The sequence below is a fragment of the Myxocyprinus asiaticus genome, chromosome 13, assembly GCF_019703515.2.
Source record: "Myxocyprinus asiaticus isolate MX2 ecotype Aquarium Trade chromosome 13, UBuf_Myxa_2, whole genome shotgun sequence".
In the NCBI taxonomy this organism is placed as follows: Eukaryota; Metazoa; Chordata; class Actinopteri; order Cypriniformes; family Catostomidae; genus Myxocyprinus; species Myxocyprinus asiaticus.
The window spans coordinates 48,789,980-48,900,102 of record NC_059356.1 but is presented as its reverse complement, the minus strand read 5'-3'; the positions used below and the strand labels follow the sequence as shown (position 1 = coordinate 48,900,102).

General features: G+C 39.8%; 6 protein-coding genes across 8 annotated transcripts; 2 read left to right on the top strand and 4 right to left on the bottom strand.

The window, feature by feature from the left end:
• The first annotated feature begins 7,331 nt into the window (after positions 1-7,331).
• On the top strand, positions 7,332-16,682 carry LOC127449875 (CCN family member 1-like). Its single transcript, XM_051713486.1, has 5 exons — positions 7,332-7,549; positions 9,747-9,960; positions 11,662-12,066; positions 13,143-13,321; positions 14,616-16,682. Exons 1-5 carry the CDS (start codon positions 7,493-7,495, stop codon positions 14,919-14,921), a joined length of 1,161 nt encoding a protein of 386 aa, XP_051569446.1. The 5' UTR covers positions 7,332-7,492; the 3' UTR covers positions 14,922-16,682.
• Positions 16,683-16,903: 221 nt separating this feature from the next.
• Positions 16,904-27,490, bottom strand: LOC127449867 (ATP-dependent RNA helicase DDX39A). The gene is made up of 10 exons (XM_051713473.1): positions 27,399-27,490; positions 26,344-26,552; positions 26,104-26,231; positions 22,144-22,420; positions 21,833-21,951; positions 20,200-20,331; positions 18,445-18,554; positions 18,080-18,224; positions 17,843-17,990; positions 16,904-17,131 (listed from the first exon to the last, which is right to left on the bottom strand). The coding sequence occupies exons 2-10, from the start codon at positions 26,549-26,551 to the stop codon at positions 17,115-17,117; spliced, it is 1,284 nt and encodes a 427-aa protein (XP_051569433.1). The 5' UTR covers position 26,552; positions 27,399-27,490; the 3' UTR covers positions 16,904-17,114.
• Positions 27,491-28,758: 1,268 nt separating this feature from the next.
• On the bottom strand, positions 28,759-39,410 carry LOC127449824 (volume-regulated anion channel subunit LRRC8D-like). The gene is made up of 5 exons (XM_051713401.1): positions 39,302-39,410; positions 34,460-35,344; positions 32,688-32,938; positions 31,205-31,582; positions 28,759-30,366 (listed from the first exon to the last, which is right to left on the bottom strand). The coding sequence occupies exons 2-5, from the start codon at positions 35,339-35,341 to the stop codon at positions 29,250-29,252; spliced, it is 2,628 nt and encodes an 875-aa protein (XP_051569361.1). The 5' UTR covers positions 35,342-35,344; positions 39,302-39,410; the 3' UTR covers positions 28,759-29,249.
• An 8,939-nt stretch (positions 39,411-48,349) lies between these two features.
• Positions 48,350-58,779, top strand: LOC127449887 (zinc finger protein Gfi-1b-like). 2 transcript variants are annotated; one of them, XM_051713513.1, is made up of 8 exons: positions 48,350-48,479; positions 50,699-50,844; positions 51,337-51,421; positions 51,847-52,082; positions 54,039-54,202; positions 54,512-54,649; positions 56,792-56,957; positions 58,007-58,779. In XM_051713513.1, exons 4-8 carry the CDS (start codon positions 51,866-51,868, stop codon positions 58,204-58,206), a joined length of 885 nt encoding a protein of 294 aa, XP_051569473.1. In that variant the 5' UTR covers positions 48,350-48,479; positions 50,699-50,844; positions 51,337-51,421; positions 51,847-51,865; the 3' UTR covers positions 58,207-58,779. The 2 variants fall into 2 exon arrangements, with proteins under 2 accessions (XP_051569473.1, XP_051569472.1); XM_051713512.1 differs by having other exon boundaries at positions 48,356-48,479; positions 50,720-50,844.
• Positions 58,780-59,457: 678 nt separating this feature from the next.
• Positions 59,458-89,829, bottom strand: LOC127449829 (transforming growth factor beta receptor type 3-like). Its single transcript, XM_051713412.1, has 20 exons — positions 88,760-89,829; positions 88,556-88,660; positions 88,384-88,464; positions 75,904-76,214; positions 74,768-74,877; positions 74,488-74,648; positions 74,265-74,402; positions 73,665-73,839; positions 72,386-72,554; positions 72,017-72,161; positions 71,732-71,924; positions 71,114-71,232; positions 69,120-69,275; positions 66,972-67,058; positions 65,476-65,694; positions 62,455-62,949; positions 60,577-60,646; positions 60,438-60,491; positions 60,214-60,318; positions 59,458-60,062 (listed from the first exon to the last, which is right to left on the bottom strand). Exons 5-20 carry the CDS (start codon positions 74,826-74,828, stop codon positions 60,025-60,027), a joined length of 2,385 nt encoding a protein of 794 aa, XP_051569372.1. The 5' UTR covers positions 74,829-74,877; positions 75,904-76,214; positions 88,384-88,464; positions 88,556-88,660; positions 88,760-89,829; the 3' UTR covers positions 59,458-60,024.
• A 3,816-nt stretch (positions 89,830-93,645) lies between these two features.
• LOC127449869 (nuclear factor 7, ovary-like) lies at positions 93,646-101,069 on the bottom strand. Of its 2 annotated transcripts, XM_051713481.1 has the most exons (7): positions 99,795-101,069; positions 99,558-99,653; positions 99,227-99,460; positions 99,125-99,147; positions 98,937-99,055; positions 95,518-95,924; positions 93,646-95,001 (listed from the first exon to the last, which is right to left on the bottom strand). In XM_051713481.1, exons 1-7 carry the CDS (start codon positions 100,035-100,037, stop codon positions 94,912-94,914), a joined length of 1,212 nt encoding a protein of 403 aa, XP_051569441.1. In that variant the 5' UTR covers positions 100,038-101,069; the 3' UTR covers positions 93,646-94,911. The 2 variants fall into 2 exon arrangements, with proteins under 2 accessions (XP_051569441.1, XP_051569440.1); XM_051713480.1 differs by having other exon boundaries at positions 93,646-95,924; positions 99,795-101,067.
• Between the last annotated feature and the right edge of the window lie 9,054 nt (positions 101,070-110,123).

Genomic DNA, 110,123 nt, shown 5'->3' with positions numbered 1-110,123 from the left:
TCACATCATACTAAAGCATGATACAGATGAGACAATAATATCAGACATAATATTTAGTTCAGTATTTATGGAGCAATAAAACCTATTTAACTTGTCAGAAATGTACATCAGTATACAGTTAAAATAAAAAAGAAACTTATACTAATGAACTTGCGAAAAAAAAAAAAAAGTGGAAAAAGTGATTTTGCTTCAGTCTTAATGCATTTACCTCTAACTCTGCCATTGCGACCCAAGCAAGTTTCTCTTCTGATGTTGAGATCAATCTTGTGGCAATCACAAAATAAAAGACACTAGAGGTCCTTTACGGTTGTTTTTGTTTTGTCATGTGTTCTCTAGTGTTGTTGTTTTCTAGCATGAGTGCATGTTGCTCTCATGTCATTCTGGCTGCATGCACTTATGTCTAATGTTTGTGTCTATCGTTTGTGTGAGAGTGTGGTTTTGTTTTGGTTTCTCATTGCCACCGTCTTGAGTGATAACCCCGCCCCCTCGTTTGCCCTGTTATCTTGTTATTAGTTCCACCTGCCTCCCTTGTTACCCTCCTTGTTTGCTTCCTTATTTAATCTCCCTTTGTGCTCTATCTGGTGCTAGTTCCTTGTCTAAATGTCATATTGTCTTGATTGGTTCCTGCTCAGGTTCCTGCTCAGGTTCCTGCTCAGGTTCCTGCTCAGGTTCCTGCTCAGGTTCCTGGTGGTTGTGGTTTCCTGTTCTGTGGATGTTGGTTCATTTGCTCCAGCCCAGACCATCATCGTTCTTGTCGCCCTGGACTGTTTGTAGTTTTTGTTTGTTTTGTTATTTTGTTCATGAAGGCCCTTTATTTGCCACCCTGCATTTGGGTCATCTCGCCTCTGGCGATCCTTGACAGTAATAGTGAATGTGATACTGAACTGTAATTATTGTGGTCTGTGTTTTAACTCTTCTTGGGCTAAATAAAGCAGTGGCATAGCCAGAAAATGACTTTTGGGTGGGCCACAATCAAACGGAGTGGCCAAATGTTTTGCAGTGCACTAATTGCAGGATGTGTATTGTGGAAAAACTCAAATAATGAATAAAACTGATTTGACTTGATTTCTGTTCATTTACCTTTGTTCCTCATTAGTTTATCTGTGCCTTTGATGGGAGATCTTCTGTTTTGTGCTCTAGGAGTTAACTGACAGCCAACTGGATCACATTTCCATTTATTCACAAATTAGTTACGATCCGTTTGAGAACAGATTTTCAGACATCAGAATTTATGCCTTTTACCATTTTAAAAATATATATTGAAAGTCAGAGAATATTCTGCATGGGCCTGGGCCCAGTTTGGGTGGGTCCAGGCCCACCCGTGGCTACACCCCTGAAATAAGGAACGGCATTTTACAGGAAGAAAGGAATTTGATTTCTCTTTCACAATAACCCATGGTGAATTAGCCTTCCGGGTTTCAGCAACCTTAAAGGGTCATGCATTTTTTTCGAGATGTTAACCGAAATGTTCAGGTTGCACATCATTGAAAGCAACTGCTATGTTTCCATCCAAGTTGCAAATTTAAGTTATGCGAAAACCATAAAATCGCAAAAACAAAGTGTGAATAAAGTCACGTTTCCATCACGTGTGTTCAAAAGAACAAAATCGTCAATTCCGGAGAAATTGTTGCTACTGTGACTCTCTTTTATTGACAAAATACGATTGAGATCACACAGACAAAACACTCTAAAGAACTTGTCTTATGTCTGGGAACACTATGTGTGTGCGTTCCTGCATCTATAAGATATTTCTCTGTATTTTCTAGACACTGTTATTTCAGGATGACCAGAGCTAAATTTCAGATGTGATGATTGGTCCGCTGGTTAGTCCAGTTATTCATTCACATGGCTTTTTGATGCACATGTTGTCTTACTAATAAATTCAATAGGAGTTTATTCTGTAAATGTCTTTCCATCATAGTTTATGCGCATTTCTTCTTATCGAATAAAACAATTATCCATCTCAAGCGAGCGTGTACGTTTTTTTATGCGCATTTTGGAGATTTTATTCGCATCTTGATGTATTCATCCAGCAGCTTTTATACGATATCCCAAAATGTACATAAAAATACATGGATGGAAACCCAGCTAATGATAGCACTCATTATGTTTAATAAAGGGAAAGTGGTTATTGTTTATTGAGTCATTTTGTTCATTTAAAAACGAAAGTTGAAGCAATGTCACAAAAATGAGCTATTAACGTAATCTAAGAGTTATGATTGGTAGGTTCGTACACATGTACATCAGTAGATTCTGAAAGTTTCTCCACATTATTCCTGAGAAGGAACGCTTCCATCCAATCACAGCAATGCCTCACGCATGAGCTCACATTACAGTGGACAATTCAAACTCATGGATGTAACCGCTGTTACAGGCAGGTGCAAGACTTCAACAGCACTCACAGAACAGATATAAGAGCAGACTTTTACATTAAAGAACTCATCAGAACAGACCGCAATCCATAACCAGACCAACGCGAGCGATTCTTGGATGCAGGTCTGCTACTTGTGCTCCAAACAAGCTGTTTATGAGGGGTAGGCTGTTAGACAGAGCGCTGATTCCATCGCTTCTTCTCCGTGTGTTGGATCAGGATGGCTTGTTAATAAAGAGAAGACAAATAGTGGGAAAATTCAGAGTTCCGAGTTGTCTGGAACACAGCACTAACACTGGAAGCACAACCTAAAACAAATGTTGAAAATGGAAAATCAAAAATGTACCTTAAAGCTCTGTTTTGGGAACATTCTGGGAAGCACAATATAACCTTCCCAGAATGTTCTGGCAACCAAAAACTGTTTGATGTGTGGTTCTTGCATGTGATGTAACGAAATGTGACGTGGCACTTCTAATGTACAGGATTAAGAATGAGATTTGAGAGCTTCTGCAGAGGGGAAGATTAAAGATTCTGTTTCTCACACAATGCATAAGGCTTCATACACTATATTGCCAAAAGTATTCGCTCACCCGCCTTTAGACGCATATGAACTTAAGTGACATCCCATTCTTAATCCATAGGGTTAAATATGACGTCGGCCCACCCTTTGCAGCTATAACAGCTTCAACTCTTCTGGAAAGGCTTTCCACAAGGTTTAGGAGTGTGTTTATGGGAATTTTTGACCATTCTTCCAGAAGCGCATTTGTGAGGTCAGACACTGATGTTGGACGAGAAGGCCTGGCTCGCAGTCTTCGCTCTAATTCATCCCAAAGGTGCTCTATCGGGTTGAGGTCAGGACTCTGTGCAGGCCAGTCAAGTTCTTCCACACCAAACTCGCTCATCCATGTCTTTATGGACCTTGCTTTGTGCACTGGTGCGCAGTCATGTTGGAACAGGAAGGGGCCATCCCCAAACTGTTCCCACAAAGTTGGGAGCATGGAATTGTCCAAAATCTCTTAGTATGCTGAAGCATTCAGAGTTTCTTTCACTGGAACTAAGGGGCCAAGCCCAGCTCCTGAAAAACAACCCCACACCATAATCCCTCCTCCACCAAACTTCACAGTTGGCACAATGCAGTCAGACAAGTACCGTTCTCCTGGCAACTGCCAAACCCAGACTCGTCCATCAGATTGCCAGATGGAGAAGCGTGATTCGTCACTCCAGAGAACGCGTCTCCACTGCTCTAGAGTCCAGTGGCGGCGTGCTTTACACCACTGCATCCGACGCTTTGCATTGCACTTGGTGATGTATGGCTTGGATGCAGCTGCTCGGCCATGGAAACCCATTCCATGAAGCTCTCTACGCACTGTTCTTGAGCTAATCTGAAGGCCACATGAACTTTGGAGATCTGTAGCGATTGACTCTGCAGAAAGTTGGCGACCTCTGCGCACTATGCGCCTCAGCATCCGCTGACCCCGCTCTGTCATTTTACGTGGCCTACCACTTCGTGGCTGAGTTGCTGTCATTCCCAATCGCTTCCACTTTGTTATAATACCACTGACAGTTGACTGTGGAATATTTAGTAGCGAGGAAATTTCACGACTGGACTTGTTGCACAGGTGGCATCCTATCACAGTACCACGCTGGAATTCACTGAGCTCCTGAGAGCGGCCCATTCTTTCACAAATGTTTGTAGAAGCAGTCTGCATGCCTAGGTGCTTCATTTTATACACCTGTGGCCATGGAAGTGATTGGAACACCTGAATTCAATTATTTGGATGGGTGAGCGAATACTTTTGGCAATATAGAGTATATCAGGCAGAAGTCATATGGACTACTTTTATGGTGCTGTTTTCATTCTTTTTGGAGCTTGACAGCACTTTGCGTGAACAAGAGCAGTGTGAACATGCTGCTAAACATCTTCTTTTGTTTTCCACAGAAGAAAGAAGGCCATATGGGTTTGAAATGACATGTAAACAGAATATGTATTTTTGCTTCACTTGAGGGCGCTCTGTTGTTCTGAATCTCACAGAGAGCGAGTGAACAGAGGTGATCTCTGTCTGCAGAACACACAGCGTCAGTTCAGAGGCATTTCATGTGTTTACACTCGACTCACCGAACGCTCGCTCTCAAACAAACACAGCCACGGAAATAACAGGGATTTCTAGGATTTTTGTGGGGTGCCGGTGGAGAGAAGGAAAGGAGGTAGAACAAGGTGGCTCTCTGTCACAACCTCGACCAAAATGTGTGTGCGTGTTGGTGTAAAAAGATGCAGTGAGAGAGTCTTACACGATGGAGGTTTTGCTTATAAACCATTAAAGATGCTGGAGACGCTCCAATACCCCAGTCACCATGACCTTTGACCTTTAGCGATTTGTACGGAAGTCTTTTTCATTAGTGGTGTTTGTTAAGCATCACCATTACTGTTGCTCATACTACAGGTACAGTATGTGATTTAATCAAACCTCTAACGCTAAGTAGTAAACATTCAGTGTGTGCCTCGTCCTGCAGCGTTTGCACTACAGACATGAATGAAAACTCTGTTACTTTACTAAGAGATCAGACTTACAGTTTTCACCTGTTGGTCATAATAGGAGCAACCCGAGTCACATCTAGAGACCACAATATCATAGAGAACGGTGTGTGTGAGTGTGTGTTTGTGGAGTCAACACAGCAGTTCCTGTTCTGGGTTAAAAATAACCGATAGACCAAAATTCCTCTCTCTCTTACTCTGTCTGTACTGCTGTACTGAAATACTGTTTGGCTGTGTGTTAAAGGGATAGTTCACCCATAAATGAAAATTGTCATCATTTACTCACTTATGTTGTACTAAATCTGTAAGACTTTTTAATCTTTTCTCTGGAACACAAAATTGAAATGTTAGAATGTTGACGCTGCTCTTTTCCATACAGTGAAAGCAGACAGTGACCTGTGTATTGCAGGTGTTATGCAACCCTTAATGTGCAACACTGTCTGTGTGTTTTCTTTCTCTCCATCATTCATGCGTTCTGTAATCCAGAATTTATTACTGCTGAACGTCAGTTCTGTGTTTTGATAGTTCCTTGACTGTAAATGACCTTAACGTGTCTTAATGTGTGTTTTTGTACACCTCAGTCTTTCCCTCTCGTTCTTTTTCCACAGTCGTGTTTTTGACCGTAGTCTGTTTGGTCTGCTCCTTCACCCACACCATTTCAACATCACTTCATCCATCTCCTCTCTTTCTCTCTCCCTTCATGTGTAGTGTGTTTGATGTCTTGAGTTTTATCACTCCTGCAAATGAAAAGACAGACAGACAGACAGACAATAAGACAGCTAGACAGACAGACTGATCGACTGACGACCGACAGATAGAGACAGAGAGAAAGACAGACAGACAGAAAGATTGACAAATATATAGACAGACAGACACAGACAAATATTAAGACAGCTAGACAGAAAGACACAGACAGACAGATAGACAGACAGACAGATAGATAGACCAATTGACCAACAGACAGACAATAAGTCAGGCAGACAGACAGATAGACAGAAAGACACAGACAGACAGATAGAAAGACAGATAGACAGACAGATAGATAGACCAACTGACCAACAGACAGAAAATATGACAGGCAGACAGACAGATAGACAGAGATAGATAGATAGATAGACCAACTGACCAACAGACAGAAAATAAGACAGGTAGACAGACAGACAGAGATAGACAGACAGACAGACAGACAGATAGACAGATAGACAGAAAGACAGACAAACAGACAGATAGATAGATACAGACAGACAGATAGAGACAGACAGAAAGATAGACAGATAGATAGACAGACAGACAAACAATAAGACAGATAGACAAACTGACAGATAGATAGAGACAGACAGACAGACAGATAGATAGACAGATAGACAGACAGATAGACCAACCGACCAACAGACAGACAATAAGACATGTAGACAGGCAGACAGATAGACAGAGACAGATAGATAGATAGATAGACAGACAGACAGACAGAAAGACAGACAGATAGATAGACAGACAGACAGACAGATAGATAGACAGACAGACAGATAGATAGATAGATAGATAGACAGACAAACAGACAGACAGACAGATAGACAGCTAGATAGATAGACAGACAGACAGATATACAGACAGACAGACAGACAGACAGATAGACAGATAGATAGACAGATAGACAGACAGACAGACAGACAGATAGACAGTTAGATAGATAGATAGACAGACAGACAGACAGATAGACAGACAGACCAATTGACCGACCAACAGACAGAAAGACAAACAGACAGACAGATAGAAAAATAGACATATAGACAGACAGACAGACCAATCGATCGATAGATATTTCAAAATGTACCTTTGAACTCTAATTGACCTCATGAGAGGATAAAAATAAAGATGAATGAATGATGAAAACATTGCAAAATGAAGTGAATCTGGAGGAAAGGAAATAATGTATCAGTCTGGAGAATTAAAAACATCTCTGTGACTGTGTTTAATTCATGTGTCTGTCTCTCCATCAGTATTTTCATGCAGGAAATCTCTGCTTGTTTTCTGTGCCGGCGGCTCTTTTAATGTAGAAAGCATCACACAGCTGTGTATGTTTAACTTGCCTTTCACAAAGCACACAGCGGACAGAGTTATGCGTGTGAAAGCGACTTTAAAGCATCCATAATATTTTTATTAAAGCATAAGTCAATAAACAGCAGACATCAGCTCCTCTTTTGGTATGGAGTAATTCAGAATTTTTATGAATGACTGCATTCATCACTGACCACGCCCCCAAACGCACAGATCTCCGCCTCGATGTCCAAGCCACGCCCCTTTGGAATGCCTGCCCGCCATCCCGCATTCTGATTGGCCTAGAGATTCGATGTGGGCGGGGCTGCGTGTAAAAGCACACTTCCCCAGAATAAAGACGAGCAGCAGAATGAAAACAAGTGTTGGGAAGTTCAATGACGGAAGAATCTGTCGGAGCTGTCATTATTCTGATGGAGTATCGGAATAAACGCGTCTCTCTGGATTACTACCGTTTGTTTGGGAGAGTTTCATTGTTTCATTTGGGTTACAATATCAACAAAATCTTTTTCTTGGACTTTTAATGATTTATAATGAAGATGAGGAATTTAATGTGTCAGTTGGTCTTTACACTGATAATCTTCACGTCGGTAAGTCACGAGTTTAATAGAAACACAGCATTATTCTAATGGTTTAATAAGATCATTTTCATCAATAAGTCTTTCACTGTCATTATATAATGTTTAAAGTAAAATACATATTTAAAATTGCATGACATTTCTAATGATTTGAATGTGCCAATGTGTGTTAAATTGTGATTTGTGAAGCATTATAAATAAATAAATAAATAATAATAATAATTATTATATATATATATATATATATATATATATATATATATATAGATAGATAGATAGATAGATAGATAGATAGATAGATAAAATAAAATATGTCATCCAATAAAATAATTTGGGTAATCCTAGTGCTATGTAAACAAAATGTTGAAATGTATAATTGTTTAGAAAATGCTCCCCAAGGACACAAAAAGACCATAGTTGGAGAAATTATAATATCTGGCATTAATAAATAAATAAATGATACAGTACATACAGTACATACACATATAGCACTAGTAAAACCCAAATTAATTTTTATTGGACACAATTATTTTTGTTGGGTTATACTGTATATTATACAATGCTTAATGATTTTACCTGAGTGTATATAATGTTTTTATTGATATGAATGAAAAGTGTTTATGTATAGAGTAACTAAAGTTCCTATAGTATATACTATATATATATATATATATATTTAGAGTAAATCAAACAATATAAATGTCACACTCAGGGATGCTTGCTTTCAATTATAATCGTCAAATGTTTTGATTTGACGTACATGTTCTCTAGTATTTGACTAGCCTACTTGTTGACGACTCTTGATGAAATGATCTCCACACCTGAGAGTCTGGGTGCAGGGCTTCTGTGAGCTCTCTAAATAGACAAGCAACAGGCTTAAAATAACTAGAGTGCAACAATTCAGCCTTATACCCCGCTCCATTAACCCCCCCAGCCTGGCATCTGCCCCCACCGGTGAGTTCTACTTTGATCTCAGCAGTGAACGGTTAGGAGATCAACATATGAGTTCCCTAGTGATTCAAGATCTCATCTGCTGTGAAGATGCCAGGCATGGTGGGCATTCTGAGGGGGCTCTGCTGGGTATTTCATAGAGGGATAGAGATGCCAGGGAAACAGGTGCAATGCAATGGGAAGTGATCTGATGGAAACTGGCTTTAATCTGTCTGTATATCTGCAATGAGTCTTTAAAACCTGTCTGCATTGATTCTTGGAAACCTGTCTGTATGTCTCCACTGAGTCTCTAAAACCTGTCTATCTCTCTTTATTGAGTCTCAGAAAGTTGTCTGTCACCACTGAATCTCTAAAACCTGTCCCTCTGTCTGCACTGAGTCTTGGAAACCTGTCTGTCTATCTCAAATGAGTCTCTAAAAGCTGCCTGTCTCCATTGAGTCTCTAAAACCTGTCTGTCTGTCTGTTTCTCTTTATTCTCTGCACACTGTCTCCCTCCATTGAGTCTCTTAAACCATTCTGTCTGTCTGTCTACATTGAGTCCCTGAAACCTGTCCATCTCGGAAACCTCAATTGAGTCTCTAAAAGCTGTCTGTCTCCACTGAGTCTCTAAAACCTGTCTTTCTGTCTCCATTGAGTCTCTTAAACCATTCTGTCCGTCTGTCTCCACTGAGTCCTTCAAACCTGTCAGTCTGTTTTTCGTTTGAGCCTCTGAAACATGTGTGTCCATTGAGACAATAAAACCTGTCTGTTTGTTTACACTGAGCCTCTGAAAGCTGTCTGTCTGTCTCCACTGAGTCTCTGATACCTGTCTATCTCTGTCCTCAGTCTCTAATACTGGTCTGTCTCTATTGAGTCTCTGAAACCTGTCTATCTGTCTCCAAGGAGTCTCTGATAACTGTCTGTCTCTAATACTTGTCTGTCTCCATTGAGTCTCTGATAACTGTTTATCTGTCTCTATTGCGACTCTGATACCTGTATGTCTCAACTGCATCTCTGAAACAGTCTGTCTCTCCATTGACTCTCTCATACCTATCTCCATTAAGCCTCTGAAACCTGTTTATCTCTCTGCCCAGTCTCTAATACTTGTCTGTCTCAACTGAGTGTCTGATACCCATCTATCAGTCTCCATTGATTGAGTCTCTGATAAGTGTCTTTCTGCTTGGTCCCTAATCCTTGTCCGTCTCCATTGAGTCTCTGAAACCTGTCTGTCTGTCTCTCTGTTAAATCTCTCATTCCTGCCTGTCTCTTCTCTTGTCAGGTGGCAGCGAGGTGTCCTAAGGTGTGTCATTGCCCGGCGGAGCATCCCGCGTGTCCAGCAGGCGTGAGTGCAGTGCCTGATGGGTGTGGCTGCTGTAAGGTGTGTGCCGCTCAGCTGAATGAAGACTGCCATGAGGGACGACCCTGTGACCATCATAAGGGCCTGGAGTGTAACTATGGTAACGACGTAGCCAGTCTCCATGGAATCTGCCGGGGTGAGTGACAGCAGGACTTGAGGAATGGATACTGCAGAAATACATCATGTTCATGACTAATTAATGAGTTACATGAGTGCAGTGTTGGGGAGTGACTGAAATAAATTAACAACAAATAAGTTTGACTACATTTTAGTCTGACAGAAGCTCTGCTGTTTTCAAAACAGTGTCGTTTTTCTAGTAACAAGCCACATTTTCCAACGAGTAGCAGTGTAGTGATTCAAAACACTTCAGCGCTGTTTTATTATTTCCCCCACATTTAATTAGCACAAACTGATAATAAACACATTCACATTGTAGTAAAAGCAAGTATAGACAAGACTTAAAAACAGACACTGATTCAGCAGACCTAATATCCCATGGCAGGCTGTTCCATAATAGTGGGGCCTTCACTACAAACTCTCCATCTCCTTTAGTTTTGCATTTGGATCTTGGAACAGCCAACCGTTCACAACAAGAAGATCTAAGAGGTGTAACTGTTTCATAAGGTCTTAGGCGCCAAACCATGTAATTCTTTATATGTAACTAATAAAATCTTGAACTCAACCCTAAAATGAAGTGGTAACCAATGCAAAGAAGCTAAAACTGCCGTAATATGATTTGAGTAAATATTATCTTAAATATGAAAAGTATTGGGAATTTAATTTTAGTGAAGCAGTTCAATCAGTTCAAATAAATGATTCACCAGTTCATTTGATTCCCTGCAGCAAAATATTAAGTTACATTTAAAAAACAACAACAAGGGGTGTGATCTATCTCACTGCCTGAAAGATTAATGTTTTATCTTTATGAATCCATGCAGGCTCACTTCCTCACATCCACAGGGTTATTTGTGGACTGGGGTGCTTTCTATATTAAGGGGGTTATTTGAGTTGGACTAAAGGGGGTTTTAGGGGGTGGCTCAGTACACCCAAAGACTATCTGACTCTGAACATTGTAAATGTCAGAATTCCTCTGTCCTATACATAGAGGCTCTCTCATAAATGCAAAGTATATAGTGTCTCTCTCTCTCACCTCTAGCTGTCGCTCTTTGGAGCTTGTCTTCTCTCTGGACAAAGCAGTGCTTTGCTGCCTTCTTCTTTATATTGTGATTTACCTCATTAAAAAAAAAACTGTTGTCCAGTGTTGTACCACACATGAACAAACCAATGATGTCACTGTCATGTTTCATTATCTTTATAATGACAAGTGTTTTTCCGTTTGAAATTGTAGCTTTTGATCGGCTTATTTCATTTGGGCAGCGGAAATAGTGCTCAACAATGTTGTAAACATTTCTCCCAGTCAGTTTCTCCATAGGCATTTAGGAAAACTCTTCAATAAAGAGTTATAAGCCTTGAATCAAACCAACCAGCTTTGAGATGAATCACAACATAACAACATTTGATCTCAAGCAAAAAATATTTGGAAATTGTCTAAAAAAGACAAAGGTACAAGACTGTGTACTAACGAGAGAATGAATGATACACACAAATCCCAATGCTAAAACCATTGCTAACCCATTGCTAAAACATCCCAATTCAAGATATGTAGCTAGCTACAGAAAGTGGATAACAAACATTAGCTAGCAGTACCAAGCTAGCCTCCAATAGCCTGCAAAAACTCAACACAACCCTGTATCTAAAATATTTTTTGCTATGGAGAGTCTGAAAGGTATTTTTTCCTCCAAAACCCTACTGCTCATCTCTTTCCTCTGCCCATCAGCCAAACTTGAAGGACGCTCTTGTGAATATAACGGCCGGATGTATCAGAATGGAGAAAACTTCAGCGCGGGCTGCAAACACCAGTGCACCTGTATCGATGGAGCTGTTGGCTGTGTGCCTCTTTGCCCCACCGATATTCCTCTGGCATCACCTTCATGCCCCGCCCCTCGACTTGTCAAAGTGCCCGGCCAGTGCTGCCTCAGCTTGGACTGTCACAGCAAGCCTTCCATCCTTCCTCCTGTGTTCATACGCCCTCATCCGCCAACTTATCTGTTCCCTGACCTGCACATCTTCAAGAAGCCCTGGGTGAAGCCATACCCCTCCAAGCCCCGAGACTACCTAGGCAATGAACTGATAGAGGTGGAGAAAAAGTGGGACAAACCTCGTAGTCGAAAGCACCTGTCAGGTGAGGGTGCTGTTCTGTGTTTACTCTGGTCACCAGCATATGTTGTGTTGCTGGTGTCCCCACCACAACTTTTCTAAACTTAGGATGGCAGGGAAGAGTCCTTCAGATTTATGAGTAAAGACCTTCCTGATCTGTAAGGGTTAGGTTTAGGGGTTAGGTTAGGTTTAGAGTGTCTCCAACCAATCAGGTAGTGCTTTCCTGATTAAAATTACTTAACCATCCAATCAGGTATCGCTTTCCTCATCAATATAAATGACTCTTCGCCTGCCATCCTACATTTTGGAAATTTGCATCCCCACCGGGCTTTTGACTAGAACTAGACTCCTAGCTGGACCAGCAATTTTTGCAGGTAAACAGCATGGCGATATAGCTAACAAATTTATGCTTTAATTTATGTTCTATTGTGGTTGTTGGAATGTTCTCCTTATATTGTGAGAACTTTTATCAAATACTAGGTCATAAGGATGTTCCATTAATGATTTTTAATAACCTTCACTTAACATTGGCCAAAGTTGTTGGACTGATCCACTTGCTAAACTAGCATCAAACTAGCATAAACCAGCTTGGACACAACCTCAATACAGATCTTACACATTCCTATGCGTCAAACGTCCAGTTAGAGCTTTTTCTAGAGTGTAGGCACCCTTAAAACAACACTTCTGATGCAAGACCTGGAAAAAGAAGCATCACAACATGTAATCCAACAATTAAAAAATAGTGCAGAAGAATGCAAGAATGCATCCCATGTAAACGTACCCTTTTCAGCAGGGTATATGCCCGCAAAAATCTGCATTTGGGTTTTGGTTCAATTAACAATCGGTCCCAATGTGAGCTGTGGTGCTTCCTCCTGCCTGCATTTCTGTGTGTGCTTGTGTTCAGATGGCCACCACTTCTTTTCCATTAGATCCTTGTGAACCAGACCCACACACAGTGCCTGCACAGCGCATGCCTCTATCCGGCAGCTTTTTTCCTGAAGTCTGTAATCACTTTCTCTATGCGTCACTGTTCCCTGTTTGGTGAATGGTGCCTGTGTACTAACTTACTCTGTCTCTCTCTCTCTCTCTCTCTCTTCATAGCATGGAAGCAAGCTGGGCGGCAATGTGTCGCCCAGACTACAAGCTGGACACCTTGTTCTCGCAGCTGTGGGATGGGGGTGTCCTCTCGGGTCACGAATGACAACGCTCAATGCAAACTGGTGAAGGAAACTCGACTCTGCAACATTCGGCCCTGTAGTTCCATGGCTGTGCCCATTAAGGTAAAAGTAGTCATCTCTCAACCAACATATAATTAATTACCTGAACATTTACCGCACTTCAGAATTTCACACAGGTGGTTACAATTGGGGAAAGCTTGAAGGGTCGATAATCGTCTCGGCTTTGACACACACAATCATCATTTGGCCTTTGGCTCCTTTCAGCCGGGAGGAAATTAAAGGACAAGCCGTTATCAAAAGCTGACAGGTCACAGTGTTCAACAGCTCATCTTTCATAACAACTCAACAGCGTTAGACACAAGCCTCTATTCCTAGTTTGCTATTATTAGTGGGAACAAGGTTAAAACATGTCAAGGTGAAGCTTCTGCCCATAAGCACCTGCTAAAACAAAAGTTTAGTATTGGTGGACCCAACAGTATTCTCAAGTGTTTCCTTCATTGTAGTTTCCTGTGCATTAGTAGTAGTACATCTTTTTACAGTTCCAACTTAGTATTACATTACTGTATTATTGATTTGCCCAGTCTCACAAGGGAGACGCTGTTCAACCAAAACAGTTCACAGTCTGCATTGTAAACCTCATTTCAGAGGGTTCCCTAAAGCCTTAAGCCACATTTTCCCGCATGCAATTTTGTCTTGTGCATGTTCAACAGCTCAGCCTTTCAAAGTATGCTCTTTTGGCAGCCAGTATATAGTTTTTGAATGGCAGGCACATGTGCAGATGATACACAAAGATGCAAACTGTCCGTGTGTCTAGAAAGAATGTGCTGCTCCACAAGGACAGTTCACTACAAAATTTGCATCACGCAAACTGTGCAAGATGTACCTGTAGGCTACTTGGAAAACCAAAGTATACTTTTGCCTTTATCTTCAACTGTGTCGTGTTTGAAGGATGAAGAATATGGAAGTAGCTTGAACAGGAATATGGTCGCCATAGCAGCATGTGTTCCAACATAACAAAAGTTGCGTGGTCTACTGGGTAAAGCTGAGGGCTCGTATCCAGAAGATTGCTGGCTCAAAACCCGCAAGGAGCGAGCCATGAGCTTCCACCAATGTGCACTGGAGCAAGTCACTGAACCCCAGGTTGTTCTTATGGGATTGTCTCAGTAATAAGAGTACTATGGTAAATGACTACTTACAAAGTTAACCATTAAAGTTAACCAAGGTTTTGTGGAATCCTCCAAAACAATGTTTGCTTCTGAGACTGGGAAGTCTTCATTGTTGCAAAACGTCTTGTCAGTTCGACTGTTCAAGAACAGCATCTGTTAAGAAAATAATTGCAAATATTTGTACATTTAAAAGTAGACATAACTGTGTGTAATCTTTGTTTGTGTAACAGAAAGGGAGGAAGTGCTCTCGTACCCAGAAGTCTCCTGAGCCTCTGCGTCTGCATTATGCCGGCTGTCGCAGTACTCGTCTCTATCGACCCAATTATTGCGGAATGTGTCTGGATGGGCGATGCTGCTCTCCGCGCCGCACGCGAACGGCCCCCGTGCTCTTTGCCTGTCCTGATGGCGAACGCTTCGAGAGGGGCGTCATGTTTGTACAGTCCTGCAAATGCAACGATGAATGCGGCAATCTGAACGATGCAGCCCTTCCGCCTCAGCGCTGGCTGTATGGCGACATCCACAAGTTCATCGACTAGCCTCTCCTTCTCAGAAGACCTGAATTCCCCATCCTGCCCCCCAATCCCAGCAGATTCCCAATAGAGTAGCGCTTCCAAGTGTAACTCTGAGTAGAAGCTAGACCAAGGCTTCCAAAGCCTTCATTATAACTCAAATCCACGTGAAATAGGGGCAATTTTGATTTCAGATCCGTTTTACCGAGGGTAGACTGGAGTCTTTAGAATAGACAACCTTCCATGAGGGTCCTGAATGCATCACCGAAGGTGCCCAGGTTGTAAATATATAGAAAAAGATTTAAGATTGGCTGGCCCTCACCATGAACAGTGATGAATTCATGGGCAGCCTGCCCAGCTGGTGAGATGATGTTGATATTCATGTTGACTTTAAGCATGTTGTGTTTCAACATTTATTGGAGGAAAAGCCCCGACAGGACACTGATCGAATGGACTGAGAATTGCAAACATGGTGGGACCAAGCCCCAGCCTTTATAGGGGTTAGTGTTTCCCTAATTTGTAATTTTTGCATTTGTTGTCAATTTCATTTATTGCAACAGCTGGCAAACACAAGAGAAACTCAAAAAGTAATTGGAAGCAGTCCAGTGATTGCAAGAAAGATAAGGACTTGGCTAAGTTGCATTCGGACTCAACATTGAGCCTGGCGGTAAGGCCAAGCAAGGCAACTTGACTTGTTTTGAGGAACATGCCGAGTGGTTGTTTGAGAAGCTGAGACTCCATCATCTGAGTACAGGACATTTGCCAAGTGCCACAGCAGCACCCTGGCGTCAAAACGTCGACTCCCCAATTACAAGCTAATTACAAATCTGTTTTTGGGGGCAGAAAGAAACCCAGTAACCCTCTGTTTTGCAATAAAAATATGTTTAAAACACCAGCATGTGATCTAAACATGTAATTTGAAAGTAATGGGTGGGACTGTTCTCTCAAACTCTGCTCTATTCTGGTCTGTAATCTACCACGTGATGCCGGAGACTTTGGCAAACTAGACTGTTGTCTGTGTGTTTAATGGTGGAGTGGTCTCTATTTCTGCCTCCTGGCATTGGTACACAAGATGACGGCGGTAGCATCGTGCCATCTGTTTACAGACAACAAAAGCAATGAGGGTTTGAACAGGCACTTAAACGCAAACACCCAAACTGTCAGAAGCCATGTTGCCTGTAATATTAGTCATAGAACCATTGTAGTATTTTCAGCTGTGCCAAAATCTCAATAATAAAAAATTGAACCAATTCCAAATAAAAGTAGATTTTTTACATTTTCTGAAGAAAATATTAAAGACAATAAGTTCACCCCCAAGTCTCACTGATATTTGGGTCTCGAGACACGGCTTGGTTCCCCCCTTCAATAAAGTCTCAATTTTGAGGTATTATTCATGTCTGTTGCCTAAAAACTGCAGGATGAGTTACACGACTTAAGTTTTTCTTAAGGTTCAAATACCTAACCAAGACAGACCAATAACACTACTAATGTTCAATAAAAAAACTAAAACTGAACTGAATTAGGAACACCTAGATTCCTAAAGGTCTACAAATCAAGCACCATTGCAGTAGATCCCACTTGATCGTAGCTGATGTTTATATCTAGTTTATTCATAGACCGTTTTGCATAGTGAATCAGGAAATGACAGAGCAGCTGATAAGTGCTAAATCACTTTATAAATAACACATCCATCATGTTGAACACACTTGATGCTATTGAACACTATTATCTGGGTTTGGTTCTGGATTATCACTCACCATGTATCTAATAAACTGGCTTATAAAACTACACACTACAGGTGTACAATCTTTTGCCCTAAACATTTTCAATCCATTATTGTTCTTGCATTTAACCATTAAGGCTTTTTGCCGATTTAAGAATAAGAATGCATGAGCAAAAAATCTTCCCTCTAAAATTGCATTACTGTAATGCATCTGGATATTTCACCTTTGTGTTTTTGTACTTCTTGAGTCAATTTATCTGGCACACATTTCAGAAGAAGAGTCAAATTGTAGTTTTATAAAAAGTTTTAATTTCATTAAAACCCAAAAACAAAAACATGATTTACGACAATAGTAAAACACATCAAGCCCGATCCCCAAAGAGAAGCGGTAAAAACATGGTAGGTTTGAGGTAAAAAGGGTTTTAAAATGGAGGATCCGTCAGTCCGCTGTGACCCAACAGCTGCGGTTCTGCTGGTATTTTAACACTCGTCTGAACTCATCTGGACTGCTCAACTGCACACAGATAAGAGAGAAAATGTCAACTCCAAAATAATACACAACACGGATCTTTCAAACTCAGGTTACACAAACAAAGCATTATAAAATGAGTCATCTAACAGCAGAGGAAAATAAACCCAGTGTCACAGACAACAGCAGGTGTAAATTCTGACAGTTTCTCTATGAATTGAGGAAGGGCTTGAATATGAAAGCCTCCGGTTACAGCAACCCATTCAACTATTTCCTGGCGTAACTACAGAGACGATTCATCTACTTCCTGTAACTCAGTCTGCAGTGAGCGGTCACTATTTATAAGGGACTGAATGCATCAAAAGCATTTTCATTGGGAGAAACAGATAAGCTCAGAAATTAGACAGTCAGCAAATCAAAACTTCAAATGGACCAATGCTAAGAGCGCTAAAGTTACATATAAACACAATGTAATGGCAATTGTTGCATATACAAATTTTAGAAATGACAAGTGGGATACTTATATTGTACCATTTTACTTGCAAACCTCTATAAACTAATAGCTCTAGTGTCTGAACTGTTCATTAGACAAAAATAGAAACACACATGTACAACATCAGGCCATTTTAATAAACTAAAAAATGAGCACTATAAATATCAGTCAAAACTTCAATATGGGAGCATACTGTAGCATATTTACCCGAAATGGCATCTTAATGCAGACTATAAAAAAAAAACAAATGTAGAAAGACTCACTGTAAGTGGAAATGTCGATCTCATCTGGTAACTCTGCCACATCGACCTCAAATCTGTCCTGCACGTCATTCAGGATTTTGGCGTCGGTCTCATCGGACACAAAGGTGACGGCCAAACCCTTTGTACCAAAACGACCAGCACGAGCCACCTGGAACAAGACCAGATTGTTTCAATCAAGCATCTTCAGAGAAGCAGCAGTTACTTGTTCTGAAATGTGCCAGCTGTTGTGTTGCATACCCTGTGCAGGTAAGTGTCAGAATCCTCTGGCATGTCATAGTTGAAAACGATGTTGACCCTCTCTATGTCCATTCCTCGACCGAACAGGTTCGTGGCCACTAGAATTCTCCTCTGAAAGTCTTTAAACTGCTGATACCGAGACAACCTGTGAGCAGAGACGAGCCGTGATTAAAACAAGCATTAAAAAAACCATCTGGCACCTAAACATCTAGCCATTTTTAAGCTTTTGAAGGGCAATTCAGGGGACTAACTAAGCAGAAGATTCATAACATGACCATTAACCATCATTGAGCTGTCTTTCAGGGCTGTACCCATGTTTAATGTGTTAATAACAGCAGGGAATGAGTGCGCATGTGTTGACAAACCTCTCCTCTTGGGCCATTCCTCGGTGTATTGCGATGGCAGGGAAGTTTTGCTCCACCAGCAACTGCGAGAGTGCCACACAGCGCTGCACAGACTTCACAAATATCACCACCTGCAGGCAAACAGCAGAATTAAAACATGAAAATATGGGTTCAAGCACATAAACCTCAGGAGCCCCTTAGAGGACAGGGCGAGACATTTGTCTGACAGTCTTGCGTGCACTCTCAAATTCACCATGGTTTTACTACAGTAACCATATTTTAACCGTGATATTTGTAGTTGGGGTTATGTTATTAAAATCATTTGTGGTTACTATGTTTTTACTACAAATACCATAATCTATAGTAAATCCATGCTTACTATACAGATACAGTATAATGCGTCAAAACAATGGTTTCTGCCAAAAAACATGGTTAGCCTACTAGACATGTTTCTACAATATCACTATAGTAAAACCATGGTACAGCATAGTAAAAACATAGCATTGTAGTTACTACAAATCACGCTTACTACAGTAAAACCATGTTTTCTGGTGGAACTCCGTATTACTAGAGTAATACTGTAGTAACCATGATCGTAGTAAGCACACCATGTTTTTTGGCAGACTACTTAAGGGTGCACTTGGGTAACGTTTTGCTTGCGTCATCTTGGACTTACAGTGATGTTTAGTGGTGTGGATGCAGCATCGTCTAAAATAAAGTTGTTACAGATGCACATTGTAGAAATGTCACTATTCACAATCAGCCATGATTACTTTAATCCAAGCGTGAAGGTGTCAAATAACAAAACTGACTGAGATGGAGTATTCGGCTGGTCATGTGGAGTGCAACAATTACAGAGTGCACCTTTAATAAAACCACAGTAACCCAAATTTTACTAACCATAGTAACCACAAAATTATGGTCATTATTAACATGGTTTCACTACGAATATCATGGCTAAAATTAGTGACAGGCTGATATATCCGCCAGGCCAATTAAACCGGCAAATAACCGCATTCGTGGCCGATTAACAGAAGTGTTAAACTTTCGGTGTGTCGTTTCCAAAATCTACCAGTCCATTTAAGGTGCAAATGCAAATATTACTTAATACAGTTTAACAGCAGCAAATCAGACTTGTATAACATTTCTGAAGTGAGAAATGCTTTAAATCAGCATTTATATCGGCTCTACATATCTTACCGGCCATTGAAAATCCCATATTGGTCGACCACTTGTTAAAATATGGTTATGGTAAAACCATGGTAAACTTATTGCAATGGTCACAAAACTATTTCTGATTTTTTTTTTATCTGAGGGGCTCCGTATGAAACATTTAACACATTAAACTTCCAATTTGTGACATTGAGTTTTCGTTTCTGATTTAAATCCATGAGTTTCCATGCCTATTTTCATGGTGAAAAACAAGTTAATACAAAGGTATAGGGACTAGAATCCAACATAAAATTATATATTTTTTTAATTCTCCAATTTCAGAGTGAAACAGAAAAATCCATGTGGAAATAATGATTTGATTGGTTCAAAATTTGGCTAAGATCTTATTTAATATTTTTTGCTGTTACAAAGCCAGTGTATGCAGGTCTAAATAAGTGACTTCAGAGACGGGGAAAATTACCATTTGAAAGAGCATTACTTTCCTTTAGAAATGCCATAAACTGACAGACCAGTAACATTTATACATTTCATAAACAGGAGTTGATTTCATGCTTTTAATGAATTAACCACCTTCATGCCCCAAACAACTCTGAACTCTCTCACCTGGTTGAACTCCAGGACGTCGAGGAGGTCGAAGAGTTTGCGGTTCTTCTCGCTGTCCTTCAGTTTACAGTAATACTGCTGCAGACCATGAAGGGTTAACTTAGTCTCATCGTCCACAAACACCTCCATCGGCTGAAGACAGAAAATACAATACTTCAGCTCAAACCATTCACTGTTTATAAACACACATTATAGTCACATACAGCACTTGAAATACTAAAACCTATGGAAGCCCATTTCCACCACATAAAAAGGCACTTTGGCAAGACATAATTTCAAGATAGTCATAATTATGAGAGTCAAAATTACAACGTACAAGTCATAATTATGAGATATGAGAAAACACAAGTGGTAAAAGATGGCAAGCATGGTTCTCCATGCAACATTCCTTAAAGAGCACCTATTATGGTTTTTAAACGTGCCTAATTTTGTTTTAAAGGTCTCATACAATAGATTTACATGCATCCAAGGTCAAAAAACACTTTAATTTGCTCAATTTAAATTGCAGCATTAGCTTTTTTCCCCAGTGTCAAAAACGACTCAATGATCCTTTCTAAAGGATTCATTCTAAACTCCTCCTTTCAGAGAGCATACTCTGCTCTGATTGGTCAGATGTCCCAGTCTGTTGTGATTGGTCTATCGCCTAGTGTAGTGTTTGAGGGCGGGTCAAAGCCGTTCGCGAGCAGCCAATGAAGACCAGAGGCGGGTTTTGTTACCAAATTACTTCCTGTACTAACCTACGTAAGTCTGGAATTACTAACGACTCGTTTCAGGTGTTCAGAATCGGTTCTTTCTTTTGGGAGTCAATAACTCCATTTGTCGTGCACTTTAATTTTTGAAACTTTGCAGACTTTTTTACATTCACAAACAGCTATATAACACACTACATGAAAGGTAATGTTTGAAAAACCATAATAGCTGCTCTTTAAGGCCAAGGCGAGTCACCATTATTACCCAAGTCAGCCATAAAATCCTCATTAGGAACACATTTAAATATTGCATTTATAGCTAACATTTGGGGTCGTTTTGACACCTTTTTGCGATTTAGAACTGGGATTTGATCAACACTGATCATTTATATCGTAAATGCGACTGAGCGCCACGCCTTCAGTCTAGGAAGCAGTGAAAGTAAATGAGGTTAACTGTTAAACTATAATATATTCAATGATGGGAATATTTGTTGGCCCCGATGCCAAATTTAAATTTGTAGAGCTTAAATTATTTTACTGTAGCCTTTAAGCGTAAGTGAGCTTGCACTGCTTCCTAGACTGAAGACGTGGCGCTCAATCGCATTTACGATATAAATGATCAATGCTGATCAAATCCCAGTTCTAAATCGCAAAAAGGTGTCAAAACAACCCCAAATGTTAGCTGTAAATGCAATATTTAAATGTGTTCCTAATGAGGATTTTATGGCTTAAGGAACATTGCGTGGAGAACCATGCTTGCCATCTTTTACCACTTCACAATTCAATGTTTTCTCATATCTCGAAATTATGACTCTCAGAAGACTTCCCAATATGTTGACTTTTAATCTCATAATTATGACTTACCCAAGCACAATTTTTTTTTGTGGCAGAAATGGGCTTCCGTATAAACCCAACCAATAAGAATGGAGCGCTGCTGTACTCACGTCCTGCATGAACTTGCGGCAGACGGGCCGGATCTCTTTACTGAGGGTGGCGCTGAACATCATACACTGTTTCTCATGAGGGGTCAGTCTGAAGATGTCCTGAACATCACGCCTCATATCTGACACACAAACAGATAACTGTTATAAAAATGACAAGAATTAGGTGTTCTTCTGGTACTAATGAATAAAATTCAGTGTTGTGGTACTGCTAATATTGTTGCTCCTGTATGATAAATTGTATTTTCCTCATTTGTAAGTCACTTTGGATAAAAAGCATCTGGTAAAAGATTTCATGGTCTGGTTCAACTCACCGAGCTGCTCCAGCATCTTATCACACTCGTCCAGAACAAAGTGCTTGACGTTCTTCAGGTTGAGGGTCTTGTTCCGGATGAGGGCAAGGGTTCGTCCAGGTGTTCCCACCACAATGTGAGGACAGCTCTTCTTCAGAACATCCTCATCCTTCTTTATGGACATCCCACCGAAGAACACGGCCACCTTCACAGTGGGCATGTACTTGGAGAAACGCTCGTACTCCTTACTGATCTGAAACGCCAGCTCACGCGTGTGACACATGACCAGCACAGACACCTGAAACACACAGATGATTTAAAGGCAATCGGCACTCTAAATTCAGCTTTCGAGCTGGAAGACTGAAAGCAGTATATTATAACCATAACACTAAAAGTTCAAGATGGATTTAAAGCCAACATGAAAAGCTGTTTGCAACCAATTTTAATTTTGTCAAAACGTTACTACACTACAAAATGTACATGGTAACACATTCAATAAGACCAGGATATGAGGTTTAAAGCTGCCTTTTCACCATCTCCGACAATTGTGTATTTGATCATTTTTATTAACGTTTATTAACACTAAGCAAATTGGGAGTACAAATTCATAGATATTGAGTGAACATTTTGCACATGCAGAAATAAATGCATAAGCACAATTACAAATGCCTTCAGTGATATTTGCAATGCAAGTGATAATTTCTGACTTCTACACTCATAACAGCCTAATCTACCAAAGTAGCAAAAATTTAGAATCAAGTTTGACAAAAACAGTCGATACTTCAATTCATAGTTTTAAATAAATACCTCACATTCGTTCGGCAGTCGCACGCGGTTTAGTTGCACTGGTTTAATAAATAAAACCGTTCCAGTTCTCAATTTAATCCAAAATGTTAAAATACATTTTATGTGGGGCCTGGGTAGCTCAGTGGTAAAATACACTGGCTACCACCCCTGGAGTTCACTAGCTTGCTAGTTCGAATCCCAGGGTGTGCTGAGTGACTCCAGCCAGGTCTCCTAAGCAACCAAATCGGCCCAGTTGCTAGGGAGGGTAGAGTCACATGGGGTAAACTCCTCATGGTTGCTATAATGTGGCTCGTTCTCGGTGGGGCATGTGGCGAGTTGAGCGTGGTTGCCGCGGTGGATGGCGTGACGCCTCCACATGTGCCATGTCTCCATGGCAACACGCTCAACAAGCCACGAGATAAGATGCGCGGGTTGATGGTCCCAGATGCGGAGGCAACTGGGATTCGTCCCCCACCACCCGGACTGAGGCGAATCACTACGCGACCACGAGGACTTAAAAGCACATTGGGAATTCCAAATTGGGAGAAAAAAAAATAAATGTTTCAGAAAATGAAACAAATCATAACAGTCCTAAAAATACATCAACATTATTTTTAATGACAGTTACTTGAGTATTTACACATCCTTGTAACTAGTGGTGTGACGATTCGCTCGGACAACAATTCGATTATGATTATCTACCTAACAATTACAATGCATCTGAAATCTGAAATCAGTAATTGTACATGAAATGTCATGTGCAGGCAGATATGATCCAAGTTTTAATGGAGCAGGCTCAGCAGGGTAACAGAATGAAAAACTGTCTATTAGTAGCATGTAAAGGCGGTAACACAGGCTGTAGTAACCGTGAGTTCCCCATTCATTTTGGGATAGGGAAAGATGTGCCAGTTGGCTAACCGGAGACGCCTCCGCTTGTTAAGCCCGTTCACGAGAATGGACACATGCAGGACTGTTTGCAGCACACACTGTGAAAGATACAAAATGTTTCATCTTTTGCAGCTGCCGTGTGTCATTGACCAATCACAGGTGACTGTAATCAACTGGTTCCCTTCAGAATAGTCTGAAATCGCTCCCTATTCTGTAACATTCACTATAAAAAGAATGAAATAACGAGCTAGTGTTTTCGTTCACAGCAATGTCTGCCCACCAGTCACATGTATTTAAGCCAAGTTTTATTCGTGGTTAAACTTATGGAGAAATGGCACATTTTATGGAGAACCAATACTAACATTTATATAAAAATAAATAAATAAAAAGATTAAAAAAAAAAAAAAACGCAATCAGGAAAAGCAACAATGAACTTACGTTGGTCAATGGATGCAAACATTTTTGAATAATGACACAGAAAGCCGAACACTGCAGTATCTATCCATTTTATCTTATATAGGTTTTCATGGTAAACTCTACCACATAAACCTTTTCAAAGTGCGCTTTCTTTCCTTTTAATCTTACCGGCGTGCTCCACTCAGTATGTTACGGACACATTGGGTATTAATGTATGATAATCGATTCTTAAATTACGTAAGCAATGCATTAATTTCATTGATAGATCGATGCATTTTCCCACCCCTAACCGTAACACTCCATTAGTACTGCCTTTCATTTTCACAGTTTAAGAAAATCATTGTACAACCACATCTTTTATTGTAATACTGTAAAAACATGGCTGCTTCGGTAGTGATAATCACCTTTGAAAACAATGGGAGTAGTAAAAATAAAACCTCTGGACACTACAGTAATTCAAATTGGGGGGGTAAAATATGTTTAAGTGTCCTGACAATAATGTCACAGAATCTTAAATGTAGGCTTCATTTTCTTCATGCAAAATATAAAATGTAATATCTTTCTCATATTGATTTGGGGATAATTACAAAGTGGACATTTTCTTGACAGGTTTTGTTCGACACCAAGTCGAAATGTTAACGCACCCGAAGCTCAAATCGGATCTAGAAATTCTGCATCCGCAGATGGTTGGAACGGCACGCAGCACCTGTGCGACTCTGGATTGGAAATGAACGCCTTCCTGTCCATTGTTATTCATCAGCTTTAGTGCTGTCAAATTCTAATATTCATTTAATTTAAGGGAAAAAAAGCACATTGGAATGCTAAAACTGTGCACTCGAATTTTATGGGTGCCAAGCACTGACAATGACTTCAGACGATCATATTCTTGCTTTAAAAAAAGGCTCGGCGAAGTGCAACTAATACGGTTTAGCAGAAAGCTAAAGACGCATTTAAAAGGTTGAAGATCTATTTAACTTGACACGGCATGTGTAAAGACAGCTCTGCAGTTGAGCGCATGTTTACACAGAAAAACAAAACTGGATGGTTACAAAAGCATTTGCCGCAAACAGCCTCTTAGATGGAGGTCTTTGGCTGCCGAGTCTTGCTCTTATCAGCGTTTCTCAGATTAAGCAATGCATTTTTAAAACACTTTGTCAGGAAAGGAGTTCAATTTGGAAAGGAGCGTTTCGAGATCCATTCCAATGTGCTTTGTTTGAACAGACCCTAGGCTCATAGTCTGAACCGCTTCACCAGAGTTCAGCCGAATACCACTACTATCTGGGAATATTACTACTGTACATACAACTGTAATGAATGAAAAACACGGTGTTATTACTGTTATTAAGCTCGAGCGTTCTCCCCTCGTTTTACTTTTTACTCGACATTTGAGAATATGAACGGACTAAAGGCCGAAGTACACTTCGGTTGTCCGTGCAGTACGCGTGACGCTTATCTCGTCATCAGCACAGTTTGCGTGGCCCAGATTTTCTCGACCCGCAGATGCGGTCCTTGTCTGTGCATGCGCCGAATGCTTTTGTATTCGCTCACGGTCAGAAGAGTATAAAGGCAAACTGGTCGGCCGGGGACGATCCAAACCGAAACACAGAAAAACTGAGTACACCCGGCCATAAGACTTCTCTTATTTAACAGGCAGGAATGTTCTTTGCAATAATGTAACAGTGCTTTATGGTTTAAATGTATTCATTGCACCCTCTAGTTGACTAAGGAAACAAAGTATATTAAAAATCTGCTGACTTTTCTAAAGTCAGATGCAGCAAAAAAAAAAAAAAAAAAAGGCAGCTGAAGATTTACAGTGAGTTTAGATAACTCAAAGTACGCATTTAACAGGTACATAAACCATAACTATACAATACATTAAACTGTACCAACCTGTCCGTCCACTGGCTCGATCTGCTGCAGGGTAGCGAGCACAAACACAGCCGTCTTTCCCATACCGGATTTGGCCTGACAGAGGATGTCCATGCCAAGGATGGCCTGAGGAATGCACTCATGTTGCACTAAAAACACATCATTCATATCATCATTATTATTCTGAATCCTATCACAAACAACACGTATGGCTCAAGCGACACACAATATAACAGACGCAACTATATCAACCTCACTTACCTTCAGACGGATGCTCAAACCCACAGTCAACAATGGCTCGGAGCAGCTCTGGTTTGAGCAGGAAGTCCCTGAAGCCAGAGCTGTGGATGGACACATAAGAGCCCTTCACCTCCTTCTTGCCAACTGTGGCAGTGCTCTCCGGTGCTCCTTGCGGCTCCTCGTCCTCTTCATAGTCCAAAAGCTCGTTTTCAGGGTCATTCTCAGCCATGCTGGAGACACAGGAGACAAGACCAATTATAACAGGAGCAATTAAACCTTGTGGGGTTCAAACCACCAAGGTGTCAGTTATGCTAGTCCAAAGGGACTGAACCTGTAGGAGTTTGTTTTCAAGTCACTTTCTAAGTTGTTGGTGCTTTCTGCTCAGTTAAAAGCCCACATTCACCTAGAAACTAGTCAAACTAGAACTTGAGCCCAGCCACCCCCCCAAAAAAACAATTATTCTCAAATACACCCAATAAGCCAATATATTAGCATGTCCCCCCAAAAAACATGGTTATACCATGGTGCATCTCGGTATTTTGTTGGTGTCCTGATAGTCTCACAATGACTCATTTAAGTGAAGAAGCCTAAGTCACTATTAATGTACGTCCTATACGCGTTATTCTACTTGATCATAAGCGTTCCATTGTTACGAAGCAACAGATCAATTCCCGCGGTTGTGTTGCTTAGCAACAGAGAACTTCGTCATTTGAACAGCCGAACCGAACGCCTCACCTCCAACGCGCGGCGGACAATAAACCGAATCACGCGCCGCGACGCTCAAATCAGCGTTACCGCAAAAATGAACCGAAATGTCTGCACAAGCGTCTGTTTTAAAAGGTTTACCGCGGGGAATGAAATAAAGAACAAATAAAATAAAATCAACGAAAACAAACAAACGCGCGCGCTGCCGTTAGCACGCGGAGCTAACGCGCTAATGCCAATAACAGCGCTTCATACGCACTTTACATTAATGGATACTTTACTTCACAAGGTCGCGCACTTCTAAAGCAAATACACAATTCTGGAATAAAACTGGTTAAAAATATACAAACAAAAAAACCACTAGCCGTTACCTTCAATGGGATACGAGTTCACGAGCGCTGTTACCTCAAACCTCACACGCCAGTCCGTAATTTATACTACCGCCCGGAAATCCCGCCTCCTGAATAACGCGCACTCTCATTGGCTTACGTACATGCATATTTAAATGTAGTCATATGGTGATTGGATGTTGTGACTGCCAATCGGGGAGTTGTAGACGGGCGGGTTTGCGATAGGCGGGACTTTTGTAACTTCACTTTGGACTGCGTAGGTGACGACACGAAAGATAGGTGATTTTTAATTTGGGAAGCAGGTTATTAAAATATCAAAAATCATATACTTATATGATTTATGATTGAAGACGTGTTAGGAAGGCTACATTAGTCAGTAATATCAAGGAAGTGGTTCTATCTCAAATCCAGTGTTGGGTGTCATGCATTACTAAGTAATTATTGTAATTAAATTACTTTTTCATTGACAAAGTAAGGGATTACTCTTAATTTTTCAGTAATTTAATTACAGTTACTTCTGATGTAATTGTGTTAAATACTGTATAGACTATAGAACAATTCTATATAAAACAATAGTGAATTTAAAATCGAAATTTAACGTCATTTAACAATGTTAAAATATATGTTTTCTAATTTAATGCCGCCCCCTTAAATTCTTTGGCCAGTTCATGAATAATTAATTAGATTTTATGTGATTTATTTGAAAGAATTAAAAGAACAGTTTCATGTCTATCCTTGTATTTTTCATCTGTTCGAGGTTGATCAGGGTTTCAGAAAGTAATACAGTACAGTAGTACAGTAATCAGTAGTACAGTAATCTAATTACACTCTAGAAGATGTAATTAGTAGTTAGTAATTAATTACTTTTTTAGAGTAACTTACCCAACACTGCTCAAATCAGAGGTAAAATTTGATGTAGGTACTGTTATACTATGGTCTACAAATATCATAACAAGATGGTGATACTATAATTGATCTACTGTAATCATATACTACTGCATTTGCATGATACACCAAGGTACAAAAATAGCATTTAATAATGGTACATTTCCATTACCAAACTGGTAGTACCATGGTAGTTTTTGTTATACAGTCGATCAGTGTTGTTGTTCAACACTGTGTGACTGCCTGTATTTATCATGTGTTCGACAAAGATTTTATATGTGAGATGTAATCGTCTTATCTCTAGAATATGACTGGAAAACTATCACACAGAATTATCAATGGCATACGTATGATAATCACAATTAAATCTGAAAAGAAATAAGAGCTGCCCTATGCATCCTGGTTTTAAATTATAAGATAATTTTATATTTTAACAGAACAGATTATTGCAAATGTCGTGCTTAGAATTAAAAAAAAATATATTTTATGAGTTCATTCATTTTTATTAAATAACACTAATTACCATATCAACAATGATCAAGTAATTACTTTGATTTAAGTCTCATGAGCCTTAAGTACACATAATACCATAACATTCGACGAGTCAGACATGAGGAAATTATGGACTCTCAGGTAACCCCCCCAATAATTAAACAAGTAAGTACATGATGGGTGGATGGACAGATTCATTACTGAATGGCATTTTCAAAATAAACAGCATACATCTTTAAAAGTTTAGCAAAGTCCCACTGTAGTTTTCTTTTCTTTTATTTAATAGATTTTAAGAAATACATGTTATTTTTTTGTTTTTTTAATGATAATCATGTCAGTCATCATTTCAATCTGTTCATATATGTTATGTTACACTTCAAGTCCATAAGGTAATGCCACAGCCTTGTTTTAGTAATGTAAGTTAAATACTGTTTATGAGCAAAGCCTTTCCACAGAGCAGTCTGTACACTTTAAGGTGAGTTTGAAGGAGAGGGTTTATATCTGAGACTCCAGCGCTGAATGGAAGCTCCACTGGTTGGTGGAAAAAGTAGGAAAGCAGTCAGAATTAGGGCGTGATGGAGATTCAGAGGAAGCACATGAGCTGGGCTGCTGAAGGAATTCCCTTACCTGTCGAGGTAAAGTATGCAGCAGCCAGTTTTCCGCTAGCAAGCCGCTACCACGAAGCCCAGCACAGCACCCCAGCTCAACTGGCAACTCCTCCAGACTGTTTCCACGGACATCTAGATGAGAAAGCTGACCCAGACCACCCAGACCAGGCGGCAAAAAGCCCAGTGAGTTATTCGCCACATTCAAGTTGCGGAGTTCTACACAGCTTCCAAACAGCTCCTTGGGTAGATGTTCAAGCCTGTTCCCGCTCAGGTCTAATTCACTGAGGAGTGTAAGAGCTCCAACCTCTGCTGGCAATTCTTCCAGGAGATTACCTGCCAGAAGGAGGCGTCGTAGTCTATGCAGTGTGAAGAGAGCTGATGGAAGATTCTGCAGCTGGTTGTGTGCTAAGTCTAAGAGCTCTAAAGTGCGTAATACTCCTACACTCGCCGGCAAAGCTAACACGCGATTATATGCAAGTCGTAGACAAGACAGACGACGCAGATGTTGCAGTCCTAGGAGTTCTTCTAGAGTACGCAGACTGTTGTGTTGCAGGTCCAAGATGCGAAGACCTGTTAGCGCCAACAGAGCTGATGGCAACCGTTCCAGCTGGCATCCTTGCAGCTGCAGCTCTGCTAATCCAGTCAAACGCCTTAGTCCGGTAAGTACCAATAGCCTTGTTCCCTCATTATGTATCTCCAGTCTTAGCAGGCTGCCTGCTACCTCACTCAGCTCTCCTGGCACTTTCTGCAACATGCCACGTAGCACCAGGACTCGAAGGTGTCGCAGATGCCGAAGGCTCCCGAGGGTCCAGCCGCGCCCCATTCCACCCTCACTGCTCAGCCTCCCGGTCAAGTGCAGCTCTTGCAGGCCTCTTAGGGAGTAGACCCAGATGGGAATCTCGGTGGCTTGGGTGAAGGTGAGATGCAGAGCCTCCAAATGTTCCTGAAGGTGTTGCAGGGCTCCAGGCTCCACCGCTGCAGAACAGTGGTACAGGTGCATCTCTCTAATGAGAGATTATCGAGAATCAACATTAAATTCTTCTTTAATTCATTCTAAAACCTCTTATGGCTAGGGTATACTTTGTTTTTCCGCATGCCGTTCCGTTTCATGCACGGTCTCACGCACGGTCTCACAGTAAATATCAAGTATATGTGCTGATGGTGTGCAAAGACATGGACTATCCGAGGGTCTAGAACAGCTAAGCAGCACGCGGACAGTCCACGCATACTGTGCTTATGACTAAATTTGCATTGCATGCACTGTGTGCGAGACATACCGGCATGCGGAAAACTGAAGTATACTTTTGGTCTTTACTGTCAATAAATGTCAAAAGCAATCTGTGCTAGACATTGTGAGTAAATGATGACAGATGTTTTATTTTAGGGTGAACTATCCCTTTAAGTAATGTTTTTACTTTTATAAGTTGTATTGATTTTTTTAAGTGCAGTGCTGTCAACTTTATTGAGATCCTTGTTGTTTTTGTGCCAGATAAATACTGCTCTAACTATACATGATATAATCTTATTATTGATATAATTAAACATAATCTGATACTTTAAAAGATATTGCCTTATTATGTAGCTTCAATGTAGTTAGCTACTAGTTAGCTACTTGTTGTTAGTAGCCTGTTGTGAAGCTAACTATTTTCTTTTAAAAGAGTAAAAAGGCTTGACTGTAGTTTAACTTCTTTAAATTATGAGTAGCTTGTAGTTTGACAAACTAGAGTTTCAAAGAAGCTTCCCCAACAGTGATGTCAGAACCTTGAAATGTCAGTAAAATTATGTGCACCTGAAGTTGATGTTGTGTTTTGCACATATGGAAATGTCTCTTAAAATGCCTACCTGAGTGCAGTCATGTTGGATATTTGTGATGTGAGTTTGGCATCTCCAATGAGCTCCAACTTCATCACCTCCAGCTGACTGAGGGTGAACAGAGCCGGTGGCAGATGAGGAAGAGCCACAAGCTGGAGCAGAGACCGCCCCTGCTGGTCAGACGTGATCATTGACCGCAAGCGTTCAGCTCCCCAGCGACGCTCCACACTTTCCTCCAGCAGTCGAGTCTCACTGACCGGTGACAGGAAGACAGACAGGCGCTGGGACAGTAGAGGGTCGTACTGATCAGCCATATGTAAGAGGAACGCTAGGTCATTATGTAGATCAGGTGCGTCCAGCATGGATCCTTTCTCACGCAGACTCTTAAAAGAGTACTGTCTCAGACACCTGAGAATTAAAGAGATTTTGTCATATTTTTCTTCATAACTCAAGTACGATGGTTGAAATTCTTATTATGGCCTTTAGTCAGGGTAGACAGCATATATCATTTGACACAAATGAAAATGTTAGGGTTAGAAGTGCAGTACGTTCCATGGATTGTACTGTTATACACTGGCATTGATAATTATTTGTGAAGTTGACAAAACATTGATAATACATCTTTCAGAATATTTTCTAGTGGACTAAAGTGTCGGAAAACAGTGTTGTGAAAATTAAGAATGCACCGATACAACATTTGTGTGCCGATAGCGATTATTTCGAACAGCATCTGCCTCTGCTTTTTTATGCCACCTTGTTTCAAATCACTGATAATTAATTACACCACTTCAAAAGATATGTAAATAATAACTTTATTCTCTATGTCTCGACATATCTTCCGTGTTTCAGAGTAACTGGTCTCAGTTATAAACAAAAAGCACATTCTTAACTCACATCAACTGAATTCTGAATAGCCTCTTGTTAGACTCTACATTAAACTGGTCAGAATATATAACTGGTGAAGCCATTCACAAGCAGCCTCTGCTTCAGTCGCCTCTGCTCGCCATATTTCTTGCTGTGTCGAGCTTTAAGGTGATCAATCAGATTAGTTAAAAAATGTACGTTTTAACGGTTGTTCCTCCTTGTAAAATTGTAGCAGTGAAAAGCTTACAAATACAACTCTGCAGTCATTGTCATGACCCAATTCAAAGAAATTCTACATAAGAGATATTTTATTTTACACAGCACGAGTTGTAGGCTAATTGTCCAACCCAGTTTCCCGCCGTCCTTTGGATTGACAGGAAATAACCAGCCCTGATCATCAGATGTTTTTAACCAATCAGCCTGTCTGACAGTGCAGATAATTGCATTTCATCCTCCGATACTGATATTTGTCCGCTACAACGGTGCATCACTACTGTATTATATATGCAGAGTATATCACCTCAAGAAAGCTTTACAAACGGATGTGTTAGTACATTCACCAGAACCATCAAGTTCTCAACACTCACACATGAAGACTACAGACTACATGGACACAATCGTCTCCTCTCCTCTCTCAGGGCAGTCATACTTGTGGAAGATCCAGAAGAGAGCGTAGATGCCTAGCAGACCGAACAAGAAGAGCAGGGAGATGTAGGCCTGCATTAGCTTGCGTAGGACGGATGAAAGCAAGTGACTGCACTGGAAAGCGCTGTAGCCGGTCAGAGCGTAAGATTGAGGCAGACAAACATGACTGAAAGAGATGGAGCCCAGTAGTGGAGTCGTGTAGCTCACAATCAGAATGAACTTCAGCACTTTAAACACTGTTTGTGCGGTGTACACCTGCAGAAAGAGTCGATGAACACAATTAACACTTGTGAAGCTGAAACATGAGGAGGATCATTCCACAAAACTGGAGCCATTTGTGTCACAACAATTGACTTGAACAATGAATATCATCTGACAACTATAGTATGTTTTATTACAGTTAAATACATCAACAAAAATCCAGTAAATAAATTTTTTTTTTTTGTTATTTAATTTCTCTTTCTCATCATGACAATGCCATTTTGGTCTGTCCCCACCCTGGTATGTCCAACATCTTGCTGTAACAGCACGTTTTGTGCAAAATATACATGTGCAACTTATACATATATAATTCTGGGTTTTTTATTTTTATTTGACACAATTTATTACAAAAAAACTGTCCACAAGTTATGCAGTCCTGCATAGAAATATCAGCATAAATTGCCTTTCTAAAGGCCAAAGCATATTTTGGATTTCCGCGTGCCACTACTTCTCACGCACAGTGCACGTGATGCAAATAAAGTAATAAGCACAGTACCTTTAGATTTACTAGATTTTGTAGACACATGGACAGTCCACACATTAGTGCGGCGTTGGAACATACACCTGTTGTTGACTATAAAAAGAGTATCACAAAGCTGCTGTAGTGCATGGGTCGACGGGTTTGTATGGGCGCACGGTCAAAAGAATATACTTTGAAAAGGCTGAAAGCTTGACTGTATACGAGACATAAGTATACCCTCACCTTAAAGGCGGGGTCACACATATCTTTGCATGGTGAAATACAGCTCAATGGGAATCCGCACGATCAGGAATTTCACGTGATTGATTTCCCTACACAGATTTTGCGTGGAGTTCAAGTTTGGTGTACTTTGGTAGGTGAATTCACCACGTTGGCCAATGGGAAGGTGCTTGGTTTGGCAGTGACCTCTGTGTGGGCAGTGCTTCATACACCCCTGCTAAATAATCTAGCATTGCTGGTCATCAGCTTAAGTTGTGTTTAATGTGCTGGTCCCCCAGCATGGCATGCTGGTGTGCTGGTGACCCTACCAGGCTTTTTAATTAGCTAAACCAGCTTCACCTAAAAGACAATGCTGGTCAACCAACTTCACCAGCTGCTGGTGAAAAGCTGGTCCACCAACTAGACCAGCACCAAACCAGCACTAACCAGCACTGGAATTGCATGCTGGTTAAGCTGGATTTTTTTTTATCAGGGACAACTACACTGAATATTCACAAAGAACAAGAATATAATTTTAGCGGTGGGTTTCTTTTTAACTTAAGTCTCACAAAGTATAAAGTTCAGCACTAAAATAGGCTGCTTGACAATTATTTTGCAGGTTTCATACATGCTCAACATCCGCACATGCCATCTTCGCCCGCTGAATTTCGCCGGGTGAAGGTATGTTTGACCGCGTCTTAAGAAACACTTTGTAGTTTATTGTTTACTTGATATAATGTTTAAACTCTTACAAATATGTACTTTTAAAATTAGCTTATTAAACAGGAAAAGTCACTCATTTCATGGAATGAGCCAGGAGATAATTCAAATGTTACCTTATAGATAATATCTGAGCTCTCGCAGTGAGCACGAAACCTGCGCACTCTCTCAAACAGTGCTCTTGCTTGTTCCCTGTCGCTGCGATCCAATGTGACTCCTGGTCTAGAGCCATCCGGAGCGATTTGCGTGGTCTGAGGTGGCAGGTTTGCTTCCGTAAGAGACAGAGTAGTCAGCGTTGAGCAGTGAGACAGTGTAGAAGGACACGGCGATGGTTGAGTAATAGTGGACGCACTATCAGTTCCTGCCAGCAGGGTGCTGTCCGTTCCAGAATCCAGGCTTGACTTGCGCGTTTTGCAGAAAGATGTGATCACTACTTTGGGTTGCACCATTTGTTCTGCTTCTTGGAAGCGGGTGTGAGCAGTGTCCAGCTTGGCCGTGTGAGACAGTGCCCGAGTCGTCCAGGGTGATTCACAACATTTGGCAAGAAGAGACAAGAAATGCTCTATGCGAGATGATGTGAGGGGGAAGTGGAACCAAAAGCATCCACTGGCCAGCAGCACCAGAGTATGGAGCAGTGTCACATAAGGTAGGAAGCGTGAGTACCAAGGCAAAGCCTCCTGATAGCAAACCTGGCTGATGTAGACATACTGCTGGAAGTCCAGGTTGGTACGTCGACCTTTTGCAGGGCTACTGGGTGGTTCTGGTATGCTTGTGAAGACAGAATCAGACATGGTCTCCATGGTGGAGTTGTAGTTACTGGAGGAGTGTATTGGGACACACACAACTCCATCCCGTGACAACAGCAGAGTCCCGGCGAGAACTGAAACCATCAACATCAGCACCAGTAGATGGTCCATGAAGACTTCCCACCATGGCTTCAGCAGCTTATAACTGCCCCGACGCTCACCAACTGACCACAACTCAGACAGAGTGAACATCACCTTTTGTGAGGGAGAAACAGAAATAGGGTGGGTAGGTTTTTAAACACATTTATGCAATCATGACAATTCAGGACAAACACAGAACAAACAAAACTAAACAAACTAGTTACATTTTCTAAAGAAAATGTGGGAGGTGCTTTTCTGAGATGCAAAACTTGTCGCCATGATACTACATGGTTGCTAAGGTGTTCCAAGTGGTTATTAGCGCATTGTTATGTGGTAGTTTGGGTGTTATGCGATTGCTAGGGTGTTTGAATGGTTTCTAACACATTGCTATGTGGTTGCAGTGGTGTTTTGAGTGATTGCTGAGGCATTGCTATGCAGTTGCTAGGGTGTTCTAAATGGTTGCTGAGGTCTTCTGAGTGGTTGCTTGTGCATTGCAATGTGTTTGGTAGGAGTGGGCAAAATACCTGTAGACATAATAAACCGGTAGAAATCTGGCAACCGGTATATGTTTTGAATTATCGTTTGTATTGCGGTTACGCAAAACTGCATGCAAGAAATGTGCACTTCATTCTGTTCATGTAACACGTATGCAATACATACTCTGTTGGAGAAATGGAGGAGGAAGGCAGAGCGGCTTTACGTGAGACTGAGAGAATTGAAGAAACAGGGTTTTTCAGGTTTTCACAATTTTTCAGTGGCCACCCAAGCTAAATTTCGGGCAAATCAATGACATTAATCTCATGTTCTGAATATGCTTATCATCAGACACATGTAGCTGTGTTTCACGTGATTTTTGCACGTGCTGTCACTGAAGCAAGAAAGTGCGCGCAAGTCAAGCAGGCTTCCAGATTGGGCTCCGCAGACACTTGCGCTACTCAGCCGGTTTCTCTCTATCGCTGCATAAACTTCAAAACTTGCGTGACCCACTTCAATTCTACTGAGTTTTGAGTTTTATTTACCTTAAAGCACTATGGAGGAAGTCAAATATCTCAAATGGCGAGAGAGCCTGACATTCTAACCAACACTAACCTAATTTCCATCCACTTTTCATGCTGTTTTGTTGTTGGAAAATGCGTAAAATGTTTTTGTGAAATTTGCAGTCTTTTGCTTGTTTCCATTCAAATGGCCTTTTATCGATAAAAATGGTGTGTGTGATGACATCATGCTTAAAAAAACACTGTCACACAAGTTTTGGTTTATCGCAAAATAAATCTTCCCTTAAAAGCCGTTTCCATACAGAAATGTGTGTTTATCGCTAATTGTGTACCTTCCGCCTCCCAGATGTCCCTAATTTCTTTTCCTCCGAAGTTTTGGTAAAATAGGAAGAGTATTGAGACAATTCTTTGAAATTTGCCAGCTTACTGTCATTTTAATTTCACAAATAAATGCAATCAGAAGAGGGGGATGTCATGTGTATTTTCTTAATTCATGTTTTTCATGTCTTTTATTTTGAAAAGTTTATTTCTAGTTCCTGTTTCATGTCATGTGGTTCCCTTGTCATGTGATTTCATGTTTTCCCTCCATGTTGATGTGTCTTGTTTTCATTGGTTTATTGTCTCATTTTCTTGTTTAGAGTTCTCAGTGTTTATTGGTTATCTTTGTCATGTGTTCTCCCATGTCCATGTATTTAAATCCTCATGTTTTCCATTGTCCTTTGTCAGGTATTATGTTTGGTAATGTTTGGTTCCATGTCAAGTAAAATCTAGTCAAGTCCAGTCAAGCCAAGTTGTTCACGTTTATGTTTGTTTCACGTTTGGATATACGGTTGTGGATTTCACTTATGTAAATAAATTTGCACTTGGGTTCTTCAATTCATCGTCATCGTCATTGCCAGCAGCCACTCGTTACAGAATACCTGACCGGAAAATGAACCCAGCAATCCAGCTCCTCCACCTACGTCAGGGGTATCATCACCTGGAGGATTACGTGGAGGACTTTTGCGCTCTGGCCTGCGAGGTGGACTTTAATGTGGTGGCCCTCAAGGACTGTTTCTGATTTGGACTTAATGAGCCCATCTCTTCTCTGATGCCAGGCTCAATATATCGACCTCGCCCTGCAGATTTTTGGTTCCACGTTCACTGTGGGGGAGGCGGATGCCGAGCTGGAGTCCCACGTCATGGTCGATGAGCCAGCGTCCCACATCATGGTCGACGAGCCAGCGTCACATATCATGGTCGACGAGCCAGCGTCCCACATCATGGTTGACAAGCCAGCGTCACACGTCATGGTCGACGAGCCAGCGTCACATGTCATGGTCGACGAGACAGCGTCCCACGTCCCACGTCATGGCCGCCGAGCCAGAGTTTCACGTCATGGCCGCCGAGCCAGAGTTCCTCATCATGGTCGCTGAGCTAGCGCCATCTTTTGCTCCTGATCCTGTACCTGCTCCATGCCACGTCACGGCCACGCGTGAGCCTGCTCCATGCCACGTCACGGCCACGCGTGAGCCTGCTCCATGCCACGTCACGGCCACGCGTGAGCCTGCTCCATGCCACGTCACGGCCACGCGTGAGCCTGCTCCATGCCACGTCACGGCCACGCGTGAGCCTGCTCCATGCCAAGTCACGGCCACGCGTGAGCCTGCTCCATGCATGAATTATTTGGAACTTGACAAACATAGAGTTAAAAAAAAAAAAAAACATTGCTGGTATTCAAAAAGTGGTAATCAACCTCTATGCAAAATTTCACATTTCAGTCTGAAATAGCTAGCCCTTCATCCTCAATGTTAATCACCGGTCTGGAGAATGTCATGCGCATGTGCAGCGAGCCTTTAATGATGGCCTGAGGGGCTAGTTTTAATTTATAAAGTATTTAATTCAATGACTGGAGTTTTCAAAAATAAGCATACAGTATGGTTATTTAATATATAAACCAATACAAAAAATATTAACTATATTGTGATATATATCGTTATCCTGATAGAAAATTAGTGATATTGTGATATAAGATTTTGGTCATATCAGCCACCCCTAGCATTTGGTAGGGTGTACTGAGTGGTTGCTAAAGTGTTTTGAGTGGTTGTTAGCGCACTACTATGCGGCTGATATGGTGTTCTGGGTGGTTGCTAGGGCATTACTATGTGGTTGATATGGTGTTCTGGGTGGTTGCTAGGGCATTACTATGCGGTTGATATGGTGTTCTGGGTGGTTGCTAGGGCATTACTATGCGGTTGATATGGTGTTCTGGGTGGTTGCTAGGGCATTACTATGCGGTTGATATGGTGTTCAGGGTGGTTGCTAGGGCATTACTATGCGGTTGATATGGTGTTCTGGGTGGTTGCTAGGGCATTACTATGCGGTTGATATGGTGTTCTGGGTGGTTGCTAGGGCATTACTATGCGGTTGATATGGTGTTCAGGGTGGTTGCTAGGGCATTACTATGCGGTTGATATGGTGTTCTGGGTGGTTGCTAGGGCATTACTATGCGGTTGATATGGTGTTCTGGGTGGTTGCTAGGGCATTACTATGCGGTTGATATGGTGTTCTGGGTGGTTGCTAGGGAATTACTATGTGGTTGCTAGGGTGTTCTGGGTGGTTGCTAGGGCATTGCTTTAGAGTTTTTAACCTGTTTTATCATCAGGCAGATGACAATCATAAATCTGGTTATAATCTGTAAATCTTAGTACAGTAATGACACTCCTCTCCTGAACAAGCCGTATGATTTGAGGTGTCATTCGTTTAATACTTGGGGTAAGATGTTTGTTCAAATCACTAACTCTAAATATGAGCATCAGTAATACTGATGCTTGCCAACAAAAATAGTTGTTTGCTATTTAAAGTGTTTGCTTTAAGCACTAAATCAAATGAAAACTCACTTGAGAAACACTGAATGGTTTTAGATTAAAAGACGTGTTTTTAATTTGAGACATCAAGAAACTAAAGTAAGAAATGGGCTGAAAACTCAACTGAGCAAATAATTAGAGACACAAATACTCCAAACAGTTATCCACTCTGCACATCCATGTATCTGTACATGCAAAAAATTAAAGAAAAATAAAAGAAATGTACTTACTAAGATGTAAATGACCACTTGTGTAAAACGTTTCAACACCAGAGCCAAACTTGTGTGCAGTCTTCAAAATCTTGCAGTCTTGTACTGAAGTCCGGTACAGGCCGGTTTGTTCAACTTCACTAACTTTGCCCCATTTGCAGACAGAAAGAGGGGCCTCAGGAGCACAGCTTTGAGATTACTATGGCAACCTGCACACAATAGCCACATTCACATCATATAACACCCACCAGACACTGGATTTTTATGTAAAATGCATACATTTAATTATAGTCAAGTCAAGTTGAAATGTCACATTTGATATATTTACTCAACACTGCTCTGGCCAGATTTACTCCATATTGTTGAAGAATAAAGTACAGACTGAAGAATAGACATTTCTCTCTGTGCAATGCCACACATCACAACAGCAGGTGTCACTAATCTGTCAATTAAAAATGATGCAGTCAATCTGAACTAGAGCGTGGAGGTGCATTATTTTGTGTTTGAACTACACCTGATTTAGTGTCATTTATGTTTGTTTTAGTGACAAAGACTAGCACATAAAACACAAGAAATCATCTGGAAAGTGTTGACGGGTGGACCTAAATAAGATAAATTATTAAGATGGAGTACCTCCATAGTTTTACTTAAAAGATCAGATTAAACTGTTGTTTTTAGATTTGTTTACAAAAATGTGTACATTGATTTGGCATTGACATCTGAACCACAATCTCATGAAGCTCTTGCAGTGACAACGTTAATCCTATTCAGACCCCCCTCGTTGAGAAATTCTGTGTACAGAGCTGTACAAGATTCTTCTTTGAAAACTGACATCATAATATTACAATAACATAACCCCCCCCCCAGATTCATCATGTTACACTTGTTTAGAGCTGAGAATTTACAACAAACCTACACATCAAACTATTATAATGAAAGCTGAAATATTTGCCTGGAAACTAAAATAAATGACAGAAAATATTTCCAGTAATGAGTGGTGCATTTTAAAGATACTGGAATAAAAATTTGGCAAAAACCGTGTGCGAAGACAGAGCTACAAATCTACTGACTTTTCTGCACTGTGAAAAAAAAAAAAAAAAAAAGGTTGTTTCAACTTAGAAATGTAAGTGTTGGTGCTGCCTTAACATTTTTAAGTTGTGACAATTTAAAAGGGAAAGTTGTTTAAACAGAAAATAACATTGCCTTAAATTAACAGAACTTGTTAACTGACCTTAAAGGAATATTCTGGGTTCAATTCAAGTGAAGCTCAATCGACAGCATTTGTGGCATAGTGATGATTACCACAAAACAATCTTTATTACTTACCCCTTATCCAAAAAAAAAGAAGCAAAAATCGGGGTTACAGTAAGACACTTACAATGGAAGTGAATGGGGGGCAATTTGTAACATTAAAATACTGACTATTTCAAAAGTATAGTCACAAGACATAAATAATATGTGTGTAAACATGATGTTAGTGTGATAAAATCACTTAACTGTGTAAAGTTATAGCCAATTTTACAACTTCGTTGCCATGACGATGTAATGTGAACATACCCTAAAACCCAAAAATGACTAAAAATACGACTTAAACAACTTTACAGCTCAAATAATACTCCGTTTTTAACAGTAGAATTAATGTAAGTGCTTTTATAAAATTATAAGTTTCACATTTCTGCCTTTAAACCCTCCAAAAATTGGCCCCATTGACTTCCATTGTAAGTGCCTCACTGTAACCTCGAATTTCGAGTCGAAATTAATTTTTGTGGTAATCAACATTATGCCACAAATTCTGTCGATTGAGCAAAATCTGTACTGAACCCGGAATATTCCTTTAATGTCTTTTTAAGTAAACTTTACTTTCTTTATTCAATCAGCTTCATTCAAACTGAATATAGAAGTTCAATTACTTACATGATCGTTTAATATTATTGACAATTAAGTAGTTAGGGCTATATTATTGTCAGAGGTAAAATAACTGCCATTCGAGGGTAAATGGCCAATTGATGATCAGAAAGCAACATCTGATCCCTCTATCATATTCAGACTTAAAGAGATAGTTCAGCCAAAAATGAATAATCTCTCATCATTTACTCACCCTCATGTCATCCCAGATGTGTTTGACTTTCTTTCTTCTGCTGAACACAAATGAAGGTTTTTAGAAGAATATTTCAGCTCTGTAGGTCCATACAATGCAAGTGAATGGTGACCAGAACTCAAAAATGACATAAAGGAGACATCATAGTAATCCAGTGGTTACATAAATGTCTTCTGAAGAGATATGATAGGTATGGGTGAGAAACAGATCAATAGTAATCAGTCATTTTTTACATAAATCTCCACCTTTGACCAACCCCGATCAGTAGGTGGCTGAAAGTGAAAGTGTAGATTTACAGTTAAAAGACTTAAATATTGATCTGTTTCTCACTCACACCTATCATATGACTTCTGAAGACATGGATTAAACCACTTGAGTCTTATGGATTACTTTTATACTGCCTTTTGGGCCTTTAAAGTTCTGGTCACCATTCATTTGTATTGTATGGTCCTACAGAGCTGAAATATTCTTTAAAATCTCTTAGTTTCTGTTTTGCAGAGGAAAGAGAGTCATACTGATCGGGGATGGCATGAGAGAGAGAGAATTTTCATTTTTGGGTGAACTATCCCTTTAAGGTTGTCAAGGAGACACACATGGGCCTCAACACTTTAGAAGCAAATCACAATGATGGTAACAATCATGAAACATGATTAAGTGAAAAGATGAGCTTTCAGTTATTGATATGACAAAAACAAACAACAGCATAATTAAAGCAGCAAAGAGTAAAATGAAAAGAAAGACAGTAACACTGCAATTTGCATAATTTATTCATGTTGCAGTGCATGTAGGAAATCCATCTTAATTTAAACTGTATTTGTGAAGCTTGTATGAGCTCTTTTGTTCCACCTTGTCAAACACTTCCAGTTTTATGTTTTGTATTTTGAAACTATAGAAAACACCAAACATATGATTTTAACATGTTCTCATTACTGTTGCATACTGTACATTCACTTCCCGGCTTTCTTTATCTGCTTCCTAATCTTAGAAGGTTCCTTTATAAACACTCATGATAGTTTTTCAGATTTATGATGTTACTGGGCCAAGCTTCCTACTGAATTATTTCGATGTTGGTGCGGACTAAATAGTCCACTGCTGCTTTCACATATATATCTGTGAGAAATCTTTTGATTGTGCTACCATGTTAATGCACCCCCCAAGTGTTTGTGTGACTGTAGAAGTATCCATTTGTATCCCATGTGGTTTGACACCTCTGTCACTCTTAACACAATCTCAACCTTAAACTGCAGGGTGGGGTGTGTGAGAACTTCACAGGACCACACATCCTCAAATCAACCTCATGTTACTGCGTTTTAAGAAGAAACTCTTCTCTATACAGTATAGTGCAGTACTATGGTTGCTTACTCGACCGTCTTGGTTCCTGAAGTATTTTTTCCATTCATTTTTTTCCATAGGGATTTCATAAAATCCTTCATAAAAGAGCTGTAAGCCATGAACCAAACCAACCAGCTCTGAGGTGAATCACAACATTACAACCTTTAATTTGAAGCAAAAACTTCTTGAAAATCAGACAAAAAGACAAAAGGTACAAGACCGTGTGCTTTACCTCTTTAATGAGGGAATGAACTACAATCCCATGAAGCATTGTGAAAGACGTTATCGTATTAAAAACGATGGAAAAATATAAAACTACTGGTTTAAGTTGTTGATTCTAAGTTTAGAATCAATACATTTAAAGTATATTGCAAACTATTCAGATATATACAATATATAAGTAGTTTGAGAGTGAAGGGAGAGCGACTTGACTGCGTCATTCACAGTGCGTCATGGCAGTGGGCGGTCGCTGCAGAGCTCTTTTGGTGCGCTTTGTTCACCACGATTCTCTGATTGGTGGATCTATCTCTTCAGGATTATGGGTAGTGTGGTTCTTCACCAGAAATTCTGCTATTAAACATGATTTTTTTTTTTCAAATGAAGTTGAAATAAAGCAGACTGATGGCTTCAACAGGAGCATGTACCATCGTTTAACAACCTCAGAGTTCACGGCAGGTCTGTCTTTAAAATTATACTTAAAAATCAATTCGCCTATTGAGAAAAAGAATGGGATTTTTTTCTTCCGGAGCCAGACTGTTCCATTTCGATTTTGTTTTTGCATTGTGACATTACTTTCACGATTACAAATTCCCATTACCGTAATGCATCTGGATGTTTTATTTATTTTTGCCTCTAACCCCAAAAATGAGCATTAGTAGTAGTGAATGACTTAGCCAACACCACTCAATAGCGGATCTTCTGTGTCTCAGAGAGCGCGTTTACATGCATGGATTATGCTTCATAAACAGACAATCCTCGTGTTCACGTAAATGCATTAAACGACGTTCCTTTATTGCTGTAAGGTCGTAAACGGCGTAAGAATAAACCGAGTGACATAGGTAGAGTTTTGCCTAAATTCACGTTGCATGTGAGCACCTTATCCAGCGTTCTTACCGTATGTGCTGTCAAATACCTTTTCACAGTTTGATGTCAAAAGCAGAGAATAACACGACTATTTCAAAATGCAAATTTCTTGCTTTGTTTTATTTTTTAAAGAAACTGATTTTTGGGAGTTTTGGTGTGCATGTAAATGGGTACATTGTCACTGTTTAAAGTTGGTATAAAAATGTCAGATGATCCGATAATAAGTGCACACTGCTAAATACGGATGTGTATTTGAGTGATCCGATCACAGGATGTTTTTGACCCTGTTTACACTTGTATTTATCACTGGCAACTTGTGATCGGCTCACGAAATGCGTCTTAATACCAGGTGTGAACTGGGTCACTGTGATCAAACCAGGCTGAATGGTTGGCTTTAGGACTTTCTACACGCAGTAATTTACATGCAATTTAAAAGTTTGATTTCAGTCAGACTAAAACATTTTTATGTTAACACTTTAGTCCAACTGTAATCTCACCAGCCTGATTTTTCTGAACAGACATATATAACTGCGCGTGTGGAAGTACTGACTGTTGAGCTGTGGATCAGAGATCTCAAAGGTTTGACATATGAAACTGGTAGATGGCAGCGCCAGAGAGTCTGTCAAACGTTCCACGTGGTGCTGGTGTCATCGCCTGATGTCCATAATGAAACTGTGAGTGCTTTGAGTACATCAGAGTACAACGATTCTCACACCTACATACACACCTACCCTATTCTACTGAATAAATTACAGAAAGTCCAACAGATAAAGAGATAGATGGTTTAATGATTCCAGGCTGAGGCATGCTGAACTCTGGCTTGTTCAACTCCGGGTCATGGAAAAGTCATTCAATTATTCTGACTGTACAACATCCTGAGAAATATGTGAGGGAGGTTTTCTGACATCTTTTGAATGTCTTCATGCTATGTGTCATCTTTTAGTGACACACTTAAGATGATACTTAAATGAAAAATCTGACTTAGAATTCCAATAATTTAATTGAATTTGAAAGAGAAACTTCTGAGCTACTTAAAAGTGTCTGAATGTCATTGCATTGGATATAAAAATATAATATAAATATTAAAGTGCTGTAAGTGCAATTAGAGAGAGCTTTATTCAGAACTGACTTATAATGACAATGAAGGTCATTCTAAAATGGAGAAAAATCATAAATAGACAGAGAGAGAAACAGGAGGTGGGTCGTGAGAAAGTGACACATTTGATTGTCATGTTTCCTCTTTGGCTTCTCACTGCGACCACAAACAACTTGTGTTTTTTTTTTCTCGTCAGATAATGGACTGGCATAAAGTGTGCAAATTATACTATGACTTTTTTTTTTTCCAGTTAGTCAGCTACCACTTAACCTAGCATTTCTTAATGATTAGACTGCTAGCCTAACATACCCTACACAAATTACCTTGTTGTAGTTTCAGTTAGCAAGCTAACCCCTTAGCCTATTAGCTTAGCAAAGCGCTTATTAGACTGCTAGCCTAACATACTCTTCCCAAATTGACTTCTTTTTTTTTCAGTTAGCAAGCTAACCCCTTAGCCTATTAGCTTAGCAGAGCACTCGATGTTTACACTGATAGCCTAACATACTCTACGCAGATTATCTTTCAGTTAGCCTTCAGTTAGCGAGCTAAACGCTTGGCCTATTAGTTTAATAAGGTGCTTATTGATTAACCTGCTAGCCTAACATACCATTTTTAAATTGACCTCTTTGTTTTTTTAATTAGCAAGCTTACCACTTAGCCTATTAGCTTAGCAAAGCTCTTAATAATTAGACTGCTAGTCTAGCATACTCTACACATATTTACCTCTTTGTTTTTTCAATTAGCATCAGACGGCAAGCTAAACACTTGGCCTATTAGCTTAGTAAGGTGCTTACTGATTAACCTGCTAGCCTAGTATACCCTACACAAATTCACCTCTTTGTTTTTTCAGTTAGCATCAGTTGACATGCCAGACACTTGGCCTATAAATTTAGTAAGGTGCTTACTGATTAACCTGCAAGCCTAGTATACCCTACACAAATTAATCTCTTTGTTTTTTCAGTTAGCATCAGTTGGCATGCCAAACACTTGGCCTATAAGTTTAGTAAGGTGCTTACTGATTAACCTGCAAGCCTAGTATACCCTACACAAATTAATCTCTTTGTTTTGTCAGTTAGCATCAGTTGACAAGCTAAACACTTGGCCTATTAGTTTAGTAAGATGCTTATTGATTAATCTGCTAGCCTAACACGCCCTTTATAACTTTACCTCTTTGTTTTTTAAATTAGAAAGCGTACCACTTAGCCTATTAGCTTAGCAAAGCATTTAATAATTAGACTGCTAGCCTAGCATACTCTACACAAATTCACCTCTTTTTTCAGTTAGTGTCAGTTGGCAAGCTAAACACTTGGCCTATTAGCTTAGTAAGGTGCATACTGATTAATCTACTAGCCTAGTATACCCTACACAAATTCACCTCTTTGTTTGTTTTTTTCAATTAGCAAGCTACCCACTTAACATATTAGCTTAGCAAAGCTCTTAATGATTAGACTGCTAGCCTAGCATACTCTACACAAAGTTACCTCTGTTTTTTCAGTTTGCAAGCTAACCACTTGGCCTATTAGCTTAGCAAAGCACTTAATGATTGGACTGCTTGCCTCATGTACCCTATGCAAATTACTACCACAGCAATGTTTGGTGCTATTAGTGTTGAATATCATAATACTCTATTGTCATAAATAAAAATAAAAACTCTATTCGATGTACAAAACAAGCCTGAATGGGATTTGTGACAGAAATCAAGTATTTTGCATCCTCTTTAAGAGGCAATTTAATTACCACAAAAGCACGTCAAGTCTTAACTATCTAAAAAATGTTGTTGTTTCATCTGGAGCTTAAAGCGGCGATAGACGCTGGCATTGATGCCCTGACGCGAATCATGAATGCGGCTTCACGACTGATGTAGCAATGCAGAGGGCCACAGCCTACCTGCAGATTAATATCGTGGAGGATGAGAGTTTAACAGATTCAATTCCCATTGCAATTAATATGCAACCTACAGGGAGACTAGTTATTTCAATTAGTCAAACTCCTACCTTGACTTTGGGACCAGTTTAATGTTACTCGAATTGGTGCTATTTTAGTGTATTTCTATCTTTGCTTACTGTGAAAGCCTTTGTTTGGAAAATGTTAATAAAGCATTAAATTATTTCATATTTTTTGTTTTCTATCCTAAGAAGCAAATAAATGCATTTTGACAGGAAAAGAAGCATATATAGAGTTAAATTTCAGCACTTTCAATATCTCAGATTAATCGCGATTAATTATGAAAAATAATGTGGCTAATCGCGATAAAAATTTTAATCGACTGACAGCACTAATGAAAAGACAAAATTACAATTTAACCACAAATAGGATTTTTTTTTTTACGTATTTGAACGTCTTTAGAAAATACTGTTGAAATGTTCCTTATGCAATATGTATATGTATGTACATCCCTTCAGTACGTATGCATGCAAAATGTACATGTTTCTGCATGTCGCAGAACTTTACATGCATTTTCACTGGTAGATTCTGTCTTACCAAAGCCACTTATAAGAAAGTTCCTGCAGTGTGTTGTGTTTCAAGTTCCTAGAAAGACGCGTTGAGAACGACAGAGAGATGAAGAGAAGCCCTCCGGGCCCTCCATCACCCCCCTGAGCTCCTGCTCTTTTACACTCACAAGCCCACTACTTCACCTGTTCCATCTGCAGACGCCCGCCGCACTCACCGCAGCCCCTCAGCTCCTCAAACCCTCACGAGATGAGGAGAACAGCTTCATGATAAGCATCAGGAGCTCTGAGGGCTTGTGGCTCAGGGGGGATTCAAGATGAAATTCGTCTAGTTCAACTTCATTTGAGTGAGATTTCACCAGCTGTGTGGGTCAGGAAACAAAAGCTTTGCACAGCCCCCCAAACAAGGCTTTACATGTGTTTTTATTTCACTTATGAGCTTACATTATTATACAGTGCATTGCCTATATACCTTAATGCCTTATAGTATAGAAAAAGTTATTACATTTTTCTCTGAATCATATTACCCTGGCATTATTTAAAAAAAAACAAAAAACAAGTCAGCACTGCTGTGATTGGGCTTCTGAAGTTTTGCAGCAAATGGGAACGCAAAAATAACATTCTGTATGCTGTAGTCTCTGATTCGTTGCTATAGAAGTTTATCCGCTATAGTTTACTTGTGCATTAAAGGGTGGTGTTTGTAAATCAAGCGTCATTATTGCTAATGCTCATAGTTAGTGTAAGTGACTTGAAAAAACACCAAAGTTTATAATTATTTGATTATTATAAATAAAATTGAATTGAAATATTAACAAAAATCTGATTGGTGTCTTATGAATGTTAATCTTAGTCTGTTAACTGCAGCTAACATTCTTTCAGTTTAGTGGTTTGTTTTTTGTGCCAGTCTCTTTGTGCCACAGTATTCTGTGTAATCCTCCCTGTGTCCTCTATACAAAGTGAAATCACAAACCAGTGGAGAAATCACATGAAGGGACGATGTGGGTGCAGCGTTCACCACTCTGTGGTCTGTATGAACCCGTCAAGTCAGCTGCTAAATATTCGGTGTGTTTGCTAATTCATATTCATCAGCGCTTACAGGAGTTTACAGTCACATTTTTGCCACTGATCGTATGAAGGCTGGTAAGACCTGCATTGCTCAAATGTAGTTTCTCTTTGGTTATTTGGAGATTAATACAACTTTTGATGTTTCAATATAGGCTCTTCAGAGTTTTTGCAACACCACTAGATAGTTGTCTAAAGAAGTAGAGAAGAAAACATTCTTTGTGGAACTTAAAAATGTTCTCAGATGACATCAGACTGTAAAACACTTTTTAGTTCTTACTGGAACCTGTTTTAGATTTCAAGAATTGCAACAGTTTGATTTGCTGATTGCTGAAGACAAGCTTATCTGCATTTTGCTTCAGACAGGAAAGGCAAATGAAATCTCCTTAATATCTCAATTGTTTAACAGCAATGGAATGAAATAGAGAGCAAATGGAAACATTTTTTTTTTTCATTTTTTTTTCAGAGAAAAAAGACCCTCTCCTTAATATGAACTCGTTGATGAACTATGTTTCTCGTTCCCCCCAAGACCAAATGATCTGAGCTTTTATAGCTCTATACTTCTTGTAATGATTACTATAAGCCCAATTCCGAAAAAGTTGGGATAGTATAAAAAATGCTAATAAAAACAAAAAGGAGTGATTTGTAAATTATATTCACCCTTTGCTATATTGAAAGCACTACAACTACACATTATATGATGTTTTACCTTGTGAATTTCATTGTTGTTTGATAATGTACAGTCATTTCAAATCAGATGATTGTAACACACCCCAAAAGAGTTGGGACAGTCGAGTGTTTACCACTGTGAAACATCACCATTTCTTCTAATAACACTTATGAAGAATTTGGGCACTGTAGACACAAGTTTAAGTTTAGAAAGTGGAATTTTCCCCCATTCATCCATTACACAGGTCTTCAGCTGCACAATAGTATGGGGTCTTCATTGCCATCTAATGCGCTTCATAATGCACCACACATTCTCAACTGGAGATGGTCAGGACTGCGGGCAGGCCAATCTAGCACCCTCACTCTCCGCTTACACAGCCATGCACTAGAAATCCGGGCAGTATGTGATTTCAAGTTGTCCTGCTGGAAAATGCAGGGATGTCCCTGGAAAAGACTGTGCGTGATGGCAGTATATGTTGTTCCAAAATGTGTGCATATCTGTCTGCATTCATGGTGCCCTCAGATGTGCGAGTTACCCATGCCATGAGCACTGACACACCCCTGGCCCATACAGACACTGGCTTTTGGACCTGGCGCTGATAACAGCTTGGATGGTCCTTTTCCTCTTTAGCTCGGATAACATGACGGCTGTGTTTTTCAAAAACTATTTGAAATGTGGACCTCATCGGACCAAAAAAACATGGTTCCACTGTTCTACTTTCCATCTAAGATGAGACCGAGCCCAGAGAAGTCGGCAGTGCTTCTGGACAGTGTTGATGTATGGCTTCTCCTTTACATAGTAAAGTCTTAACTTGCATCTGTGGATGCAGCGGCGAATGATGTTGACTAACAAAAATTTACTAAAGTAATCCCAAGCCCATGTTCCTGATATCCATTACAGATGAATGATGTTTTTTAAGACAGTGATGTCTGAGGGATCAGAGATCACGTGCATTCAGAAGTGGATTTCGTCTTGCCCTTTACGTGCCGAGATTTGACCAGGTTCCTTGAATCTTTTAACTATATTGTGCACTGTAGAGGGTGAAATGCCCAAAATCCTTCCAATTTGTCTTTGGGGAACATTGTTCTCAAAGTGCTGGATTATTTGCTGAAGCATCTGTTGGTAAATTGAGTCAAGTCTCGAATGATCTTTGCTCTTGAAGGACTAGGCTGTTTTTGGAGGCTCCTTAAATGCTATGACATGATTGCCTCACCTGTTTAACATCTCCTGTTTCACATCACCTTGTTATTTCAATGAATCAAATTGTTATTAGTCTTAAATTGCCCCTGTCTCAGATCATCTGATTTGAAATTATTGTACATTATCAAACAACAATGAAATTCACAAGGTAAAACATCATATAATGTGTAGTTGTAGTGCTTTCAATATAGCAAAGGGTGAATATAATTGACAAATCACTCCTTTTTGTTTGTATTAGCATTTTTCATACTGTCCCAACTTTTTCGGAATTGGGGTTGTACAACAATTGATACATTTTTATTTAGTCTATTTTTATTTCTCCTAAAGGAATTTAAGCAGAAATATCTGAGACAAAGTTGATCCTTAAATGAATCATAACTGATAACTACATTAGGCTGAATGAATGATTCAGATTTCATGTGTGAAGAGACTCTCTTGGGTTCTTCAGTGTCAAAGACCCTCAAGAATCATCAGAAACCCCTCACACTTCCTGTGTGGCCTGTGACGCTCCCCATCCTGACGGCTTCAGGACTGAATCACAACTCAAACACACAAACACATCTGCATCAAGCGGTGAGTCTGACATACATATACAAATATAAAGATATTTTACAAAAGAAATGATCAGTTTTATTATAAACGTGACCTTGTTTTCCATGTAACTTCTGTTAGTGTTTCATTTAGCTCTTGGACATTATGTATACTATAAAATGCTATTAAATATAATATCAACTGTTATTTATTTCCAAATATGTACAGCACACATACATTTGGACAGTTTAGTATAATGTTGTTTGTATTTATTATAATTTTTAAATGTTTGTTTAATAATTGTATTACATTTATCATAATATTTAATGTGTTTATTTAGTTTATTATTATGAGTCTTATTATTTTAATCATGTTCTGAGCAAATGTGCCGACATTTTGTGATTTTTTCACAAAAGTGAGCTTTAGAAGAAATTTAACAAATGAATTATGAAAGAAGTATTTAAACTCATTTATTTTATTTAGTTAATGAAGTGAATTTATGATGAATGATTTCTGATTGGTTTTGCGTTGCAGGTGACCTGGTGCAGGTGTTGTGTTGTGCTTCTCGTCTCTAAACCTCAGAATCAGCTGGAATAACTGAAATCACTCACTTTAACAGGTGCGACACAATGAACCACATTCTGCACAAAGCAGAATCTCCCAGGGCTTTGCTTAATCTTTTTGTATGAAAAATAATTTTCACAGCCTTTCACAGTTTACAGTATTAATATCTGGATCATTTCTGCACAGTTACATTTTAGCACGGCAACTGGTTATTCCCTTTTATAAATTGAAGTGTGATTAATATTTTCATAACATTAATTTTATATAATATATATATGTGTAGAAGAAACTAATAAAATCTATCTTGATTACTTCTGATTGTCCAATTATCTTCTGATGTTGAGAATTCATAATCATTAATAACAATATACGTAGATACTATAATATGAAAGATTATGATTTGTACTGTTTTTAATTATAATTACACTATAGATCCTATATAACATCAAAGATTGACATTTTATTGTGTGTTAATTTCAGGTTGTGCTCACCTGATGAAATGCCTCGATCATTTCTAGTGAAGAGTAAGAGGGCGGGGCATCACTCCTCACGCTCCGTCCACTCACAGATTCAACAGCATGATGGACAGGTGTCCAGCTGTCACTCAGAGACGTTAGAACTGCGGCCCGGTTCACCTGCTGACACCAAAACCAACCGTTCATCACTGTACTGGACCAATAACAGCTCTGATGCTGAACACTGGAACTCCACTGCAGGTACTGAAACACAGGAAGTATACTGGTATTATCTTGCTTTTTGGACGTGGTACCGTGGCAGTACCATGTTTTGTTTGAAGCACATAGAGGAACATGTAAGTATCATAGAATGTCAACATGATACCATGGAACACACACAATATTTGGGTGTTTAACCGCAGGCCTTCTCATGTTCCAGGGGCTATCAAGTTTTTAAAAATAATTACGACTGCCCCACAGTTGTGGCATCATTTCCACCACACCAAACAATTTTGCTTGTTAACCCAGCGGACAAAAGTGTCAGTGAAGAGCATGCTTGAGATGAAATATGAGACAAAACAAAGAAAAATCAAGGGAAATATCACTTGTAAAGCAGAAGAATTTTATTCGCCGTCACTTCCAATCAAGCTGTAATTTTGTCAAATTATGTAAAAAAATGATTTAATTCTGTATATTTAGGATACATAAAATGTTAGCTATGAAATTAGCATTAGCAAGACAAACGTGTCGGCTATTTTTAATTTCAAAACCGTTAAAAATGTCATTTCCATCACAGAATTCAATGAAACACAATACAGAATTTGAGATGTGCTGGAAATCACACAAAAATGACATTCATCTTCTTTTATGCATGTACAGACACAGTTGGACATTGTTAGTAGACAAACACAATAAACTAGTGAGAGTGTGAATAATGTTTTAATGCGACTATACTTTCTAGAAGTTCACTGCTAAAAGTGCCGAAGTTGAAGAAACACCCAAATACCAAAGTACCATCTGATGCCATCGTTGGACCGTGCCACCAGCACAGTTCTTTTTTGTAATGGTTTGACCTTAATATTGCCTGCCAATCAAGCACAATATAAAATAATTCCACACTCAGAGAAATATTATATCTTGATATTTAGCATGCACTGAAAACTCAAATTAGTCGACTTTACTCAATTGACTGAATAAACTTGTTACCTCAATTGAATTGAGTAATGGCGTCTCAAAACTTGAGTAATTAAGTTCACTTATATTAAAGTTCGTATAGAATGAGCTCAACTATTTAAGGAAAGGGAACTACAGTAGATGCAAGTAAGTAGACTTAACTCAGATTTGCTGCTTAAATATTGTTGTTTCAACTGCTAGGCTAACCCTAACCCTTACCCAGGCATTTCACAGCTTAAATAATGAAGATTATAACTAATTCTAGGTCAATAATTAAACTTATTTTTCCACAGAAATGCATATACACCTGTACTTCAGTTGCACATGCACAAGGAGAACAGAGATAGTGGTGACAGCACATGAAAAAACAACTACAAATGAGCTCTATGAATTCTTAATAACAGCTATTTAAATGCCCTCATATGTTCCCTTTGACCAATGAAACATACAGTATTGTAATTAAATAATTCAAGCGTAAGGTAATATGGGTATTCCATATAGCCTCAATTTGGCACTCAATCGTTTGAGTTATTAACACTTAAAATCTTAATTCTACAGAAAAAAAAAGGAACATAGCTATTTGAGTTAGGAGCCCAAAACTTGACATTAAGACAACTTGATTTTTCCAGTGATGACAACATCAGGGTTTACAGTGTGGGAGTCACGATATCTGAAGTCATATGCTGTAGAAACTTGTTTCTGCAGGCGTCTGATTTACCACCTTTCCTCTTGAGAATTCATGCTCTCGTTACTGATGAGAACTGAACTATAATGTAACTCCCATGAAGTGATCTAATCAGAGAAATGAATCACAGAATCTTGAATGAGTCAGTATTATGGTGTTTTAACTGTTTACAAACACGCATGAGAGTCCCAAATTGTCTTTGTAAAGCACTCTAAGAGCGAGAAAAGCACTAAATGTGTGAAATCATTATTGCATACTAAAAAATGATATTACTAAATCTCACCACATTACCATTTTACATTTTCAACACCTATTCTATTCTATTCTATTCTATTCTATTCTATTCCTTGTGCTGGCAGTGCATCAGTGTGGTGTCTATCAGGCGTCTCACTCTGAGCTGTCGTCCCCTGCTGTCGCTGTGGAGAGAGAGACAGATCTGGAGCGTCTGATTCAAGCCTTACTCGGTCACCATCAGCTGATAAACGCTCAGATGCCGCTGTGTGAGTGTCCACTCTGCGAGAAGGTGAGAAACTCCCATCTGAAGCACTCAAAGCAATGTTTCTGAATGTTTTATCTAGAGATATTCATGGATAGATTGCCTGAGGCACACCAGGACATCAGATTATCTGAAATGACAAAGATATATTTTCATTCGTGATGCTAAATGTTGACTCCTTGACATATTAAATGTATTTCACGTGTGTAAAAGAAGAAGAAAAAAAAAAAGCAATCCACAAATTTGTTCCAAACATTTTCTATATTACAATATTCTCATAGGTCTATTTACATAGTGAGTGATATTAACTGGTTTATTAATGGATATTTTTTGTAGCTCTTGTCGCCTGAGGTGGGTTTGGCATCTTACTTGCGCAAGTCACATGTCAACATGCCTGCTTTCCCATTGGCTGTCTCCCCAGGCCACGCCCAGCAGCACTATTCGTACCGACCTACAGGAATTCTCAGGGTGAAGGTAAAACGAGTACTGAATACTAGCTATTTTCATGTAATATTAGTAAATACTGCTTAGTATATATACCTCATACTGATTTTTGAATACTATGTGAATATGTGAAACAGTTGCAAGCTTCAATCAGTACTATGCTATTTTGCCGTCACATGACCCCAGTATGTTGCATGTTTTTATATTTTATTTTATTTTTTCCCCTTTTTCTCCCAATTTGGAATGCTCAATTTCCACTACTTAGTAGGTCCTCATGGTGGCGTGGTTACTCACCTCAATCCGGGTGGTGGAGGACAAGTCTCAGTTGCCTCTGCTTCTGGGACCGTCAATCCGTGCATCTTATCACGTGACTCGTTGTGCATGACACCGCGGAGACTCACAGGATGTGGAGACTCATGCTACTCTCCGCGATCCACGCATAACTTACCACACGCCCCATTGAGAGCTAGAACCCCTAATCATGACCACGAGGAGGTTACCCCATGTGACTCTATCCTCCCTGGCAACCAGGCCAATTTGGTTGCTTAGGAGATCTGGCCTAAGTCACTCAGCACGCCCTGGATTCAGACTCCAGGGGTGGTAGTCAGCGTCAGTACTCGCTGAGCTACCCAGGCCCCAGTATGTTGCATGTTTAATTTGGCAAGTGGCATCCAGTTTTCTCAGATATAAAAAGATAATTTGCATTATCAAATTTTGCTTGAAAATGTCATAACTTTTGAAGTCTGATCAAATAATGAGTCTAGAAGATATGCTAAAATCACAGCGAAATGTCCTCCTTATTATTTGATTGCATTGCATTGGTTGTTATTGAATGAGTAAATCTTTATTGTACCTTCCAAGCAGGGGCGGAGCCAGGAGTTTTTCACAGGGGTGGCCGGCAGGGGCCAGCGATCAGTCTGTGGTGGCACTGAAATTTTCAGGCAGCATTTTCGTATCGTCGGACGCTGGGGTGGGGGTGGGTGGAGGGATGGTGTTTGTTGGAGTAGAATGCTGAGGTGCGTGGATACAAAAACGGAGGGGAGTGGATACAGTGATACCCGGGACAGAGAGGTGTGGCCACCTTGGTGTGCACACATGTTAAGTCTCCTGTGTGTTGCGGTTATACAGAGACGGTTCCATCTCTACAAAACTAAATTGTGCCCAAGACAAAAAATGACCAAAATGGCAATTGCGTTTGGGATGGCCAGGCTTCGTTCCATGGTGGCAACAGCCACCCCTGGCCACCCCCTAGCTCCGCCCCTGTAACAGTGTCATTCCCTAGTTGCTGCTCATATCCAATTTTAAGAGAAAAATTAACATGAAACAGACAATTTCATTGTCAATTAGAAACTAGACAAATTGGAAGAATCCACTTCTCCAACCACTGTCCCATGTATTGATGTAATACTTACATAAATTCTGAAAGTTGTCAAAGCTGTCACATGACCCTCTACCTTTTTTGCATGCATGCACATTATCGCTTACTCAAACGCACATGATGAATAAGTGTCCCACCAACCAACAGGTATTTGTAGAGGATGTGATTGGTTCTTCAGAACACCAATTCATTGATCTGAGGCAATCACATTGCCCTGTTCATAAAGTTACGGCGTAAAACTATAGAATCGTTTCCTGTATTAGAGTCGAGTCTGATTCTAGGATGAGTCAGAGTCGAGGAATCAACATTTTTGGAGTCGACTCCCCATCACTAGTAATTTCTGTTGCAGCATCTGATGACAAACACCTACATTCATACAATATACAAAATAAAACAGATGATTTATCATCCCCTACCTCAGATAAACATTAACAACTGACACAGCATTTACTAAAAGCTCTTACAGTCCTAAACTTAGGAGCTCTTAATCACCGAACTGAAGGGAGGACTTCAAATTCGGAGTGAAGGATAAAAGTGGAGTCATTTAATATGGTCAAAGCCTTCTTAAGAGCCCATTTTTCACATAGAGTGGACAGACTTAGTTGCCCTAAACCTGTACCTGATCCTAAATTCACAATTCTCTGCAACTGCACTCTGCTTTACAATTCATTCCATAAAATCAACAGATAGTACACATACTGCAGAGATAGTGAGAGTAGTATATTAGGGTGCATAGCCTATTTGCATGTGTGTGTTTAATCAGTGTGTGTGTGTGTGTGTGTGTTTGTGTTCAGGAGAGGAGTTTTGGCTGTAAGATTTGTGGGAAGGTGTTTAAGCGATCGTCGACTCTGTCCACTCACCTGCTGATTCATTCGGACACACGACCATTCCCCTGTCCGTATTGCAACAAGAGATTCCACCAGAAATCTGATATGAAGAAACATACGTTTATACACACAGGTGAGAAACACACACTTGTTATCTTAATTGTTGTTCTCAGTAACACTAACTCGAATTTCTTCATTCACTAAATGCATTCACTAAATGTCTCGTTCAGCCTAATTTGTGTGAAGGCATCTTAAGATTTCATTTTCAATCAGCAACCTTTCGATTAGCTAAAAAAAACCCAAAAAACATTTCAATACCATTTTATTCTTCTAAACACATTTATTTTTCTCTGAAGAACATCTTAAAAGATGTTCCTGATAGCACACATACATCTCTGAGATGTCTGTTTTAGATCTTTTCATCTGGAAAGCATCACAATCTAATAATCATCTGCTAAACATCTTAAAAAGATCAGATTTATAAACAGTCTGAATCATAAACATCTCAAAGACATCTGCTGAATGTATTTTTGACATCCAGGAGGAACCCTGATAGCGCACATACATCTCTGAGATGTCTGTTTTAGATATTTTCATCTGGAAAGCATCACAATCTAATAAACATCTGCTAACATCTTAAAAAGATCAGATTTATAAATAGTCTGAATCATAAACATCTCAAAGATATCTGCTGAATGTATTTTTGACATCCAAGAGGAACCCTGATAGCACACGTACATCTCTGAGATGTCTGTTTTAGATCTTTTCATCTGGAAAGCATCACAATCTAATAATCATCTGCTAAACATCTTAAAAAGATCAGATTTATAAACATGAATCATAAACGTCTCAAAGACATCTGCTGAATGTCTTATTGACATCCGGGACAAATACGCTTTATAGACGTAATGCAGATTAGCAAACAACGTAAAAAATACATCTTCCAGATTTAAACACACACATCAGATAGATGTCTGGGTGATGTATGTGTGCTATCAGGGATGTCTCTTAAGAGTGTTTCATCTGGAAAGCATCACTTTCTAATTAACATCTGATAAACATCTTCAAAAAAAAAATAGCCAATACTGATTTGAACAAAAAAAAAAACAAAGGTGGATAACGATATTTCCTCTTGATGTTGTAAAATTACGATCTGACAGTGTTTGTGTTTGTGTTTCACAGGTGAGAAGCCTCATGTGTGTGTGGTGTGTGGAAAAGCGTTCAGTCAAAGCTCGAATCTCATCACACACAGCAGGAAACACAGCAGCTATCAGCCGTTCAGTTGCTCTCAATGCACACTCAGTTTCCAGAAGAGAGTTGACCTGCAGTGCCACCTACAGACACACACTGAGAACAACAGCGGACTCTACCAGGGGACCTGAGAGAAGACATTCAGCAGATGTCTTTAAGACATTTGTAAATCTGATCTTTTTAAGATGTTTAGCAGATGTTAACCAGATTGTGATGCTTTCCAGAGGAAAAGATCTAAAACAGACATTTCGGAGATGTACGTGTGCTGTCAGGGTTTCTCTTGGATGAAAAGTAGACATCAGATGTCTTTGAGATGTTTATGATTTAAAATGTTTGTATATCGGATCTTTTTAAGATGTTTAGCAGATGTTTATTAGATTGCGATGCTTTCCAGAGGAAAACAAATCTAAAACAAACATCTTGAAAATGTTCATATGTTATCAAAGTTCCTCTCGGATGTCAATAAACATTTAACAGATGTCTTTGAGACGTTTATGGTTTATGTTTGTAAATATGATCTTTTTAAGATGTTTAGCAGATGTTAATTAAAACGCAGTGCTTTCCAGATGAAACGCTCTTAAAAAGACATTGAGCTCATGGTAATAATACAATCATGATGATTTTTAACAAGTCAGTATATGTTGCATACTAATCAAACTCTTGAAAATGTGATCTCTGATGATAAGACCTGTTTAATAATAAACAATAATGCAATAGGTTTACAACAGCAAACTCATTTGTGACAGCATTTAACAGGTTTTTCTGGATTGATAAGGTCTCAGCAGATGCTTAAGTTTTGTTTTTAAAGTTAAAAATGTTAAAAATGACAGCAAAAGTTTACAGCTCTTCCCCAAATCTCACTGTAATCAGAAAGCTGCAGTTTGCACGTCTAGGGTTTATTTCTTTAATACTGACATTAAATTTAAAGGAATATTCGGAGTTTAATACTTAAGTTAATCGACAGCAATCAACAGCATTTTTGGTATATTGTTGATTGCCACAAAAATTAATTTTGACTTGTCTCTCCTTTATTTTCATTTTTGAGGTTACAGTGAGGCACTTACAAGGGAAGTGAATGGGGCCAATTTTTGGAGGGTTTAAAGGCAGAAATGTGAAGCTTATAATTTTATAAAAGCACTTACATTAATATTTCTGTTAAAACTTCTGTTAGAAAAAAAAGTACTGTATTAGCTGAAAATAGTCATTTTAGGGTTTACTGCATTATGTCATCATGGCAATGAAGTTGTAAAATTGGATAACTTTACACAGAAATGGTTAGGTTTGTTTATCACACTAAAATCATGTTAACACACATATTGTTTATATTTTGTGGCTATACTTTTGAAACAGTGAGTAATTTAACGTTTACAGATAGACCCCATTTATTTTATTGTATGTGCATTACTGTAAGCCAGATTTGTGTGTTTTTTTGTTGTTTTGTTTTTTAAGTACGATCGAGTCGAAATTATTTTTAGTAATCAATAATCCGCCATAAATGCTGTCAGTTGAGCTTAACTTGTACTGAATATTCCTTTAAAATATCTACAACATCTAAGGACTAATACACTAAAAATCGAGAAGACAAAATGAGCATTCAGATATACACATATCAGACAGTAAGACTTGTAAATAAAATTATTCTACATAATATTAAATCAGCAGCAAATACAATCATACGGTTTCACACTTCAGTGCAGTGGTACACCAATAACTTTACACACTTTAGATATGCACAGTTTAGAAATGTCAGCCGCATGTTTATTTCATCTCGTGTAAAGTGTTGGTTTGGTCCAGTGGTGTCGTAGGGTTCCTGAAGCCTGTGTTCTGTTCTGTGGTCTCAAGGACACGGTCTCTCCAAGGGTGTAGATTTGCCGTGAACATTGGGGGGGTTGCAGCATGATCATGGTATAAATAAAGGGGGGGTTAACTCCACTCATCCCGGGGGGAATCTACGCCCCTGGGTCTCTCTGTGTCATTTCACGTCTCCCTGACAACCAATAAAACAAACAATGACTGTTACTATTGTAGCACTTAAAACTGTTGTTAAATGCGAATAATGTTACCTTCACCTTTAACGCGTAGAAAAGCATAATCCTGTGTTAGCTGATGGTGTGTTGTGAGTGTTTGTGTGTTTGTACCAGTGTGAATGTAGATGCACCACAGCGCCCCCATCAGACTGATGCCCATCACAAATGCGAGAAACATGATCATCAGCATGGCACCCGTGTCTGCTCTACTAGAATCTGAAAAAGGAATCAAATGAATAAACAACCCGAAAAATAATAAGGAAAGGAAAATAATTTAAATGTCTAATTATAACATTAAAAAAAATAACAGAATGAGGGAGGCATGGAAGATCTACCGTCCTGTGAGGGACTCTGTCTCGACATCTCAGCGGGCTTCTGAGCAAGTTTACCTAAACACACACACACAAATACAACTTAAGCCAGCAAAAACACTACATGTGTTATGAACATTCAGCTGCAGTGAGCTGTACTGACCAGCAGGTGGAGCCAGAAACCCAACAGGAGACGTGACCAGTATAGGACGAGAGAGATTCCTGTACTCACACTGTACAAGAGAGAGATATGATGTGTTTCATTTCAGATATAGTCAGGAATATTGCTTAAATGCAAGTGCGTAGATTTGGCTTGAACATTGGGGGGGAGTTGCAGCGTGAAGCATTTACATGTTTCCATTGATCATGGTATAAATATTGGGGTGTTGTACTTGCTTGTTTCGATTATTGGGGGGGTTACCTTCCCCCCATCCCCCCTGGAATCTACGCCCTTGCTAAAATGTCTTTATGTAGATATCTCATTAGTGGTCGTGACTGCTAAATCATTACGAATGTAACAGTTCTAGTTCTGATTAAGACTCAATTTAAGAATTCCTCTAACGATTCTTTCAGTAAGCTACTTCTGATAAAAAATGGAACTGGTTCTAAATAAGAACTGGGACCGGATTCATGGAAATAATTCCATGTCATGCTGGATTCATGGGGAATTCCATGTCAAATCAACCATCAAATGTCAGAAAATTCCTTGGCTGAAATTTTCTAATATTTTATTTCTGAAGAAAGACATCACATACCATGGATTAATATTCACTGAGTAATCCATTTTTTTTTTTTTTTCAGCATTATGTTTCAGCACCTTTGATGTTTGGACACCTAATGATGCATTCCGGTGCTTTGTTGGACAAGAAAAAACTGTTGAAAATTGGTTGTGAACCAGAATCTAGAAGGATATTAAGATATATTTAATAATTCTGTAGTTATAGGCACTCCAACTTTGGAAAAACAACACAAAAAATGTTTACCTGTAGTTTTGCTCCAAAATAATAGGTGAAAATTGTCCTTTTTGAGCCACCTCTAAGAAAATTAGGTATAACTCAGTTAATATTGATCCATTGCATTCAATATTTGGGCTTTTATCCTCATTCAATACAAGCTGAGCTCAATCAACAGCATTTGTGGCATAATGTTGATTACCACAAAAATAAATTTCCGCTGGTCCCTTATTTTCTTAACACCCCCCCCCTAAAAAAATCTGGGTTCCAGTGTGGCACTCACGATGAAAGTGAATGTGGCCAGTCCATAAACATTAAAATACTCACTGTTTCAGGGGGCCTGGATAGCTCAGCGAGTAAAGACGCTGACTTCCACCCCTGGAGTCACGAGTTCGAATCCAGGGTGTGCTGAGTGACTCCAGCCAGGTCTCCTAAGCAACCAAATTGGCCCGGTTGCTAGGGAGGGTAGAGTCACATGGGGTAACCTCCTCGTGGTCACTATAATGTGGTTCGCTCTCAGTGGGGCGCGTGGTGAGTTGTGCGTGGATGCAGCGAAGAATAGCGTGAAGCCTCCACACACGCTACGTCTCCACAGTAACACCCTCAACAAGCCACATGATAAGATACGAGGGTCGATGGTCTCAGACGTGGAGGCAACTGAGATTTGTCCTCTGCCACCTGGATTGAGGTGAGTCACTACGCCACCATGAGGACTTAGAGCGCATTGGGAATTCCAAATTGGGGAGAAAAAGGGAAGAAAATCTCCCCCCCTTATAACATTATAAGCTTCACATTTCTGCCCCATTCACTTCCATTGTAAGTTTAACCAGTGCTGTCGATAGATCTTAATTTGTATTGAACCCGGAATATTCTTTTAAGAAGTCTTTCGGGAACACAAAATATTTGTAACTTTATCAACTTTTAAGTTAGAAATTAAAATGAAATAGCAGTTTATAAGTATTTTATTCTTAAGAGTTTTTCATGAATCCACAGCCTCTAGTTCTCGATTCCCATCCCTAGCCTTCTTAGTGTTCATTTTGTCTTATATAAAATAATTCACACAAAAGTATATTGCTCATGTGTTGTACCTGTTTAGAAGCAGGTACGTGTGTGAGAGCAGGTATTTGGAGCCCCTTTGGACACACTGTCTGAGCTGTGGCCCCTGAGGACCCCAGATCAGTTTGGGCCCCTGATGTGCACAGATGCAGTGTGCAATGCAGGAACTGAATGGAGTTATTAAAGACAGGTCTGAGGATGAAACTAAAGCGCAGTGTGAGCGCACTCTCTTCCTCAATGTCCCGCGTTCCTCTCTCCTGTCTCATCCCACGCAAACTGTCTGTCCTAGAATGACCCGTCTGTCTCCAGTTTGGGAGCAGCTGTCTGTCTGACTGTCTGCTGTCGTCATGTTCTGTGCTGTGTGTTATTTCGCTGCGTGTCTCTCTCTCGGTCAGTAAGACAGACGGGTCGGAGGCGCAGGAGTCTGTGATGATGCTCCAGCTGCTGTGAGTCTGTGGATCTGAGAGTGGAGAAACCCAACACAAATGCAGCTCGACAGACTCACCTGTGACACCACTCACTGACAACTGACAGACACACAGAGAGAACTTGTGTTAATAAAACATTTATGTTTACAAGTGGTGTTTGTTAACTCATGCATCACATTTACTATTGCTCATTGTTAATGATTTAAACAAACCTCTAACCGTAAGTATTAAACATATTAAAAGTCTTAGTATTAAAAGTTGTCCTGTAACATTTGTGCTACATACATGAATGATACCTCAAATAACGTGTCTTTTTTAGGAGAGGTGTGTTGTTATTTTTAATAAAGATCAGTGATCAATTAAAACTCAAAGATGCATACAGATAGCACAATGAAGTTACACAATAAATAAAAAAAAAACTAAGTCATGAATGACTGCTAACACATTAAGGGTGAGACGTCCCATGTTCAAATCCCGAATAAGTATGTTTTGCATTTTTAATTAGCCAAGTTGCTGAAGTGCATTTGGTTGCATTTTATTTTGTGATTCCACAGACTTGATTAACATGAGCTGTACTGTACTCCAATGTTAAAATGAAATTAATCCCTTCAACCATCAAGCAAGTGACTTCAAAATATTTGACTTCAAATCTAGTATTAAAAATCTGTGACTTCAAATCTAGAACTAAAAATCTGTGATTTCAAATCTAGAACTAAAAAAATTTGATTTCAAATCTAGAACTAAAAATCTGTGACTTCAAATCTAGAACTAAAAATCTGTGATTTCAAATTTAGTACTAAAATCTGTAAATTCAAATCTAGAACTAAAAATCCGTGACTTCAAATCTAGAACTAAAAATCTGTGATTTGAAATCTAGAACTAAAAATCTGTGACTTCAAATCTAGTACTAAAATCTGTGACTTCAAATCTAGAACTAAAAATCTGTGATTTAAAATCTAGTACTAAAATCTGTAAATTCAAATCTAGAACTAAAAATCCGTGACTTCAAATCTAGAACTAAAAATCTGTGATTTGAAATCTAGAACTAAAAATCTGTGATTTCAAATCTAGTACTAAAATCTGTGACTTCAAATCTAGAACTAAAAATCTGTGATTTCAAATCTAGAACTAAAAATCCGTGACTTCAAATCTAGAACTAAAAATCTGTGATTTCAAATCTAGAACTAAAAATCCGTGACTTCAAATCTAGAAATAAAAATCTGTGACTTCAAATCTAGAACTAAAAATCTGTGACTTCAAATCTAGAACTAAAAATCTGTGATTTCAAATTTAGTACTAAAATCTGTGACTTCAAATCTAGAACTAAAAATCCGTGACTTCAAATCTAGAACTAAAAATCTGTGATTTCAAATCTAGAACTAAAAATCCGTGACTTCAAATCTAGAAATAAAAATCTGTGACTTCAAATCTAGTACAAAAAATCTGTGACTTCAAATCTAGAACTAAAAATCTGTGACTTCAAATCTAGAACTAAATATCTGTGATTTAAAATCTTGTTCTAAAAATCTGTGATTTCAAATCTAGAACTAAAAATCTGTGACTTCAAATCTAGAACTAAAAATCTGTGATTTCAAATCTAGTACTAAAATCTGTAAATTCAAATCTAGAACTAAAAATCCGTGACTTCAAATCTAGAACTAAAAATCTGTGATTTGAAATCTAGAACTAAAAATCTGTGATTTCAAATCTAGTACTAAAATCTGTGACTTCAAATCTAGAACTAAAAATCTGTGATTTCAAATCTAGAACTAAAAATCCGTGACTTCAAATCTAGAACTAAAAATCTGTGATTTGAAATCTAGAACTAAAAATCTGTGATTTCAAATCTAGTACTAAAATCTGTGACTTCAAATCTAGAACTAAAAATCCGTGACTTCAAATCTAGAACTAAAAATCTGTGATTTCAAATCTAGAACTAAAAATCCGTGACTTCAAATCTAGAAATAAAAATCTGTGACTTCAAATCTAGTACAAAAAATCTGTGACTTCAAATCTAGAACTAAAAATCTGTGATTTCAAAACAAGTACTAAAAAATGAAGTTCTAAAAATCTAGTACTAGTACTATTATTAGTGCATTTAGCCTTAATTTTCATCTTTATCCTTCTTCTCTTGTTTAATTATTACATTGTATGTTACTTAATTTATTAATATTGGTAAATGTGCAACTAGTTGTTTGTTTGCAAGCTTAGATGACTTTGAAATGTTCTTTTTTACTATATTTGTTTGTATCTTACTTGTTTTCTCCATTTACACTGTTGTTATTTAACTTAATATGACCTTTTTGCACAGAACTAAGATACTTTATCCATGCAAACATACAGTTGTTTGTCACACAGCAAGGAAAACACTTCAGATGTTGGCATCTCCTGTCCAGTCCACATCTTTTAAGCTGCCCTTCATTCCCCCCTCAGACATTCTGAGAAAATCTCCACATGGAGACAAAAGTCTCTGGCCTTGAAATCATTAATCACATGAGCTAATGTTTAATATCCGTTTCACCGGCTACTATCATCTGCTCTGACCTTGAGGAGGCGCCAGAGAGGAAACAACCTGAAAACAACCAGAGCTGAATGAAACAGATTAAAAACAAGATAATAACGGACCTGTGTGTAGACACGGTCGTATGCTGTGATAACACATGGACCGACAGGCCTCTTCTCGTACGCCTCTGTTACAAACAGCTCCATGGACAAAAGTGGAGCGTCATGGGGCCTCGGCATCCAGGGAGGAGCTGGAGCGAACCACAGCGACTCCTCTGGCTGCGAGGAGGGAGCCGCGTCCACTGGACTCACAGGATTGGGCAGAGAGGACTCACAGCTGATCTGAACAGAGAAAAATAGATGAGAATACATGATTAACAGCATTAGTCACATTAACACAGTAAGACTCTGTAGTCAGTACTTTGAAGCACATTAGGCGCACTCCTGATGCAAAGGCTGTTCCAAACAGCAGACAAGATAATTAGTTTTGGCCAAAATGGCAACATCAAACGTGTCCTTTAAGGGGAAGGCAATTACGGAATGCACTGCGATGGGCTCAGAAAAATAGGGCTGGCCTGGGTAGCTCAGTGGTAAAAGACACTGGCTACCACCCCTGGAGTTCGCTAGTTCGAATCCCAGGACGTGCTGCGTGACTCCAGCCAGGCCTCCTAAGCAACCAAATTGGCCCGGTTGCTAGGGAGGGTAGAGTCACATGGGGTAACCTCCTTGTGGTCACTATAATGTGGTTCGTTCTCAGTGGGGCACGTGGTGAGTTGAGCGTGGATGCTGCAGTGCGCTATATCTCTGTGGCTAAGCGCTCAACAAGCCACATGATAAGATGCACGGGTTGACGGTCTCAGACGTGGAGGCAGCTGGAATTCGTCCTCCGCCACCTGGATTGAGGCTAATCACTACACAACCACGAGGACTTAAAAGCGCATTGGGAATTGGGCATTCCAAATTGGGTGAAAAAAAAAAGAAAAATAGGGCTGAGTGGTATGATGGCATTATTGTGAAAAATGTTGCTATATAGAGAGATAATTTGCATGTCTCTCTGTGGACTGCTTCATGTATTTTACACAAATTTAGTCAAGATAATGCAAAAATCTTCTTCTTATTCTTCATTCAGCTTATCCCGTTAGGGGTCGCCACAGCAGACCATCAGTGATATGCATATTTGACTTGGCACAGGCTTTTTTTTACGCTGGATGCCCTTCCTGATGCAACCCCCAGTGGCTGGGGGACTCTCACTCACACCTACGGAGCAATTTAGAGTCTCCAATTCACTTAAAAAGCATTTTTTTGGATTTGTGGGGGAAACTGGAGCAAGATAATGCAAAAATACAGATCAGAAAATAATAATCTGTTCTGAAAGACCCTTTTGAGTTGAAACGTTAACATCTAGCATTGTTATATTTTAAATACAAAGTTTGAAGCATGAAGTTAGTATGCAAGCCTTTTTTTATTCTTATAGTTCATGCCATCAATTAACTGATTTGATGCCAATGTAAAGCATTTTTAAATGTTAGTTTTAGTCACTTATGAGGTTCTATTTCAGTTAGGATGCTGCCGTAGACAGCGAGGCAGCTCACTAGAGTTTGGAACAGAGTCACACTCACATGAATGCTCAGTGGAGAGTCATACATCACATCCCAGTCGGTGTCATTGTTCGAACCTTCTGAAGGTTTCTGTCTCCAGAAAAACACCTTTAAAATATAAAATCACAGTAAAAGTTAGTAATTTAATTGCAACATATACTACAGCCCCAATTCCGAAAAAGTTGGGACAGTTTAGGGGCAATTTAAGACTAATAACAATTTGATTAGTTGAAATAACAAGGTGATGTGAAACAGGAGATGTTAAACAGGTGAGGCAATCATGTCATAGCATTTAAGGAGCCTCCAAAAACAGCCTAGTCCTTCAAGAGCAAAGATCATTTGAAGACTTGACTCAATTTACCAACAGATGCTTCAGGAAATAATCCAGCACTTTGAGAACAATGTTCCCCAAAGACAAATTGGAAGGATTTTGGGCATTTCACCCTCTACAGTGCACAATATAGTTAAAAGATTCAAGGAACCTGGTCAAATCTCGGCACGTAAAGGGCAAGACGAAATCCACTTCTGAATGCGTGTGATCTCTGATCCCTCAAACATCATTGTCTTAAAAAACATCATTCATCTGTAATGGATATCAGGAACATGGACTTGGGATTACTTTAGTAAATTTTTGTTAGTCAACACCATTCACCGCTGCATCCACAGATGCAAGTTAAGACTTTACTATGTAAAGGAGAAGCCATACATCAACACTGTCCAGAAGCACTGCCGACTTCTCTGGGCTCGGTCTCATCTTAGATGGAAAGTAGAACAGTGGAACCGTGTTTTTAAGTCTGATGAGGTCCACATTTCAAATAGTTTTTGAAAAACAAAGCTATCGAGTTCTCCAGTCCAAAGAGGAAAAGAGCAATCCAAGCTGTTATCAGCGTCAGGTCCAAAAGCCAGTGTCTGTATGGGCCAGGGGTGTGTCAGTGCTCATGGCATGGTTAACTCGCACATCTGTGAGAACACCATGAATGCAGACAGACATGTACAAATTTTGGAGCAACATATAATGCCATCCAGAACTTCAAATCACATACTGCATGGCTGTGTAAGCATTATGAAGCACATTAGATGGCAATGAAGACCCCGTACAATTGTGCAGCAGAAAATTCCACTTTGTAAACTTAACAAACTTGTGTCTACAGTGCCCAAATGCTTAATAAGTGTTATTAGAAGAAATGGTGATGTTTCACAGTGGTAAACACTCGACTGTCTCAAATTTTTTTGGAGTGTGTTGCAATCATCTGATTTGAAATTACTGTACATTTTCAAACAACAATGAAATTAACAAGGTAAAACATCATATAATGTGTAGTTGTAGTGCTTTCAATATAGCAAAGGGTGAATATAATTGACAAATCACTCCTTTTTGTTTTTATTAACATTTTTCATACTGTCCCAACTTTTTCAGAATTGGGGTTGTAATACATTTTTAACATTTAAAGTTGCATTTGATAATATTAGTTAATGCACTATGAACTAACATGAACTAACAATGAACAATTGAATTTTTATCAACTAACATTAACAAAGATTAATAAATGCTGTAAAAACTATATTGCTAATTGTTAGTTCATGATACCTCATGCATTAACTAATGTTAATGAATGGAACCTTATAGTAAAATGTTACCCACATGTTTTAGGCTAGATACACACTACATGTCTTTTGAAAATGTTCCCACTTCAAAAACTGTCAATGATTTGATCTACTAGATTCAGAACAGTGTGAAACGGGTCATCTGTGTTTGGTGTATGTGTGGCTGGATAAATGTGTCATCTTATCCACACACACACACACACACACAACACACACACATGCACACACACAGAGAAAGAGACAGTATGACCCAGGTCACATGGTCATTTAGGTAAATTTGAATTATTGCAATGCAGAATTACTGAATTTTCAAATCATAAATTGTACAGTTGTTGCATTGCAGAACACTTAATTTATACAATCACAGCATTTCTGCTCAATGCTGACTGTTCATTATAAAAACACCAGAATTATTAAGTTCATTCAAATTAATTATGATTATAACAACGATTTAAACTCATTCAGTTTCATTGTAGTGTGTCTTATTGTCAAAAACAGTACATTTGTGTTATAAAATAAGGCAAAATAGCAATAGTCTGATTCTGAATGAATAAAATCTCTCACTGTGTTTGTGTAATGAACTTGTCTGTTCACTCCATCCATCTCTCCCTCCGTTCCACAGGAAATGACCGGGAAAACCAATAGGAAGTGGCTCCCGTTAAACTGCGCCTGACAGCCTCGGTCCCGCAGAGTCACTGTCGCCACCGCTAAAGACAGAATCTGTGTGTGTGTGTGTACAAAATAATGCGATTTATTTTAGAGTAAATGCTTGTACTAGTCAAGTTTTTAATTACATTGAATGTGAATTTAAGTGTTTTCACTTTTTCAATCATTTATGCCTAAAACAAGTGGGAAAATGTGCAAATGCCAAAAGATAAACTACACTTATATTCAAGATACATCTGAAAACAAGATCTTACTTTAAAAATGTCTCGATATTGTAACTGGAAGACAAGACAAGGAGACTGGTTAAAGCGGAAGTGTGTCATTTCTGCGCCACTATCTCCACCCAATGGAATTGAAAAAATAAAATTTTATTTCAAAACAGCTTTGCCGTAGCTCCGCTCTCAACTCGTGCCATTGGTTGAGTCAATGTTGTTGTGTTGGGCTGGACGGGTTGCTCAAAACAAACTAAGGAATTTGCAAAGCGCCACAGAGACACGGTTTACAGTTTTCGAGAAAATTAACCTGCGAATTGTTAACATAGGGCGTTTTCACACCTAGTTCATTTGAGCAGTCCAAGCGCTCTCAGAGCGGTATAACGTGTATATGCGAACAACCCAAATGGTCTCAGACCCCTGTAAAAGGACCCAAAAGTGAACCGTAGGGTTCGTTTGTGGGTCCTTTTTTGATTCGATTGATTTGTGCGATGTGAAAGCGAAGAGGTACCGGTCTGCTTTGCATTTTATGACATAAGTACCTCGTGGCTTGCCATACATACAGTAGCTGCATTACATACTTCATATTCCAGTCACAATTTACTGTCCACATATGGGAATTTTAAGCGAATATACTGTGGATATACCATGATTACCATGATGTGTTTTTGTGTCTCATATTCCACTCTTGTATTATTTGAGCTCCTAAAATGAATGGTCTGGCCGCATTCAGAGCAGAGCAGCACGTTAAGATGAACCGCTCTAATGGAGTCCCTTCTACGGAAGATTCTGCCAAACTCCCACGAAAATACAAGTGAGGATTTTTATAGTTTCACTTTAATTTTATTTGCGCAATGGCAAATGTTCTCGTCTCATACAGTACACACAATGTAAATGACATGCAGGAGGAGACGCTTGCTCCATTACTCTCGAGATGATAAAGAAACATGTTTTCAAATGCACAAAGAATTTCAAATGTATTCCTTCATGCGAAATAAGGGCTTGTAGGTTTTATCTGAGAGCCTTAACATAGCATGTGAGAGTGAAGAATTTAGGACAGAAATACAGTATACATTATTACTATTGCATAATGTAATATTATTGGTGGCGGTAAATGATATAACATATAAAATATTACTTTTTATGTAATATTTGTAATTAAGTACAATCATTTTGAATGAAAAATTAAATATTTTTTAAAGCCTTAAAAGTAATCATATAGCCCCCATTTTATTATATGATTTCAAGTTATACATAAATAAATGACTGTTTAAGGTGTAGGCCTATCTGTCATAAGCATACGTACAAGAAGTATGACAATTTGTATGACAATTGCTTATTATAATAATCAAATTTGTCAGCCAAATTTCATAATCATGACAGCCCTAGCTGCAATGGGGTCTGAGTTCTTAAAAGAAACTAGATCCTCTTTTAAGTCTTCTTACACTGTGAACACCAAAAGCACTGAGGTCATTTGCAGCTTGTTCCCTTTCTGGTTCACTTTAACCAAACTAGGTTTGGTTCACTTAAAATGTCCTATATGTGAAACCACCCTTATAGTTATCTCTGCATATTAAGCTGGGATGGGAGAAAGTATTTCAACACAGAAAACGTTACACACTTCAGCTTTAGTTGCAGTGTAGTTAGATGTTTACATGTTTAAGTGTGTATGTTGGTCACCTGTAGCATCTGTGTATCCACGGTAACGGTAAGATCTCCGTTGTCACAGCGATGGGTGAGCGCCTCTTTGCCTCTATCTCCTGTTAAATCCTCCTGACTTGACCACTGCGGCCGGCGCTCTGAATGACAATAGAGACTCTGTTAAAACAGCCTTGCTGTCTACTGCCTACATATAACTTTTTAAACACAAAATACACAAAGGGCCGTTGAGAAGGAATGAATTCTTGCAAGATAGGCTCCCAAATAAAATAATTCAGTAAAGAATGCAACAGTCGAAGATGTCCTTCTAGGGCATGTTTACATTGAAAAACAGCACTGACAGATGCATAAACGCATTCAGTGTTAATGATATTATATTTTTAGTGAGCATGTTACAGTGCATTATGGTCTTTTTTCATGAAGGACACATGCAATGTTGTCTTAGAATTTGGCCAAAATGAGGTATATTAGGTATATTATTGAAAATTCTGTTTTTGATTTACTAATGTCAGCACTTACTCCTTTTTGGTGCAGGAAAATGCCATTTTAGTGTGGAGGAGAGGCATAAACTTAGAAAAATCTATGCATTTTCAAATGAACATATATTCATGTGGACATGGGCCTTGGAAAAGCACTCACCTGTTCCACCCACCTTTAACTGGATTATGAAACGATTGGCTAAATCAGCCTCTGTGTATGAGGTCACTTTGGGAAAGCCATTCTGATCGGCCCATTCTAGGAGGTCGGGCATGCTGAGAAGGTCAGAGGCTATGGTGCTGGTCATGGTGAGGTCAGGGGTTCGAGAGTATGGCAGACTCACACTGTTGGACGACTGAGAGAGAGAAACAAACCGTTAATAAAGTGTCAATGAGGCGTTTGGAAAGCAGACAGGTTACAGATAGTGAATTATACAAGTTGCCTTACATAGACCCTGATGTGACCTCTGACCTCTGGAGCCACCAAAGCCCAGTTCACTGAAACAGCACTGCTGAGAACCAGAACGATCATGTGATATCCTGAATCAACCACCGGAGGCAGCAGAGAGACAGACACCTCCACCTGCAGAGAGCTGAGAGAGAGAGAGACAGACAGGGATTGTCTACATGATTTTGACTTCACAACTACTTAAGATTTTATTCATTTCTATGACTTATTCAGGCCTTGAAAAAAAATAAAAAATAAAAAAAGTATTAAAAAATATATTTATTTTGAGGTTTCCCAACACCGTGGGAACCCTTATGCCACCAGGTTCATTATATGTCTCAATTCGGGAAGTTTGGGAAGTGAACTCACCCGCACAGTCCCGACCCTGACGACCACAGTTTGATGACATGCACCTCTGCATCAGTGCGATCACTGGATGGCATGCAGCCATGCACTTCCTGTTCCTGTATCTCTGAGGCCAGATAATTCTGAGACAGAAAGAGAGACTGCAGACGACACTTGTTCGGCATGCTTGGATCTGTGGTTCAAAATAGAGCACAAGCCAATAAACAAACCATATAAATATGCAATGGCTTGATGTGTGCTTTTATATCTCGTGTTAAAGGGAAAATGTACCCCCTAAAATGAAAATTCTCTCATCATTTACTCACCCTCATGATATCCCAGGTGTATATCACTTTCTTTCTTCAGCAGAACACATTTGAAGAAATATAGAAAAATATCTTAGCTCAGAAGGTCCTTATAATGCAAGTGGATGGTGATCAGACTTTTGAAGCTCCAAAAATCACACACAGTCAGCATAAACATCATCCATACGACTCCAGCTGTTAAATTAATTAATTTGCATTGGCATGTTATAGACGTAATCGCACGTTCTCCTCTCGGTTGAGACATCCAGGATAAGCACACAAATGCACCATTATGAGTAAAGAAACAGATAAATACAGATCTAAACCAAAACCAACAAAGCTTATGTACAGTGTTCCTCCTTCTCACTTGTAAACAGCGCTGCTCTTCTGGGTGTGTCGCACGTGCATCAGTTCTTGTGTGAACACACTAACGTGATTACGTCACACAGCACATTGCTGCTGACAGGAAGCGATGCTTTATAGTTAAAAAAGTACTTAAATATTTATCTTTTTGCACTAAAAGCGATCATATTGCTTTAGGAAACATTAGTTTAACCACTGGAGTCGTATGGATGACGTTTATGCTGACTGTCTGTGATTTGTGGAGCTTCAAAGGTCTGATCACCATCCACTTGCATTTTAAGGACCTTCTGAGCTGAGATATTTTTCTGTTTTTCTTCAAATGTGTTCTACTGATGAAAGAAAGTTATACACATCTGGGATATCATGAGGGTGAGTAAATAACGGGAGAATTTTTGGGCGAACTATCCCTTTAACGTATTTCCTATTAAAAACACAAAGTTTGGTTGGGACATATTGAAGGGCTCGTCCCATTTTTAAATAGCCATATATATCTCATTTATGGGGTCTATAAATTAAAAAAGGCTTTCAATTACATCTTATGTTATTAAGTAGGCCCTGGATGACATTTTCAATGCAGTAAATTGTATTAAAAGACATTCTAAATTTCTTTACTGATATATTTATAGAGTTCTCACCCTCTCCCAGACGCAGGTAAATGCGGTTGCCGCTTACAGTGTGTGTGAGGGAGGAGATGGTGGCATGCCGCTGTAGAATCCAGCGCAGCAGAACTCGCGGACGCTGTGGCAGAGACAACACCTGCGTCACTCGAATGGACATGCTCGCAGACTCCGCCGTGGAGTTCAGAGACACCTAAAAAATTTAAGACCAATGAGATTCACTGCGGGCAGGATTACCCTTACAAAAATCGAGAGTTCTGGCAAACTTGCTGCAAACACGCCGCAAATGAGCTTTGCGGCAAACTCTACCGGTGAAGAGCTGCAAACTTCTGCCAAACATTTGCAGTGAATCACAAGATAATTTCCTTGTAAAAATAATGAGTAGGACATTTGTGGCAAGTTTGCAGTAAGTTTGTTAGAACTCTAGATTTTTTGTAAGAGCTTCTGTACAGCGTTCCTCCTTCTCACTTGTAAACAGCACTGTTCTTCCGGGTGTGTCGCACGTGCGTCAGTTCTTGTGTGAACACGAACGAAACGCGACATCAACAGAAACCAAGTTACTTGTCGCACGACACTTTTGACAATGAAAATGACTATGGGATATGGCATCACACACACCTGCACAAGCACATTAATGTTGTGCGGCAGTCCTTCGTTTTCTATCACCCAGCGCGTGGGATGCTGGGAACTCAACACCAGAATCACCGGGCGGTTGACGGGACGAGACAGGGCCAAAGGTCTCAGTACCACAGTTACCTGGAGACAGGACACCTTAATGTGTGCACACCAACAGGATGTTTAGAAAGATGGATGGATGAATGAGTAGACAAAATTCCTGTACATGTGTGTTTGAGGCTTTGCCCACTGAAATCACGTGGGACTCTTTAGGTCCGCCCTCTCTGGCCGCACAGCCCGTTCCCGCCTCGAAGCGCTCCAGCTGAGCGTGCACTGGATGCAGCGCCCCCACAGGCCACATAGAGCACTGCAGCTCCTTGCTTGACACTGACAAACACAAAATACAACAAATTACATACACAAAAATAATTTTAAAAAAGTATTACTTTTTAATTTTTATATAGCCTTTTGTGTTCTGAGTGACCCTGTTGTAATTTTAAGGTTACCTGCAGTTCCAACCCTAGCCAGCAGGAGGCAGAGTAGAGCACAACCCCTCCAGTGCAACATCCTACAGCGCTTGAAAGACTCCAGACAGAAGAGTTCCTATTTTGACATACTAAACGATAAATGGATGGATAGAAAAAGAAAGAGATTAATACATACAAACAAGTCAGTAGGAAATCAATTCAAGTCATCTTTATTTGTATAGAATCTAAGACCACGGAGATGAACCTGACTGATCTGATGTTTTTTTATTGCAATCTTTTATGTTTTATTTTGACTGCATGTTTATTTCCTCATTCCTGCTGTCTCTTTAACAGATTTCAATCACTCTAACATGCAACTAACATACTGTTTATTGACTTAATTTTGCTTACAGATATTACAAAAAAAAATTAAAAATTGTTTTTTTACAAAATGTCTTTATATTCAGTAATTAGGCTACATTATATTACAGTAATTAAATTATATATTTTTTTTGCATTTTTAAATAGGAAGGCAATGTAAACAGACTTGTATTGTACTGTAAAGGCAAATCTTTTTTATTATAACATCAGACATACATGTTATGTTATATTATCATCATCATCATCATTATTATTATATGTTATATAATACATCATTATAATCATTAAAGTGAGAAAATAACTCACTGTGTTTTTTTCTCACAGCAATGCAACAAAAATGATATTGACCAGATTTTGTGCCCTCCACCTGCCCTGCTGATATTCCGTTATAACCAGTGCAGATCAACAATATAGGCTACTTTTAAATTAAGAAAACAATACTAGAGATGCCACAAATAAATAAATAAGCTTTACACCAAATATAAATAATTTAAAACATAATTAAATGTAATATTTGTAGGCCTACATATATATATATATATATATATATAAAGATTTATACATTTTATTTTCATAACAAAATTCCATCAAATTAAATTGAGTAATTTTTAACAAAATTAAATGAATGAAACTTTTTTGAGTGCATTTATTGATTACAACTGACAGCAAAAATATATTTTAATTAATGTAAGGTTTAATTTAAAGTTTAAGTTCATTTTAATTCATAGTTTATATAAATATCTAATAATTACATATCTAATATCGACTTCTTTTTCATCACCTCTGAAACTCACCTGTTGCGCGTCTTGGAGCCAAATGACATCACTGAATCACCGTTCACCCGCGTATATCGATTCTTTTGCCAAATGCAGTGATGCACAGGGCAGGACGAGAGTGTGGACTGACACCGGGACAGTGTCACAGTCCCGCAGAAGAGTTCGTATAGGTCGATCCGTGTCTTTTGACCGGGTGCGAAAAGTTCATGTGAGCTGATGTAGTTCGGAGGGGGGCGGGAGATGCGCGCTCTGGAGATGCGCGTTCTGGAGATGCGCGCTCTGGAGATGCGCTCTCTCCCCATATTGAGATACGAGCATCGAAAGACAAGCTGAAAGAGACAGTTGAAATTTTGTGAGATTTTAAACACATTTGTGTGTTTTTGTGAATGAGACTGCTTTTAAAAAACACACCTTACACCAAAAAGTTTTCTCAGACAAAGATGTCGCAGTATCACGGTAAGGTATCAAAATGAATTCAGAGTAGTACTTTGTTATGCACAGTACCATGGCAGTATGGAATGACTGCCATATTGATTTATATGGTACAAGGTTAATCAAAGAACATTATGCATGGCAGTGCCAAAGCACATGATCCAGGTAATAAAACCACTTTTTTTTTTCTTGTTAAATGTACCATAAATCTTTCAGGAAGCTGATTGTTTCTGCAAGTTCTTTGTGTGTTATGATGGATAAACACAGATAAGTGGCGTCTCATTTGTGCCCCTAATAATCCAACTAAACACTCGGCTAGTTCTCAATGTCTTGTTATTGACAGGAAGAAATTATTAATCTCATCTACTGATTGACTTTTCCAATTAAACCAGTGTTCTGCTTATTAGTTTGTTTTTGGTTATAGTGACATATTTAACTGGATAAAATGTTCTTTTCACAGAAGTTCGGGTGAGGGTTGGGCAGAAAGTTCTACTGAAGCTTTTAATGCTGAGCAGAATTTCAAAATATTGCCCATCACCATGTCAGCTGAATAAAAAACAAAGTCTTTCTAGGAAGTCATTCCACTGTCGGCCATCTTCAGAACGCTCTCGGGAGGCTATTTCCAGTCATGCCAGTGCAGCTCTTGTCTACTTGAATGGAGAAAGACCAAAATCTCAAAAATGGTTGTTCAAGATTACAAGATTTCGAACATGTTTCAAATCAGCAATAAAATCGAATAACATTGGTATCATAAATTATGCTTCTTTACCTCATATTACGCTAAAAGATGCAATTATCCAGGCTTGAATAGCTAATGCGCATGTGCATTCTCGAGCTGATTGACAGGAGATGTCTGTATCTAAAAGGTGATTGGCTCTGTGGGTCTTACTGGGGAAACAAATGTGGGTGGGACTTCTGCCGGAAGTTGTTCTTCTGCATTCCCTAGCTCTGGCTGCAGTCATTTTAAGACCCTGTTTACAGCTGGTAATAAGACACGTTTCGGATGATCCGATCGCGTTTGTAAATGAACAGCGCTAAATATAGTTGTAAACGGGAGCAAAGTGTTTTGTGATTGGATCACAAAAACACATACAGAGGTAGTCAAAAACCACATCGCATTTGAGGTTTCAAACGGCGTCCTGGACGGACGGAAGCGTAGCACCACCTCTCACCAGTCAATCACCCGCCGAACAAACGTTTAAACTTACGTGCGGATTTAGAAGGAAATAACCGTCCGATTGGAAAACTTGAAAAAGCGATTGCATACCTAAGTATGAGAACTTCACAGCTTTTCCTCAGTGTGTCTGTCTGATTTGAACATGCAGAATGACACAATGACAAGCACACACATGTGAGGCTGAACTAACACAGGTACTCCACTAAAACAACCGATAATTCTGCTCGAAATGTTGCATTTGTGCTTAGATTAAATCTCAGCTGCATCTGGGAAAAACTACACGCCGGTTTTGTTCTTTCTTTGTCTTTATGACATTTTTGCAATTTATTATCGTTCAGTAGCACACTGATATGGTGATTGATGTCCTCATGGAATCATACAATGCTCCTCAAAATCCCAACAGGGCAATGAAAGAATGAATGGATGTATGCCGCAACCACAGCAGTGTTAACTTGACAACGGAAGTAATGCCCATATTTCTCGCTAAGCATCCCGGGATGAAGGAAAAAGGTGGATACCCGTTGAACATTGGCAAAGTCTTTCTAGCAAGTCAGTCCACTGTTGGCCATCTCTGGAACTCAAAGGTGATTGGCTCTTTTACCTGTAAGGCGGGACTTCCTTTCTATACCCATTGACCATTGGGCGCTCGGAGCTCCTTGGTTAGGCGTTTCAATTCTCCCATTCATTTTAATAGAAGAACTCTGATAAATCATCTCTGATAAAAACCCAACCATGTCCTCCAATAAACAAAACAAGGTATATTCCTACATTGGATTTTTTTAAACATAGTTTCATGGCAGCCTTTTTCAGAGTAGATTGACTGGTTTGTTTTAATGTCCCCAGAGCTAAGCTCTTAAGATCTTTATTATCATGATTACAATGTACTTTGTAAATTACTTAAATTGCCATTTACTGAGTGCATCTTGACACGAGCTGTATTAAACAACTTGCAAGAATGAATTACCATCAAAAGTAGGATTTCAAGGTTTGTGTTTATCTACCATTAGATTTGTGGCATTAGATTTAACTTTGGATTTGGGCCAAAATTTCTCACTGAAATCAACATTCTGAGAGGAAACAACTGAATGCCTAAATGCTGATTGGCTTTGGAGGACTCATACTTCAAGTTGAAAACAGAAGTGATGCAGAGAAAGAGAGAGACAGACAGATTCAGAAAGGGTGTAAACAAGTCTACCCTCTATGAAAGAGTGGTCATTTCAGTGAGTGAAAGCCAGACATGGTGGTTATCTTCACCTTGAGCTGAAATGTGGCGGAACAGGGAGCTCCTGTCTGCAGATGAACAGATTATTACACTGAAGCAAACAGCAAGGAAGTCTGTAACGAATCTTGAAAGTTAACACAGCACAGTACTTACAGGTTTGGATTAGTGATTTGAACAACCCTACAATTATTCAACAGTGGCACGTAACTCAGAGAAGTGTGGCTTTACTTAGCAATCAGACTTACGATCCTTGGCAGACGACAAAAGAGGCAAAAAATAAATAAAAAAAAATCCCACGAACTTAAACTGAAAGATTTGGGCCATTAAGCATCTATTCAGCAAATACCCAGAACATAAAAAAAAAGAAAAGGAAAACGGCTTAGCAACACAATAATGACCAATCAGAACACCTCAGCAACTGCAAAGCAATGACTAACAACCATTAAAACACTTTAGGAACTGCATAGCAATGCACTAAAAATTTTTTTTAGACCTTAGCAACTGCATAGCAAAGCACAAACAACCAATCAGAACACCACTTAGGAAAGCCCGTACAACAACGCACAACACCCTAGGATCATGCTGGTGAGTTTAGCACACGTAAGCACCTATTTTTTCTTCGAAAATGTTAAAATCTAGCTGCAAACCATTTGTAAGTCCACACAATTTTCAACAAAAATGTTGATGCTTTACCTTATCAAAGAATTCTCAGACCTCCTTGACGAGTTTGGACAAAGAATGAAATATGTTAAATATGTAATGTTAGAGATGGAAAAGAGCTCTTATTTTCTCTTTTATCATTTAATACAAAAATTTGCAAGGATGCTCTTTTTAACTCAAGGATCAGCTCAGAGTGCAAAATGTTCAACTCCAGAACTCTGCAGAATATTTGATGTGAAGAAACCCCAGAGTGCACCCGAGCCTTCAGAACAAAACCAAAACAAACTGCACAACCCCACTTCAAACCAGACGGGAATTTAGAAAAATTAACCTGGTAGCAGCTGGTCATTTAGTGCTATTATTGAGAGATGTTTTAAAACAGCATGCAATTTAATCTCTGTGGCTATAAAATAGTCTAGACTAGAGCGTAGTCTGAGTATGTTTCATTATGGAATGTTAGATATCTTGGTTCGTGTGGAGTGGGATCATTTGAACCCATGTGTTTTCTGTCTGGCTGATTCTGATCTCTGCATTGATTCATCATAAACTACCAGTTAAAATATCAGAACAGGAAAAATAAATGTTGAAATGCTTATACTATAGTTAACTGATTTTACTACTCTAACAGTAAGTTCTGTAGGCGCTGGTAGTAGTCTGATAGTTAAGGATGCTGATTGTAAACCCAACCTGTTGAGTCCCAAATGCAGGAGCTCTGAAATCACAACCCTGCTCTGTCATCATGGGCGGTGCTAGTGGTGGGCCACCAGAGCTTGAGCCCCAAATGTTTTTATCATCTTGTATGGATTTCAAAAGTAGCAGTACTTAGGTCGATACTAAAATATATTTCAATTAGGGATGGGACGATATATTCACTATCTATATATCGCGAACCAAAAAAATGATGAAACATATCGAGGCAAAACTCGATATTCCGAAATTTGAAACATTGTTTTCTGTCCATATGATCAATGATTCATGATGATGAAATGAACCATCAAATATCATAATCTCTCTATTGCTTGATTTTACCCCTACTGCGCTTTTTTCTGCACTGTTTACAGTGGTCTTAAAAGGTCCTTGAAGTGCTTACTTGAATTTAGCTTTTAGGAATTTAAGAACGGGAATACTTGGAAAATCGCCTTGTTTGTTGAAAAAAGCTTGAAATTAAAACTGACCATTTCTTCCTTGTAATGTGTGTTCATCAAAGATGAGATACACGCTATCCACTTTCATTGAATAATGTTTCTTTTAACATCCTTTCTGCTCTTAACAGTCAGACAAAAAAGTTAAAAAAATAATATTAATTTTGATCACAAAAAGCAGGGATGCGCTAAAAAAAACCAGAGACTTCACTCTCGTTATTAAATGAACCGCAACACCTGTGCGAGTCTGTGAGACGCACATTAAACTCTTAAAGTGACAGTACTATTATAGCGCTTGTTATACAAAAGAATGTAAACTGAATGTTTTAACTTGTAAATTGTACACATTACTCCAATCATTGACAGCTCATATTATTATTATATATACAATTTAAAAACAATAATATGAATTGATAGAAAGTAGAATTTTTATCTTTTTAAAAAGTTCAAATGTGATTGTAATAATCAAGACAAACAAATTATATATATAAGAAATATATACACTTTTTCAGGACAGGTTCAGTTCAGTTCTATTGCTTGTTCTGCTGCATCTGATCTGCCTGAATGTAGCACACTATTTTTATTTTTTATTATTTTCTCCCCTTTTTCTCCCCAATTTGGAATGCCCAATTCCCAATGCGCTCTTAGTCCTCATGGTGGCGTAGGACGAATCTCAGTTGCCTCCGCGTCTGAGACTGTCAATCCGCACATCTTATCATGTGGCTTGTTGAGCGTGTTACCATGGAGACATAGCGCGTGTGGTGGCTTCACACCATTCTCCGCGGCATCCACGCACAACTCACCACATGCCCCACTGAGAGCGAACTGTGTGAGTCAATGGTCAAAATTCTGGTCTTGGTGAGATAATGGAAACTCTGTAAAGAGTATTTTTTTTTTTTCAATATTTAATCAAAGAATGACTCAAAATATATCCACAGAGGTCTTAGATAAGCCCCGAATATCCACTGACCATAAAACTGTCTGTCACTATTGAGGCTGTATACCCTTACAAAAAATCTAAACTAGCCTCAGATTTGACGCTCGTTATTTTCAAATGCAAATGAGCTTGTGATTCGCCAGAATCTTGCAGCTCTTCACCGGTAGTGGTGAACCTCCGGCAAACCTTTGGCAACAATGGAAAATTTGCCACAAATTTGTTGCAAAGCTCATTTGCATGTGAAAATTATCTGTGGCGAATTTGCGGCAAGTTTGCAGTGAACTCTCAATTTTTGTAAGGGTACTCCTGGCATTAACTACCCCATTTCCATCATTTCCACCAAAGAAAAAGCAAAAATATGCTCTGCACTGGCCCCTTAAACCTGCTTGTCTTGATGAAGAAGCCAATTACATCAGAGGTGAGGGGATGGGAGAATATCCTCACCAAATAGTTTTCAAAGAAACTACAACAACAACAATTCAAAACAAATCTAGATGGTACAAACCTAGATTGCTTCCATTATAATCAATGGAGCTGTCTACACTTGAAACATGTGATACCCCACTTCTGTAAGCATCCTCTTTGGCATGAAGAAGATGTCTGAGTTTTCCTGTAAACCATGGTTTATCGTTATTGAATGATAAAAATGTCCTAGTAGGGATGCACATATTCTCACAGAAACCGATATATGATGTTACAGTGTCTGTGAGCTCGTCTAGTTCTTTGGCTGCAGCTTGAAAAACACTCCAATCAGTGCATTCAAAACAAGCTTGTAGTGCCAGCTCTGCTTCATTAGTCCATCCCTTTACAGTCCTTACTACAGGCTTAGCTGATTTTAGTTTCTGCTTGTAGGTTAGGAGAAGATGAACCCGACAGTAATCAGACAGTCCTAAAGCTGCACGTGGAACAGAGTGATATGCATCCTTTACTGTGTTGTAGCAGTGGTCCTGTATATTTCTTTGTCTGGTAGGGCATGTGATGTGTTGTTTGTATTTTGGTAGTTCACGGGTGAGGTTAGCTTTAATAAAATCTCCCAGAATAATGATAAGAGAGTCCGGGTGATGTTGCTCCATGTCTGTGATGTGATCAGCCAGCTGTTGCAACGCTGTGTTCATGCATGCTTGTGGCGGGATATACACACTCACCAGAATAAACGAGGAAAACTCCCGTGGCAAGTAGAAAGGCTTATAGTTGATAAAGAGTGCAACATGTTGCAACATGATCACATGAGAACTCGACATGTTGCTACTGAATGCTCCAAATAAGCCTTTATCACAGTCTGCGTGTCGTCACATCCTGCTCCGAATAGTAGCGTAATCAAACATCTGCGCATATATCAGTCGATAGACGATCTGCAGTTTTTTTTTTTTTTAATAAATAAATTAAACCAACTTTGATGCACTTGGCAGGAAACATCAGCTGGATAATTGTTTTTTTGGCTTAACACAGCACTTCACCATGTGTTATCTTCCACTTGAACGTATAATAGTATCTGAGCGAGGCGATTATCGGGGCAAAGAGGATTAATGTGCTCAACTCAAGTCCAAAGAGTTTAAGTCATTTAATGTCATTGTGTTCACTGTTGCAGCATGTTCATCTCCCATTTGTATTTGAAATATATACAGTTGTAGACTGGGACATTTTCATTTCTGTTTTATTTACATTGCATTCGGTAGGGACTCGCGAGTGAATGCTTCCCCAATCATTGCACTCAAACCGCAAGGATATAACCCCACATTGACAATGATTAAACCAGTTCATTTCTGTAATTGGACTCTGGGATGGACATTTTTCTTTTCAGTCTAAAGTTGCTAACCGCACACTGAATTGCAAAACAGACTAAAAAGGGTTTAACAAAAAGATATGACTTTATTAAATTTGAATCCTAAAAAAATTTGCAAAGTGAGTTAAAAGCCAGACCAACAAAGAGAGCAGACGTTTCAGCACACTGGGCATTGAAAAAAGTAATGTGATTATTAACATTGCTCATTTTCTGCAAAATCTTTACTCGGAATACACTTTTGGTGTGTCTGTTTAGATTAAGTTTTTGAGATAAACTGTACATAAACCATCAAAATTACACACTATGGGCATTGCCATTGAAATAGCCTGCGGTGGATGTTATGTTAGGCTACAAAGTGAAGCTTCCTCTGTACGAACATGGAAGTGTGGTAAAGGCCTATACCCTGACAGTAGGCGTGCCAACTTTTCCCGCAAAGATGCGAGACGCTGAGCATTTCAATATGGGACACGATAACTTCAATACAGGGCGTTTAGCCGTTGGACCAGGGGGGTGTGGTTTCCTTCGAGTGTCGCACTACTTGAATACAGGACGGTTATGGCCAAAACATGGGAAGTCCTGGGCCGGCTAATAGGGGACAGTTAGCAACCCTACCTGACATCGACTCCATTCTGCCAATCTTCTGACAAGCGCCATCAGACTTTTTTCATTAATTCAAATGCGTTAATCTTTTTCTGTTGCGCTACTGATATCACATTTTGCGAACAGCCTCAGAGACACGGTTTCTGGTCCCATGAAAACATTCACATAATCAAAGAAGAGTGTGATTGCATTTTTGCTCAAAAATTAAATTTTTACTCCACTGATGGTTTAGGGGTAAGGTCAATAAAATATCCATTCCTGTTGACTGTATTACGCCATTTACAATTAAAAATAGAAATCGCTTTTGGCGCCACTCTGTGGAAATTTCATCCGGAATCTGGAGCTCACATGTGTACATACGATTCACTTCCAACTTTGGCTCCTGGAGGCAGTGATTACAATTTTGGTAAGCACAGACCGATTTCAGCTGAAGAACTTTCGACCTACTGTCGCCGAATTCCCAGCTGGCTGAAACCCTGTTTGCACCTTGTAAGGGTCAAATGGGGTTATTATGTTATTTTTAAGCATGAAACTACTGGAATTGCACGATCCTGAGGAATTGACCCTGAAGTTAGTGCACTGTAGGTCACGTACCTACAACTAAATGTTACTAGGGTTTAGTTCAGTGTGACTTATTTGGAGAAGGCCAAATTATGTAAAAACTAAACATAGGCGCTGTATCAAGGCAGTTAAACAATGGGGTTCAGTAAGTCCATCAAAGGAGAAGAAGATGGAGGAGTGCAGCCTGTTCTGAGTCTTCATGACCTTCTATTTTACACCTCCCTCTCTCGGTCTCCATGGATACTTCCGCTTTCTCTTCTTTGGGCAATAATTAGACATTATCTCAAAATGCCTCAAACCATCCCTTCTTCATCTCCTGCTCGCAGCTGTATTCCTCCCTTCAGCTGGAGAGCTTGACACTTGCTAAAGATGATAACTTGATGAGTCGAGCTGACTCCTGTAGGGCTTCATCATGGGGACATTAAATTAATAAGTCACGTTTAGCATGATCATGTTGCCATCATGTTTATCTCACCACAACTTAGAAGGGTTTCAATGCCGCGCTCTGCTTGTGATAGAGGAAATTAAAGCAGCTGGACAATGGGATTTCTGCTGTTCCACACAGGCAGCACTGCTCAAATGGCTCATTTGGAGTGTTTTGGGTGTGCATTAGTGCTCAAGTGTTCCTGTTCGCACTTGAGGTTTATTCTGAGCTGTTGATGTTGTGAATTTCTGGTTACCTGCGCAGGCATTGCTACCTTCACACGCATTGTTAGGACAGCTAAACAGATTAAATGTGAATGTATGCACACTACAAGTCAAAAAGTTTGGATGCACATTCTCATTATTTATTATTACTATTTTCTACATGTAAAGGTGTGGTCACATTTACCTTTGCACTTCGAAATTCTGCAGGCGAAGAAGGCATAGGTGGATGTGGAGTGCATGTGAAACCAAACTTGAACTCCACTCGAAATCTGCGGGGCAGAATTCTTCACCACCGGAAGTCCATCTTCCATACCTTCATAATCCCCATACTTCCATTTGTGTTATTTCATATTTTTGATCACTTTATTATTCTAAAAGCACAGTCACACACACTTTCAGCAGGCGAAATTGGGAATCTGCTTGATTGTCAATTTAGATTATGAAGTGACCAAAAATCAGCTTCCTTGAGATGCTTTTGCACATCCCGAGAACACTTGCTCACTGCTTTTCCTTCAGTATACATTCATACAATCAAAATTAAATATCTTTAAATTTAGTTTTGTTAAGAGATCCATATGTAGGCAATTTAAAACTGATTTCAAGCATTTAGATCAAAAGGTTTTTAAGACCATGAGAAACATAAATTCATTGAAATATGTGTTCAAACTATTTGACTGAAATTGTAGGTGTGTAAATGTTTGTGTATGTCAGTGTAAGTGGGTTTCTGCATATGCATGTACAGTATGTGTTAGTGAACACAACTGAAAGTTTGTGTGTTGAGGGTGTTAGTCCTAGTTTTAATGTGCATACAAAGTACAAATTTGAAAGAAGGAAAATGTATCTTGAAGCCCAAAGATTTTAGTTTGTTTAATGCAGTGCATTTCAAGCAGAAGGTTTGTTTGGTCAGGTTTAGTCAAAAAAAATAAAATACAAAAATGTACAAATCTAAATGTTGATAATGCCTCAGCATCTTCAAGGTGGAGTAGGATGTAGACTGACATTAAAAAGCATGCTCAAATAGATATAAACACATACAAACACATTAACATACAGTGCATCCGGAAAGTATTCACAGCGCTTCACTTTTTCCACATTTTGTTATGTTACAGTCTTATTCCAAAATGGATTAAATTCATTATTTTCCTCAAAATTCTTCAAACAATACCCCATAATGACAACGTGAAAGAAGTTTGTTTGAAATCTTTGCAAATTTATTAAAAATAAAAAACGAAAGGAAATCACATGTACATAAGTATTCACAGCCTTTGCCATGACACTCAAAATTGAGCTCAGGTGCATCCTGTTTCCACTGATCATCCTTGAGATGTTTCTATAACTTGATTGGAGTCCACCTGTGGTAAATTCAGTTGATTGGACATGATTTGGAAAGGCACACACCTGTCTATATAAGGTCCCACAGTTAACAGTGCATGTCAGAGCACAAACCAAGCCATGAAGTCCAAGGAATTGTCTGTAGACCTCCGAGACAGGATTGTATCGAGGCACAGATCTGGGGAAGGGTACAGAAAAATTTCTGCAGCATTGAAGGTCCCAATGAGCACAGTGGCCTCCATCATCCGTAAATGGAAGAAGTTTGGAACCACCAGGACTCTTCCTAGAGCTGGCTGCCTGGCCAAACTGAGCGATCAGGGGAGAAGGGCCTTAGTCATGGAGGTGACCAAGAACCCGATGGTCACTCTGACAGAGCTCCAGCGTTTCTCTGTGGAGAGAGGAGAAACTTCCAGAAGAACAACCATCTCTGCAGCACTCCACCAATCAGGCCTGTATGGTAGAGTGGCCAGACGGAAGCCACTCCTCAATAAAAGGCACATGACAGCCTGCCTGGAGTTTGCCAAAAGGCACCTGAAGGACTCTCAGACCATGAGAAACAAAGATTGAACTCTTTGGCCTGAATGGCAAGCGTCATGTCTGGAGGAAACCAGGCACCACTCATCACCTGGCCAATACCATCCCTACAGTGAAGCATGGTGGTGGCAGCATCATGCTGTGGGGATGTTTTTCAGCGGCAGGAACTGGGAGACTAGTCAGGATCGAGGGAAAGATGAATGCAGCAATGTACAGAGACATCCTTGATGAAAACCTGCTCCAGAGCGCTCTGGACCTCAGACTGGGGCGAAGGTTCATCTTCCAACAGGACAACGACCCTAAGCACACAGCCAAGATAACAAAGGAGTGGCTCCGGGACAACTCTGTGAATGTCCTTGAGTGACCCAGCCAGAGCCCAGACTTGAACCCGATTGAACATCTCTGGAGAGATCTGAAAATGGCTGTGCACCGACGCTCCCCATCCAACCTGATGGAGCTTGAGAGGTCCTGCAAAGAAGAATGGGAGAAACTGCCCAAAAATAGGTGTGCCAAGCTTGTAGCATCATACTCAAAAAGACTTGAGGCTGTAATTGGTGCCAAAGGTGCTTCAACAAAATATTGAGCAAAGGCTGTGAATACTTATGTACATGTGATTTTATTTCATTTTTTTATTTTTAATAAATTTGCAAAGATTTCAAACAAACTTCTTTCACGTTGTCATTATGGGGTATTGTTTGTAGAATTTTGAGGAAAATAATGAATTTAATCCATTTTGGAATAAGGCTGTAACATAAAAATGTGGAAAAAGTGAAGCGCTGTGAATACTTTCCGGATGCACTGTACATGCACCTGAATTAAAAATGTCTCTGGCGCCGTTGTGTGGTTGAATGTGTGCATTACAGCACTTCACAGTCTGGATCAAATGTAGCGTGCAGATGCACAAGTTAAAACAGAAAATCATAAGACAGAAATAGAGAGACAAAAGGAGTTTTATGAGACATTTCACTGGGGACATCAATACCATAAAACTGAACCTTGATAGACATCAGACTCCCATTAACAAAATTCCAGTCAGTGACTATGTTCAGAATAGTATACTAGCATACTACTTTTACTGTTTTTGCAGTATGCACTGTGCACAGCATGCAACTTTTCTATATGTAGTATACAACTGTGATTTTAACATCCTTTTTCTTAAATCATTATTTAAGCAGACTGTCGAGAGCTAAGACGTTTTACACAAAATTGGATTCAAAATGCAAAATAACCGTATTTATGTCACTATTCACTGAATAAAACATACAATATAATGTGGCCATGTGACAACAATGTAGGATACTACAGTTTATCATTGTATAATGTGTACAGTTTCAGATACTATTCTTAAAAAATAGTGCAGTATTCTGTTTATACTGCACGGGAAATGTCAAAGTATACTTCAGTTTGCGGGATTTGCATCACACACGCTGTGCAAAAAGTAGTGGCTTGTGGATTTAAAGTTCTTCATACCCTAAAGAAAAGCTGTTTCATTATGTCCTCAGCGTCTCTCTCACTGGAGCCCTGTCGCCTCTCAGGACTGCGCCTCAGCAACTGCCAATAGACAACAAAAGGAACGCTTGTCAATCAACAAAAACCCGGCCAATCAGAGAACAGCGGTGGGGAGTAAATAGGCGGGGCTCACCCGTCTCATGATGCCAATGGCCTCACTGGAGAGGAATCTTGGGTAACGTACTTCATCATTGACAATGCTGGCAAATACCTCCTCATCATTACCTGGGAACGGTGACTGAATACACACACACACACACACACACAGTGTTAGTGACTAAGTCGTATTCCAGCCTGTACAAGAGGAACCTTTAAAGACCCATTTGAGGTCACATACTGTATGTGCTAGTGTCTTTATCTCATAACCTCGCCAACCAGCATCTCATAAATGGGAACGGCGAGACTCCACCAGTCCACGGCTCTGGTGTACGACACGTCGGTCAGAACCTCTGGAGCCGGAAACTCTGGAGTACCACAGAATGTGCTCGTCCTGTCACCAAAACCCATTCTTACATAGAAGACATGGACATGTTATTGGGTTTAAAAAAAACAGCACAATACTCGAAGATATTGATGAGATGATAACTGGACACCGCTCATTAATTCAAATGTGTAATGCAATGATGTTAACAATGTAGTTTACTAAAGTTTGAAGCATCTGTTACTGCATACTGTTTCACATACTATTATTTTAAATTCTAGGTAGTATACACTGTGCAGTATGCAGTATGTGTTAGTATTCCACTCCAAACACACTGTGTGTCATTTTCAGAATGGTGTGATCCAGCAGCGCGGTTTGTAACAATCATGGGCGTAGAATACGCGGGGGATGTGTCCCTCTCACTTTCAATAAAACCTAAGTTCGTCCCCCGCACTTTTTCACAGGGCAAAGATGTTTACATTGTCTGTATTATACAGCAAATGTGTAAATATGTAAATGTAAATGTTCAAATTTACTGGTCAATCTCTTATGAGACGAGACAGCTGCTCAAACACGCACTGAATGAGCTCATCATGTAGTGTCGTTTCCATGGCGATCACGTCAGTCATCCGGACTGGTTCTGCAGCCACCGGTCATTGGTCACAAACTTAATGTGGCAAAATACTTTCCACTCATGTTTTTACTGTGACGTCAAGCAATGTAAGTTGTCATTTGGCATATGTTAATCTATGATGTTATTATGGTATGATAAATCAAATCGGAATGCGGCAGTCGTAACTCACGCCTACATGCAAATGTATTCACGCTTTTCATCCAATACTGGATCACAGTGGGTGACACAACTGTGCCAGAGCATAGTTCACACACACACACACACACAAACACACACAAACACACACACACACAAACACACACACACACACACACACACGCACAAACACACACAAACACACGCACACACACACAAACACACGCACACAAACACACACACAAACACACGCACACTCACACACAAACACACACAAACACACGCACACACACGCACACACACACACTCACACAGACACTCACACAAAACGCACACACACTCACACCACACACACACTCACACCACACACACACACACACTCACACACACACACACACACACACACACACACACACACACACACACACACACACAAGCACACACACACAAACACACACACACACACACACACACGCACACTCACACACAAACACACACAAACACACACACACACACACACACACACACACTCACACAGACACACAAAATGCACTCACACACACACACACACACACACACACTCACACCACACACACACATACACACACAAACACACGCACACTCACACACAAACGCACACACACTCACACCACACACTCACACACACACACACACACACACTCACACCACACACACACACACACACACACACACACACACACACACACACTCACACACAAACACACGCACGCACACACACGCACACACACACACTCACACAGACACTCACACAAAACGCACACACACTCACACCACACACACTCACACTCACACCACACACACACACACACACTCACACAGACACTCACACAAAACGCACACACACTCACACCACACACACACACACACACACACACACACTCACACCACACACACATACACACACACACACACACACACACACACACACATATACACACACACACACACACACATATTAACCAGGTGTGTTTAACTGTGCCAGTGTATGTTATGTGTAGTAGAGTTGGGAACCGAGAACCACTTCCATTTGACAAAAATATCAGGTCGAATTATTTTCATGAGTTTTGGTGCCATAAATGGTCCTTGAATGAGCATTCTTCCACCAGTGTAGATGGAACACAGTACTAAAATACACTGACAGTGTTTCCTGTGCTACCATTCAGCTGCACTGCAACACCACAACTATGTAAATCTCTGGAATACTCTATTCTAATTGGTCAATGGCACTATCCAGTGGTCATATATTTCTTTTATATCCATGTATTTATTTATTTGGTTAGTAGCTGTGTAATAAGCAGGATAATGTACAGTAACTAAACCCCCTCAGGATTATATCTGCTTCGTGCTGGGGTCCAGATCACCCTGTACATTATCACTAACATATCACACAAGTATGCTTTTGTTTTAATCTAGCTAAAACACTCTAAAGTTTTATTTGAAATATATTGACTTTTAATCAACTTATGAAGAATCATTACTTATTACATATACTGATTTGTATATATACACATATATATGCATATAGAGTACATAAGTATATATATTTCTAAATTGAAATTACACTTCAAACGATATGAAAATATAATCAAAATAATGAAGTGGTCAAAAAAATCAAAGCCTACCAATTCAAAACATTTTACTCTCTCCGGCTTCTTCCACCGGCCTGTTTCGTAGTGACTTAAAAATCACTCTGCAACAATAGGTGGAAAAATACCTTTAGACCTACAAATTAGACCATAAATATAATTGTAAATTTACACATAATAATAATTGAAAAATATACCATGACCTGTAGATAGTTTAAGACAAATCTCATACATTTTTTTGTTTCATAAAATGACTAAACAGTGATTGTCAGGGACATAATTTGATGTTCCACTATATTCAGAGTTTGGACATGAACTTTGTGAACACCTGCTGGTGGAATCTCCAAACTGCAAATGCAGGAACTGAGTTTTCAAACCACGTCTTAGTGCAACAACCTATTTCTCAGGAAAATAGCAAATTGTGCTTTGTGCCACTTCATTAACATACGATACACCCATTGTTTGCATGCATACACCCACAGTTGTGCAATCACGCACATCCACGGCCACTTGCGCTTTGCACAAAAACTGCACTTTGAATTAGCGCTCTCATGAAAATTGGATAAGACGTTGCGCACTGTCGTTGCACTTTGCGCGCTCATGAAAATAGAGCCCTTTATGTTTTATGGAGTATTTTTATTGTATTAAGCAGTATTAAGACAATAACATACACTATATTGCCAAAAGTATTCGCTCATCTGCCTTTAGATGCATATGAACTTAAGTGACATCCCATTCTTAATCCATAGGGTTTAATATGACGTCGACCCACCCTTTGCAGCTATAACAGCTTCAACTCTTCTGGGAAGGCTTTCCACAAGGTTTAGGAGTGTGTTTATGGGAATTTTTGACCATTCTTCCAGAAGCGCATTTGTGAGGTCAGACACTGATGTTGGACGAGAAGGCCTGGCTCGCAGTCTTCGCTCTAATTCATCCCAAAGGTGCTCTATCGGGTTGAGGTCAGGACTCTGTGCAGGCCAGTCAAGTTCTTCCACACCAAACTCGCTCATCCATGTCTTTATGGACCTTGCTTTGTGCACTGGTGCGCAGTCATGTTGGAACAGGAAGGGGCCATCCCCAAACTGTTCCCACAAAGTTGGGAGCATGGAATTGTCCAAAATCTCTTGGTATGTTGAAGCATTCAGAGTTCCTTTCAACAGAACTAAGGGGCCAAGACCAGCTCCTGAAAAACAACCCCACACCATAATCCCCCCTCCACCAAACTTCACAGTTGGCACAAGGCAGTCAGACAAGTACCGTTCTCCTGGCAACCGCCAAACCCAGACTCGTCCATCAGATTGCCAGATGGAGAAGCGTGATTCGTCACTCCAGAGAACGCGTCTCCACTGCTCTAGAGTCCAGTGGCGGCGTGCTTTACACCACTGCATCCGACGCTTTGCATTGCACTTGGTGATTTATGGCTTGGATGCAGCTGCTCGGTCATGGAAACCCATTCCATGAAGCTCTCTACGCACTGTTCTTGAGCTAATCTGAAGGCCACATGAACTTTGGAGGTCTGTAGCGATTGACTCTGCAGAAAGTTGGCGACCTCTGCGCACTATGCGCCTCAGCATCCGCTGACCCCGCTCTGTCATTTTACGTGGCCTACCACTTCGTGGCTGAGTTGCTGTCATTCCCAATCGCTTCCACTTTGTTATAATACCACTGACAGTTGACTGTGGAATATTTAGTAGCGAGGAAATTTCACGACTGGACTTGTTGCACAGGTGGCATCCTATCACAGTACCACGCTGGAATTCACTGAGCTCCTGAGAGCGGCCCATTCTTTCACAAATGTTTGTAGAAGCAGTCTGCATGCCTAGGTGCTTCATTTTATACACCTGTGGCCATGGAAGTGATTGGAACACCTGAATTCAATTATTTGGATGGGTGAGCGAATACTTTTGGCAATATAGTGTATTTAGTTTGAATTACCCTACAGAGTATGATACATGAATGTAGTATATATTTTGAAAGCATACTGAAGTGCAATTTAAAAGGTGTTGACTTTAAATGTAATTAGCAAGTAGCACACTAAAGCTGACATTACAATCAAGTATACTTTTGTTTAAATATGTATTAATATGTCAGGCAGAGTACGCTGAAGTGCTATTAAATGTTACTGGTTTAAAATGTGCTTTTAAAACAATATTCTGAAGTTTACTTTAAAAATAAGTGTACTTTTCCAAAGTGTGCTTAAGTGTGTTAAGACACATATTCATGAAAGTGTATTCCCAAACAGTGTTTTTAAATTCATTCAAATGAAATTTCTTGAAAATATACTTTTTTTTTTTTTTTTTTTTATGTGCTTTTTGGATTTCATATGCATATTCTATGCAATTAAGTGTACTTTTTCCACAAAGGGGACACATTATAAGAATTTTCTTTTTTATATCAAGTCAGGTCATCATTTTATTCATAAACAGACATCTTTAGTTATAAGAACAAAACTCAGACTGCTTTGAGTGGACTAAAAAGTGAACCAACCAAAAAACAAACAAAAGAACAAATAAAGTGAAAACAGAATCCAGTTCACTTTGCATTCACACTGTCCCTGGTCCTGAAAGTGGACTCAGATCTCTTTCTGGTCCCTTTTAGTTGTGATAGGATCTCAGTTAAATGCCTAATGAAAGTTTGTTAATGTGTAAATAAAGTGAATCTGGAGCGATTCGTGTTCACAATAAACAATACAAAAGCATTTACACTATGACTATAAGGGAATCGCATTCAGAAAACCTCCTGAGATGGTTCACTTTAGCTTCTCAGTTCAGTTTGCTTTAAATGGCTCTGAGTTTGTCTGGACTGTTCACATGTAAGACACATTTCTTGCAAGCCGCTCTTAGATCCCTGAAATGAAATCTAACACTCTCACTCGACCATATTGTCTATTCTAACAATTTCAAACACCTGTACTGGAACACTTTGTCAAAATTGTGATCTTTGTTAGGCCAATAAAGCTTTGTTTACCCTGAATCTTGGAGACAGCGAGAGACACTGTCTGCTGAGATAACGCATGTGTGTAGAAACACAGATCAATACACACGCTCTTTGTGTCTATATCTATATGTTCACTATAAGTACACACAAACACACATGCACACACACAAACACACGCACGCACACACACACACACACACAAAAACACACACGCACACACACAAACACACACACACGCACAAACACACGAACACACACATGCACACACGCACGCACACACACACTCACACGCACAAAAACACACACACACGTACACACACACACACAAACACACACACACGCACAAACACACGCACGCACACACACACTCACACACACAAAAACACACACACACACGTACACACACACACACACAAAAACACGCACACACACAAACACACACACAAACACACACAAACACACAAACACGCACACACACACACACACACACACAGACACTCACACAACACACACAAACACGCACACACACACACTCACACAACACACACACACACACACACACACACAGTCACACACACACACACACACTCACACACACACACTACATATATCTATATGTTCACTATAAAGCTTCATCAACCTGCATTTAAACTCAACATTCACAACACAGTTTATTTCCATAATGGGATGTAGGAGTGGTGGTGGTGTAGTGGGCTAAAGCACATAACTGGTAATCAGAAGGTTGCTGGTTCAATCCCCACAGCCACCACCATTGTGTCCTTGAGCAAGGCACTTAACTCCAGGTTACTCCAGGGAGATTGTCCCTGTAATAAGGGCACTGTAAGTCACTTTGGATAAAAGCATCTGCCAAATGCATAAATGTAAATGTACTCCTTGTAAAACAGAATATTTAATATCTGTATTTTGTTGTAATGTCAAAATCTTGTCAATAATAATATGTTTATCATATCCTTTCCTTCTGTTCTACTAGCTTGACAGATGCACAGTCTTCAAGTAGAGTCGGAAATATCATAATTACGAGTTACGAGCACATAAATGAAATGACATAAATGAGATTTAAGAAATCTTGTATGGTAATACACAATCTTATTTGTTGAGATGTGAGTTGTGTAGTCTACAGTGTGTTGGATTATGGTTTACATATTTAACCTGAAATAAACTGAAATAATAATAAAATCAGATATTACTTTGATTTTCTGTTATTACAAACACTTTATTGGTAAAATCCTCAGAGGGAATATGAAATCATAACTCCAGAAGAATGGCAAGAGTGTATGTGTGAATGTGTGTGTGAATGTGTGTAGATGTGTGTTAGTTACAAGATCAGAGAATGACACTTTTCCTCCGTCATAATCCAGATGAACTCTCACATGCTCAAGATTCTGTGTGACAGGAAACACAGTGGAGGAATATCTGAGGTATAGTGGGAATGATCCAAACTCATCATACTCCACACTCCAGACATCAGTGTTAAAGAAATCATATCCCTTCCTCTTGTTTGATTTTGTAGTTATTCCAACAATCCAGCATCTATTGTCTTTAACCTCCACATCCCAGCAGTGTGTTCCCGAATTAAAACCCTCTGAACCCAGAACACACTCAAACCAGTTAAATCTCTCTGGATTATCTGGAATCGGTTGAATGTTCTCACTGTTTCTCACACTGGTCAGATCATCAGACAGGATCAGATGTGGATGTGCAGTGTTTGGATCCAGAATCACAGGAGCTGATGAGAGAAAACAATCAACAGATGATTTTATTCTCATGAATAATGATCAAGAGTGAATCATATACAGATTATTATGAATAATGAACACTTGTCATATTGCTAAAACACTGTCAGATATTTTCTGTGATTATTGTCAATTTTGTTACTAGATAAACTCAATTATTTATCACTAACAGTGAACCACACCAACACAAACATTAAATGCTGCAGAAAATTAGAAATGTGTGTCCCGTGTCAAAAGAAACTGATATATTGGGATACTTAAAATAATACATTAAATAGAAATGTTGAAGTACATGCTGTAAATATACCACACAACAGTAACTTTAAATATTATGTATGAAAAATTTGCAGTAGGATGGTCTTGTTGATCTCTGTATCAATTTAAAAGTGTGGATAGTGTATTTGTCACAGTCTGTCTCCCTCATGTTTTCCAAGGACTCTTATTTTAAAGTTTTCCCCCGGACTACATTTCTCATGGTACACTGCCCTCATCAGCCATCTGTTCTCCATCATCCTCACCTGTTCTCCATTTCCTCATCAGCACTTTTTGTATAAATACCCTCCAGTTTTGTTCAGCTTTTGTCAGTTCTCGTCCGTGTAACATTCATATGTTAGTGTGTAGTTTGGTTCTTTGTTTTCTCCAGGTCGTTTTATATCCTCATCAACACCTTCATTAAAAGCCTGCATCTTGATCTGCCTCTTCTTCATCATCTCTACTACACATACATACATGACAGAAGAACTGACCTACGAAGATGGATCTTCCGGCTATGAGAATCCTCCTCCTCGAGCAAGGGGACCATCCAGTTGAGGATCACTTACATGAGTTTCTCCAGCTGGCGAATTTGGTGCACTATGGAGACCACTCTCTTGTGGTTTTCTTCAGGGCTGGTCTCAATAGTGCACTAAAGGAGCTAATGCCTCCAGCGGATCCTCACTGGATGCTGCTCAAGTTTGTGGAGGTGGCTCTACAAATTAGCGGCTCTCCTTTCACTGTGGGTGTGGAGGATGAGGACTTTGAATCTCCTCCCACAGTGGACGCCCCAACGTATTCCATGGCTCCTCCCTCGAAGCCTGCCACAGTTAACAAGCCAGCACCCATGCCTGTAGCCTCGACTGTCCCAGAGCCAGTGCCTGTAGCCTCGACTGTCCCAGAGCCAGTGCCTGTAGCCTCGACTGTCCCAGAGCCAGTGCCTGTAGCACCATCAGTCCCAGAGCCTGCTCTCACAGAACTTATAGACCTTGATTCCATTCCCACCCTTATGTCCACCCAGTGTACTCCTTCTCCTCTGCTGGTTCTGCCTAGCATCATGGACACCCTGGTTCCATCCAGTGCCTTGGCCCTTCCTCCTCTGCTGGCTCCACTCAGTACATCTCCTCCTCCTCCTCCTCCTCCTGGTCTGCCGGCTCCTCCCAAGTCACCGGCTCGACCATCGCCACTTGCGATTTCTCTGACAGGAGGAACTTCAAACCCTCCGACTCCGCCTAGACCCTCCAAGCCCTGGACTCTACCTTGGCCCTTCATTCCCTTAGTCTCACCTCGGCCCTACGTCCCCTCGTCTCCACTATGGTTTGTCAGCCAATCGGCGTCACCGGGGTCCCTCGTCCCTCCAGCTCCGCCTTGGTCCGTCGGTCACCTGGCTCCACCTTTGGCTCTTCCAGGGACCTCCTTCCCTCCGGCTCCGCCTTGGTCCTCAGTCCCACCAGCTCTGCCTCAGTCCTCCAATCCCCCAGCTCCGCCTCGGTCCTCCGAGCCTTCGGCTCCACCCTGGCCCTTTGAGCCGTCAGCTACTCTCTTGGCACCAAGTTCCCTGGGTCTGCCCCTCAAGTCTGTCACGGCTCCGCCTCCCATGGCTCCACCCCTCGAGCCTTCCACGGCTCTGCCTCCCAGGCCTCCTGACCCGGTCCCTGCTCTGTGGCAGCCTCCCAGGCCTCCGGATCCCATCCCAGCCCTGAGGCCGCCTCCCAGTGTGTAGTTTGGTTCTTTGATTTCTTCACGTTGTTTTATATCCTCATCACCTTCATTAAAAGCCTGCATCTTGATCCATCACCTCTCCTTCATCATCTCTACTACACATAAATACGTGACAGTAAGACAGATTGAAGAGGCTTACCTCTGTCTCTTCAGCCTATTGATGAGTTGAATATATTCACTAGTAATTGTTATCAGAATGTGATCAAAGCGTTCTTAATCATGTACATTTATTCCTGTTGTGTAATCATGAATGTTGCAGGTCATTTGTGTATTTGTCCTCTGAGGTGTGACTGAGGGTCTGATTTCTATCAGGAATGCCATTACAGTGCTTGATCATTCAGCCTGACACCCAGAGAACGATTACAAATGCAAGTTGTAATTAATTCCTCAATCATTATGAATAAATTAAGCAAGATTGTTAGTGTGTTTAGGTCACTAATGTACCACATGTATTTACTGACACAAATTCATTCTTAGCATTTATAACCTGAAGAATATTTCAGCATAACTCTGTTGCGTTCGGACGTATTGTTCTATCCAGTGAGGCCCGAATCATTTACAGGTACTAAATGGAGTTTTAAGAGTCATGTGACTGAGCTAAAGAGCACTCTTGATTTGATTCACCTCTGACACTTATCTGCACACTAACTAAACTTAGTGTTTAAAAATATAATCTTTTAAATGATCATTCACGCAGTCGAACAGTAAACCATGTTTGGACGTTTCTAAGTTGAACTCTGAACTTGAAATAGATGTTTCTGTAATCTAAGTTAGTTCGAGGTTAGATCCTCAACTTGCTTAATGTTTCTGTCTTCTGCCTTTAGAAATATGGAGTAATTTAGTCTCTACTGATTGAACCTCTTTGACTCCTGGACTTCATTGTTCATTCTGGTCTCTCTCATGGGTCTATCTGTATTCCTTTACAGTATAATATATTACAGACTTTATTTTTTTTTTTTCATAATTGGTCTGTTTTGTGGATTGAAATGTCACACTTGAAGTGTGTTAGCAGAGATGTTTTGTGGACTCACTCTTGTGGACAATGTCTTGCATCTTCTTCCAGTCTCTGAATGTCAGGTTGCCCAAGTAATGTGGCACATGAATGAAAGCTCCAGAAGTCATCTGTGGATCCGGCTGTGATCTCTGGGCTCTGGAAGAACATTCAGGAGTCAGTACTGCAGTGACTTTGACTTCACAACCATAGAGAGGAGACACTTACCTTTCCATTGTCACTTTAAAGTTCTGCAAAAGACAAAACACTTGATGATCTCCTCAAATGATCAATAAGAGCAAAAATCAATGATGAGAGTTTGACTGTCACCTTTAGAAATGACAGATCATCATTGGCTTTCATCATTTCCTCCATGTCTTTGATTGTGTGTGAAAGAGCTGAGATGTGTGTGTTCATCTCCTCAAGCTTCTCCTTCATCATCTGACTCTTCTGCTCCTCTTCCTCTCTCAGTGCAGTGATTGTAGCTTCCTCTTCATCTCGGAGAAACTCATGAAGCTTCTTAAACTCCTCTTTAATCTGACGCTCTGTGTGCTCAACTTGAGTCTGAAATCACGTCAAATTCACTTCAATCAGCTCTACATTCACACACATCACATCATTTATCACCAAATGTGTTTGATTCTTCATTCTGTATCCTCACCTTGATGTGTTGAACTGCTTTATCAAACTCTTCTTTAATGTATTCAATGTGTTTCAGTTTCTTTTGTAAAGACTTCAGTGCAGTATTGAGTTCCTCCTGCAGTTTAACAAAGTGAAAATCTGTGAAAATGCTCAGTAAATACTGTAAAATGTTAATGTATGTAATACATAGTATGATGAGTATTGTTTAAAGCAATTTCTTGTTTTATTTATATGAATGAAGAGAAGTTTGTTGTACCTTGTAAGATGGAAGAACTTCACTGATGGGTCTGAATTTGTGATTGACGTGTTTCTCTGAATCTCTGCACACGAAACACACAGGCTGTCTATCGTCCAGACAGAAGAGTTTGAGTTTCTCTCTGTGTAAACTGCAGATCTCCTTCTCATTTCTCTCCTTCACAAACAAGTCACATAAGTTCTTCAACACCAGATTATGAGGAGGTTCTTCTCTTGAAGATCTTCTCCTGCAGACGGGACACATATACCGAGGACACACCACCCAGGGTCATGTGATCATAAATGGTAAAATTACTTCCTTGAAGTGACCCTCGCATGTACCCTTTGCTAGAGGAAGAGCCTTTCGTGGAGGGCTTGAGTTGCTCACTTTCATTTGGAACACCGCTTCCTGTGGTGTCCACTTCCCGCAGTGCCCTTCAAGAGTGCAAAAACACTGTTTGGAATTCGCCTAAAGGCTCAAAACAGACACTAAATCTTAACAAAAATAAATATATAAATAAATAAAAACAGACACAACACAAAAGTACAGGAATAGACCTTATTCATGCTAGCGCCATCTTTCATTCCCATTTTTAATGGGCATGACATCGAGGCTGTGAGGAATAGACTTACTATATCTTCAATGGCACGAACGGTATAAAGCTGTATAAAGCTCATAGATTACATCTGATTTTCCACAACTCATGTTGTCTGGAGTTCTTTGTATACTGAATGTTCTTGGACAGATATTTTATCAGTGTTTTGTCTGTGGAACAATCCAAAAACACTTTAAACTGCAGTACAGCCCACTGAAGAGACTGTAAGTCTATCCCTCACAGCCTCTATGTCATTCCTATTAAAAATCAAAGATAACGCTGCTGTGAATAAGATCTATAATAGTGAGAGAGGAAAATGCACAGTTTATTAAAAGAGATCCTCTAATTGCTCAAATGCCACTTTAGCATTTTCCATCCTATTAAGCTTTATGAGCAGAGCTGTTGTCATTATTGCCAATTAAAATGACTGTTTAATTCAGTTTCACCAGTGGAACTTACTTCACTTCTTAACTTTATATTGTCACACAACCGTATACACAAGTGCAATGGTGTGTGAAATTCTTGGGTGCAGTTCCGAGCAACATAGCAGTCGTGACAGTGATGAGACATATACCAATTTACAATAAACATCAGATTTACACATCACAATTTACATATCTAATATACACATAATTACACATAACACAATATATAAATAATAATATACAATATGCAGTATACAATACACACAATATAGAATACACATTATACAATAAAAATAGTATATATAGTATATATAAAATGTACAGTATGTTGTATTGTACTATATTGACATTCAGGCTGTCGGTTGATAGTCAGTTGCCAGTGTGTTGTTAAGAGTGAATATAATTTATGACAGTCCAGTGTGAGAGTATAAGATTATTAAAGTGCAGTGCTGATGTATATTGATAGTGAGAGATCAAGAGTTCAGAAGTCTGATTGCTTGGGGTAAGAAGCTATCATGAAGTCGGCTGGTGCGGGTCCTGATGCTGCGATACCGCCTGCCTGATGGTAGCAGTGAGAACAGCCCATGGCTCGGGTGGCTGGAGTCTCTGATGATCCTCTAAGCTTTTTTCACACACCGCCTGGTATGTATGTCCTGGAGGGAGGGAAGCTCACCTCCGATGATGTGTCTGGCAGTTCGCACCACCCTTTGCAGTGCTTTGCGGTTGTGGGCGGTGCTATTGCCGTACCAGGCGGAGATGCAGCCAGTCAGGATGCTCTCCAGAGTGCAGGTGTAGAACCGTGTGAGGATGTGGCGGTTCATTCCAAACTTCCTCAGCCGTTTTAGGAAGAAGAGGCGCTGATGAACCTTCTTCACAACGGCCTCAGTGTGGATGGACCATGTGAGTTCCTCAGTGATGTGGACACCCAGGAACTTGAAGCTGCTGACTCTCTCCACTGGTGCTCCATTGATGGTGATGGGACTGTGTTCTCTGTCTTTTCTTCTGAAGTCCACCACAAGCTCCTTTGTCTTGCTGACTTTGAGGGAGAGGTTGTGCTCCTGACACCAGTGTGTCAGAGTGTGCACCTCCTCTCTGTAGGCTGTTTCATCATTGTCAGTGATCAGACCTACCACCGTCGTATCATCAGTAAACTTAATGATGGCACTGGAGCTATGTGTTGCCACACAGTCATGTGTGTACAAGGAATACAGTAGTGGGCTGAGAACACAGCCCTGTGGGGCTCCAGTGTTGAGGGTCAGTGACGAGGAGATGTTGCTGCCTATTCTAACCACCTGGCGTCTGCTTGACAGGAAGTCCAGGATCCAGCTGCACAGCGAGCTGATTAAGCCCAGAGCCCGGAGTTTCTCATCTAGCTTGGAGGGCACTATGGTGTTGAATGCTGAGCTGTAATCTACAAACAGCATTCTCACATAAGTGTTCTTTTTTTCCAGGTGGGAGAGAGCAGTGTGTATTGTAGATGCAATGGCATCATCAGTGGAGCAGTTGTTGCGGTAAGCAAACTGCAGCGGGTCAAGAGAGAGAGGCAATACAGAGCAGATGTAATCTCTGATTAGTCTCTCAAAACATTTGCTGATGATGGGGGTCAGAGCAACAGGACGCCAGTCATTTAAGCAAATTATTTTTGATTGCTTTGGAACAGGCACAAGGGTGGATGTTTTAAAGCATGTGGGGAATACAGACAAAGAGAGGGAAAGGTTGAAAATGTCTGTAAAAACACCAGCCAGTTGCTTCGCGCACGCTCTGATGACGCGGCCTGGAATGCCGTCTGGACCCGCGGCTTTGCAGATATTCACCCATCGGAAGGATCGGGTTACATCCGCTACAGAGACGGAGAGTGAACTAACCTCTGTAGCTTTGGCCATGAGAGCTCTCTCCGCGAGGGCGGTGTTATTTCCCTCGAAACGAGCATAAAATGTATTTAGCTCATCAGGGAGAGAGAGTTTTTATTCCCTTTAAAGTCTGTGAATAATCAGACTAGGACACATGTGCAACACATTTTCAAGATCAACGGAAATTTTAGTGATAACGCAGTACTGGCCCATCAATACTGGACTGATGTGTTTCTCTGAATCTCTGCACACTAAACACACAGGCTGTCTATCGTCCAGACAGAAGAGTTTGAGTTTCTCTCTGTGTAAACTGCAGATCTCCTAATCATTTCTCTCCTTCACAAACAACTCACACAAGTTCCTCAATGCCAGATTACGAGGAGGTTCATATTTTGAAAGTATTCTGCAGACAGGACACTCTTGAGTTCTCTTTGTCTTTCCAGAACTGTTGAAGACACTCTTTACACACACTGTGACTACAGGACAGAACAACAGGATCCTTGTAGATTTCACAGCACACGTGACAAGAAAATTCTTCCACAGATAGTGAAGCCATGTTTACTGTTTCTAAAAGCTCCAACGATCTGAACTTTACTTTCACTTTCTGAATGTTGCTTTCAAGAATGAATAACTATCAGAATCACCAAAGATCTGCTGTCTACTCTGAATCAAACTTCACAAAAACCCTTTTTGAAAGTCTTTTCCTTCTTTCTTCATTGATCACTGATGATTTTATGGGGGAAACAAATTAGACAAACATGAGATAAGAGTCAATACAACAGTAAAGAGAGAAGTCACTTCCTGGTAAGTGTTGTTCAAAGGTAGAGTTTCTGATCACCAGTGGGCGTGTTTGTTTGCAGGTCAGACAGGATGGCCAGCTTCAAGAAAAAAAGAAAAAAATAACAGTGAAACTTTCTCTGAAATCTTGGATCAGACACTCAAAAAAAGATGAGAGAACACAAAGACTCCAGCCATCTATGTTCTTTATCAATTAAAACATACAAGCAAAAAGAATAAATTGAAATAATTTAATGGCCATTTTGATATTCTATGATAATGCACAATTTTGAAGACCAGAGGCTTTACAAATTCAGCTGTGATATTTCATGGCACCTATTCAGTAATATATTACAGGTAATTGGGATGTTTTCTGCATTTCATTTCATTAAATCATAAATAACCGACAAACTGCAGTTTCAGACGGTTTACAGTTCACATTGCTCCAGTCCAAGGCTCTAACATCTTGAAAATAGGGGGGTCAAACCATTTTGGGGGTGGGGGGTCACGGGTGTTGAGGTCACAAATATAATGGTTCTCTTTGGTCCTTAAATACAGTTACGGTGCTGAATGCTATAATTTTCTGAATAAAGGCTTGAAATGTGAAAAAGGCCCAAAAGTGTATATTTTTTTATTTTAAAAGATACATGTGTCACGGTTCCAGCATGTATGCTGGCTCTTACTGTTGTTTGTTTTTCCCTCCCTCATGTCTCACAGGTGGAGCTGGCACACGTGATCAGCATTTCCATGGGAACACTGATCGATCGTGGAGATGCTGATCACAGTGATGAGTATCATGCCCGCTGCCACCTGCTTTCTCCTAATTGCACTCCCTTCTTATTACTTGTGTTTCCTCTCCTTCTTGGCCAGTTTATTGTTCCCTGTTACTGTTGACATATGTGTTGTTTATGGTGAAGTCTAACTCCTCTATTGTGTAGTTGGAACGAGATTGAATATCTGTTGGTTGCCTGTCTGCTTGCATTCACTCTCACCAGCTGGTGCCCAGGACTGTGGTGGAGGATTCCTCGATTTCTGCAATCAGGTTATAGAGAGAGAGAGAGAGAGAGAGAGAGAGAGAGAGAGAGAGCGAGCGAGCGCAGAAGGATGGTAACAGGGCAGGTGGAACGGGTGACGTGGAGGTAAGTAAAACATTGTTCCAAGGATTGTAAGTTGAGGATACGTTACCACTTGTTGTAGTAAAAATTACTTTTGCCAGTCAACCAATTAACACATAAATAACATTACATTGTCCTGGAGTTATCATGAAAAGTGCATTTATTGAAACTAAGCTGCAAAAATGACTCTGAACCTCAGGAATGTGGCAGCACAGAGATAAAATCAACACAAGACTGCCCGTATTCAAACGATTATGATGTCAACTGAGTGATCATAAATTTTACCCAATTGTTTAGTCAGGTTTTCGCCCAGTACACAGCACGGAAACAGCTCTATTAAGGGTAGTAAATGACCTTCTCATTTCTGCAGACACAGGTTCACTCGACATTCTTCTTCTACTTGATCTTAGCTCAGCTTTTTACACTGTTACAATTTTTCTCAATACAGAATTACAAATCAACAATTGCTTCTGTTTTAAGAGGGATTCCTCAAGGGTCAGTGCTGGGCCCCCTTCTTTTTGTAATTTATGTCCTTTCACTTGGTGAAATTATATGGAAACATGCCCTTAGTTTCCACTGTCATGTGGATGACACCCAGATTTATGTTAGTTATAGCTCCTCAACACCATCATTATCTGTGTGCTCCATGATTTAAGACATTGTTTGGATGCAACTTCTTGAAGCTCAATGCAGAGAAGACTGAGATTTTGAGAATAGGCCCCAAATCATTGGTATCACGCTGTTCAGACCTTACTTTGGATGTTGAGGATACTGCCATTAAGCCCTCTCTCGCTGTTCGTAACCTTGGCGTGATTTTTGATACATCAGTCACCTTCGAGGCTCATGTTAATAACATTTTATAAAGGCATAATTTTTTCGTTTACGCAATATTGCCCATCTCCATCCAGAACTCAAAACAAACGATGCAGAAACACTAGTCCATGCATTCATTTCCTCTAGATTGGATTATTGTAATTCACTTTTCTTTGGTTTACCCACTAAGATCCTAAATCACCTATAATACATCCAAAGTTCTGCAGCAAGAGTTCTTACTTCCAGTGAAAAGTCTCCACACATCACTCCCATTCTGCGACAGCTCCACTGGCTACCAATTACCTTTCGCATTCAATACAATATATTGTTGATAACTTTCAAGGCTCTTCACACACTTGCTCCTCAGTACATCACTGAGTTTCTTCGCCCTTATATTCCCACTCGCACTCTACGGTCTACTGGTGCAAATTTCCTGTTTGTCCCGAAGTTCAGGTTGTCTTCAATGGGAGGAAGGTCATTTATGAATGTTGCTCCTCGACTTTGGAATGCTCTCCCACAACCCCTTCGGGAACTCACCACTCTCTCCTCCTTTAAATTACATCTAAAAACTCATCTCTTCACTCAGTGTTATCTCTCGGCTGCTTGTTAATGAGGTTTTTTATTTTTTATTTTAGTGTATGTGTTATCTGTCCATTTGCTGTATTTCATGTACTTGCTCTTGTGTAACGTGACCTTGGGTTCAAGAAAGGTGCTATATAAAATAAACATATTATTATTACCCAGCCAGTCACGGTGAGGTAATAAGGAGAAAGCAGGATTAATACTATTTTCCCTAAAAACCAGAAGAATTAATGATAATATGTGGTACATTCTGTCAGACCTCATGCTGTTCCTGCCTTTGTAGCACCTGACACTCTGCATATCCTTCTGTAAAAAAAAAAAAGGTTTCAAAATCAGGCTGTTTAATTATGAGAGAGAGAGAGAGAGAGAGAGAGAGAGAGAGCACGCATGGAAAATGACCATGAAAAGACTATTTTAAATGGACATCTAGCAAAAAGTTAATAAAATGATGTATGAAATGACCTCTTCAAAACATTTTCCTTTCCTTTGTATCATCTCTGTATCATTACTATCTAAAGTGCTGTATTAAATAAAACAGAGACCGTACATGTTAAGACTCAACTTTACCACTGTCGACAACACACACACTCCCAACACTCTGGTAGACACTGCATCTACTATATAACTTTATAAATAATTATAATTAACTGCAAATCAGATTGACAGCAAACCATTCATTCACAAGAGCTTCGTGTCTGTGGTGTGGACAACAACCTTCCCACCCTCCACTTCTCTCTCATGTGTCTTTTAGACACCTCCTTTTTCCTTGTTGCCATGACATCATCAGTAGCCCAAGAAACCCATTGAAACAGAGGGACCCAGGAAATGAGGTAATGCATCAGGAATGTTGGGAGAACAGATTCCCTACAGCAGAAATCCTCGTCTCCAGAAGAGTGAAGTGCAAACAGAGCAGCTCTTTCTGAAGCCATGCTGGAGCCATTACAGCACCATCACGTCAACAGCTCTCATACAACAACAACAATGCATTACACAATAATCAACAAAGTACAAAACATAATCTAATTGCTGCCAATCATTCACAGTTACCTACGAGTTTGCTACGTACAAATGTCAAAATATCCATTACACAGACAGGCAACTATATTCACCATTAAATCTGAACTAAAGACAAACAGTTACAATGATAAACCTAAACATTAGCATATTTGACACAAATTGTAGTTATATGGCCTGTATAGTCTGGACATCACAGTAACAGATGTATTAAAGCATTAATGTGTGTAATTGTTTTTCAATGTTATTTTTTTTTTCATGTATCACCTAATGTGCAGAGTCAACTATAAGTAAACTATTTGTATGTTGATTTCACCTAAAAGTGTAACACTAGCTATGTTTCCATCCAAGTTATGAATTTAATTTATGTGAAAAATAGGAACATTGCAAAAACAATAAAGCAGCGTTTCCATCCCATGTGTTCAAGAGAACAAATCATCACTTCTGGGTAAACTAGTACAAAATATAAGTGGAAATGGAAGTTGAAGCCACTCTGGCTCTTTTATTACAGTAAATGTAAAACCTCATGTTTGCTTGCAATCCGCGGCAGATACCTAAAACAAATGTCAGGAAATTCTGGGAGCTAATTGTAGCCAATCAGTTTGATGACAGGGTTTGGCTCCAGCATTTCAAAATGACCGGAGCAACAGTTAGTCTAATTATGAGCTAATTATTTAGTCACATGGCTTCTTGAGGCAGTCATGTGACTTTTTGTATGCACATCTAGGAATATTTTCAGTAAATGTGTTTTCATCGTAATTTTTGTGTATGTCTTCTTTTTGAATTAAAAAATATATCCACCTCAAGCGAGCTCATGTTTTATGCGCATTTTGGAGATTTATTCACATCTTGGTGTTTCCAACCAGGATTTTTTACGCAGTATAATCAAAATTCACATTCAAATTCATGGATGGAAACCCAGCTAAAGTGGCTTGATCAACACATTCCTCCGTTTGTATGAGTGGCCCGTCCAGCCCGAAACAGCTCGACCAATGGTGTGAGTTTGGGGCTGGACTATCTATTTGTACAACCAGTGGATGATTAGGGCAGTTTTGGGGTATCTGTTTGAAAACAGTGATTGTTTTTACAATTTATTTGGTGACACTAATGGCGCAGAATATACACACATTTATAAAACGCCATGATGGTGTGCATGATGTTTGTGGAAGAAAAATTATCAGCCTGATCTCATGAACATTACGTGACCGTGGCAACATTTGCAAACCAAAATTATGTGCTTCATTACATGTTCCGCTGCAGTTTCCTAGTGAAATGTCTAGCAGGGGCACCTTGTGTCTTTTCAATGACACTTTATCTCATGTGTCAGGTTGCGTGTTTTGGCTGGACTCGAACGGCGCTCTTCAGAGACCGAATTCCAACGCTCTTATCAGGTGAGCTACTGTGCAAGATAATCCCATTGGAATAAGTGTGCAAATGGAGGTGAGTCTGTAATACAAGTGTTAAAATGTGTTGCTTTTCAAATGATGTGTTATAAGTGTTTCGATATCATAACATGGCAGTGTTGTGCAAAAAATAAGTGTTTGTTAAGTCATAATCAGCCATTCTACTTGCGATTTGTGTGAAAGTGAATAAAACACATAGTAGTTGTAGTGGCTCTAGTGTTCATTTCACGAAGAAATTGCCGCGAAACGTAAAACTTGGGTAGTAATAGTTTGCAAAAATGTTGTTATAGTAATGTTCATTCTAGGTTGAGACTAGGTTGGAAGTTATACGTGATTTTTTTAAATACAGAGAACGAATTCTTTGGTAACGTGCTTGCTTAAATACTGAAAACTCAAAGTTACTGCATTCAGAACATACTGACCACAGACACCAATTACAGAAAAGCAAATCTTGTGAAAGAAGTACAGTACAAATGACAGCGTCATAACAAGGGTTATGGGTTAAATTTGGCACACATGTAGAATGCAGGCGCAGCTATAGGACAGTATAGAGTTTCTATAAAATTTTGAGATAGGGCATTGATATTACTAGTGCAGATGTTGGGGTAAATGGAGCTGGGACTCTCAATGATGTGTCTCCAGTTCCACCACAGTCCAGTCACCTTGTGGGCTGCTGCCTCGGCTCCTGGGGGAGTAACTACTGACGGAGGCGACTTTCGCTGTTGATGAGTCAAAGTGGGACATGATATGTGGCCACAGGCTGCTCTCTAGAGGGCTTAACATGCCCCCTCCCTGCCCTGGCAGGTAAAGGAGTGGTGGACAGCCATCATCACAAGCCAGAAGCAAGGCTTGGTTAATCAGCTGCTGGACCATTTCTAGTTTCGTGTTCCAGTCCAGCTCCTGTGGGGGCGGTCGACGAAGGTTTCCATTGGCGACTCTCAGAGGCAAGTCGGTCAGGACAGATTTTCCGTTAAGGTTGGAGGATTCTTTGTTTCCAGCAGATCCATTCTCAGTCTCCTCATCTTCCTCCTCGCTGGTCTCCATTGCCTCATAGATGGTGCAGAGTCCAGTTGAGGGTGACAGCAGCAAAGAAGGCAGTTGTCCTTTTAACTGTTGCTGCTGCTGTTTGTGTCTTTGTTGCTGCTCCATTTCCAGTTGCCGCTGCAGGAGCTGCCTGCGGAGCCGGTGTTCCTGCTGCTGCTGTTGCAGCTGTAACTGAAGCAACTCACACCGTTGCCTCTCCAGTGCCCTCTGTTGCTCCTGCCGTTGCCGTTCCTCCTCCAGACACAGGCGCTGCCGCCGTTCATGCTCCTGATGCTGCCGAATGTGCCGCAGCTGCAGCTTGTGCTGCTCTAACCGGCGCATCTGCCTGTTTGGTACCTGCACAGTTTGTGGGGTCCTCGGAGGAGCATCAGCAGGCAACCTGCGAGGCTCTACTGACCAAATGTTGGTCCGAGGCTGTGGGAGCCTGTAGGTGTTGGGTAGCGGGGCAATATAGTTATTGTCATTCATGTCTTGGGTTAGTATTGGATGGTTACTGTTCTCCTGTTGGCTCAGTGGAAGCTCACCAGTGTGCATACTGTTCCCAGGTGTCCCTGTGGACATTCAAAAGCACTTGCAATATGCGTTACTGACAGAGGAATTTGTTACGATGAAGGGTGTGATCAAACAGGAGCAGAGGAAAAGCACAGACAAGAAGAGGAACATGCAGACAACAAAAAAATAGATGAAACTGTTCATAAAGTCAGAGGAGTCAGTTAACAAAGACACAGGAGT

Excerpts from the sequence above, each read along its gene's own strand:
- LOC127449875 (XM_051713486.1), top strand. The coding sequence starts at position 7,493 with ATGAAGATGAGGAATTTAATGTGTCAGTTGGTCTTTACACTGATAATC. Across the intron at positions 7,550-9,746 it reads CACTGATAATCTTCACGTCG|GTGGCAGCGAGGTGTCCTAA; the intron begins GTAAGTCACGAG and ends TTCTCTTGTCAG. Across the intron at positions 12,067-13,142 it reads TAGTCGAAAGCACCTGTCAG|CATGGAAGCAAGCTGGGCGG; the intron begins GTGAGGGTGCTG and ends CTCTCTTCATAG.
- LOC127449867 (XM_051713473.1), bottom strand. The coding sequence starts at position 26,551 with ATGGCTGAGAATGACCCTGAAAACGAGCTTTTGGACTATGAAGAGGAC. Across the intron at positions 18,555-20,199 it reads ACGTCCTGGAGTTCAACCAG|GTGGTGATATTTGTGAAGTC; the intron begins GTGAGAGAGTTC and ends GTTTGCCTGCAG. Across the intron at positions 18,225-18,444 it reads GGAATGGCCCAAGAGGAGAG|GTTGTCTCGGTATCAGCAGT; the intron begins GTTTGTCAACAC and ends CTCTGCTCACAG.
- LOC127449824 (XM_051713401.1), bottom strand. The coding sequence starts at position 35,341 with ATGTTCACTCTGTCTGAGTTGTGGTCAGTTGGTGAGCGTCGGGGCAGT. Across the intron at positions 32,939-34,459 it reads GCTCAGATATTATCTATAAG|GTGTACACCGCACAAACAGT; the intron begins GTAACATTTGAA and ends CTCTTTCTGCAG. Across the intron at positions 31,583-32,687 it reads CTCTTCTGGATCTTCCACAA|GTGTCTGAGACAGTACTCTT; the intron begins GTATGACTGCCC and ends TTTAATTCTCAG.
- LOC127449887 (XM_051713513.1), top strand. The coding sequence starts at position 51,866 with ATGCCTCGATCATTTCTAGTGAAGAGTAAGAGGGCGGGGCATCACTCC. Across the intron at positions 52,083-54,038 it reads ACACTGGAACTCCACTGCAG|TGCATCAGTGTGGTGTCTAT; the intron begins GTACTGAAACAC and ends TTGTGCTGGCAG. Across the intron at positions 56,958-58,006 it reads ACATACGTTTATACACACAG|GTGAGAAGCCTCATGTGTGT; the intron begins GTGAGAAACACA and ends TGTGTTTCACAG.
- LOC127449829 (XM_051713412.1), bottom strand. The coding sequence starts at position 74,828 with ATGTTGCACTGGAGGGGTTGTGCTCTACTCTGCCTCCTGCTGGCTAGG. Across the intron at positions 72,555-73,664 it reads TTACCTGCGTCTGGGAGAGG|ATCCAAGCATGCCGAACAAG; the intron begins GTGAGAACTCTA and ends TTTGAACCACAG. Across the intron at positions 72,162-72,385 it reads TCAGGGTCGGGACTGTGCGG|CTCTCTGCAGGTGGAGGTGT; the intron begins GTGAGTTCACTT and ends TCTCTCTCTCAG.
- LOC127449869 (XM_051713480.1), bottom strand. The coding sequence starts at position 100,037 with ATGTGTCCCGTCTGCAGGAGAAGATCTTCAAGAGAAGAACCTCCTCAT. Across the intron at positions 99,461-99,557 it reads AAGCAGTTCAACACATCAAG|ACTCAAGTTGAGCACACAGA; the intron begins GTGAGGATACAG and ends ACGTGATTTCAG. Across the intron at positions 99,148-99,226 it reads ATGATCTGTCATTTCTAAAG|AACTTTAAAGTGACAATGGA; the intron begins GTGACAGTCAAA and ends TGTCTTTTGCAG.